Below are 144,179 nucleotides of genomic sequence, written 5' to 3'. Positions count from 1 at the left end.
ATTCCACCAAATACAGTCATAAACATTTTTATCATTATCTTATAAATAGAAAATTGATTCCTCTCCTGCAGCCCAAACAAACTGCCCAAGCCCTGGGGGAACTCAATACGTTGCCATATTGTGAATGTTGAGTCAAAAGCCCACAACAGTTGAAAGTCACCTATTTATGTCACTCATGCACTCATTAGTAGGTTTTAAAAACTGCCTGGATATGAATAACATGGCTTCTAGAAGAATAATCCTTTGATGTGACTTGAATGTAACTGTCTGACGTTTCTCTCTTCTTGCATCTGTCTTTGTTCTGTATGTGCTGAGGAGATGCTATTTCTGGTGCCGTTTTTTCTCCCTGTCCGTTGTCAGTCCTGTTTTCTGTCCTCTGGTGGCTGGTATTCTGAGTAAAAGAAAAAAAAGAAATATGTTTATTTGCTGCATTATTTCGTACTGCAAAAATCTCCTCACCTTTCTCCAGGCGCCTTCCTCTCTGTATCCTCCTTATGTGTTGACAAAAGTGTATGCATGCTTTCGGTGTGCGATGTAGGCAAGGTTGTGGATATAAACGTTTCGTGTCCTCTCTGTGTTTCAAAGCTCCACCTGTTAGCCTCACTGCATGCTGTTTTAGACAAATATTTCAATATGTAACTTTCCTGCAAAAGTGGAATCACCGCACACTGAGAATAAAGTGATTTCATATAATTTTTTATAGTCTTGTGTTTCTGCATTCAAACTGTTAAACAGCACACTGCAAAAACACAAAACCTTACCACATAATTTTGGTCTACAAATATTTTATTGCACTTGAAATAAGAGAAAACTAACTTAAAACCAATTTTTCAGCAAGATATGAGAGGTTTTTTTTAGGTGAATAATTTCTTAATATTGATGAAAATGCAAACATTTTCCCTATAATTTTCCAATGAAACAAGTAGTTTCAATATTAAGGAGTTATTAACTTTAAACAAGCTCATATTTCTTGAGGAAAAGTACCTTTTCTCTTACTTCAACCAGACCAAAATTTTTGAGTAAGATGTTGTGTTTTTGCAGTGTATGTGTTTGGTTTTGGAGCCACTGGTATTTCTGCTTTCAGGTAAAATTCACTCTATATTTCTGAGACTAGCACTTAGCCTTACAGCTGGGGACCATCCCATTGCATGACGATCAGTACAACCTTTAGTGTAAACCACATGTAAATGTGTCTGTCAGTAAATCCTGTTTTTCATTCTCGGCATGGCTTTATTTTTTCTTTTAACTGGGATTTTAACATCAATAAAAGTGAAAAGGGCTGTAAACAGAATGCAGTGTGTCGTTCAAATCATGACTGAAGAGAGACTTGACTTGTGATTGTGTCACGGTGACTACACAAACATCAAACAGACAAAATTAGCATCTCTGCCGTATAAGCTTTTTGTTCTATGTGGGTCTTTGATATGAGAATATCCAAAAATTAAAATACCAGGCAAGGATTATGGATTATAACTCTTTAAATTTGGTTTATTGCTGCACAGAAAATTAATTAATTGTTATGCCCTGGTTTGGTAATCAGGTTTAAATTTGAAATTAGCTTTTGAGACTTTTGTTATTTCTAAGATCCCTTAAATTGTTCATAAAATGGCAATTTTAGCCCAGATTGGAAGTTATTTACTTCTACTGTGAAAATTACCTTTTAATCTTGTGTTGCAATCAAGTCAACCCAGTAAATCATATATACTCAGTAAAATTAAAAGCATTTCCTTATGCATGATAAATTAAGCTGCATATTTTGTTCCTTGCACTGGATTAATCTAAATATTTCTTATTCTCTGCTGCAACAGATGTTGAATAAATTATACAGCTCCCCATATGCAAAATAGATTTGTCAAATGGGAAGGTTGTTACTCTTTGCACTTATGCAAAATTAAACAGAAATATGTCTAGCAAATTAATATGAGTTTTAATATTTGTGAAAATAAAACATAAACAGTTTTAATTTGAACCATAACCTTGCAAATTATGGATTAAAACAAGAGAATTTTAATGTTCTTGCCTCAAAATGTTTTTGTAATTCTAGATTAAACTTGGTTTTATTGGTAATTGTGAGAAGGGAGCATTCTGTGATATTATTTTCACATCTGCAGGTGTAGATGTCAAACTGTTTGGTGAAATATCCTTGGTGAGGAGCTTCAGGTGTTTGAGGCAGGACGGCTAATCAGGACAAAGGCTAATTTTTCTAGTCATTATACTGTTCAGCTTAACATAGCTTAACTCTATATAACTATTTTCAGAGCTGTTATGCTAACTATCTGATCTGCAACCAGTTTTCTCTCATGCATTTTACATTTTAACACCAGTCATCGCAGCAACATTTCCAGTTCAACATTTCTCCATCTGATTGCCCTGATTTTCACCTAATCCAGCTCCACTGAGCACTGTTAATGGCTCAGGACCTGGCTGCTCGTTCTGCAGTAGGACTGCGATATGTCTGGTGGTTTTACTGCCTTTCCGCCACTTCAGGCTGTTGAACACACACGAGAGCGCCGCCTCCTCAAGTCTCCCAGCAGGAAATGGAGGTATAAATCAATTCCATTAGTATTCATGCTTTGAGGTAGCCTTTTCAGACCAAGCTGCCTTTGTGCTCTCTGAACAGCACTCTGGCTGCAGGAAAGTCACAGCTCTATTGCTGTCCTGTAGACATGAAACAGTCACTGTCAATTAATCGCTCTCCACTGGGCACTGGCTCTCAGTCATGCACCCCAGCTGGTATCCAGACACTAATTTATCTTTAGAGCTGAGAAAGTTGATTACAATCACAATCGATAATTTATATTTTTCTGTTAATATCTTAATTTGCTCTTTTTGTGTTGAGATAACCAGATTTGGTGATCAGATGTTGGCAGTAAAATCTTACTTATTAGATTTCGATCACTTTGAAGCCTCAGTTTTGGGATTTAGCTTTAAATAGACACAATATCTTCAGCCAGAACTATCTGTTCTAACCCCAAATAGAGCCTGATTGTTAGAGCTGCCTTTTCCATTGACTACTGGCGGAAACGACAAAGAAGACAACAGGAAGTACAGGACGATGGCTCAGGATGTGTTTTACTGATCTTATAGCATGAACAAACTTATTTAGGTGTGATTTTAATCCCGTTTCTTACTCAGTGAAAACATAGCAATCGAGAAATGTTTTTTCAACATTAGTGAAAAAGTGACAAAGGTTTTTGTTCATTTGAAATGGAAACATCCCAGTCTGGAGACCTGAATTCTTCTAAAAATCAGAGGAGCAAACCGAAGCTTTGATTTGTCCAAAAGCAACACAGAAATATTTGTATGTTTATCAAATGTTACAAGTAACAAGTAAATCCTTTTTCCAGCATTTATGTAGTCTACAATGTGCATAATAAATCCATCAGTGCTGTCAAATACCTTTATTAGAAAATTGATACACAGAGGCTAATGCCACATTATGTGATAATATAGTAGAATCAGGCTCCAAAATGTAATAAACCATTAATGTCACATTATGTAATGATGAAAAATGCAATAAAATCCTTCAACATATTTTGCAATAGTTTCTGCCGAATATGTTATAACATTAAATTTAGCGCAGATTATTTTGACATTCCAGAAATGATAATTTAATAATGTGGAGATAAAAAATTTGTTCATCCTAATTATTATACCTCTAATAAAGATAACGTAGATTAAACTTTGGTCATTAAGTGAAGAACTTTTAGTCCTTCAGTTTCTTTTTCAGACAATCCAAAATGGTTAAAAATGTGTTCAAGTATTTTATTTTTAAAGCCGGTTTTATCACATTATTACATGTTGCTGCATTACATGTGTTTTTCTATGAATGCTGATTCTGCTCTTATTTGCATATGTTGTTATCCAAATGAAGTTTTGTGAGGTTTTCTGTCAGGTCCATCAGACAGCTGCTTGACTGCTGTGACTCTTGAAATGCTTCTTCCTCCGCCCTCCAGCTCTGAATCTACGGGACCTGAATAGCTATCGCCGCATCCCAGAGAGACTCTGATTGACAAGTCCATTGCCTTGAAATCTCAGCAGCCACAGCAGCTCAGATGAAGCTATTATAGGTCTATTTAATGAATAAAGTAGCGCTGAGACGTTGCTCACCCACATCAGCAATTGGCATGGGAGCCGTTTCTTCATCCACCTTGATGACAAGAGGTCTGACGTAAAGTAAGGCTTTCCATTTAAACACAGCTCTCCAAGGGGACAGTCCTCCATTTCGCCGTGTTAGAAAGTGCAGACAGAATGAGCTGAAAACGGATTTTAAATGTCCGCTAAGGAAAACTCCTGACCTCAATTAGTGAGCTTTCCTCCCCTGGGTCTTAGCTGCTAACTGTTGCACGATGATGCCAAGAATTTGGCTTTATCTTTCTGCAAGAAGGTATGAATATTGTAGGTGAAGCTCATGAAGATGTAAACAGAACGTTCTGTTCAGTCTATAAATACTTATCTGCTTTAAACACTCTTTGTTGTGTGAAACTGTCAGCCATGCACTGCTATGCTTGTCACCAGGAAACTAGGTGCAGAGCAGATCTGAATAAAAAGCGTTAAGATAGTTGAAACTGTTGTTTTCATTTGTTTTTCATATGCTGGGAAATAATAGGAAAAGCCTTAACACTGTGACAGCTCATCATGCTTTAGGAATCAAATGATTAAATGTGTTCAGAGAAAATTCTCCCAACCTTAAACTACTTTACTCAACAGTTCTTTGTGCTTGTTGGATTTTTGACGTTTTGTCAAGGTGAAAACACAGTGTCTGATCAGTCCCTCCAGGATTTCATGATTGTTTCTGTGATTTGTTGCAATCAAAGTCATCATTTGTGGAGCGACTGTTGAAATATTTGCAAGGCTTTCCATTTTCTTCTCTTCCTTCTTGTAAAATGTGCAAAATAATTTCCCTGACTGTCATGAAGAACAGGGAGTTTATGTTTGCTCTGTACTTTCATATATGAACGTGACTTTCCGATACTCAACATATTGACCACAAATCATAATGACATCAGGTGAGGCAGAGGCAGCAGAAGTTAGGAATACTGCCACCTTCTGGTCGGAGTTAGCAGTCATTTAAACCTAACGGTTTTGGCTATTTTTACAGAAACTTTGCGATAAACTCACAATTATGCGTTACCGTAAAAAACTGATCGGATTTGTTGATTTTGCGTGAATTGACACAATTATTTCATTCATATATTTTCATTGGGATTTTATGTGATGGACCAACACAATATAGTTGAAGTGACTGTGAAATGGGAGGACAAAAATACTTAATTTTCAAAAATGATTCAATATAATTCACTTCATTAGGTCAGCAAAGGGCAATTCATTCACATAAGCCTTTACACAACAATTAATGAGACAAAGTAAGAAGATCTCTGAAACATTTGTCAAAAATAAAATAAAAGAGCAGCAAGTAAACAGAAACTTTAAGTTAATAAAGTTAACTTTTCATTGATTGACTGGCTTTCCAAAACCCTTTTCTCAGTGTTGTATGTTTAAGAGACGCTCCTGGTTTAACGTTACAGGTTTGTTTTTCCCCCTTCAAACATGATATGTTGCATGTCAAAGGAGTTCATTCAGCTAAATCTAAGCTCCACTTCCCTAGAAGGTGTTCTTTCTGCATTAAGCTCTGCTGAGCTGCAAAATTGAACTGGCACCATGTATGGAAATTTGATATAACAGACAGCAGTGCTCCAAGCCTGATGTCTGAATTTTGATTCTGAAGCAGCTTTGGCACTGAGTGCTATAAATTAAATCAACTTATGGATGGAAAGGTTCACCATGCAGCAAAGGCAGGCTCAAAAAATGTAATAAAACATGTTATTAAAATTGCACTGGCTCTTATTGAGCTGTTAGCTGAAACATATGGGACTCCTTAGCCCATCTCTGCAGCTGCAGCCCTTAATCCACCCACATGCCCTTTTATCCTGGCCTGAGATTTGGTTTTTGGATCCATTTGGAAAACAATTCAAATTCAGCAAGCTGCCTGACTGTCTCAATCTAATTTAAGACACTCAATGCTGCACAATGTTGAGATGCACCAAGATTTATGCACAGAAACTATGTTCAAAAACCTGTGGGGCTTTCATGATGTGTAATCCCAATACTGTGATGAATATTTGATGATATAGTGATTACATTTCTTTAAAAAATGCAATGTTGCTTTATAAATCAGCAACGCTTTAAACATTTTTCCCAACTTTAAATTATCTCACTTTTATTATGATTCTTATCTGTTGATAATGCTGGAGGTAAAGAATTTAATTTATAAATATAGACTTGTATTTGTTACCAAATTAAGTGCAAAGAAATCAGAAGGCAAATGTGCAGTTTTTGAATTTTAATGTTTCTATGTTGTGTTTATCTCAGTCAAAAGGTAATTATAAGCGTCTGAGTGAATTTTATCTTAAATCTTTCACTCAGATTATGTCCAGTAGCAAAAGGCAGAACTGCTTATACTCCAGTAGATTGTATCTTTGTGTGCATGTTGTTTCATTTTGTAGCAAACCCCTAATATTCCTGAGGCCAGCTGTTATTTTCAGTAAGTTTTAGTGTCACTCTGGCACAAAGCCTAAAGTGGCTGCACATCCATATTTAAGGTCATAAGGGGAACTGTAGTGAAGGTTTAAATTGCTCTCCGCTCACAACAACAGATCGTATAAAACAGAAACTCTCTTAGTCCATAGCATCTCTTTGTTACACTTACCTTTCTGCTGCTCCCTCCAGAGAAAGAAAACAACCAAATATGACCTGAGAAAAACAAACTAAGCACATAAACAAAGAGTCTTTGTACCGAGGGAGAGATCCATATTTCCTCCACACAAAAGAGACTCCTGGCTTTGATAATAGCAGCTGCAAATGGCCCTTATTTCCCCAGGTACCACAGTGAGAAAACACGATATAGTTTTTATTGTACCGAGAAGGTGTAGCATAGGATATTTCCATCTCTCGTTAGTCTCTTTAGTGGCTGCTCTTAATTGGATTTCTTCTAAAGTTCAGATTAAACTGCAGAGGTCTCAGGCTCTGGTTGTGACCCGGCGTCTCGCTTCCTATCGGTGAAGCTGATTAAACTGCGTCTTGTTTCTGGGAGCTGCTAGTCGTCATGTCTGGACCTGCGCTGATTGATTCCAGTTTTGCAAACAAGTGTTGTGAAGTCACAAGGGATTCGGCAAAGAATCTGGAAATAAAAGGACTTCCTTTGTTTGATGATATTAAAACAGAGAAATTTGTAGTTTTAGGCCCTTTAATTTCATCATACTGAAAGCTAAAAGTAAATAAAGTAATGGCAGTGAAGCAGATCTCTCAGCACAGCATAAATACATTCAGAAAAAATATTTTCCAGTTCTTGGGGCATTTCTTGCCCTCATGAAGGAAGTCCTCATATATTTAATTAGTGTGCTCATTTAAATTTAATTAGGTTCTTGCATAATTTCTTATTACCTGTCCTTGGGCTTCATAAGTATTCAGTTTATTCTTCATTATCCTGATTAAACTTGAGCGTTTAAACATAAACCGTAATTAAATGACAGGCGAATCGTCAAATGTTTTCTGTTTTAATACAGTTCAGAAAATTATCAACAAATCTTACCAACTTATAATACAATAGTTTAATGAGTGTTAAATGTCATACACGTTTAATAATAATAATTTTATTTATTAAAATGCTTGTCATATTTGTGATAATACACTGCAGAGAAGAAAATAAGACACTTTAATCCTTTTAAAAACAATTAAGAATACTTCATCCATTTAGTGCCAAGTTTTTCTCTAGAAGGATAAATGGCCATTCAAATGTTTTTACATGAACTGATATACAGAACAGGGGTATAAAAAAGCAGTTAGTATAGATCCCTGCTCACTTGGTTAGTTGAGCTGGTCTGCAGTAAATCTTTCCATTAAAATACATTAAAGTTTGTGGATGGACAGATTTATAGTTCTGCACGCAGGGAAATAACAGAAAATGTCCCAAAAACTGACACAGCAGCTCAAATTTGAACACTTTCCTGGGTTCTTTTTGCAGAAATCAGGATTGAATATCCATCTTTATGTTTTGTTTACCTTCATTACTTCATGAGTTCATTGCTAAAAGACCATTTGTAGTACAAATCAGTTTACAGAAAGCCACATTTAGTTCACCTCCAGAGCTGTTGATCTGTTTGCTGGCGGCCTGAAGCGAAATTAGAAGTGCTCTTGTCTCTGTGGGGAGCAGCGCAGTGAACAGATCCTGAAACATTGATGCAGAAGGCATCCGTGTTCCCGTCCCTTAGCTGGAACGGCAGGCACCTCCAGCAAAGACTTTCATGGTGGAGTTCACCGCAGGGAGGATCCGCCATGCTGAATAAGTCTGAGCTTTTTATGAGTCCCGATCACTCCTCATAGGACGAGAGCGAAATATTTGGATTACAGTTTTTGCAAGAGTTTTGCTTGAATTCCTCTCTATTAAACAAAGCATATGGTTAATCTCAGTAGCGTGGTGTGCCATAGTTATCCATAAATGCACAAATAACAACATTTATGGCGTCGGATCCCTGGTGAGAGCACTGAAGCAGTCCGAGTCCAGCTGTGACAAAACTGGAGAGATCTCATTAATTTTTCTAACACGGACCCTTAATATCTTTCTGTTCTCTGTGCAAAAGCTGCCAAATATATTTGATTCTGTCACACAGATTGAATAATTATCAAACCATAACAGAAAAGGCACATTGTGTCATTGAGTGAGGCTGTCACAGAAGCATGGAGGAAAAAGACTACATTTATTTAGCTGCTTTCCAAATAATACGTATTAATGCTTAATAATACTTATTGTCAATTATCAAACTGCTGGATAAAATTTAAAAAACAAATTATATAAATTTTATAGTAAGTTTTCATAATAAGCAGAACCACATCTGTCCAGACACTGTTACTGAAAAACCCTCAAATCAACATTTAGCCAAATCAAACTTGGCTAAATGTAGAAAACGTTTTGAAAGAAAATGACCCAAATCATTTTGAGTCCCCAAAAATGTTGCCTTTAATACAGCAAATGTCAAAATTCTTTTTACATTTTTGATCCGTGATGAATAACATCACTTTCCTACAAAAACAAAACAACAACAGATACATAGATCAGAATACTTGACTTGTTTGATTTTTGTTTCCTTCATTTCTTTGCCCACAAAAGCTTTTGACTTGATGCTTTTGGCGGACATGGTAAAGTTTGGACACCCCTGATCTCTTTCTACAGTCGATCATTTCGAAGGATTTTTATCTTGCTACTAGATGGGTTTCATTAAGGAGGTAAAACACTTTTCAAAGCTAACTAACGGAGAACAGTGACATGTTTTTGTATCTTGGTGTCACCAAGTCTCATCAGCATCAGATATGGATCCAAAACAAATAAATAAACATTCGCCCTTCTTGTTTTTTTTTGTGACAAATGTTAATGAAAATTAGTAGAAGTCACACCAATATCATGAAAGCTTATGAAGTTTATGCACTTCATTACTGCAGTGAAACACGGGGAAGGTTTCCCTGATGCTGGCAGACATGTTGACCTACATATAGCTGCGCTCTCACAGGAAAGACGGTAAATAAATTATTTACAAGACCAGTGGAGTGGTACTGAGGATGCCCCTTGCTGTCTGTGAAGTGAAAATCCATACATTTTGCTCTGAATCAAACATCCTGAGAGTCTTGTGACCATGCTAGCATCGGTTGTGTCAATATGGTGTGGTAAAGACTGGAAACCCAAATTGACGGAGTGACGCAGTGGAGCTTGCTGCTTCCTCCCTGACGAACGCCCACTGCTTTTCTCTTTGCAGATCTGCTGCACACCAGATCTTTGAAAACGACAGGTACAGCTCCAGAAAAGATGAAAACATTTTGTGGTTTTAGCTGATTTTATGACCAGCCCCCATAAATAATCACAGAATTACGTTCATGTAAACAAACACAGCAATAACCGAGATTTGTGTGTACACACCTTTAATTTTTTAAAGGGTAATGAAAATTCAAGATGGATTTCAAAAGACAAATAACTTTGATGGAATGTCTCAGTGTTTGGTACAAAGACATTGATGATTCATGTAGAAAACCATCTTTTACATATAAAGCTACTGTTGAAGTGCCTCAAAATGCAGTAGCAGTGAAATCCAGTCATGTCAGATAAAGACAATTGGGGTGATTATCTTAATTGATTATTCTATTGATTATGCTGCAGATTAATCAGATTTTTAAAAGTGGCATATTCTGCAAAATCTTCATTCAACTAAGCCTTTTTATACAATATTACAAAACATTAAAAAAATAAATTCCTTTTTTGAATAAGGGTAAATAACACAGCCTTCCTTCAGCACAGGTTTGATCATTTGTAGAAAAAAGATGCTGCAACTAAAATAAAATCTTCTGACATCGACCTGTGAAATCTTGGTCTTTTCTGCTCAACTTAACCTCAGTAGAGCTGATCTGGTGATTGTTTTTAACCTATGCGGTTAAGCAAATTAGGAGATTATTTTTTACAGAATTTGAACCAGGTGATGCCAAAACTGCTACTTCAGGAGTTTTAGGTACCACATATTTACAGATCTATTGAGTATCTTAACTGCAAAATGTAACAGGTAAAGTAAAAGGGCTGACAGTGTGTATAGAAGCATTTTTGGACCTTTCAGTTATTCATTTGAATCATAACAAGCTAATGAAGAGCAGAGGAATTAATGACAAGGACCACCTTTAGCTCAGAGTATCAATTTGTTCCCATGCATAATTTAATCGATCGAAGCACAGTCGCTCCAAACACACGCACTGAGATGTGATTGAGAGGAAAATGGGAAATTAATGTTGCAGGTTTCTTAAAATGCATCTTTCATTGTTGCAGTGTCCCCCAGGCTGCTGGGTGAGGTTTTATCCCTCTAAAAAGAAAAGAGATTATGCAACGTCATTGTTTGCTAACCGAAAAAGGAAACATTTAATTAAAAAAAAGAGAAATCAGCTTAATTTGTCAGCAGATAAGTTAGTTTTTTTGAAAACAAAAGGCGTTCTGTTTTCAATTCAGTAATTTCAAACTTTGTTTAATGAAACATTGGCTGCAGCTGTTGTAAAAAACAAACAGCTTGTGAGTTTCTGTTGATTTGTTCATGAAAGTGATGTTATGTTTTGATTATTTTCAGAGATGTTCCATAAAGTGCATTGATGCCTCTTCAAGTCGTTTGAAAAAAGCATAAAAATGGGGACAGGCAGCTACGTGTTAATTCATCAGACTAACAGAAACTGTTGGCATCAAAATCTTAGCAACAGATGAATTGTGTTCAATCGTAAACTCAGGGATTCGTTCTCCAGCTCTGCTTTTAATGAGATGATCAGACTTGTGAGGGAGGGAATCATGTGGAGAGTGAAAACACAGTGGGAGCACGGGAATAATTATTGTGCCATTTCTCAAGAACCTTAAAAGTTTCAAACTTTTCTGACATTCGACTCCTGACCTTCTCAGAAAGTGAGACAAATTGAAAACTGTTGGCAAACGCTCACACTTCCTGCTTCACTGCTAACAAATGACACCAAAAGGTCACTGAAAAAGTTCATGGTCCTCATCTGTTGAGTTGATAAAGGTTAATAAAAATATCAGGAAGATATTCAGGTGGAGATTGCCCCCATGGGGTTACTGCTTTGCATTTCAATAACGTTGAGACAGCTTTCACCTAACAGTGTCTGTTCATTGCCTTTAAGGTACCCAATTAGTTGTGCAATGCTTGATGTGGAAGCGCAGAGGTGTTTTGATTACTAATTCATTTATGGCTGATCTTCTCCTTTGATGACCCCAGGCTCCCGCAAAAGTAAATGATATGATCAGAAGAGAGGATTCATTAAAAAAGTGACGCTTTATTTCAAGATGTAGACATCCTCCAAAATCCAAACATGTTATATTGTTCAAAAGTTCAGAGAAAATGTATCAAATATCCATTGATTTATAATCTTCCACAAAGCTGGGATCATCTTGCGAGGATATTTATTGGAGCACAAGTTCCAGAGCTCAACTTGTGTTGCTAGGTGACGGGCTGGGCTTGGCCGCTGTTGCTAGGTGACGGGCTGGGCTTGGCCGCTGTTGCTAGGTGACGGGCAGTACCTTCGGATTTGTTACATTCCAAAAGTTTTTGAAACAAGTCAAAAACCTTAACTTACAAAACAGGCTCAGTGATTCTTTAAGTGCTTGGGCTGTTTTATAAATCCAGCCACAAAGCATTTTATCATGCGTTTTTATCAATATGCATTCGTTTCCATTATAATCCCAAATTCCAGATCCCAACTTTTAATGGTTTTAACATGTCATGATTTCTTTTTTCATCCCAAACGACATCCAGCAAACACAACCACAAGTCTGGGATTTAACAGAGTTTGGATGTAGTCTGTTAAATCCTAGACAGATTCCATCATGGGAAATTTCAGACTTCCTGTATATTGGCATCAATCTGTAAAAAAGACTCCCAATGATCTGTAAAGATTCATAAGGTTTATAATTAGAATTAGCCTCCTCTCGGTTCAAATAAAAACTAGGCACAAAATTTCCCAAAGCAATTGTTAGAGACAAGCTCTGTGGCCCTTAAAAGATGGAGTGGAGGGTTGCATACATCGGTGGTCACATTGCTGACTACTGCCATGTCAAAGCCTGGAGGGAGAAAAGCCTTGTGAGGTCATTAGCTGGAAAGAATCAAATGGACCTCCACTGACTTATTTTTAACCTAAATTTACAGCTGCACCTGGCAACATTAAGTCCACTAGAGCACTCTTACAGCGTTATTACTGGCAGTCGGTATGAGTGCAGCTGGATCAGGTAGCACCCCATCTGTGTCCAAACATTTCGCTCCCACCAGACTCACCAATAGGTCCAGCTTTGCTTTTATGTGACTGGAACTTCATTTTCTCTGAGTCAAACATCAGTTGTGCATAAAATAATTTCCAACAAAAAGCAACGTTTAATAATTGAGTTATTATTGAACTTAATCATTAAAGGTTATCTTTATGCTTCCTTGAACCAGTTAGGATAGGTCACTGGGCTAAACAATACATTTCCATTACATTTTTTGCATTCATTTGATTTTAGGTTGCTCAGTTCTGCCTATTTTGAGAAGTTTTGGTGCCTCTTGTCACGCAATTATACAACTGAACATCTTTGAAAAGCAGAATGGTGGATTATGAGACTGATTAATTCTCATTTTTAGACTGCAGTTTGGGTTTTATAAAAAGTTCATTTATTTATTTATATGTATAAATCTCACTATAAAACTAAATCACTTGGTCCCAAGCAGGGATGATAAATATTAAGTATGATAAGAACTAAAACTAAAGCAAATTTCTACTATGTTTTGTGGCAGTTTAAGTGATGCAAATTCTGGTAAATGTCTGCAGCGAACATCCAAAGCTTGTCTTGTCACAGTGTCTGATTTTAAAACTAAAGTGGTGGAAAAAAAATTATATATTACAGTGGTTAAGATTAATTTCTGCTGTGTAAAATCTTAATTTCTACCTAATGCGGTGGGTTTATAAAGGGACGACATCCCAGATTTTGTCTACCTACTGGTTTTATACAGTTTCCATCAGTATTTTATAACACTAATCTTTTTTAATCTTTAAGAACCAGTTCCTTCCTCAGGCACATCTACTGAGTCTTTCTAACCAGGGACTCAGATGGGAATAGTCTTTCGCCCCAAGGCTTAGGTAGAATGATAAGACAAACAACTTTTTCGTGATAAGTCATGGCAAGAAACACATTTTTCGGTCTGGTGCACACTGTAATAGTCTGCTGTTTTTGCACGCTCCATCTACTCAAAGTGTACTGCTCTCATTTTATGAATACAGAGAAAGAGTGCAGACAGACATGGACATGAAATACCTCATTTACAGCTTTACACTTTTAAAAAAGATATTTAAAATCTTTCCCCTCATTTCATAGAGGCAGAAATGCATATCGTATCGTGTGGAGTCAATCCACACAAAGAAGCAGCAGTACAATGCAAATGGAGGAGATTTCACCTGCATTGATACTACAGGAGGTAATTCAGTATTTTTATGCTCCAAATTATGTTGGGTTTTAAATACTACTTTACAGTTTTATTCAGATCTGTGACATAAAGATATACATCTTAATAAATTAACATATGTATTCTAATGAGGCTATTTTTTTTTTTAGATTAAAATCATCTTGAAAATAACAATAACAGAAGGTATTAAGCACAGAAGCATGGAGTTGCCACCAAGGCAAAACTGGAGATATTTCATATTCTAACATCAATATTTGATTTTACTAATAATACATTTTCTGTTAACACAATAAGTTATTTATGTTTAAAATAAGTTTGTTTTTTTTGTTAGTTTGATTTCATATTCTAACCTCAGAAAATAAATATGTTTTCATTAACTTTAATCATCACAATTAACAGAAATAAAAGGCTTGGAAACATCAGTGAGTGAATTGAGATGCTGAAGATGCAACATAAAAGTAGTAGCTTTGTGTTCAACTATCACATGAAATCCAAACTGAATGCATGTTTTATTGTTATCTTACACTGTGGTTATCGTCTCAGAAAACCTAAAAAAGTGGGAAGAGTGTGAATATTTTTTCCAATGCACAGGAAACACCATCAGTTTACCACTTTTAATTAGAAAACATTTGCACCTTTTGTTCCCTTTTAATACTTTTGATGTGTTCTTACAAAATAAGAATGAATTCACATCTGGACGTTATGATGGTAAATGATAAGGGTTAATAGGTCATGCAAGTGCTCTCCAGGATTCTGTGACTGCAGTAAATTTCTGTTCCTGTCCACCAGAACAGTCTGTTATTGGATTAATTAGTTGCTTTTGCTTTCCAAGAACAAAATTGCCTCTTGGGAAAAGAACATGAAGCAGCTTCCAGCTTCCATGCTCTTTTCTCATGGCTCAACAAGATGTAGTTAAACGCTCAAGATCCTTTTATTTGGACAGGACAGCCAGTTTACTTACTGCACAGTGACTGAGAGGAGTTTTATTTGGCACAGGCTTGTGTCCCTGTCACTGCTCGAGACTCCAGGCTTCATGAAAAGTATTGAATCTTGTGTCTTTGTCCTTATCCAACCAATTTAGCACTGTGACTGCAGTGCGCCCTGAACGTATTGTCTTGAGGCATAGTCCCGGTGGATTGATTTATGGCTCTCTCAGTTCTTACCCAGCCATCAGGAGGAGAAAGAAAAATTACAGTCAATGGTGGGAATTAGCTTCTCTTCATGTCACTCTGCGTCTTTCAGAAGCAATTTTCACTCATTGGGTGACAAGCAGTTCATTTAAGGGTCAACTTCAGAGCGTGAGAAGCTTTTTGATACATTTTGCCTCATGAGTCTATTTATATGTTTCAGTCCTTCTGTGTTCATATGGGGGTTGCAGGTTAGTGCCAACAACTGTCAACTTTGTCAGTTTTTTGGTACGTTTCTACTTCAAATGTCGTAGTACATTTGAAACAAGACAAAACTAACTTACAAGCAACTTTTCAGCAAAATAAGAGCTTGTTTTAAGTTAATATTCTTTTAATATTGGTGGAAAAAGTCATAATTTAACTCATGTTTGTTATAAGTCTTATAACATGGGAAAAAAATTATTGCTATAGTCAAATAATCTGCCAATGATGATAACTTTTTTTAATCTATATTAAGGAATTATTTACTTAAAATGTTGTAATATTTTGCTGAAAAGTTACTATAATTTAGTCTTGTCTTTTTTCATGGTACCTGTTTGTATTTTTGCAGTGTTGGTTAGTAATAAGAAGTCAATATACAATGATCTATGAGATTTTCCAATCTCCTTTAATTTTCTATGACATTCTTTGATATTTTAATCTTTTACAAACTTAAAAAAATCCTATAAACATAACTTTTCAAACTATTCATAATCACAATAATTATACAAAACTGTGGTCTGAAAGTTTGGAAAATGTTTTTGATAGATATCAATTATTTTCGGGTTATAATATAGCATATTGTTCTGGCTCTGCAAGTTTGCACAGATGTGTTTTATCCTAAAAAAAGACAAACAATCCACATTTGCATGAGCGTTCAAGCAATGAATTATTCACTGCATGTACTTTTGACCTTCCGCTTAGTTCAGTGCACTTCAAACCAGAGGAATAAAAAACAGCCTTTTAAATGGGTTTTCACTTCATATACATTTCCAGAAACTTGTACAAATGTCTGTTCACAATACTTTTTCAACCAAACTACAACGGTTGAAACTGCAATAAATCTTAAGTCCGTATAGCCAACCCTTACTGAAAACCTCAATCACAAGCTGAGTTTCCATTGACCATAAAGCAGGAAGTGACGTGAAGGAACTTTTTCATGCGTGATTTTTTATGTTTTTTACATAATGGAAACACTAAAATTGCCAAATTGTGTTTTTTTTTTGTTGTTGTTTGTTTGTTTTTATATTAGTGGATTATCAACAAAGTTTTACACACATTTGTAATGTAAATGCACACCCAGAAAGTGACTTCATAGAGAAAAGATGCTTTCCAACAGTAATTTATTAATTTATTATGCGTTTTGGTTTATTTTGTTGGTCATAGAAGAGAAATGTTTGTATAAAGTGATGGGTTGATCACCGTCAGAGCTACAGAGATAAATGTGCTTATCCACATGTGTTTCATTCCCCATGTTTATGGGAAAAATATGTCTAATTCACAGTATTTCAACAAAAAAAAATCCGTTTTTATAGGACCAAAGGAGAGGAACACAAAGAAAATGATCTCACTTCCTATGCTTTGGTCTTTGCAGGTGACACACCTGGTCCGGGGTTCTCTGTGATGACGACAAAAACCTTTGAAGTCTAATCCTGATCTGATGTTTTAGCCCCTCAAAGCCTGAAATGTGCTCCATACTGGGCCTGCCTGGTACGCTCCCTCATCACTCCAGCACCAGATGAACAGCAATGGAGCAGTAATTGAGGCAAAAATAGGTCTCTCCCTCCAGCTCCCCTAAGCCGTATCTCCCCCCTCATTTTCTCCTGCCAAAATATAAAAAAGAAGAACACTCAGTGCAGAGGCAGCAGAGTAATCCAATCAGCTCTTCTCCACAGTTTTCATTTGCTGTTAACTGTCTCCCTGCTCTTAGAGGTCACACACCACATTACAGAGGTGGCCAGCGGAGCTGCCGGCTACATCTTCATAATGGCTCCTGTTCCCCACGGGGTTTCCACCACTGGTTCCTCTGAATGTGTAAGAACAAGTCATTAAACATGTGGCGCCATCATCCTCCTACTACTTCCTGACGTTTTCTTTGTCTTTTCCGCCAGTAGTAACACCTGATTGTTGATCACATGACTTGAATGATGCGAAAAATGTTTTCATTGCAGTTTTGTGAAGTACACAAGAGGTGGGCCGACTGCAGTTTTCTGGTCATTCGCCGATTACAATCTTTAAAAAGCCTGACCTGCCAATTCTGATTTTGGCCAATACTAATTCTTTTGTCTGAAATGTCGCTGAATATAGCAGAAAAGTCGCTGAGTTGACAGTGGAGTAATGATAGTTAACTGCAAACGTGCAGACATGACCTGGTAGGCCGATCCGTCAGTCAAACCTCTCAGTGGAGAGCAGAAAAGGACTGCGGTTGATTTTTAGACCTTTACTGAAGTAGATAAGGTCAGAGGATAAGATTGGCTTCACATGTAAGTATCGATACCCGTCTATTGAACAAATACCCGAAATTCTCATCAGGATAAGAAATTTATCACAGTAATACAATAAATGCCCATTCCTATGCTGCAGTTTCTGTCTGTACTCTGTTTTTGAGGCTTGAAAGTACCTTTAATCTTTACATAATCAAATGAAAACAAATAATTTCAGACGTTTTTTCCATCACAAGGTTTTACTTTGTTAGTGTTTTTAGTTAAAACGTTGAATTAAAATCATTCTCAGGATGTACCAGTTGAAGGTTGATGGATGCTTTATTCTCAATTCAATTTGCAGACTTGAGTTTTTTTTTTTACTTTACATATTTGAAGCAGCAGCTGCTCTTAGAGATTTAACTAAGCTGAAAAACGGAACAACTATGGGAGTGGGAATTGCATTTAGAGTGACTTTGATGTTTTTGCTGTGCTGAGATAAAAGTGATTGTTCTGTAGGAAAACATTTATGAAGAAACTGGATGAAAATTAGCTGAACAAAGAGGAAAAAAGCAAAGAGAAGATAGATAAATAGAGCTTCAGAGAAGATCTATTTAATTAACTTGCAGATGTAGAATAACTACACTTGTTCTTTTATGTCTATGCTGTGTTTAATTTATGTACCTTTCATTAAGTATATGTTTTTAAATCTATGGTGTTTAGGGAATACTTGAAAATGGTTTACATTATGAATCACAAAAAATGCTCTTAATACAGATAATTACATGAACCCTGGCACTTCTATGCTTTGTTCTACATGAGCACACTAAGTCATTTGGCATCACAAAGAATTTAAATAGCTAAAATATTGCAAATTATGAATTATTAATTTAATACATTTTCCGTCTATAGAATAAAAAACTGTTAGGAAACTTTATGTCACTGCTGAAACTTCACCAAACATGACAGATGTTAGGAAAATGAATTTTCACTAAAATCAAGAAATTTAAATAACAGCTTTACTACCATCCTCAACTTCAAAATCCAATATGGCTGCCCAATCAATAACACTAATTGTTGAGCAAAGTGTTGTCTCTAGTTTCTTTTATCTTCCTTTAAAAAAACTCCATTGATCCTTTATATTATTGACTGGTTAGTTTAATCAACCACAGCGTTACCGTGACTACTATGAAATCAAGTATTGGTATCTTTGGTAGCATGGGTCGATACCGAGTCCTGCTGGGTCGATACCGAGTCCTGCTGGAAATGAAATCTGTCATGATCCGTAGGTGTTCAGACTTTGTTTCATTCGTGTTTCTGGTTTTGCTCATTTTTAATTTCCTTAAGTCATTTGATTATTTATTAAATACTCCAATGTTCATCTTCTGCCTCTGGTGTTTTTGTGGTTGGATCTTCAATAAATACCATTAAAGCAAAATCTGCATTTTGCTTTAAAAAAACAAAACTGTAGGATTAAGCAAACATTAAGCTTGTTGGCAGAGGGAAGCATGCAGACCTTTAACATTTTCTGGAAGTCAGCTGCACTGGTTTTGAACTTTGATTAGGCCCCTAATTTACATTTACATTTATTTACATTCTTTAGTATTTGACTTCCTGACAGCTGAATTAAAACCACACAAGGATTTTCAGGTGTTGAAATGAAAGCTAAAGATTTATTCCTCTGAAATATTTTCATTTTATCTTACGTTAAGTGCCCTCTATATCCTGTCATAATGCCCTGTTCATAAAAGTGCAGGATTTTTCAGTGCCCCCACTGCTTGACAGTGATGTGGAAATAAACTGCCTTACACAGTGTGGTGTGCGTTAAGAAAAAGGACTTTCCTCTTGTTCCAGACAACTGAAGGCTCCTGGTAACAGAGTAACATGAAGCTCACCCAGAGATGTTCTGTTCTTGCCAAACAGCTCCCTGCCTATCTGCCACCTCCGTGCTGAGAGCGCCGAGTTTCCTGTTTCTGCCCACAACCACCTCCATTACAGTACCACTGAGGTTTGGTGGAAAAGTTATATAAACAACAGACTTGTAGCAAAAAAAAAAAAAAAAAAAACTTACTTAAAGAAGCCGTATTATGCAAAATTCACATTTTGCATGTTTTTGTGCTTCCATTTTGGTTTCTTCTACTTCCAAGACATCCCAAGCACTTAAAAAAGAAAAACCACCCAGCTGTTTTTTTGGCAATGAGTTAATGTTTTTTTGGTATCAGGTAAATGAGCCGTTTCAAAAACCTCTGGAATGTCCCTCACTTAGCAACCCCAGCGAAGCTCAGTCCGTTACCTAGCAACACCAACCCATCACCTAACAACCCAAGCAGAGTTCCAGCACATTTAGTCAGCTGGTTTTACCACTTTATGTGTTGTACAATGGCTGCTGGAAAAGACAAGTGTTTTGTTGTTGACTATCCAGAAATCACTTGCTGCACTCTTGTTGGTTGTGCAGAAGGTCCCACTTCTGTTTTTCAAAGATGTATGATTGGAAAATTGCACATGTTTGCAGACACCCAAAAACAGCTGTAAAATCCCATGATCTAATAACGAGTTAGTGAAAAAAAATGTAATGAACATGTTTTGTATTTCCTGTAGACCTACACTAACATATTCAAGGACACATAATGGCTCACTCTTAAAGTTATTCTCAGAAGCTAAAACAAATTTATTTGGGTAAATATTTTCCAAGTACAGCAGAATAATTTCTGAGAGTCTATTAAACAGAACACACCACTTTCTGATAGATTAGTTTTAGATTAACTATCACGACATTACCTCTAAAACTGCCTGATGTTTTTAATTAAAAGCTTACAAATCAGTGGGTACTGCTGTCTGTTTCTGATGAAACAAACCCACAGATGAATTATTAGGTAAGAGGCAGAGCTGATGGATGGATGAAGGGGGGGGGAACCCACGGAAAACAAAACGGCTCATTACCGCAGACAAAAGACTGAGAACAATGAGATATTATACAAAGACACCGACTCAGAAACACACACTGTGGATGAAAATATATTCTCTTTGGATTGGAGCTACACGTTTAGATTTAGGGTATGTTGTTGTTTTTCCAAGCAAATGCAACACACACAGATTCAGAGGATAAGGCTGCTCTAAGATGAGGGATCAACTGCAAAGCTACATTTTTCTCAGGAGAATTAATCTGAGTGGAGGACATGATGGATAGCTCATATCCATGGATTCACTGAGAAAAGTAGCTGATGATGAATAAGAACAGTGGGAATCGGTGAGCCAACACTTTATCTATCACGGTATGTGGGAAATAAATTGTCTCCACTGTTACTGTGAGAATGTGTTTCTTAAAGAGGATAGAAAGCTACTGATGGCTGGAAGCTTGAGTCTATATTGACAGCATTTCCTGGGCATGAGTCAAATAAATTCCTACATGACCAATCAGATGAGGTGAATTAGCTCACTCTACTGGAAGCTTATGTTTTACTCTTCATTCATATCGTAGAGGACAAATAACAGAAAAAGGAAGTAAATTCTAAAAGTAAACGTGAAAACCTCACATTTTGACGATAAACATCCAATTTTTTATTTAGTAGTAAACCTAACGGACATTCCCATAATTCAGAACTGCTGAAAAAAAATAGTAGGATTTGACTTTATTTCATTCTATGTCCTTAAATCTGCTCTCATGTTATTGATCAAAGCCTCAACAGGTCTCTTTGGGTCATATTTTGTTTTTTTGTTTATGGTTCAACTTTTACCTCTCTGGTCTCTTCCTCTGATGTCTCTCAGATGGAATGGAGAAAAAAAAATCACAAAGACATGCCTGGCTTTCTTCTGGCTATTCAAAGAGAAAAAGCCCACTGTCTGCACTTCAATGGTGAAGCAAGATGACAGAGCTGGAGATAAAGAAGATGTGAATCTTAACATCTATCTTAACAGCGATGAAAAGTAACTGCGTAAGAAAGAAACTGTTGTCACATTTAGGCGGTTGGTTCTGCTACCCCGAAAACTTAAGGGGGAAAAAAACAAAAAACAAAGAGTACCTGAATTTTTTAAGAATAATGATACTATATAACAACCTTCTGAGAGATGTATTTCCCTTAGAAGTATTCAGTTTTGAGGGACAGAAACTAAATAAAAACTTGATTATCTGCTACTAGATAAAATCCCATTAACATACAATACATTACAACCACAAATTTTAATGTAACCACAGGCACTGATGAAGCATCAATGGAGTCCTGCAGTCCTGTAAGCATGTTGAGCTCCACTGATATAATTTGATGGATAAGACATCACCAATTAGCTGGTGTAGCAAGTGACACTCCTGCAGACGCCATTACTGTGCATCCAGTCATGTCAACACTATATTGTTACAAAGCAGAATGTGCATGAATTTGAACGACTGCAATTCTTCATTTTTCCTCGTTCTCTGGTTCAGCACACACACACACACACACACACACACACACCCCTACACGCACACACACGTACACGCACACGCACACACACACAGTATGGTTTATAGACTTCGTGGGGTCCGAAAGTAGAATGGTGAGTTGCGGGGCCCACCCTTTCTAGACGTCCTAGATCTATGAAAAAAATCAGGCAAGTCACACACACACACGCACACACACACACACACACACACACACACACACACACACACACTTGTTGTCATGGCAACTGGCTGGCAACAGCTCCGTAATCCGATAGAAAGGAGATTATATACAAAACATTCAGTCCATTATAGGTTTATGTTTTTAGGCTTGATGTTTATTTTGTGATTATTAATAAGATAATAATTAATAAGAGATCGCTTGGACCCAAGCGGTGGTTGATTAGCTAGTGAGGATCCTCTAGCTAATAGGTTACCTTTTACGACATAATAGGTCAACGGCACCCATAACTGTAATACAATGTGGGAAACTTCAGAGGGTATGAATATTTTTGTAAAGAACTATATCAGTCAATTCCATATGGTTAGTTCAGCAATTCAATCAACATGTCACCACGACACAAAACCCCCTCAGGCTTTGGGTGTGAATGTTTTGTGATACTGCATACAGTGCAGGGTATGTAAAATACACGCCCATCAATGTCCATCACTTTGGTTTCCTCTGCAGCAACAGAGTGGCCCAGATTATAAAAAACTAAAAATATACCAAACTGAAAAGACAAAAAGATTTTTTTAAGAGCCTGCTCATTTTTTGCTGCTGAATATCTTAATAATGCTCATCTCTGTCTCCCATTAGGTGAATCATCTCTGTTTATGTTTGTCTACACTCTGTAATTGGTTGGGCCTGTAATTGTTGCACATATAGTCAAATACCAATGATCAGGTCACCGATTTGTTCACTTCACAGTCAAGATAATTTAAATAAAATGGGACTAGGTAGAGGCTGCTGCTGGGAAACTTAAGAGGATTTCAGTTCTTTAACTCCTGAGTTTCAGCGCCTGTCGGAATATTCTAACTGAAAGTTTGCAAGAGACAAAAACATCTTTCAAACATGCAAAGTTTTACTACCTGAGAGGAATTGAAATGATGCTTTTCTTAAGCTGTTTGGAAACTCCTGCAACATTTTAATTAGAGGTGACAACCGAAAGCCAACTTTCAACCTGTATAGACTGTCAAAAGGAGAAATAAATTAAATGTTTTCTAACCCTTTCTCCGTTTGGGTCATTGTTGTTCCAGCCTATTAAGGCTTTTTTGTTTTATCTTAAGGAATCACAAATAAAAAATGTTTCCAACAAGTGTGAAAAAGAAGCTGGATAGGATCTTTCACTAATTGAAAGGTCTTAACATATAATATTTCCACCAAAAAAAGCTTTAGGGAAGACAAGCCTCTGTATAAAAACAGGTTCATTTCATCAGAAGAAAGTGCCGTCTGTTTAGCAGAAAGTAAACACTAGTTGTTAGCTGTTGCCAAGTCTGATTGTGGACTTAGGCAGAATCACACACAGATTGGAACATTAGAGTTAATTTATTTCAATAATTCAGTTTTAAAAAATTAAATACACTTGGATTCATTCCACACATATATCTCAAGTGTCTATTTCTGATAATTTAGGTGATTATGCTGCACAGCTGATAAAACTCCAAATTAAGTTTGTTAAGAAAGTTTAATAATACCAGACAATGAAGAAAAAAACAGAAGTACAGAAACGTATGAGATCCATTATGTAAAATTCACATTTTGTGTGTGTGTTTTTTTAACTTTCATATGGATTTCTACTGCTTCTAAAAACAGTCCAAGCAGTTAAAAAACACTCAGCTGTTTTTTTGGAAATAAGTTTTTTAAAAGCTTCCCAAATGTAACGTCACAAATTAGGCACTGTCCCTCACCTAGCAACCCAGCCGTTACCTAGCAACCCCAGCAAAGCCCAGCCGTTACCTAGCAACCCCAGCAAAGCCCAGTCGTTACCTAGCAACCCCAGCAAAGCCCAGCCGTTACCTAGCAACCCCGGCAAAGCCCAGTCGTTACCTAGCAACCCCGGCAAAGCCCAGTCGTTACCTAGCAACCCCGGCAAAGCCCAGTCGTTACCTAGCAACCCCAGCAAAGCTCGGTCCATCACCTAGCAACCCAAGTAGAGCTCCAGCATATTTGGTCACCTGGTTTTATCATGTAACATATGGGTTCCATATAAATAAATAAAAACAAAACATTTTGTTTATCTTTTGTAATTCAAACGTCTGAGATGTAAAACTCACTAAACTAGACTGCTGTAAGAAGGCTGGCAATATTAATATCTGATTCCAATACAAATGTGCACAAAACATTGTTGATATTCCACTAATAAGAAACTCAAAATCACACATAAATCTGTTTGTTCATGCAATAAATCATTAAAAAACATACAGCACCTACATCCTCCAACCACCGCCTGTCGTCTTTGTCTTTTCCACCAGTCGTGACATCTAGATGGTTGATCACATGTTTCTGCTGCAGTTTTGTCAAATACATTAATTACAATACAATTTATTGAAAAGAAATTGAGTTTTTTGAGTTGGCATGGTCTATTAAGCAAATGCATTTTCAGGTCAAGGGAAACAGAGCTAATGATACTCCAATCTAAAATTATTCTTGTCTGTTTTTGTGACCTTCTATATAGGTTATGTTATCATGGGTAAATTTTTTGAAGTGTTTTTGACAGATATGTTGAAAACTTTAATATAGGACAGTTTAGTGTTTGTATTCACTTTATTGAAATATTTATGTACAAACTAAGAATTTCCTCCTATTTCAAACACAGAAATAATGAAGGAAAGTTTTACATTTTCCAGATAGATTAATGTAACATCTAAACAGGGTGTGATCAGAGAGATTTGGACTTTACTGTTTGAAGTTGATGCTGCCAAGCTTTGTTCAGGGCAGACATTCGGTGCCGTGTTTATGTAAATATCTGCTGTTGTTCTGCTGCAGGACACATGAATGCCAGAAGAACACAGAAGCCTGGCATTTCAGCTTCATCCCTGACATTTACAGAGGGACCACTAAACACAGCCGCTGCGTGGACCATGAGAGGCTTGTTTCCAAAAATGTGTTCCGATTAAATTGTCACAGCGCCACAATAAACCTTGTTTCTTTTTTGTGTGATTCCACTGTCTCTCCTCTGCTGCCCAGCTTTCTGGCACCCGGCTATTGGATCTACTGCCAGCGACTGAGAAGAGAGCGATATCGCTGCCATGATGCACCTGCATTTCTCATGACAGGACCAAGAGCCAGAGACGATCCGGCTTCTTTGGATCATTTATTTGTAATGTCAGCACGCTACGTTTGACTAAAATAATGTATCAAGAATTTTTCAGTCACTTTACACAAAAACACAAAATCTAAGTATTGGGCTAGTTTCTAGTGCAAATATGTCAAGTAAGCTATAGGAGCTTTTTAATTCTTTAATATTGATTTAAAAACATAGCTGTGCCATTGGTAAATAATGTCACATAGAAAGAGATTATTCCCACTTCATAAGTGAATTATATTAGTCACAAGTTAAATAATCTGCCAATGGAACTAATACTTTTTCATCAATATTAAGGAAATATTGATTTAAAACAAGCTCTTATTGTTGTAAGGTGTTTTCACGCCTGATAGTCCAGTAAACTCGGTTTTGTTGGGGACCAAAATTGCAACATTGTTACAATTTTCAGTTGCTGTGGTTCACTTTCACACTGCATTGTGTCAAACAATCTAAGCTAACTGAAAAAAATAGTTTAGATTGTTCCTTTCCTTGCCTGTGGGAGCACTGCATCAAGAAACACTGAAAGAATCGACACGAAAACCTCTGAAGAAGACATGAGTGCAACTTCCTTCTTCACAAATTGTAAACAAAAATGGAGTGGCATCAGATTTTAATGGTTGTCGGATTTCTCTTTCATCTTTGGTAAAAGACCATGAGCTTTTTTTGCCACTAGCGTGTTAGTTATTGTTGCATTCACCCAAAATGCTCTGCACTGTAGTTCGGTTCCCACTTTTGAAGCAATCTTCAAAAGTAGGAACTGGTCTGTCTGGCGTTCACATGTACATTCAAACCGGATCAGAGTTCATTTCAACTGAAACAAGACCTAGGTTTTTAGTTCGCCATTTTCAGTCCACATCAGAGTTTGATTCATACGTCCACAAACAAACTGGACTTTCTAGGCAAACAAACTAGAGTTCGACTAAAGCAAACTAAGTAAAACTGGAGTGAATGCACTCTTAAAAATGTATTAATCTCAAATCAAAAATCAATTGACAGGAGTAAATCTAATCAAGGAGCTAGATTGTCAAATATTTGAAGCAAGTAAAGAATAATGAGATTGTGTAGATTTATCAACAAATTAATGATTATTGGTAGATTCCATTTATCATTAATACCAAAGATATACCCTCTAATGAAAAATATGCTGAATTTTTTCATTGGATTTCTGAGTGGAATTATGCATCCAAAATATTATCTAAGATGATTAAAGGTCAAACTTTTAATCAAAAGTTTTCTTGACCTGTTTCTGAAAAAGGGCTTGTGGGATAATTGAGTTATGAAATAAAATCATAATGTGGAGTGAAAAAATGGTTTTGAGGCAGAGGAGGGAAAACTGGATCATAGCTGACATGTCTGCATCCACTACACATTTAAACTTTTACATTTTAGTGCACAGAAAGGTATATTTTTGTAATTTTGTCACCTGAAAGTCTGATTTCTTATCTGCTTCTTTTTAGTACTGGATGTACAGAACATGCCTCTCTTAATGCTCTATAGAGTTAAAGTCGCTGCTTTCTGTTGGGTAAAATCAACTTCATGAGCCAGAAATGATTCATGAACTTATCTGCATAAAAAGCGAGTAACTATAGTCTGATTGCTCAGGAGGGATATTAGTGGGCTCACTTTGTTCTTTTGCCAACCTTTGACTGAAGGTTATTTCATGCAGAAAGAGCTGTAGTAGCAGAGAAAAACTGCTTACAGCACATAGTGTGTTCCTAGGTATTATTTGCATGGAAATCAACTACAAGTATAAGCTGACACACTGGCAAATAACCTTTCTGTAATCTAGCATGTTTTCTTGAAGAAAGCTGCAGCCCCACTGGGCTCCAGGCTGAATCTCTATGTTTAATATTGGCCTCAATGTTATTACATATCCTCTTTTTGGGTCAGTATGTGAAGAACAACTTTCACTTGCATTAGTAGTTTAGTAATCTGTCCTTCCCAAAGCTGAACTGCAGCAGACAGCTCCTCCTGTCCACCACATAAGGAGCTTAGAGAAACTGCAGCGAGAGCAGAAATGGAAAACGACGGGTCAGAGCGTCTTTTTGTGCTAAAGAAAAAGGCAGATTATTTCCACTTGGAAAAACATGTGACATTTCATCAGAAAAAGGCAAATATGTGCAGATTGGAGTGTGTGAGACTCACTTTAAGTGGTAAGTGCTAGATTCTGCCAAGCAGCGTTAAATAAACAGGCTTGTATTTCACTGTCAGTAGTAAAGGTTTCAGGCTTTATTTTTAAGAAAAAAACACCATGTGCAACAGGGAGAAATAATTTTACTTTCACATTTACAACAAAACTTAAAATTAGCATTTTGAATGTTTTTGTTTGACTTGGATTTCTACTGACTCTAAAAACAGTTCAAGCACTTAAATAACCAACATTTTAGTTGGTTATTTAAGACAAGAAGAAAATTGTTTTTCTTCTTGTCTGAAAAACTAGTTGTTTCAAAAACCTCCAGAATGTATCGTCAAAAATCAGAAGGCACTGCCCTTCACCTAATGTCAGGGAACCTATCCCGTTACTAACGTCAGTGAAGTTCAGCCAGTTACCCAGTAACCCAAGTGGAGCTCCAGCATGTTTGGACAAATGCGCTGTACAATGGCTGCTGGAAAAGACAAGTGTTTTGTTGATGACTTACTATTCAGAACCCACTGGCTGCATTCTTGTTGGTTGTGCAGGAGACTCCACTTCTGCTTTTCAAAGATGTACAATTGTATAAATTAGCATCTGTTTGCAGCCATTTTCACACGCAGGTGTAAACGCTGAGTTGGGGGCAATAGGGGAGAACTGTAATTTGACAAAACAATTTCAAAAATTTGATTTTGGTTCAAATCGTCATGAACTGTTTAATTGAAACACAAAGATCTTTGATTACAATGGAAAATATAATCCACATAATAAGCCAAGCTTTTATTGGCACAGATTTCAATCAATTTAGATTTGAGAAACATACATAATGAACTTGGACTGAAGTTTTGTCTTGATCTGCTGCCTGCAATCGCATGAAAGAATGGGGTTGTTTCAGGTTACAGCCATATCTGGATGAGAAGAATAAATCCATTCCTGAGGGAAATGCATAGAGGAGCCATCCGACTGTCGCTGGTGAACATCAAAGCAAACCGTCCTCTTTAATGATTCATGCGCGTTGTGGGTGCTGCAGAATGGCACCAGTGGGAACTCCAGTGTGTCCCAAATCTCTGAAGCTGACAGAACCGCTTTGTAAAATATTACAGGTTGCTAAAGCAGACAAACCCTTCATGCAAAGTGGTTAAATATTCAAAATTAAATGAACAATGACGTAGTGTTGTTGCAGTTTGGGGCAATTAATACACGTGAAGGTTAAGTGTGCAGTCACACCAGCCCTGTTTAGTCCGCTTTAATCAAAGTCCAGTTGGTTTGGAGAGGTGTGATGGCACAATCGGACCAAATCAGAAGAGACCTGGGTTGTAAAAGCAGAAGGTAAAAAACTGTCTGTGAGTTTTATGGAAAACTCGGGTCTTCAAGAGGGCAGACACTGTCTAGTCTACCTCTGAAGCCTTTCTGCATGATGAAACCAGATAAAAATATTTGATAAGAGTACAGTCCAGGCATTGGCACTGCTTTGTCACACAGAACTTCAGTCTGAATCAGTCCTTTTGTGAAGTGTCTTACACTTAAAAGGTCTGGGGATGTAAAAAAGAAAACTGCTCAGTATTCTGGTTGAGTTCCCAGTGTCAAGTGCTTAAAGTATCATGGAAAACTTACAGAAGAAGATGTGCTGTCTGAGCCTTTGGAGCCAGAATGCCTGTCGCTCTAAAGTGCTTCCGAATTGTGGCTCCAAATGTTTGCATTCTTTCACCTCTGCAGCAACTGAAGTGCAACAGCATGAAAGGAACAGTGTAGTTATACAAAATATATCGCAAATGTACCTATTGGGCTATAAAATGCCCAATGTAATCAGCCGTGTACAAAATGATCATCCTTTTTGACTTTTAGGAGGATTTTCTGTTAGGATTTTATTTGAAAGAATGAAAAAAAGATCTGAAAATTGCTAAGCAGAAGGAAAAAAGATACAAATTGATTTATAATGATAAAAATCTGAAATGTGAAGTGAATTTTTACCCTTCATTTTCTTAGGTACCTCTCAATTTCATTCAGACATCACCGATTAGTAAACAGAGTCTAAACTCAGAGATTAATTTCACCACTAATTCAGCCAGAATCAGTGAAGAAACTTCATCATGAAGGCCAAGAACCACAGCAGTGAGATCAAATATAAAGTTATGAACAAGTCTAGAACATTGTGAGGTTAAAAAACAATAACCTCAGTGTTAAACATCTCACAGAGAATTAATCAATCCATCATTTCACAATTGAGTGTGTGCACCAGTTTGCTATGGAGGCAAGATAAATGCCATACAGTTTCCCGTTTCTCATGGCGCCTCAATTACCTTTGACTCTAAATTGATGTAGATGACATTTGTTGCGCTGCATGTGATTCAGTCTGCCACAACTACAGGCCTCAGAGAGCAAGTACAGAGAAGAAAATGTTCAGCAAACATAAAAAAAATGATGCACTTCATTGGAGTACTCAATGCTTAATCTTTTAGTTTGACATCTATGCAGTGTTTAATGGCTTGCATCTACTGCTGCAGAAATCCATAGCTTTGCTATTTATATGCATGTATTTTACATAGAAACCATTGCATTACATACAGTTCCTTTCAAATGTAGAACTGATTCACATTTCATCACATTAAAAGCATTATCATCAATGTAATTTATTGGAATGTTATGTGCTGGGTTCATTCAGGTGCTTAAATGCTTGAAAATCCTTGAATTTCAATTAGGCGTTTTCAAGGTTTGGAAAGTGTTTATATTCATATAAAGAAATCTTTGGAAGTCCTTCATATTCAAACTGCACAATTTAACATTTGATCAAAAGCCTGACTTTGGAAAGCAATGTTTATAGCTGAAGTCATAAGTTTACATACATCTAATGAAAAGAAACAATATTCCACCAGTAAATGTACATTTGGTCCATTCAAAGAAACCCCAGTCAATCCAGTACAAGCAATACTAATTGCAGAAGTGAGAAGATATCCATTGAAATTTAAATATGAAAATCTTAAAGAAGAAATAAATAAATGTCATGATCTAAAGATTTAAAGACAAGCTAAGCATCCTAACCAAACCAACTCAAGTTATTTATAAAGGTGAAGAGGACCATGTTAATCCTAAGAACTTTTGTAGACTTTAGGGTTCTTGTGATTTATTAAAACTCATAACATTTAAAAGCCTCTTTAAGGGAGTTTTGTGCACAACAGCAGGAGCGAGAAACACCACCATTACAAGTTGAGTCATTTCATAGTAAGAGCCCCTCCAAACCTCTGGGGAACAACTGGAAGACCAGCAGATTAAATACATTTGTTTCCTTCATGCAGGCTGCTCTGCATGAAAAATATTTGCAAACTGTTATTATTATTTTTTGGCCCTTGAAGAAGCACAATTTGCAGACTTTTTTTATTTTTATTGCTGCTGCATGACTTTAATTACATCCACAAGTTAAGACAAAATTAAGTCCTCATACTGTTTCCACAATAATCAATAAAACTTGTTTTTAGGGCATATTACCAATGAAAGCTGCTCTTTCATAATGCCCACAACCTTAAAAACTTTGTTTTAATTGATTCGGTTTTTCCTCTTAGCCCAGATAAAGTCAATGACCAAGCTGTCAGATGCTCCAAATGTAGTTTTTTATTCACTCTTTACCTCTGAATGTTTGTTCATTATCATCATAACTTTTTTGTGATTCAAAATCTCTGCTGCAGGTTTGCTTAAATCTATTTATCTATGATAGCATATTTGGACCATAATATAAAAAGGAGTAAGTTTCTGCAAAAAAATAAAAATAAAAATCTCTGAAAGTTTAAAAAATATATATTTTTTATTTAAAATATGGAACGTTTCATAAGTTAATTATTTTTGACTTTTGAAACTCAGAAATTTTCAAGAAAATATTTTGAAATTTCTGATATTAATCTCAACAATTCTCTGTTTTTTCAAGCTAATTTTCGATTTGTTAAACTCAGAAATGTCATTTTTTGTCTTGAAATTTTCTCAAATTAATATCTAAATTTCTCTTTTTTTTTCCAGCAAATGCTTTACTTTTCAAACTGAAATTTTTGGAAAATTTCTGAGATTAATCTAAAAATGTCTTAGTTGTTTTGTGGGCTTTTCCTCGTTTTTTTGTTTGTTTTCTACAATGGCCCTAAAACACTGTGGTATTAATCTCCAGTAAACGTCTCCATGTTTTGATGTTACAAACACAAACTGTATTATATTAGGAATTTATGTGGTAAAGAAAAGCAAAGTATTACAGAACAATGAAGTAAAAACAGTGATTTAAATTTTTTTTAATTTTATTTAGAAAGTGTTCGGTTAACAAAATGTATTGATGATAAAAAAAACTGAGTTACAAATGGTGATTTTTTTCAATAAAAAGGAATCCTTTTATTAAAAGAAAAAGTTTATAAAACTGAGTTTTGAAGGAAGGAGTATCTAGCATGTATAAAAAACTTAGATAAGTCTCTGCTGCATGCTTCTGATCAAATAACACAAGCAGATGTTTAATCATTTTGTTCTAAACTGATAGCGGGGCAAATATTCCCTGCATGATTTCTGAGTTTCTTTTAATCAAACTCATGGTGAATGATTCCTGTGCGGGCAAAAAGCCAAACTGGAAGGTGGAGGCTTTCATAGCTGAGGGTAAACATGTCACAAATGGGTTGTGAGCTCAGTGGGAGAAACGGCGTGAGCCTCTGATTGCCTCCATTATTACACCCTAGAATCAGAATGCCACCCAGCACGAGGAAAACGGTCCCCACAGAGTTTCACCCACAATTAGAGGATCAGTTTGTGTTTCAAATGTGTCGAAAAGAAAAATTTCAGCTTGTTTTTCCACATTTTAACATCATCATGATGGTGGAGAAGCTCCACAGCTGTGAAATAAGGGTAGAAAGCTGTTATTTCTGTATTTACCAGTTGTGTGTTGGAAGCCTTTGTGGTGTGGTTTGCATTTTGTAAAGGTCAGTAGTGACTCAAACAGTGTGGGTGATACTCTGGCATTTGTCCATATATTTTCTGCTATTAGTGTCAGATTCTGGGGGAGAAATCTTAAATTGCACAAACAACAGCCAAATAAGTTAAATATCTTTTGTATCAGGTTTGTCTTTCTTAGTGATTTAACTACGCAAATATTCACTCATTTCACTTTTGATATAGATACCGATATCTGAGGGTTAGTATCAATCTGATACAGAAAACCAGCGGGAATACACGTAAGATATTTCTTTAAAAAAAAAAAACAGACATAAAATGTACTAAATTACAAATTCATTCGATAATTCTCCACAAGTACCGCAACCTTAGATACACCAATATGCAAAAACAGCACAACTTGAATTTTAAAAATTTTACAGAAACTGAAACTATCAGTCTTTGTCCTCCCACAGCATGACTCTGCCACCACCGGGTGTCGGGACGTGGATGATGCTTTAGGAGTGAACATTTTTGGATTTTATGACTAAAATCTTCATATTTAGAAACAAAATATCAGATCAAGCCCTCATATTCATGACAGCTTGAAAAATGGATTTCCATAAACTACAACAACAAACTGAATTTAAATCTTAAACACAAACCTAAACGTTGCACCTGCTCAGCTAACCTTCTGGCTAAATAAAACAGCAGAAAAACACAACTGGTAATTATCTGCTGTTATAACAAAGAGCAGCAAACATGGAGAAAACAAATAAGTTTTATGTGTGCCCTGAAGAGCATGTTGCTCTGCAGGCTGCAGCTGTAAATACAAAGAGCAGCTGCAGCGTTAAAAGGGCATTTGGTGATCTGTGACCTCCGTTGGACCTGCAGGAATCATTTACGGAGAAGTCTTCAGCATGAGGACGTTAGCTAATTGGAGCAACAGAAGCTCTTATTGCACAGAAAACACTGAAGAGAATCTATGTAAGTCCTGCTGCAGAATGTCAACATTCTTTTAAAAGGATGTGACAGCGTAAATTAAAATAAAAAAGAACAGAGAACTGGGAGAATTGGCATACAAATCTAAAACCAAGATGTAAGTATTCGTTTTTTAAAACCCAGCTCTTCCCTATGTTTTTTGGTCCACAACAACTCACATTGTTTGGAGCACAGCTATAATAGTTTTGGGGTTTTCATTGTAGCTTGGTTTTATTTTGTTGTGATTCTTTTGTCAAAGTCAGTTAGTAAGAAGATCCAAAGATGTGGGTCACATTTGCTTTATGTAGCCTAAGAGACAGAAATTTGCCAAATATTAAGCTTAGATGTTTTACATTAAAACAAAGCTTGTCTGAATTTATGTCCATAAATATAGCTTATATTATTGCTGCAAAACTTTCAGTTGGCCAATGCTTTGTTTTTATTTGTATTTATTTGTAATTCTTGAAATATTTAGTTAGATCTTAAAGTAAAAATTGGTTTTAATTCCCAAAAATATGTTTAATTAAAGAAACTGCTTAATTGCATAAGTTTTGCACATTTTTATGATTGTGTATTTATTTAATTTTTGTCCAGCTGTGGAAAATGTTGGTTATTGAGTTATGTTACTGCAGAGCCACATTGAGTTGTAACAATATGTTTTCCTGTGGAGGGAAAATCCAATTTGGCCTCCATCCCTGAGTCAGAAACATGGGGCCTGCATTGAGAACTTGATTATGACAGCATATTAACGCTATACGGGCTCTGCCCAAACCTCATTATATTCAATTAGGGTTGTGTGTTAGAACTGATGAAGAAGTAAATGTGTGGTAGAGCATCAATGCATGAAGCAGTGGCTCATTCTGTTCATTAGGCTCTAATACTTCTCCAGAATAAAGCTTCTGAATTTTAAAACACTTCCCTTAAAAAGAAAAAGCTAAGGTCTAATTATGTCCCTGACATTTTCACATATATTTTTAAAAAGTCATAAATAATGTAGCCTATGGTTAATTATCCAGTTCCAGACTTGCAAAAGATTGAATGTAGTTTTATTTTAAAATGTGGGTTTAGCAACTCATACATGTTGGATTTCATGATTAAAATCTTCATAGTGAAAAATCTTAACCTATATTCTGTAAGCACTACATTGACATTGACAACTTTTTTACCATTGTTTCACTGAGAAGTCGCTCAGACAATGAGCTCAGCAGATGTGCATTTTCACCAGGTGTTTGCTAATTGTTGCTGGCTAGTCTGAAGGGGCTGAATGGGGGAATTGCATTTCTCTGTGAGGCTTGTGAATGGCAGGAGGAGCTCAATCTCGAAGGCGGGGCAAGGTCCACTCAGGTGTTTTGCACAGCTGAGTGGTTGCCATGGAGATTAAAGGATTTCTCTAACATACATGAAAGAATCAAGGTAACACTCCAGGTATGTGGGAATTACGCTATAACATGATGTAAAGCAAAAAAAGCCGATCTTATACAACACTGCCCCTTTAATGTCCAGAGCGTCCAGCAGATGTTGGGGTTTCAGTATAGAGATTTATCTTCCATGAGAGTTCAGGCTGCAGGAAGGACCGGCTGCCTTTATTGTTGCTTTCCTTGCAGGGAGTCTCTCCGGGTCAGATATATTATTTTCCAGCGCAGCGTGAATGGAGATGAATCACTGCTGAAGCTTGAATGAGGGAAAAGATTGCACTCTTTCAGCTCCCTACTTGCTTTTTCTCCAGTTTTTGTGAATCTGGCCTTTTTTTTTTTAACCCTGCTGTCAAAGACGATCATTTTGTTCAAATGTTGATCGATTTGCTTGTGTTTTGTTTCTCTTTTGCTCACTTTTTTCCTCATTTACCAAATCTCTCAATCAGGATACTTCCTGGACTCACTAAATTATGAGGAAGACGTGAGTATTTCAGATTTCAGAGATGCAGGTGCGTTGATAACAGCAGCGTGGGGTTTTTATTTTTGAGAAGGATAAATCAGGCTGTAATATTCTTTGGCTTTGACTTCACACATTTGGCATTCTGGGCTCGCACAGCAACATAATGACTTGTTGCCTTCCAAGAGCGTCCTCTCCTATTTCTGCCCTTCCGTCCGGCTCTACGCCGTGGATCCAAAATTGTCTAAATGAAAGACAATTAAAATGTGTCACACACAATTATGTTTAGCATCCTTGCCTCTAATTGCATTCTGCGAAGCCACAAAATGCTGGAAGATGCTTCCTTTCATTTGTGTGATAGAGAAACAGTTCTCTGACTGCATTAGAGAAGTTTGGTTGAGTTGTTTAGGAACATTAAATGTAAAATATTAGTTTATATATGTGGGGCTGGGCATTTATCATGATGAGATTTTTTTATTTAGAATGATAAACTCCCGTTACTGAAGGAAAATTAAAAAAACAAAACTGAAATATGATCGTAAATGTTATTTTTACTATTTTCTCCACTGTTCGCATTTAATCACAATAAATATGATTAAATGCAGTTCAGTGATAAAAATAAGTCGCATCCTGTAGAGGAGGGGTGCCCAAGTCCAGTCCTCGAGAGCTACCATCCTGCAACTTTGAGATGCGTCTCTGCTTCAACACACCTGAATCAAATGAATGGCTCGTTATCAGACCTCTGTAGAGCTGATCCCGGTCTGTTGGAGTAAAGATACTTCTAAAACTTGCAGGATGGTAGCTCTCGAGGACTGGACTTGGGCACCCCTGCTGTAAAGGAATGTTGTAAATGGGAATGGTTTTCAAGAATTTTTGTGTTTGTGGAAAAAAAGTTTTTTTTTTTTTTATCATAGTCTTTATCGTTATCACAACAGTATCAGAAAATATAATTAAACTGTAAGTCCTGAGAGCAGGAAGAAAAATGATACATGAAAAATGATTTTTCTTATATTAAATAAATCTGACCCCTCCTTACTCTGATACCCCTAGATAAAATCCAGTGCAAGAATCTGAATAACCTTCATAAATCACCTAACTACTAATCAGCACCAACCTTTGTGTAACTTTCTTAAGTTACAAGTTGGTTACAAGTAATACTGAATGTAGAAATAAGTACTAAATCATAATCCTAATGAGTACACAAATGGATGAAATATCAATTAGTGGGAGAGGTTTGTAGTTCACAGTCTAAGTTTAATGAATTTCGGCCCAATGGACCAGAGAAAATTATAAACTGACTCCAGTTTTTTGCTTTTGACCATGAAGAGGAGCGCAGACGAAGAGTTTAGTTCTGCATTTCTCACAGCCAGAAACAGATCAGAGGGCACAGTAGAAAACTTTGTCTCATGTGACATTTTCAGGTTCACGTCCAGGGTTTCCCCCAGTGTATTATTAGTCTGGCGGCCGTCATGCTTTACTGGCCCCCTGCCCCCAGGCTCAGCCTTGATTGTGTATGTTTTTAGAAAAACAAAAATAAAAAAAATAAAAAAATCACTTAATTCTTTTTCTTCTTTTTTTTTAAGCCGGATTGCAAGCGTGTGTTATTCTGAGCATTTCACCAGCGGAGCAGATTTATTCCTAAAAGATAAGTTTATAACAGATAGGTTTATAGTTGATGCATTTTAAGCCGGCTAACCTCATCATGCAGGTTCAGCCCAGTGAGTCGCGCTTCATGCTGGTTTTATATTATTTTATTTTTATTTCTAGTATTATTTTTCTGGTTACACGATGCATCAAAACATAGCAAATGCGTTATTTAGTCAGCCAGAGTTGATGCATTAACTCCAGCAACCAGAACAGTTTCTGTGGCTCTTATTAAAAACTCAGCAGACACAAAATAGAAGAGCTACAAAAGCCACATTAGCAGCATTGAATTAAATCTACCGTTTGTTGCGCATTTCTGCACACAGTGCAGCGGATTTAACTCATCATGCAGGGCCGGTTCAAGGCTGTTTGAGGCCTGGAGCAGAATTTGACTTAGGGGTCCCTCTTGCTGCTAAAAACATTTAGCATTTATGGGGCCCCTGCAGCCATGTGGGGCCTTAAGGAGCCACTGATTTAATTTGGATTAAACACAAGTGCAAATAATTGATATTCATTTTAATTGTATTTTTTGATTTGTTGTTTTTAAGACTAGTTGAGGGTTTAAATAGCGTTTCACTGGCGTTTTCCAGTAATATTTTTACATTTCCTGTCTAACACCTTTTAATATAATAATCTTTTAATGCAAAAACACGGTGGACTGCCAGTGGAACGCCTCGCCACCCGACCACCGGGCTTAGCAAGATGTCTGGGGGAAACCGTGCATGTCGGTAACAAATGCATGCTGCTCTGATCCAGTCATCTCCGCGCCACAGCAGCAGCTCTGAATGTTCCTGATTCTGACAACGTGGAAGTCTGTGCTGGGGTGTGAAAAGCTGATTTGTTCTGTCATAATGAAGCTTCTCCAGCTCTTACTTAGCAGTAACCCAGTGCTCGTTTTCAGTCCGGCCTCTTTCAAAGCGTCTAATAGGCTTCAGGCCAAGACTGCAAAGAAACACAATTTATATGTGATCAAAATATTGTATATTCTAAATGTTTTTCCTTAATTTAAAGGCCCAGTATTTTACAGCTGCATAGTGCAATTTTATATCATAATCAGGTAATGATGTTACCTTCAGTTGTTAGATAAATGCTTTCTATGTAAACAAAAGGGGACGTATTGTAATTATAGCTCACCTTTTGCATGTTGTACATTTTATTGTTCTTCGTAGCAGTTCCATTTTTTAAGGGGTAAACACCAAATAAATTTTTCATGCAGATAAAATTCATAAATTGATGGCTAATGGGGACCAGTTATGGAAAACTCAAATTTTGCTTGGGTTTGTACTTCAATTTGGATCTCAACTGCTTCTAAAAACAGCGAAAGCATTTAAAGAAAAACACCCAGCCATTTTTGCCAATAAGTTCATGTTTTTTAGTTTTACAAAAATGAATTGCTCAAAAAGATCGTTAAGTCACAATCTACGGGCACCGCACCGTTACCAAGCCACCCCAGCCGTTACCTAGCAAGCCAAACGGAGCTCCAGCAGATTTGGTCAGCTGCATTCTTCTTGATTGTGCAGGAGGCTCTACTTCTGCTTTTCAAAAATGTACGGTTGTATAATTCCGCATCTGTGAGCAGCCATTTTCACATGTGAGTGTAAACGTTGAGGTGGGGGCAAAGCCAGCAGCTCATTTGGATTCTGATGATCTAAGAATGATTTTGTGCAAAAACTACAATGAACATGTTTTGTTTAGCCCATAGAGCTATCCTAACCTCACCTGTTCAAGGAACCACAATAGGGCACATTTAAGAAAACATTACAGTAATCTGCCTTTATCAAAGCTCAGTACTATTGGAAACTTCCCTCTGACACTAATGCACATTTTCTTCAAAGAAAACTAGTTACTACAGTGACTTTGAACCCTGTTTGCTCTCACCGACTTTCTCGCACCTTGTTATGAGCTTCCTGAAAAAATCCACTGCTCACATGCAGACCTGGGGAACCGGACTGGAGCGTAAGCTCGCCAACGCAGCAGCTCAAAATAGCCCACACCAGATTCCCAAAGGCTCCCCTGCCATCTGCAGCTCAACACCCACCAGCCGCCAACACACGTGCTGCACAGAAATGGGGTGAGGGTTAATTAATGAAGCCCTCACTTGGAAACATCAAGCATATGCAATAATCATCTCATGTATATTTGATATTCAGATGCTTTACTAATCCCCAACACAACTCCAGGGGGAGAAAAGTTACCACAAAAAAAAAACTTCAAACCCTGACAACTGCTTCTTCTGCAGTGAGTAAAGCTGGAAAAAGTGATCACACAGATGCACAGATGTTTTCTGCAGTACTGCTGTGTGAGTCCAGTTGGCTGCGACTTGAGCCCCCTTTTCCTCCTATCTTGTCAGCACATCCTCCATCTTTCAGAGTTTTTGGATGACCCAAACTAGAGACAGATGGATGTTGAGAAAAAACCTTCACTTCCTCCTCACAGTCAGCACAACCCCCCAAATACACTTGCTAATGGTCCAAACTTTACTCAGTGATCAGCATAAAGATCTTCAGATTAGACTGGCGTTGAAGTTCAACATTTAACAGGTGAACATTTAGGATGGAAACTTTCATGCTTTCCTGTATTTTCTCTTTCATTTTTAAAAAATTGCTTTATGTAATTAACAGTAATATGAAGAAGAATTGGCTTGAGAAAGATATGTTGTATGTTTTAGATATTTAGGTTGTACACTGCAAAAACACAAATCAAGTGTTTTTGGTCTAGTTTATAGAGCAAATGTTTTAGTACATTTGACATTAGATGAATCAAATTCACAAGTAACTTTTAGATAGGAGCTTGTTTTAAGTCAGTAATTCTGTAATATTGATGAAAAAGCACTAGTTCCACCGATAGATTATTTTATAACATGCTAAATTTAAATAAAAATTCAATAATCTGCCAGTGGAACTAGCATTTCTTCATCAATATTAACAAATTAATCACTTACAGCAAGTTTTTATATTGTGCTGAAACGTTTTTTGTTACATATATTATATTTCTAAGACTCGACCACTGACATAAACCGCTCTTGGTGTTTGAAATTTTACCAAACTCAACTAGTGAATTCAAATGTCCCATCAAGCAAACACAGCCACAGACTGACTGAAAGCAATGAAATAAATTTTATTTATGGTTATCAAGTAGAAAATCACAGAAAAATCAGCTGATCAGCTGGCAAAAAAAAAAAAAGGTTTGGAAGCCATTACTGGGTTAAAAAAAGACTCGAAATGAGCTATTATCAATGTCACTGAGGTGCTTAAAAGAAAATTAAAGGATCTGAGAAGCGATTTTACAGTTTTCTGACTTTAGTAGACATTGTGAATTTGAAGACAGTGTATATAAAGCATGAAAATGTGGTTAATTTATAAAAGCAAATGAAGTAAATCAGGCAGAGTTTGGCATAACTCTGACCACTACAGTGAGAGAGAGAAAGTAAAGCAAGGTTGGTCTGTTTTATCATCAGCTTTTAATGTTTGTGAAGTTAGGAAATGGGTCATAAAATGTTCTAATTTTCAAATCACAGACCGTTTTTACAGGAACCTTAGGCTCTGAAGGGAATAATAATTTATGTAACTTTATGGTCTACATTAAGGACTGATCGAAGATGAAAAAGAAAAACAAGATGCAAATGGATATGAATAAATCCATAGGGTGACTTGTGACAGTACACCTTATCACAAAAGGACAAAAATGAAACCTGGAGCTATATTAAGGCACATTTAGTATGTCTGACAACGAACAATGAAAATGAATCTCAGAGGGTTGAGGCAGGTGGGAGGATGAGTTCATTTCCATCTCAGTCAACTTGGACAAAGTCGGCCCTGATTAGATGTTCTGCGTTATTATAGTGTAGGTTATGGATCAGCAGTCAAATCACTGTTACACAAATTAGATATTATGCAGATACGAGCTTTGAGAAAATACATTCGAGATTTAGGGATTTACCTGAATCAGTCTGCTTGGTGGTAACGGCAGAACTTCGAGCAGACAGTCATTTTAGGATTGGAGAAATGTGGGAGAAACTGGCACCTCTGAGGGGAGTGGATGCAAATAAAGATCATCAATGCTTCATGCAGTTCTATTCTCAATCTGCAACATTCAATTTTAATACTTCCCAGCATGAGTCAAAAGAAATGAGAAAGATACTTCAGGTAAGTTTCAGATTTATAAGAAGATAAAGCAGAAAGTATGTCAAGATAAATAAAGCAAAGGTTGAAGCTCAGACAGCAGTATTCAACTCTGGCAACATGAATATGATGAAGATCAAAAGTGAAACCTTTTCTGTTAATGTGTAAGTTAGACCAGCAGCTGGCCAAAACAAATAATACTTATAGGTTGATGCTGAGGAAGTGTGCATTAAACAAAACAGCAAGAATAATAAGTATTTCATTAGTTTCCAGAGAGAGTGAGAATTAGGATGTGGGAGCCAAGTATAAAGGAATTAATTTTAAATGGGTTATTAGGTGTGGTTAACAGAGAGAGCTGGTGTGGGAACTTTTATAGAATATAAAATGGAGGAAGTGCATTTGTGTCGCTTTATTTATTAGGTTATAATCTGTTTTCTATGGCAGTAGATCATAATTAAGCTGGATGTCAATCACCTTAAAACAAAAACAAGTAAAAACAGAAAAACTAAAATCAAACTGTTTTTATAGATAATCATGTTTGTTTCATTGAAGTTCCTGGAGTTATGATTTCAAAGACGGGTTTAAGAGAAATCTAGTTTTTTGTAATCAGTCTCTTCTTCTTGTTGACCTTCACATATGTCAGACACATCTTTAATTACCGCGCCTACATGTATATTATTTTTCATAGCTGAAGGTCACAGCTGTCTCACACAAGCCTGTGTTTTTCTTGTCGCATTATCCTCTCAGTGTTTTGATGGTAACACAGCCATTCTGCTTCACCGGCTGTGAATGTGAAAACCTGTGTGATTGCTACGTTCGTCACCTTAAAGATCAACGCATGCCGTGGAAAGACCAAATTATAATTCCACATCCAGCCTTTCAACCTGTTGTGCTCATCATCAGTAATTGCTGCCTTTGTGTAAATGTGGGTTGTAAAGTGTGTTAATTGTTCTCTGTAACTTTGCATGACCCCTTGTGAAGCACAAAGACTCCATCTGCCAACTTATCTCAAATGTCATAAAAGACTTTTGAATGCTCTGCAGACCAGCCCAGTTAGTCAATATTAAGGATTTATTGTCTTAAAACAAACTCCTATGTGTTGCTGAAAAGTTACTTGTTAGCTAGTTTTGTCTTATTTCAAGTGTTCAAAGATATTTCAGGATTCAGGGACAACAAACTGACATGGAAGCATGAAAGCAGCATGGGCTTTCCATGAAAATACATAAATCACTACAGGTGTGTGACAGACCAGTAACAATCAAAGAATGAACAAGCAAAAATATGGTTCCTTTCTATTCTATTGAATCGCCTTCAACGCGGTTGAGACAAAAAGTTTGTAAAATAAACCCACAATGTACTTTTAGAAACCAGACAAATAAGGACAGTCAAGATGACTCTTCTGGACAGTATAGTTACATGAATGCTGTAAGACACAGACATAAAGCATCTATACCAATCATATCAAAACAGGTGCTTAAAAGCATTCCTAAAGAAGAAAAGCAGCAAACAAATGTGTGAAGCAAAATGGCTGCAGTCAAATTAATGAGAAATACAAGATCAAACAAGTGCCGACAAGAGGATATACCAGATGGCAGAAAAAACCTCTGAAGTCAAGCAGTGAAATGGTTTTACCCAAAAATAGAGATTTTTTATTCTGCTTGACGATGAAATAAAACATGCTAACACCAACAAATTCTCTGATAAACTTGCCCTCTATGAATAACGAGCAGCTAAATCCTCTGTGCTGCATGGTTTCGCCAGCAGCATCTAATGGTTTTTTATATGAATCTTTTATTGCAGGGAAACACTTGGTGCAGTTCTACTGTCAGAGAGAAAACATTAAGAGGATTTAGGTATAATATACAGCACATTCACCGACGCTGGTCCTTTAAATTGGGAAAATAGATCACATTTCGTCAAGACTGCCTGGGAAGCCCATGCAACACATGCAAGTGTCTGTCTCTAAACAAGCAGCTTTAATTTACTGTTTGTTCCCCAAAGAGCTGTGGGCTGGCTAATAAGACGTTCCAAGCTCATTCCAATTTTCTGAAACCCTGCTGCTCCTCTACGTGTTTGTGGTTTAAAAAAAAAAAAACAATTGTGCTTTAAAAGTAGAGAGCTTAAGTTTCAAACTATCTTGCCCAGAACATCATCACGCATGCTGCTTTTGTTTTCTCAGGTGCTGAGAAAAAAGTCATTTTCATTTTCACTCCCTGCTTCACCACTGGTATGTTGAGGAATGAAGCAACTGGATCACAGTTCAGATACCAAACTTAAGGTGCATTCACAGCAGTCTGGTTTGGTCTGGTCCTGTTGTTTGTTTAAACTTTACCTTTAATAACATAAAGTTAGCTAATTTTTAAAGTGCAATCAGTAATACTTTTATAACAAATTTATATCAGTAATGATTTATTGGTTAATGTCAAGTTGTCATAACAAAGATATTTTGAATAATGTCAACTTTGCATTAAAAGTGTCATAATTTACCGAATGACGCTTTATGACAACAGTCATAAATATTCATGAAGGCTTATTCATGTTCATGACAGGTGTTATGTTTATGACAGTGTCATGACAGTCTTATTCACCCCCCTTCAAATAAAGTGTTACCCAAATTTGCTTGTTGCTTGTTTGTGGAGGCATGAATGTAATCAAACTGTGATACGGACCACAGAGGCAAACTTTGGTCTGCAACCACAGACTGTAGTCTGCCCTGCATAGATAAGTGGGTAATGACAATGGATGGACGGCTCATTGTTAGGTATTGTTCAAACCCTTTTTGTGGGTTTTCTCTGCTCTTTCCTCAAGATACACCCTGGTCTTGACTCTGGTCTTCAATCACACAAAGTCTGATTTCTGCTCCAATTTTCCAAACATTCCTGAAAGCCTCGATTAAACGCTGAATCATATTCTCGTTGTTGGGTTTAAATTTAGAATAACAGAGAAAGGAATAAAATATGAAAGAGCAATTATCACGGTATTTCACAGGTCTTTTAGTAAGAAACGCAAATAAATCCCACTTGATCTTTTCATTATTATGGAAGCACACATGTAATTTGCAGATCTTTGGCAGTTTATGGAGCCATGGTATGAAGCAGGGATATATTCTGCAGGATGAGCATTTGAAAGTTACCTCTAAAACTCACAGTTGCTTATTTAATACTTTTATGTCAATGTATCCCAATAAACACATAAAGAATAATATAATTTAAGAATAATAAATACAGTTAGGTTGGTTTCTCTTGAGGTAACTAATTGTAGTACTACCAAGATTTATTGATTTTTTTTTCCTGGCACCAAACACACAAAAGGACTTGGAAACCCTGATAATGTCGTTTCATGTTTCAAATCACAGACTAAAATCAACAGTCATAATTAATTCATCATTAATTCAGACTGCTGAAAGCAGATATTGACAGAAAAACTAAAGGGAATTGCTACCAGTTAAGTTTAAAGCACTAATTGAGGCTCATATTTAAAATCAGCTTTTCCTTTGGGAAGTTCATCATTTTCTCACTCCTTTTTCCTACCATCGTATGCTATCTTCACAGCCATAAGTCATGAAGTACTTATATTATCTTTGCTAACACAGACCTGTGATGAGGTTGTGATTCTGATATGTAATCCATTTATCATCCTGCTCACTTTGCTCTGGCCAAGTATTACTCATTGAAGCAAAACTATGTGAATATCAACAATCTTAACAAGCTTACTTTAAAACAGAAAAAGGCTTTTTAATTCAATTTGTATTAGTGTGATCCCACTTTTTATCGTGCAGCCGCTTCCATAAATTCAGCTGACCTATGAAGCAAGGACATACAGAATAGCAATAGTAGGACTGTATTAAATTAATTTTCAGATTCCAGCAAGAATAAATGAAACCCACAATAAAACTACACTCTTTCATTAAAAACTCCCAGGTATTTAAAATTCACGTCAACGTTCCCATGTGTCCCATCACTTCATTAAAATATCATTAGCACGGAAGCAGCTGAGTCACTTAGTGGCCCCAGTCTTTTCTATGTTTCTATTCAAAATGTCTCACCTCGATGCAGAAATTCTGATCCAATTAAGAAGTTCTCAACCGTAAAGGCAACCCTGTGGGACAAAAAAACATGTCTGATTCACTCCAGTGAAGCATTTCTTTTGGTTTTTGACAGGAAAACACCAGAGGGACACGCATGCAAACAGCAGTGGAGATGTTGTGCCGGTTTGGCATTAATGATTTCTCCTTAGGAAGTTGTTGCTTTCCATCCAGACAACTTTCTGTTCTATTTTTTTAACTAATATATCTTATTTTCTCTGAAGGATTATTTGATTAAAAATTCACAGAAGTACAACACCCTCCTCCCTGGTTGGCACCCATGGTATCTACGAGCACAAAAAGCTGTCAAAATATATATATATTAATTGCATTAGCATATTATTACACTCAAAAATGTAGAAAAACTTGATTTGACTTGAAGGCACTAATCATAAACATCAGTTCTGCTAACACACCAACTCGGAGTTAGCAACATCGTGAGCTATGCTATTGACCTAGCTTAGCACAAGCTAGGTAGCACAACGGTTTGCTAATTTCAGTTTGTTCTCACAACACGACTATGTGAAGCTAGACACAGGGCTTGCTTTTCTCAACAGAAGATCTTTAATAAACGCATTTATTGTAATTGAAATATAACAGAAAGAACCATACATTACTAACTGACACACATATCTTAATGCTACACTCACAAATTGAGTGACAAATACGTCAAAGATAGTTTGCTATTAAGAGCATTTACTCCGTCATATTTCTGCAAATACGATATGACAAAGATGGACTGTAACACAGTTATCCCACTCTGATAAAATTTCAATTACCGAAAATTTTTACACACAAATTTAGTCATACAATTTACCAGTTATGAATTCAACTGCTAGCTTATTGATGTATCTCATTTCGACTATAAACTAATTTATAGTATTTGACAGAATATAATGCTTTATTACAGCAAATTCAGTTCCACGGACAGTTACCAACAACTTGTGAGGCAAAGTTTAGTTGAAAAAGTCAATGTACATCTGCTTCCAGCAACATGAGCAACATCTAGTGTGAGATATTTATTGGACAAGCAGAACTGTTTGCTTAGTTTCTTTTTCCATTTTAGGCTCACTGTGTGTTGAATGTGTTAAAACTGGGCAGATGAAGTGTGTCCCTGCTTTGTTTCATACCACAGAGGTGAGCTGACCTTCTGCAAGCTAATTAGGTTTTGCAGGAATAGAGATAATGAGGGAGAGCATTTGTGTGTGTGTATGTATGTGAGGAGGAAAATTGCACATCTATTTCTTTTATAAACAAATTAGATGCATAGAAAGGTGTGCAAAACTTTAAATAACAACTGATAAAGGTCAGGAAAGTGTCCATAGCAACACTGATCATCTCAGATTTTACACCATGGTTTGATTTCCTCACATATTGCCGATAATTCCTGGACCTGTGGGACTTAATTAGCCATCAGTCAGGATAAAAAAGGGCAGAAGGTGCCCAGACCAGGATGTTTTTACTCCCAAGCAGCTTCAACACAGTGAGATAACATCATCATGGTCAGTGCTTATTATACCCAACGATGTGCTACAAAGACCAGTCTGTCATTTATTCATGTCACAAAGTCATTATTCTGTCTGAAGACAGAGAGGTATCAGAGGACTTGTACTTAACAGTTGTAAGTGGCTGACCTTTACAGATTAGCAGGCTGAAATGTAAAACATCCACAAACTCATCCAAAACTGACATGACTTTGTTTAATCTTCCACTGTATGTGTGCAGCTTTCATCCAGATACTCTTGTTTTATTTTTTTACTACTATATGGCATTAAAATTATTTTTTTCAAACAGGTGGCAGCTTTTAATAAATTCTCTGACGGGGGCAAATAAATAAATGTCAGGATTTATTAAATGTTAGAGGATACAGTTCATGAAAATGACATTAATAAGTTATATTAAAGAAATACACGTAACCATGTTGGTCACTCATTTCAGCAGATATCTTGGTGTATTTAGTTTTTATCAACATTTTCTCCAAAGTGGACGTGATATTAACTTTTTGTAGAGGCCCAGTCAAAGTCCCAACTTGACTATGTTTGAGAGTCTGTGTCGGGAGCTAAAGATTAGGGTGATGGCAAAGAGGCACTTCAACATGAGAGACTTTGAGCTTATCAAAGTAAATTGTAAAAACACAAACTCTTACCAAGCATACCAGTTGGTCTTACTATGCTTTTCAGAAGAGTCGCCCTGATTCAATAAAGATTTAATAAAGTGTGAATATTTATTTATTTTTTTTTCAAACCGCAATCTGAGTTTTGTCTTTTCAGAACGCTTTATTAATTTCAGGGTAATACATACACACCACTTGTTCATAACTTATTAAACTCTATAAAATTTTGCTGGTGAAATATATTTCTAATCGTAACCTCACCAGGCTTCCAACTTTCCTTTCCAGAGAACTTTCACAGCATATTCCAGTCATCTTAAATCATTCACAAAGTCATTTACTTCTGCTTCCAGGACCAATAACATCTATTTGATTTGTATTCCGCAAACAGAAAAAAAATAAAATAAAATATTTCTGTCACCCTGTGCTCCCATAAGGTGCCAAATTTTTGCTTGTTTGGTGGTTCACTTCTTGCTATAAACCCTAAGAAATTCATCCTTCTGCAGAGGAGCTTTTGATTAATGCCTCTTGGTAGTGCATTTAATTTGATCCTCTGAAAGTTAAGCAGGTGTGAGATGTTTTTATTGACTTTGTGATCACCAGACAGAGGATAAAGGAGTCAGAACGGATGTTTTTCTGTTACGCATCCCACAGTCAGATGGGAATATCTTCTTTTTGTTACAAGATTAAACTGTGCTGCGTTGATTACTCAGATTCCCGAGCCACAGCTTGTAGGTGAGAAATAAGCCTGTGCATATCTTTGCATATTTAAGCTTGAATATTTAAATGTAGAACATTCTAATCAGTGAGTATTTATGTCCTTGATGCTGAATCATAATGTTGCTGATGCTGCCGCCTGCTTTGAGGAAGTGAGTGGTAAAAAAGGGCGTTGAGGGAAAACATCAAGAGGCTTAATGTGCACGTTCACAACACAGCACATCGGAAACAATGTTGTTCAATTACAGCTGCAACCCTAAAAACAGTTGCCAATATGCTTCTAGTTCTTCAAATCATCACTTGCATGTATCACTGGTGAATAAGAGACTATTACTTTCTTGACCGAGACGTTTTCCACCAAATTTCTTGGAATTGGCAGACAAAAACAAAGCATGTATATTTTGACTAGGCAATGACGTAAATATTTCATCCTAAAGTCCACAAACCCCTGGAAAAATGTTAATGTAATATTATATTAATTCATTTAATAACTTCAGACTTCATTATTACTTTTGTTAGTGTGATATAGGTTCAGTTTAAATCTAGAATGCTAATGTGCAAAGCATTAGAAAAATATCTAATATTCAGACACCTTTTGCTGCCATTTCATTGCTATACACCAAACACAAATTAAATTGAGTCTGACAAACCTAGACAGATACTTATCAAGTATTTTTTTTATCTTGTTTGTCGTGCAAATATCTTAATACACTTGAAATAACACAAAACTAACTTTCAAGAAACTTTTCATCAAGATATAGAAGCTTGTTGTAAGTCAACAAGTCATTAAAACTGATGAAAAAGTCCTTATTCTATTGGCAGATTATTTCACTAACAGAATGGAAAAAATGTCTTGTTATAAGTTAAATAATATCGCAATAGAACAATAATATTAATATCAATATTACAAAATTATTGACATAGAACAAGCTCATATTTCTTGCAGAAAAGTCACTTGTAAGTCAGTTTTGTCTTATTTCAAGTGTACTAAGATGTTTGCACTAGAAAGTAAGATTTCGTGTTTTTGCACTGTAATTAGTTACTACCCAACTCTGCAGGCTGCAGGCAAGCCAAAGCAGAGATGGAAACCATGCCAACATGAAGGCTCAGTATCATCCTCCTCCATCTTAGCAGTGCAAGGTTAGCCTGCAGCTCTCATCTCTTGAAAAAGAAAAAAAGTAGAGCAGAAGAAGCAGAAACCTGCCCGGTTCTTTTTAAAGCTGAAGAAAACACGGGAGCGGCTTGTAAATATTCTCTTTGATCCAACCAGCCTGGCGCAGGTTGACGGAGATCCAAGCAGGCATTAGACGACAAAGGGATCTGAGTGAGGACAAGCCACATGCACGCTGCGCTGAGAGGAGGCCAGCTGATCGCACCATCTGGCCTTCCTCAACAGGCGTGTGCTCCTTGAAAAGACACTCGACTGATCTGCAAGAGAGAAGGGAGACTTTGCCGCATGGCGTCAGCTGCTGCTCAGATGTAAATACATGGTGCAGAGAATGGTTCAAGGTTGGATTCAAGCTGCGACAGAGCACTTGTATTTTTATACATTGTGGTAATCTAATTTCTCAAGAGGAAAAGACAGAATTGAATCTATGGTGGTGAATTAGGACCATTGTACATAGAAAAAGAGAAGGAGTAGTAAATTTACACCAAAAACGCACACAGAAATGTTCAAGAAAAAAAAGAACATGGAAATGCCTCAGTTTGGGAAGTTAAAACTTTGCTGGAAAAACCTCAGAAATTTTCAAGAAAAAACCGACTTGGAAATTTCTGGGTCTCAAAGATTGAAAATTTTCAACCTTTTTAGTACAAAACTCATGACATTAGCCTCAAAATGTCAGATTTCTCTAGCAAATTTTCAGCCTCAAACTCAAACATTTTCAATCTCTGTCTAGAAATTTCTGTTATGTTAAGATTAATCTAAAAATGTCTGAAGTTTTTAGGATAAAACTTTTTTTGTCTATAATGGCAACAGCTTTATTTGCCAAGTTTTTCACACAAATAAGAAATTTGACTTCAAGTCCACTTTATCTCAATAAAGATATTTTTAATATAAATGTCTACAACATTGTTTGGTAAAAAGTAGTTCTTGTATTAATAGTGACCTGGTTTGGTCAACGAAAACGTTTTGATTTCAGATTTACTTTAACTATTACAGGTGAGAAAATATGTTGACCTAAAAATGTAGCTACAGCAGCTATTTCAATAATAAAAACATCTCTCCAGACTTTTTGCTCTTCTGGATGCTGGTTGTTGTCTAATGTTCCTCTCAGGCCTCCATACCAGTGGTTTATTCAGATTAAATTGCAGTCTAAACTGGTGACTTCTGAAAGCAAATGATTGCACTGGATTGTAATTATAGTTATTAGAGTAAAGAGGGCTGATATACAAATGCATGCCACACTTTTCAGATTATTTGTAAAGAATCTTGACAATATTGTATTAAATTATTTCCACTTTACAATTATCGACTGCTTTGTTTTGGTCTTAAGACCCCAATGGAAGATTTGAGGTATGAATACAAGACATTACGCCTGGTTACTCTTTTTAAGTTTAATATAAATATCCTAAAAACCAGACAAATATCTGATAAATCATAATTTAAGTTGTCAATTGTGACCCAAGATGCAGATGGAGCTAAAGGTAAATTTAAGAAATTTAGTTAAACAAAATATAAAATGTACAAAGAACCAAAGCAGAATGACAGGAAGCAGCGGATGAATCCAGCAGTGAGTGAAAAACAAAGAGGAGCTTAAATACTGAGGGAAAGATGGAAAGAAGTGACAAAGAAACCTGAAGAGCTGACCAGAGGTGAGTGGGGTTGGGTTGGGCAGGCAGAGGAAATTAGGAAATGGAAAACAGCTGGGAAGAGGAAAAGAACAGCAGGAAAAGCTGCGTTTCCTTTGACCAAATAACTGAGCGATTTGACATGGATTTTTTTGGGGGTTAAAAGATTGAATTGGACCATTCAGACTGCAGTGAAAAAGTCAGATACAGGCAAGAAAACAAACATGTTTGGGTCGGATTATTCTGCTGTGTGAACAAGATGTACACAAAGCAGAACAGAACTAACAAGATAAGAAAATAATCAAATACAGATTAAATTAAAAGTCCAAACATCTACAGATTATGAAACTTTGAACTGTAAAGTAAAAAAACAGATTGATCAAGTTAGGCTTAACAATTCTCAAATTCCTGAAATGAGCTCAGAGGGAAGAATCTGTTTTGGTTTAGCATGTAGGGAAAATATTATAGATCTGATGTGATCACAAAAAGATGCTTAAAGTATTCAGAAAAATCTTGAATCGTATGAATCTCATTCAGCTCCTCCCAGCTGATCTCAGTTCGTTTTAAAAAATGTAAAAACTGGAAGTTTTGCTTTTCATTTTTCATGAAACAAGATTTAAATAATTGTCTTTAGTTGTTTGTTCTGGATTTATTCATCGGATATTGAGATAAATCTTAATTCCCTTGGTTTTCCCTTTAATGAGCTATACATAAATTTTCTTTAAAGAAACACTCTCCAATTAGAGCCAAACATCCCTAACAACACTTGTTGGCGTGGTCAGTGCAGCGGACATCTTGTAAGTTGTTGTTGAAGCATGAAGATGGAATTACTTATTTTTAATAACCCTAAATCCCCCCAGCCTTCCTTGGCATTGTTTCTCCTTTCCACAGCCAAGTACAGTGTTTGAAGTAGTGGAGGTTTTTGTTTTTTATGCATCAAGTGAACCTTCCAAGCGTGGGCGTTAGCTGGAGGCGGAGTAATCCTCCCTGGTTTCAGAATCCAAACAGACCCAACATGAAAGGAAAGCTCAATTACGCAGCCTTATTCCAGATCAATTGGACGCCACCACCAATAATGTTGAAATTCTGACTCAGGAAACACGCAGACATCTTCTTTGTTTCTAAGAAACTGGAAAATAGCAAAAATAGTCAAAAAAGCAGTTGATATGTCTAACTGACAGACTGAGTGCAGCGTGTCAAAGTCAGCGTGTTGCTTCATTACGGCCCTGCATGGCGGCCGGTTGGACGGGTGCTGCATGTGCTGGACCTGCCTGGGACACACAGATAACGCTTTGACACACACCGAGATAAAACGTGACTCAAAAACCAAAACACAAATATGCCTCTGTTACTCTGTGAGTTTAAATAAAGCTGACGTTTAAAAACACCTCATCTTAAATCATCTGTTTGGTTATTTTTGATATTCAGTTTCATCCTGATTCCAGTTTTTAAAGTAAAACTTATAAAATAAAATCATCATTTAAAAAATCCTTTTTGAGGACTATTTGAGAGACTACAATGCAAAAATTGTCCAAATATTGATAAGGAAATGCCAGCATCATAATTTATTTGGCACAATTCCACATTTTTTGACGTCTTGTTTTTGACCTATGACGTTTTGTAAATAGTTGTAAACAAACAAAGGAGGAATTGCCTTCATTTTTATGCTAATAATTTTATAAAAGTGTTTAGTGTTAGAAATATACAGTATACAATGGCATTTTAAATCATAAAAAACATTTGTTGAACTATTTGTGAGTCTCACAGGGAAAATGTTTTACATTTTTCCAACTTTGATTTCAGGTTTTTATGTGACTCTTATATGCAATAATGGTAAATCCAAAGTGTGCAAAAACACAAAAGCGATATTAATAGTTTCTGATGAGAAATATAAATTTTATATCAAAATTGGTGAAAAATGACCTTAATTACCTGGACCCCAGAGGGTTAAGAACAGTTTCATTTTCCTAAATAAATAATTAAATCCATATATTTTTCCAGCTTGACCAAGAAAATAAAGTTAGTTAGTAAAACTGCTTGTTTTGGATCACAAAGTTTAACCCCCACAAAAACATCCTTGAACAGTCAATTCTTCAATTATGTTAAATAATCACAATGTTAGATTATTCAGAAATGATAAAAGTGTGTATTTATAAAAACACACAGTGTCCTTTAAAAAGGAACTAGTTTAGATAAGAGGAGCCTTCAGGTATTAATGGATCGAGTCCATTTATCTGTCCCAGAAGAGCCCGTATATTTCTGAATTTAATCCCTCCTCTCACCTTTACGGTCACATTTTGTCATATCGCTGAGTATAAAATTACCATTTTAAATTTAAAATGTTATCAGGCTGATTCTGCAGTGACAGCTCATTCATTCTGGGCTGCCACCTTTTAGCTAAACATAGAGCAAATCTCTGGCCTGAATTACTCCTGTGACAGGTGATGGAGGCGTTTTCTGTGCCACTCAGTCAACAAGATCCCACTGAGAGAAAATCCTTTTATATCACACAATAGGTGTGCTCCACTTGATGTGCACCCCTCTTTCAGCTAGGAAATAAAACACATAGATGCTGCTGCTGCTGCTGCTGCAGCTGAACTTTAACCTCAAACTTCCACATTCTGGTCAGAAAGTTAGGTAACACTTTATTTGAAGGGGGTTGAATAAGACTGACATGACACTGTCATAAACATGAATAAGTCTTCATGAATATTTATGACTGTTGTCATAAAGTGTCATTCGGTAAATTATGACACTTTTAATACAAAGTTGACATTATTCAAAATGTCTTTGTTATGACAATTTGACATTAACCAAGAAATCATTACTGATATAAATTTGTTATAAAAGTATTACTGATTGCACTTTAAAAATCAGGTATCTTTATGTTATTAAAGGTAAAGTTTAAATAGTAATGATTTCTTGGTTAATGTCAAGTTGTCATAACAAAGACATTCAAATAAAGTGTTACCGAAAGTTAATTTTTATACATAATTTTATTTGTTATTTTAATGTAATTCCTCACTTATTGCTGTAAAAGCAGGTTTGTACATATATAGTTGATTAAAATGAAGATATATATTTTTAAAATTAATATTATAGTTCAGTCTGGTCACTAATTTACTCATTTTCTTGCTTGGTTTGGTTTGTCATTAAAGATACCTGCTGCAAAGTGACACTTTTATTTATCTTGTCATTAAACCTCAAAGTTTTAAATCATTAAAATTGTTAAAATGTTAATAATTTCAAAGAGTTCAATAATAGTGTTAAAGAAAATTTGTTTTATTTTATAGGAATTATTTTAATAAGAAAGTAGGTAAGTCAAGCCAAGTTTATTTGTATAACAAATTTCAGCAACTAAGCAGTTCAAAATGCTTTTTACATTAGAAAAACATCATAAAGTCATTAATTCTGAAACAGTAAAATAATAAACATTACATTTTCTTCAGAGTCACCTGATGAATCGTAATGTAGAGCTGTGTATCATCTGCAGAGTTATGCTAACTGATATTATTACTTTTTATAGTCTGAGTCAGTGGGTGTATGTAGATATTAAATAATAGGGATCCTATGATTGAGCCTTGATGTACCCCACATGTGACATGCAACCTACATTAAAAAAAAAGCCACTTGGGTAAAAATTATTGTAAAAACCACATCAGGTGATATAAATTACCATCTCTGATCACAAGAGAATTAAACTTTAGTTGGTAGCTGTGTTTCCACCGCAAATGAGCTCAAAACTTTGTTAAAATTCAACTAAGTAAAAGAAAACAATCTTGCAATCACAGTGTTTCCATTAAATAAGAAACAAAATTAAATTCAGACGTTAATAAGTTTGTTCACACAATGAATCATTAAAAATAACACCCTGACCCTAACCCTTAGTCTTCTTTGTCATTTCCACCAGTAGTAACATCCAGTGGCTAAACTTGGTTAAATATAATGAACATGTTGAAAAAAATTCAAAAAATTTGTAAAACTGAATAAAAAAGAATTTGAAAACTAGATGCAAACATTCAAAATCTTTTTAAAGACAAACAAAATAAATTCTAATACTTTATTTACTTGGGTTGATGATTTTGGTCCAAATTACAAAAAGTTTTGACAACCCTGATATAGAGGAATGCAGACTTATTTGTATCTAAACAATTACTGGGATGGTGAAATATTTAAAACCTTCTGTATGCAAATACCTTTTTATTCTGGTTTATTTAAACCAGAACAAAACTCCCATCAATTCTTGGCCATTTTGTATGTTAATGCTGCAAAATATTCAACAACATCTGTGCTGAAAGATGTATTTTACGAGGCAATGCTTCACCGCAATGTGTGAGCCGATAGCTCACATAATTATCATGGAAGCAGAGTTTACCATGGGCGGGATGGCCGTGACTTCAAAGGCTTTGTATGCATGCATGCAGAGCTGCTCCATCTTATGCAAATCACCAGGCAGGGGTTTTACATTTCCAAGACAAGATGCACACACATGCAGCAAAAATCAAAGAAGTGGACGGATGCGAGTGGAATCACTGATTTAGTTTCAAGTAAGCTGCCGTGTTTTTGTGATCTGAATCCAGAAGATGTGCAGCAAAAAACGTAAAAATAAATCTACAGATAAACAATGCAGATGAAGGGAAGAGTGACCTAGTTTGTTTAAAGTCTAGGTAGCAGCTTTGATCAAAGATTGACATTCAAAGTCTGTGTTTCCAGGCCGCGCCTGGTACTTCAGGGAGGTGATGCAACCATAAGGACTCACTGAGTCGACTGTGGATGCTGTCAACTTCTGAAGAAACGACCATGAAATCGGCGCTGTGCGCGACTTTTTGTTCTTTGCTCACCATGAAGAACATTTCCACTTTCTGCTGCATGACACAAAACTGATTCTGATATGTGGTATTTTCTGGCAGCTTATTTAGACAGCCTACAAGAGGAATAAAAGTTTTGTTTGTTTTACAACATTTCTTTCCCGTGTAGTCTTTCTATTAAAAGTCAGAGGTTCAAACATACTGAAATCCAGCTTTCTGATAATTCAAAAGATGACACGGCAGTGAGGAACATGATGAGGTGAAAGCACAGCAGAGCAGAGCTATAAAAATAACATTTAAAAAATGAAATGCGGAGTAATTACCTCCCTGGCGTTTGTTTTTTAGACTGCGCTGTAAATTAGTTTTGTTGGTTCACTGCTCGTGGGAAAGTCCCATGAAGTAATTTAATTGAACTGCTGCTGGCTAATAACCAAGAAATAGTTTCTTTCTATAGTGTATCATCTTCTGATAGCTTTTTCTGTTTCTATCTTTACACAAGAGCAACATTTAAGATTTTAAAGACTCTGCAACAAATGCTACCAGGGAGAAATAACCTCTTTAGTGTGATAATCTATTAAAATAAATCAGATAATGACATGTCTGCAATTTTACGCCCTTAATACAGAAGCTGAAAGTGGACAAACTTTGTTTTCTCATGATAAACTTGTTATTACGAGAAGACCACTGGGAAAAAGAATATGCAAAAAGTGGGAAATTGACTCATTATCTCGAGAAATCCATCGGGAAATTAACTCGTTATATTAAGACGCTATTTAGAAAAAAAAACATCTTGTATTTAACTCTGTATCTCGAGAAAACTGACATTATCTTTAGAAACCATCATGAAATGAACTTATGTCAAGAAAACCATCAGAAAATTATCTCGAGAAATCCATCGGGAAATTAACTCGTTATATTAAGACGCTATTTAGAAAAAAAAACATCTTGTATTTAACTCTGTATCTCGAGAAAACTGACATTATCTTTAGAAACCATCATGAAATGAACTTATGTCAAGAAAACCATCAGAAAATTATCTTGAGAAATCCATTGGGAATAATTATATGCAGAAAACAGGAAACTTAGTCATTATCTTGAGAGAACCGTTATGAAATTAACTCATTATCTTGAGAAAATGTGAAGTTAAGTCATTAACTTCAGTAAACTGTCTGGAAAAAGTTTGTGCTGAAAACATCCACTGCTGGCTTCTATAATTTAGTCATCTAGACATGGTGAAGATGACTTGCTAAAGTTCAAATCAAGTATTAGCTTGATTATTATTATTACCAGCTGTGCTAATCTACTGGGATTTTCATGCATAACCTTTTCACAGCAGAAGGACACAGTGTACCAGTCGTGTTAACTAGCAGAGAAAACTGAGGTTACAATTTGAACAGGCTCAGCAAAACTGAACAGCAACGGATGGGAAAATTGTTGCCATGTTTGATGAAGCGTTCTCTAATCGTCACAGCCTCCCTGAGTTTTGCTGCTGATTGTGTCTGTCTCTTTACGACCACAGCTAACCCAGCTGATTGCTGGATTACAGGTGTGTGATTTTGTCAAGTCAGAATGGACAAATGTTCTTTTTTTCAGGAATAATCTATGATTTTGCTTCAAAGTGCAGGCTTCTTTTGTGGGAAATGCTAAAATATTAAAGTTAGGATTTAGAAATTTTACCAGGATCCCATGTTTGTCCAGTCAGCAAATCAGAGAGAAGAAATCCAGCTGATGGAAAGCTTCATCTGCTCCTCTGTTGTCATGGTTGCAGCCGTTTTGCTCCTGAGAGGTTTTAATCTGACATTTTGACATCCTGCAGAAACAGCAATTTTTTTTATCCAGTCAGCAATGTGCAGCTCTTTATGCCAAATGCACAGATTTTATTCGTTATATGTGTATCTTATTATTCTGCCACAATTATGGAGACAAAAATATTAAATGTGGTTTTACAGTATCTGGAAGAGTTGTGAGGAAACATTTACTTCATTTTGCCTTTTTGAAAATCCTTTTCAATCAAGCAAATTTTAAGGACTTGCATTTTTATATAGTGCTTTAACATTTTTTTACACACATTTTAAAACATATTTATGTTTATGTTTGTAACATAGCAAAATCCAATTAAAATCACATGTGAATAAGTTTCTTCATGTGATCCGTCATCATGCTGCGCCTCACCCTCCGACCACTTCCTGTTGCCTTCTTTGTCGTTTCTGCCAGTAGTAGCATCTGGTTGTTGATCACGTGACTCATGATGCAAGAAAAGATGCAAAATAAGTGCTTCCATTTTCATTAAAATAAAAACATTTTAATGAAAAACACGTGTTTTTTTTTATTGATGTGTTTTCATTAACAAATTTATTATCGTAATTCCAAATTTGTGCATTTTTATGGCATTGAAATATATATTTTTCATACCAAATGTTTTGGCTTATTTACTCCATTCCTCATTGCATCAAAGTTTAGTTTCTAAGATCTAACACCAGTCAAACACAACTCAACATTTACACTCAAGTGAAAATGGCCACAACCAGATTTGCAATTATACAACTTTGAAAAGCACAAGTTGAGGCTCCTGCACAGCCAAAAAAAAATGCAACAAGTGGTTTCTGCATGATCCTAAAGAAGGGAAGCAAGAGCTGCTACCTTGCACCTTTTTCAGCACTCAGTCGTTCAGCTCTGCAGAGGCCTGCTAACGAGCCTATGAGATTTGATTCGCTGCAAATTTGGTAAGATTGGTAAGAAATTAATTTTCTTCTCAGTTTTATCAAAAAACTTTACTCAATTTACTACAAAATCCAAAGCACATCGATGAGGATGCTTCTTGATACATGGAGAATAGCTATTTGATTTGGAGTTGTGGCATTTATTATGCTGAGAGCCTCGATGGTTGAGTGACTCACTGTGGAGGGAAAAGCTTTTCCATGTCAGGAATTCATCAATGCATTTAAACCTGTTTACTATCAAAATATCTCTGAATAGATTACAGTAAACATTTAAACAAATGCAACAAGTGGGAGATTTTCTTCCTAGTAAATAACATTTTTCTGACACCAGAAAGTATGTTTCTAGCAGTTTAAAGATTAGGAACATTTTTAGTTATAGTAGCTGCAGAAACTACTGTAATTATAGTTTTTCTCCTACAAATTGCAGACAATTTTCTTCTGAGAATTGTAAATATTAGATTTGCTTTTCTTTGGAAAAGGCAGCTGTTACAAACAGTGCCATAAAAACTGAAAGTTTCAATGAAACATCAACATTTAGCATGATTGATAATTTTCCTTTTGTGTTTGCTGAATTATACAAACACAGATAAACACATTTTTCATGTGCCGTAAACTTATTTCAGTACTTAAAAACTGGAGAGTTACATCCACATGTTAGGGATATTAAAATAACTGGAGTTGTTTGTTTGATTCTAACATGTAGACTGGTGTTTATTCACTGAAATATGAAATTCCCTCCTCAATTTGAGAAAAAGAAGATGTTGACTTGAAGCTGTTAAGGCGAATCAAGTGATAAATGCTGTCATTTTCTGCCATTTTGAGACTGTAATTTAGGCTCTGAGTCACTGCTGCTTCTGTTTTCTGGAGAATCCAACTCAATCTCCCAATTTATGTCTGTTATGTGGTACAACTAAAAACTGCTCATCAAAATAGCAGCTAAGCTGAACATTTGTTGGTCCAGGGTGCGAATCTAATAGCTGGGATGAAGTGGGTCAGGTGAGGTCAAACAGTCAACCACAACTCAATGTTGGCACATGAAAATGGCTGAAAACCTGTGCAACTGTACAACTTTGAAAAGCAGAGGTGGAGCCTCCTGAACAACCAACAAGAATGGTTTCTGGATGGTATGTCAGCAACAAAACACTTTTTCAGCAGCCATTGTACAGCACATATAGAGGTAAAACCAGCTGACCAAACAACCTGGAGTGCCGCTTGGGTTGCTAGGTTACAACGCAATTGTGTCAATCTGGAGATTTTTGAATCTAGAAAATCGGCTCATTTTCCAGAATAAGTTAAAAATCCTTAACATACTCCCAAAAAAAAACAGATGGGTGTTTTTTTTAAGTGCTTGGGCTGTTTTTAGAAACAGTTGGGATGAAACTGAAAGTAAAAGAAAAATGTGCAAAATGTTTCTTTAATTAATACATCCATTAATAGTACTTTAGTGGGAACCTTAGGTACCATTTCCTGAAAAGGTTTTGTACAAAAAGAGACACATTTTTATTTTTATAAAGTTTCCAGGGTTAGTCATTCATGACGTGAATAACAGAAAAGGAGGAAGTTCAAATTGTCTCTTCTGTCTATCACGACGGGCACGAATCCCCTACTCCAGCGTCTTTCTCCCCGGTTTCTTGTCACACGGCCAGACAGATTTAAAAAGGAGCATCAATCAAAGTGCTTGCCAATAGCAGTCCGGATATTGAGCCAATAGTAGTATAAAACAACTGTGATATAGCAACCAAGCCTCAGAGGCTTCATTGGAGTTGTTGAAAGACTGACTGCTACTGGAGATCCTTCCTCCAGCTTTACGATCCACAACAGTGCTTTGAGCATTTTAGAATGGAACAGAATTTATAAAGGAGAGTTTGAGCAGCAGCAGAGGTCAAAGGGTGAAATCTCCTGGACTCCTGCGATGACGCATGAGCAGCAGAGACTTTGAGTGAAAATCCTGCTGTGTTGGTCGATGGCTCCTGCGGTCGGTGCCGTTAGAGGTTGGCTTGCTCATGTTCTGTCGACTTCAGCCTCGGGGGAAATACTAATGTTTACACAGATTCACACAGCTTTGCTCCTGTGAACAACTCTGTGCTGCTGTTAATTGGTTCAATGGCAAACAAAGCTCTTTCCTTCATAATATGTGTGTAAATACATGTTTTTCGTTGGGATTGAGGTCAACAGGATATGGTCTGCCCCTCTGACTCTTATTACTTCCAGGTCAATGTTTTTCACCATCTGTAGTCTCTCATGGATCAAAGCTGGTTGATTCTGGATGTCTGCATGACAAGGTTATTATAGTTAACAACAGCAAACAAAATAACAAAACAGTTTCATTAGCTGAAATAAATAAAATGTATTTAAAATGTGAACTGACATTATACATGTAATATCCTTCATTTTTGTGTTTATTAATCTATTTATTAGCCTTTCAAACTGATTTGAAATGTATTTTCCTTTCCCCACACAAGCAGTTTACGTCAGCTGTTGGCAAATTACAATACTGCATAATCCCCTGACTTATGTTAGCCCACAAAATGGCAACAGCAAAAATGGGAGAAAACACCATAATCAGTTGTTTTATCAATAATCAAATTCATTTCTTGAAAATGGTATCTTCTGTTTAGTATTCATTACAATACTTTGACCCTTTTGATTTTTGCACCTAAAAATTTACCATAGCAAAAATAAAAAATAAAACTACTACAAAGTAGAACAAAGCAATATTTAACTAATAAAATCTAGCCAACATGCTCTTAAAACTACCTGTAATGAAAAACTCAAACCTGTTAAAACCCTGCTGCACACAGCTGGTTCTTCAGTTTGCTTTTTTATAACAAGATTCTCAAAGTTTGAGAGGAAACATCATATTTCTTAAGTTCAACTCATCTGGTGAGTCAGCGTTATGTGGGCGTCTTTGTATGTTTTTTCTTTGAAAACCGCATGAAGCAGAGTATGGAGCCGCATTACGTCAAGCTCAAACTTCACGAGCTAAACTGCAAATACAAGAAAAATGGTAACAAAACAGAAAAGCATGAATAAAGAAACCCTCCATAAAGCTCAATAACAAACCTCTCCCACATACCTTCGCTATCGTCGCCCTCTTAGGCTTTATTTTAGCTGACAGCCTAATAACTACGATGATCTAGTCTTCAATATGACACATTTAACAAACGAAGCTATGTCTGCACCGCCCACAGCTCTTTGAAAACCAATTCAGTTAGGACATGATCTACAGCTAAGCTACAAAATGTCACATTCATAACAGATTCAGACTTAGAGTTATTTCTAAAGTTGTAATTTTATTACTTTATTCTCACAATTTTATTTTATTTTCTTAGTGTGTCCCTAATACTTTTCGCAAGTTTCTACTAACAATTTGATCAATTATCTTTGATCATGAGCTCCAAGTGTTTGAGGTAGACAGGCCATCACCCTAATCTTTAACTCCCCGAATCAGATTTTATTTTATTTTATTTATTTATTTATTTTGTTGACACATTCAATTTCTGACTGATGGTAAAATAATAATCTTACTTTAAACCTACACAATATAATAATTCCCCCCAATGTTGGTGTACAAACATCACTCCTGAATTGAAATTATATATATTTCACTTGAAAAAGCATTAAAAGATGTTTAAATTATTCCAAAATCATTCTTGTAGGTTTAAATGTAAGCTTTGTACTTTAAATGTGGAAAATGTGCATCCCCAGCTTATATTAAATGTTGTAAACAGAATAATAATCACATTCTACTTCTAGTCCTTTATGTGACCAAAGGTCTGTTTTGCTACTTTAGAAAATCTAATTTCCCTTTTAACTACTCTACTGCTCTCCGATTGACTCAGATCTTCACTAATAGGATTCAATGGATCATTAAGGGGAAACAAATATCAAACAATAAAACTGAAACATGCACATAAATTTATGCAAAAATACAAAAGAAAACAGAATAAAAACATGCAAAGCAACCAAACTATGTGCTAAATACACATGCAGAGGTGCACAGCAGTAGAATTTAGATTTAAGTTTAATTATCTCCACTTGAACCCATCAAAGTCTATGATAAGTAGCAGATTAATGAAAGGGAAGTAGATGACAAACCCAGAGCTGAGACTCAGCAGGGGAAACATTTAAACCAGATTTTATGAATCAAAATTAAATGCATTTGCTTTTCTGCATGGCTTAATGTTTGAAATAACAATAGAAAGTCACCCAGTGTAGCTATTGTTTAAATCGTATACAAAATTCTAACCATATATTTTTTAAATGGCTAAAAGAAAAAACTTCCTTCTTCATGTCATATTTGTTGTTCTAGCCTCCAGAAGAGTTTTCTCTCTATGAGAAAAAAAAACTATTTTTATTGCCACATTTTTGTCACAGCTGATGAGTTATTGACCTTTATCTCCCCGCTGCTTTCTCTGACCTGCATTACAGAGGAGTAATAACCTGAAGCAACAGTATCAGCAAACCCATGAAGGGTGCGGATTGGAAGTAAATGAAAAGAAATAAATAAGAAGAAATGCATCAATAAAAGTCAGGAGGATTACACCTCTGCAGCTCTGCAATGCTTTTCAGCTCTTTCTATAATTCAAAGGCCCCATTTGAAGGTAAAAAATATTTTCAAAGGCTTAGACTCATACACATAAATGTGTATATATATATATATATATATATATATATATATATATATATATATATATATATATATATATACTTCTCAAAAAAATTAAGGGAACACTCAAATAACACATCCTAGATCTGAATGAATGAAATATTCTCATTGAATACTTTGTTCTGTACAAAGTTGAATGTGCTGACAACAAAATCACACAAAAATCATCAATGGAAATCAAATTTAATAACCAATGGAGGCCTGGATTTGGAGCCACACACAAAATTAAAGTGAAATGTTCCCTTTATTTTTTTGAGCAGTATATATATATAGGACCTCAGGTTTAACTTCCCAGCTTAGCTAAACTGAAACAGATTTAGCTTAGTTTAAAAAAATACAGATCAAAGATATTAAGAAAAAAATAATAATAGCAGTTCAGGAAGAAGCAAAGATTCACCAAATGTTATTGTTTACATCCGGAAACTTCGCGCATGCGTATAATGCTGGAGGGCTAGAAGGCTATTTTCTTCCCATCCACAGCCGCGCTACCGCGATAGAACTGTTAACAAAATAAAACGATGAAGGTATTATTAGTTTAGTTAATTTAGCCACAGAAAAACCGATAAAAACAACTTAAAACCACTCTTATTTTCCCCCTCGCTTACTGAGTAGCTACGATACTCACAGTCGAGTTGTCATAGCAACTACTGACAACAGCAAATATAATCCAATACAATTCTTCATCGGCTGATAATAAACTTGTGAAATACAATCATATAGAAAAAAAGCGTCTATCCATAAATAAATACAATATGTAATAATGAAAAAAAAAAAATCAATTACGTTCATGGCATAAATTCAAAATTTAAGCGTAACTGAGAATAAGACAGGGCTCTCTTTTACAAAAAATAATAATTTTGTAAAATAAGCTTACAAACAATTATTAATACTTATTTGAAGTATTAATAAATCATTCTTCTACATCAATGTGACTCAGCTCACATTACATGACAAATGTTATTTATTAAAGGTTTCTATGTGTGCAACATGTTATTACTGCCAGTGTCACAAAGACGGATTTTTATTCAACAATACCCTGAACTGGTTTGAAATCACACCATTACATCATGCAAGCGCCATTATTTCAGCATCACATGTTGATGAACAGCAGTGAATCTGATTCCTGTTGCCCCTGCTGTGTAATAACTACACCATGTGGCAAAACACCAGCAACAAACACCAAAAACACCAGCCCCTCTGTCTGCACGGCCGACTCGGTTAATGAGCCGACAATGTGATTTTCCCTCTTCTCATTTTACACATCTGAACGCGCCGCCCACAGACGACGACTGAAATAGCTGCAATCTAATGGTGCTGAGAAAACAAACATCTCAGTGCTTCCCGTCATCTCCTGAGAATAATTCCTCTACAAGCGAGAATTGATAAAAAAAATCTGCAAAGGAGCAGTCTCTGATTTTAAATAATGTCTATCTTTTCATGAGAAGGATCAGTGGCACACTTGTAAGAATAAAAAGTGAAATATTTCAAACCTTAACACTTTTAAAGACAAAAACAGTTAGATATTCTGCAAAGTGTAGCAAACCAGTTCCAAAGACTAAGGACTTCCGCAATTTATGTTAGGATTGGTATATGGCCTATACAAAACATGTGCAATACATTTTTTTTGCACAAAATTATTCTTAGAAAATGAGACTTTTGAGACTTTTCTGCTCAGTTCTGCCCATTTCGAGCTGTTTTAGGGTCTCTCGTCACCATTCTCAACATTTGAGCTCACACGTAAAAATAACTGCAAACAGATGCGCAATTATACAACCGTACATCTTTGAAAAGCATAAGTGGACCGTCCTGTACAACCAACAAGAATCTTGCAAGCAGTTTCTGGACGGTAAGTCAACAACAAAACAGTAAAACCAGCTGACCATACATGGTGGAACTCAGCCTGGGTTGCTAGGTGACGGGCGGGGATCCACTGGGGTTGCTAGGTAACACGCAATGCTCCTTCAAGCTTTTGAAACGGTTCATTTTCCTGATTCCAACAAACATCAATTTATTGCCAAAATGACAGCTGGGTGTTTTTTTTAAAGCAGTTGGTCTGTTTACAGAAGCAGTTGAGAATTGAAAAAGTGGAATTTTTAAAAATGTGCAAATGTGCTTACCGATTTAAGAAATTTGGATTAAAATTGCTATTTTAAATCACTTTCTTTAACTGACATAGGTAATTAATTGTTTATACTGAAAATTTTACCTAATTTAAACACTTCTATGCTGTTTTTAAAGTGTTTCCCCTGCGTTGACTGAGTTGGCATCATGTTTCTAAATAAACTTCACCAGTCTTTTATTATTTTAGCTCACATGAGGCAGGATGAAGTCCAGCATATGATGCATCTGCAGCTGCAGTGTGAGCAGATGGAAACTGGAGGCTTTGCCACCAAACGCCTGACATTTAACATCTGTCGCTGTGCTGAAAGGCATCTGCTGGTGACAAATGCTCCTTTAGACTGATACAGGTCTGTTTCTTTTTTATGGTAAAATAAAAGCTTACCACCACACAACAGCTGCCTAGTGAGGATATGTTCACCATCATTTTGTTCTGGGACTATTCCTTCCTTACAATTTGATATAGAGGATGACAGGTTGGAAGCACAAAAACGTTTTCAGTCAGATCCAGACTCAAATTTGGCTGATCAAAGCACACTTACATCAACACTATTTTAATTTCAAGCCATATTGTGATAATTATCCAATTTATTAAATACAGTAAATTTTATCCGCGTCACACCGTCAATAAAATATGTTCTAAGATTTAAGTTTTCGCTTCCAGTATCAGTGGAGTGTATGTAAAAAGAAACTGTATTTCTGATATGTCAAAACTTTATCTAGGCTGGGAGGGAGCGAGGGAAAGCAATACTTTTAGCGAACAACAGATCGGCTTTTCTGGAGACAGTGGGCATCTTAAAGGAGACCTAATATGCACATTTAATTTTTTTTCTTCCATTCTGGTTTCTATTGCTTCTAAAAACAGCCCAAGAGCTGTTTTTTGGGAATAAGTTAATGTTTTAAAAAAATGAGTGTTTCAAAGGCTTTCAGATTGTTAAGTCACACTGTATTGTTACCTTGCAACCCCAGCTGAGCTTAACATGTTTGGTCAGCTGGTTTTACTGCTGCATGCACTGTACAATGGCTGCTGGAAGAGCCATTGTACTTAAAATTCAGAAACCACTTGTTGAATACTTTTGGTTATGCAGGAGGTTCTACTAATGCTTTTCAAAGATGTATGGTTGTATAATTGCACATCTGAATGATTTTGTGCAAAAAAATGTAATGAACACTTTTTGTATCCTATCGGTTCAAGGAAGCATAACAAGTCACATTTAAAATTAGCAAAAGACATTTTTCCATCAAAAGGTGAAAAAAATACTTCTATATAAACGGGCTAAGCATTTTTTCCTTTCACGTTATCTTAAAATCAAATATCCATCTTTCCTTTATTTTCTTATAATTCATTATTTTATAACTTAATATTTTAGTCTTGTTTTCCTCTATTATGAAATAACATTCTTTAAAACAAAATTTTCAATGCAATTAAAAAATACTTAATTGATCACAATATTTAATTTCACTTTGGGATTAATAGTTTTGAATTTAAAAAATCTGTTTTACATTATGTTTTCTTTTATAATACAGGAAAACCCCTAAAAGATCAATTTATTACACTCAAGAGAAAGAAAAAGTCACAAATGCAACTTTGACCCAGAGTGAAAATGCAAAACTAAAACTGGGGCACTTTTCCCCCCCATTATTACTAGTAAAAAAATGTCCAAACTCCCCAAAATATTATCATAAAGCCTTCAGCAGACATTTCCTACTACTATTAGATAAGAAAATAAATCAGCAGTTGTACTTTTAAAAGGCATTTATTGATGAAATACACATTTATGGTTTGACAAAAGCTTCTGTAGGTTTGTACGTAAGAAATTCCAGCCCAATCCTAAACCGCGATACCTCTTGTGTTTAAGTGTAAACCAGATCATAAAATGTGCAATAAATAATACAAGGACAAGGACACCAAATAAGTGCCTGAGTTAACCTGCAGGAGGAAAAGGAAACGAGAGCGAAATAAAATCCAGTCCAAATCCATGTTGTGTATTGGGTGGATTAGTGTGAGATTTCCTGATCAACGTGAGGAACCAGAAGGCATTTAGAGACCTGAGGAGCTGGCTGCAAAAAAACTAAACAAAAAACAGGAAAACAAGAAGACAATGGGGCTGAAACCATCTGGAAAAGGTATATTGCACACTTTGTTTGCAAATAGAATAAACCACATCTTTCTTTCTTTCTCTGCGCTCACAAAGGGAAAATTGAGTCAACATTAAAATACTACAGGAAAATTCAGTCGCAAAGAAACAAAACATGTCAAGTTAGACATTTTTCCTTCAGCAGACAGAAACATTTTAAAACTGATCAAATTTAGAGAAAACCTCCACAGATCTGGAAGGATTTTTAATTTAAAAACAACAAAACTGCTGCATAGTTCACCTTTACCAACAATTTATAGCAATAATTTGTAGTGACGTGAAAATATGACAAATCTCAAAGATCTCTGTTGTTTTTGAATTAAATATTTCAGAAAATCAAACCAGTTTTAATATCTGACAAAAAAAGTTAATACAAAATGCAGTTTTCAAATTATGATTTCCTTTATTGAGTAGAAAAACCAAGCTATCATAAAGTATTATGATAGTTTATTACGACCACACAAAGAAATTAAATTGCAGTATTTCAATAATAAAGTTTTAAGATTACAACAATAAAGTTGAAGTAATGTAAGAATAAAGTACTAAAACTACAAGAATTCAAAATAATGCAAGAACAAAGAGATGGTGTTACAACTTTATTCTTATGAATTTATCCTTGAAACATTAAACTACTCTTAAAATATTACGACTTTATTCTCATTATTTCAACTTCACTGTTGTAATTTTTTTTTAAATTTATTCTTATGGTCCTAATATTCTGTCTTTTCTTAATAAATATTAGTGAATTATTGACCTAAAACAAGCTCATGTGTCTTGCAGAAAAGTTATTTGTAAGTTAATTTTGTGTCATTTTAAGTGTACTAACATATAAAAACACGTTTTTTTTGTTTTTGCAGTGTAGTAGAGAAACATTTCTGTCAGTCTGTGACACACCAGAAAGTCCAGATCAGAGTGACTGATAAAAACAACAAAAAATAAAATAGTAATGATAAAAAAGGGGGTTGGAGTGTCCTAGTCAAAGTGTGGACTTCAAAGCAACTGAAATGTGACTAAATAAAATGATTTACGAAATGTAAGCTAGTTACTGAAATGCTTTCAGTTAATGAGGAAACTAAAGGTTTATAGTGAGTCAGTTAGCTTTAGATAGGACTTTTAAAATAATAAATCATAGTTTGAAAACTGATTTTTACATTTTCTCAGCAACACAGCTGAACAAAACCTTCCACACTTTCAAAGTGGACACTTATTTCACAGCAGTCTGTTTTAGAGTTCAGTCTGCAGCCAGAATCACTGAGGAGATGTTGTTTAATGCAGAAGTGACAGCATAATAACCTTATAGAAGACCTTTTATTGAAACGTTTATCTGCAGCTGAGCTAGCTCTCCCATGAACCTCTGACGAGCAGCAAGTCTTCATGTTGGTCCCAATAAAGAGCGAAACATCGATCCGTTCCAGTGGGAGTGAAAATCTTATGCAGCAGAATCCATAAAAAAAAAAATAATTCAGATCTCCCCCAGAGCGCCGCAGAAAGTCTGGGATATTAAAACCGAACCAGCTGATTTTAAACCAAGCAAGTCTCAATCTGACTGAGAGGCGCAAACGTCTCACCAAAGAATCCCATAATAAGTGTGATTTCTATTTGAGCCATGAAATTGGTGCCAGCACATCCAATTTCTCACCACTTTACTTTTAGTTCTCGAAGAATCCGCCTCATCGGGCCTCAACTTGTTTAAAATTCCCTTGGTTTTCAATCGCAGCAGCTCGGCAAAGCAGACAAATCAATAAGGAGGGAGGAGGGAGGGGAGCAGCACCTTTATCTGCACAGAGAGGCAGAACCGACAAGAAACGGCACCAGAAACAAAAACCAACAGGCGACGGTTCGCACAGCGCCTCTTCGTCGCGGACTGAATTTGTGCAGGAAAACTTGGAGATGAGGGAATGTTAGCACCATAGAAAGCACCAGAGATGAAGTCTGACCGTCACTGAGGGAAAACTCCACCTTTTCCATCAGGGTTGAACAAAAAGACAGTGTCGGTATTTGTCCACAAATTATCTTTCAATCTACTGCATAACCTAAAGCTGTTTAATCTTAAATATTACAGATGCACCACATTGAAATAATTATACCACCGTTAACTTCTCAAACTGAGTTCCCTCAACTACAGCAGAAACAGCAGGAATAAATGGGCAAGTGAGGCATTTGTGGTTCATCTTCACCGCAAAATCACAAAATTGACCCAAGTAGTTTTGGTCCAGTTTCTAGTGCAGATATATGATGATGTCCAACAGCAACTGGAGAGAAAGACAGATAGAGAGAGAGAGAAAGAAAAAGAAAAAACTTTCCAACAAAAAACTAAAATTTTAAGATTAATATCAGAAATTTTCTAGAACAAATTTGGAAAACATTTCTGAGCTTCAAAAGTCAAGAACTTTCAAGTTTTGAAACTCAGAAAATTTCCAAAAGTCAAAAATGTTCAATTCTATAAACTCGATTTTCTTTTTTCTACAACAAACACTGTCGTACAAATATCTTAGTACACTTGAAAAAAGAAAACTAAAACTATGAGTTTGATTTAAGTAAATGAATAAAAATAAAAATAGTCGCACTGGAAGATTATTTCACTTGAAACATGGGAAAATGTCTTGTTACAAGTGAAATAATTTGTCAGTGGAAATATAACTTTTTCATCAATATTTAGTCATTATTTACCTAAAACAAGCTCTTATATCTTGCTAAAATCAACTGTAAGCTAGTTTGTCTTATTTCAAGTTAGCCAAGATATTTGCACTAGAAACTAGAAAGAAATACTTGGTAATATTTTGTATTTTTGAAGTGTTTGAGATTTTCCTTGTTTTCTAGTCACAGCAGCACCATGTTGGGTGTTTCACAGCTTCTCCACCTGAAGAAGAGGTGATGTACCTTAAAGAAAACGGAAAAAGTTCAACCAACAAAGACGAGGAGAAGCTGGAATAAACAAACCTTTCTGTAAGATGACAAACTGAAGAGTTTTACCGTTTAACAAAATTTAATCAAGCAGCTGTGATGCAAACTTAAGAGTTTCTGTTAAAGGCAGGAAGGAAAATAACCTTTAAAGAGATTTAGAAGTACTAAATGTCAAGTGTTTTACCAAGGAAAAGAAAGCTCATTGTTTTTGGTTTTTAAGCCATTCGAAGAATAACTTTTTCTGATTAAAAATATCTGAAACCTAATTTCATAACCGAGTTTCGCACAAGAAAACATAAAATATGAAATTTGTTGCCATTTTTAATTGTAATCAAATTTGCCAAAAAGTGAAAAACGGCAAGTAGAGAACCTTTAAATACTGAATTATTACAGTAAACATAATTTTGTACATTTTATGGTAATTATTTGATGTTTAAGTCCTAGTTTTTCCGCCAGAAATTGTGCTATTAAAAAATAAATCTGTTCATAAAAATGTATCAAAATTCACTTTATGACAAATAAAATGATAGCTTGTTCTCTGTTGTTATATTCTGTGTTTAGTAAAAAATCAGAAGAAATGCCACAGAAAATTATTGTTAAAGAAGCTTAAGAAATTAAATGAGTTTTCATGAGTTGTAAATTAAAAAAAGATAATAATTAACAGAAATAAAGGCTTGAAAACATCAGTACAGATGTAATTAATCTAAAGTTACATAGATAGACTTATTTACTGAGATGCACCTAGACGAACATTAATGGAAAGTGAAGTGGAAGGAAAAAGTGTGGCAGAAGAAGATGGGCTGTAGTTCCTTATTTTTTCACAGTCAGAGCTCCTAAATATTGTTTTACAACATATTTTAAGTAATAACTATAATAATAAAAGTAAATTGATGCGTTTCTAATAGAATGGCTTCACAGAAACCAAAAACAATGAGCAGCCATGCTGTGAGGGCTTTTAATGGTGCAGATGTTTCAGCTGCGTTTGTCTGGATTTGTTACCATGGAGACACAGTGCATGTCAGTAAGTGGGATTATTATTGAAATGATAAAAATATTCATTCATTCAGAAAGTGAAAACATTGTGTTTCTGTAAGTTGTAATCCAGAAAAATAAATACCAGTTTCACTTCTTGAATGATTTCAAACAACGTTTCAGTTTTTCCACATCATGAAGAAGCTTCTAAATAAAACATTTCACATGTGAAAAGGTGACAGTTCTGCATTTGCTTGGGAAAAACAGATTTGAAAAACAGAAATGTAAGAAACTTTTCTAAGATGTGGGGATGTAAGAGAAGAGCTTTAGCAGATTTGCTGCATCACACAGTTAAGAACAGCATGTTGTGACAGATTGAACCTCCTTAATGTTACAAACGCACATTTAAAAAGCACCAAACGACCCAGCTGTGGTCATTTTATTCTCAATTTCAATATTAAAATGCTCTAAGTAACGCCTCAGCCCCTGTTAAAACCTGAATTTGTGTTCTAGAATGCTGGCTGTCCTGCAAATAAAAAAATAAAAATACTTGTGGCAGAATCAAAAACTGAAATGTCAAATACATTTTTCAGGCATGAACCTGCAGACTGTGCAGCTTCTCCAGCTGGGAGTGAGACGACCATCCTGACGTGTTTCTTACTTTAAATGCCTTTTCTCCACATTTAAACACCAAAAAGCTGCAAGTGGAGCTGATGAGTCCAGAAATATAAAAATCCTTAGAAATGAAGGGAAAGTTTCTACGGAAGAGAGTTAGCGACACTGAAAAAAAAAAATAATTCAGACTTTTTTTCCTCAGAATTCCAATTTGTTTTCTTCAGAATTCTTTTTTTTTTTTTCAGAATTCTGAATTTAAGTTCAAAATTCTGAATTTCCTTCCTCAGAATTTGGTCTTTAGTCTCAGAATTCTGACTTTAATCACATAATTTTGACTTTAATATGAGACTTCTGACTAGATTAAAGACAGAAGTGTGATAAGAAAAAGACAAACATCTGAGATCTTTGACTTTCTTCTTAGAATTTTTTTAACTTTTCTTTTAGCATGTTTTGGACTTTAATCTCATAATCCAGACTTCTTTCTCAGAATTCTGACTTTTTCGTCAGATTTCCTTCGGATTTCTGACTTTAATCCTCTGAGATCATAAATCAGAATTATGATTTTTTTTAATTCAGTGGGCCCAAACCTCCTCCGTAAGTTTCTGCTGCTAGAAGAAGTGCAGGAACACGAGGACGGATATTAAGGACTGCTTAGTGGGAGGAAAACTAAATTTAAATGGCTTCAATCTGCCTAAACGACGAAATCTTAAACGTATTATTCTCAACATGAGCTCGAAGCTGGGGACAATTTTCCTCCTTAAAGTCAATTCACATATTCAGACCCCACAAACACATAAATGGTTGCAGATTTGATATAAGCTGTTTTGTGTCCTTGTCAGACAACATAAAGATGCTTTCATATAATCTGATACTGATAGCGAGTCTGTCTTTATCACCATATAGATAGCACTTCAGGGATCCACTCTCTCTTTTCTATTTAACAGTCTAAAGTCTCTCTTCAATCTCTCTGTAATGACATTTTATGTACAATATCAGCATATCGAACATAAATTACTACACAACAAAAAAAAAGCCTATTCACAATTGACAATCATCAGGAATCCAAATCAGACATAATGGAAATAAAATAATAAAAAAAAACAATTCAGAGGAAATTGATTTATCGGCTTAAAATTGATGGATGTTATATAACTTTTCCATAAACTTTCTGTGCTCCCAGAACATGTTGTGTTGTGAAAAGACGCCTTTTTATGTATATTCTTATTTATATATAAAAAAAGACCTTCCTCTCCCATCAGTCATCATCTGAGGAGGATGAAGCTCAAAAACATGTTCAGATGACTGCAGACATCTTGTTTGTGTGTAAACAGAGCACCAGTAGTGTCTTGGTTCATGTCTTTTCTGTACAAAAGTATAAATATATGCTTTTCTCTCCTTTTTTTTCCATTTTTCTCTTTTTGTTCACATATGTAGGATGTAGCAGACGACGAAAAAGGTTGTTTTAGTTTGTAAAACCGCGCCGGTGTTGCAGGTCCTGTGCCAGTTTTTGTCTCGTTAAATGTCGAATTGCTGGCTTTTGTTGACGTCAGGTGTTTGCTTGGTGTTGATTGATCGTCTTTGCATAAATAATAATAAAAAAAAAAAAAAAGAAGAAGAAAGTTTCACCAAAGTCTGCGGCGAAGGAGCCGACCAAAAGGATCCAAATAAAACAACCATTGTGTCCATTGTAGCTACAGCAGGTCCATCTTCGGTCTGTAATGGAGCAGGAGCGGAGATTTCTGGAATGGACAACAACATTTCGAAGGTTTTACCAAGTATCTACTGTCTAGTCTTTTGTGCAAATATCTTAGTACATTTTAAATAAGATAATCTGCCAGTTGAACTTATAATTATTTACTAGAAACAAGCTCTCATGTCTCGCTTAAAAGGCACTTATAAGTTAGCTTTGTCTAATTTAAACAGTACTAAGATATTTGCTCTAGAAACCAAAACTTGGTAAGATTTTGTGTTTTTGCAGTGCTGGACTCTCTTATCTTTTTGACGACTGGTGTGCACACATCCGCTAATCCACTAATAGTGTAGCTAATTTTTTTGTAAAGCACTTTAGTATTTCTGTTAACTTTGAAGACATTTAGTGCACCTATCTTCCTCTAAATACATTTTTCTGGATAAATGATAAGGCATTAAATTAAATATCTGGTTTGTAACTAAAAGTTACACATCTGTGTTGAAGTTTTGGTTAACTCTTCTTTCCATAATTAGACGTTCATATTCATGCTCTTATTTTGAAGTGACTACTTATACATAAGTTCCGTTTCCTTTCCACTCCTGATGCAACCAATGGCATTTATTCTGTACCCAGAATGCATAGCTGTAGCTCTTAAAAATCTACTGATGTCTGGAGTGCTTTACTGTTATAAATCAAGGAAAATCAGCAACAGATTAAACAAAACTAAAACTTTTTAAGTGAAAATAGCCAATCATAAACAAGGCTAACATTAGTTAACAAATGTGAGCAAAACATTGTGGATATTTTGCTAAAAAAAAAAAAGCACAATTTTGCGGTGTTTGAATCCACAACTGTTGCGTTTCAATTAAGCAAATTTATTTCCGTAATGCCAATCTGTGCAGTTATGTGTACAATGGAAACACAAATAAGGAGAGGAGATGTAAACCAATTATTGATTAGAATAGGGTTTAGTTTAACAAGATGCAACAGGATTAAGTCTATAAAAAGAATTCATAACCTGCAGGTGATAAAATTTAAATTCATTGTGTTCTTGTCAGCTGGAATTCATATTTATTTCCTCAAAACTGCCAGATTTTGTTACCTTAAATCTCCATCTTGTCACAACAACAAATTTCAAAGTGTGGTCCTTTCCCAGGATTTCCTCGTTGCATAAAATGTCCAGCTGTGAAAAGAAGAAGAAAAAAAAAAGCACATTTATTGAAAACATCAGACCAGAAAGGTCAAAGGAGTAAAATAAAATGGTTTCCCCACAGAGAGCAGACTGGATGAGCTCAGTGGGGAAAGTGTGAGGATTTTTGCTGCTGGTTTTATCTGTGCAGAATGATGATGATGAAGTTTATGGTGAACGACAGAAGGAGCCAGGTTCGATGGCGAACACGCGGCTTGCTCGATGAATCTATTCCCTCCGTGAAGCAGCATTGATATTCTGCAGGTCAATACTGAGACAGAGAGGGAGCCGCGCATCACAGCGCCACCTGCTGGTTCACTGCTGCACACTGACCAGCCCAAAACAAAACTCAAAAAATAAATATATATATAGGGCAGAAATCGCCATCATAGTTATTCAGAAATGCATAGTTTAAATGTCTGCATTTCTTTATGTTGACTTGAAAATATTAAATTCTGCTTTTAAAAATTGTTTTAGCAACAATGTAGAGAGTTTAAGCTGCAAATTTACAATAAATTACCAACAGCAAATCTCAACTGGTAATTTTTGTAGGCGATATGGACTTCAAATTGAATCTCAATATCTTGTGATAGATAAAAATTATTATAAAAAAATATTTATTACTTCTTTTTAAGCTAACAGCAATCATAGTACGACAAATGCTGCTCTTGAAAAAAAATTTTTTTAAATTAAATTTACTTTAAAAAGTGTGATTTAAATAATAAAACTACACAAAGTCTTAAGTTAATCATATTTTTGAGTTTTAATTCATTTTTATTGATTTTCTTATGGAACAAACAGGAGAGAATATCTATGAAACAGCATGCACAGGTTCGGGTGCAATTCACACTTCTTGCCAAGTCATTCTGAGTTCAGCTGTGTATAAACTGATGTATAAACGGTTTTAAAACCCAGAGTCGTTTCAAGCATCTTTTCACAGTCGGCGAATGACACAACAATGGCCGGAGGGGTAAAGCGCAAGTAAGCAATTAATCAATAAATTAATCACATGATAAACTAAAATGATAAAAATGTTTGAAAGGCATTTTCCTTTACAGGTTCATCATCATTCATTTTATTTAAGTTTTTTGGCTGTTCTGGTTTATTTTGGGTAATTTTAAAACTAAAGTTGATTAATGATAAATAATACAATTAATGAAAATTTGCACAAAATTTCACATAAAACATTGCATTAATGCGTTTCTTCTTACACTTAAAAACAGAGTAAATATTGAAATAATACTGAGATATTACACATAAATTTCAGAGTTATTACCAGTTCTGAATGAGCAAAATGAAGAAGTTCTGGAGAGTTTCACATCATTAAAAGGACAAATGTGACAAAGTTCTGGTTGTTTCTCATTGACTTCCAGCACTGATCTATAAGGTACATTTGTAGTTTTAATTTAAATTTAATCATCTGCTAGGATTATTTTCTCCCTTCTTGGTTTCTATCCAACCTTTAACGTTCCCATTCTTCTTGAATTATTAAGCACCAGACTTCCTGCAGATAAATTTAAATGGGTGTGTTTATGCTCTCAGTTTTAAAACCCAGAGTCGTTTCAAGCATCTTTTCGCAGTCGGTGAACGACACAACAATAGCTGGAGGGGTAAAGCGCAAGCCGACGATCTGATGGAGTCGACCCACTCATCTGTGTGGCAGCCAAAATATTAAAAGACACGAAGGAAAAACAGGAAAAATAGGCAACGAGAAGGCGATTGTGGCGATTTCGCACAGCCATCTAAAAATCCATCTGTCAGATTATCGCCCACTCTCGCCTCCCCCCCGCTGCTCTGAACGGGGCGGCGAAGACAATAAATAGAAAAATTAGATATCATGAGGGCTTGTTTTCATGCAAATTATACCCAACACAAAGGGCACGAATGAGTCACAGCATAAAAAGGAAAAACTTTATTTTAACCATGTAAAAGAAGCAGGAAGATTCAAGAAATTTCCTCTAAACTTTACGATTAAATCGACTAATTGGTTAGAAAAATTACCATATTTTTCATTTAACCACTAAAGCATTTTTTACACAATTTTTAAACTATGCAATAAGCAAAAAAGTCATATAATTTCTTTTAATCAGAAAGCAACAATTTCATTGCCTAAAATGCTATAGCATAGCATTCCTATAATGAACACATGATTATTTGTAGCAAAGGATGCATCTGCAGCTAAAAAAACACACCATTTGTTGATTATTTTTTGGATTAATATAGTAATTAATAGGAATTTGTTTAACAAAATTTGAACCAGGTGAAGTTAAAACTGTCGTTTGAGGAGTTTTGGGTAGAAAATATTTGCAGACAAATATTTACCATCTTAAATGCAAAATATATATAATCTTTGTATAGTTTACTGATCTGAATATGTAAATTTTTCAGCAATTTGACCTTTCAAGAGACTGTGTACGCCACTTAATAATTAATCAATCACTAACTTAATTGATGACTATTTTATATAACAATTAATTTGGATAATCATTCAGCCCCATCTCAACCACGTAGATATTTGCTTCCCAGGAGAAAGCTTGCAGACAAAACTATCATCTTGTGGCTCTTTCTTTCTGTTGTACTTGAAAATCTATAAATAATGACGAAGCATGGCCTTAAATTGGCAAATTAAAAGATAAATTACCTAAATCTGTCCCACAGGAAAATTCAAGCACTTTTCAAGCATTTTCAAGGAGAGCTTCCAAACCTTTTCAGCATCAAACTTTGGACATAAAAATAATACAATTAAGTTAAAACCAGAGAGTCTCAAGTTTTCCTTCCACTCAACTTTCCACTGATATACTTGGATCTATCAGCCTGTAAAAATATATTATTTTTAGCAATATACCGCTGTGTGAATCACAAAGATATATAATTTAGATTCTATGGAAGAAGTATGAAAATAAATAGACTTTTCAGAGATTTTGTGACTCGGTGAGACTCAACCATGCGTTGTTTTCTGTACCTCGTTAAACGATGTCAGGTTAAGCTTTTTGGCGATGAACTTTTTGAGGTGGAGGACGGTGGCTTGTGCCGAGCAGCGGATCCATTTACGTTTCAGACCTCGAAGCTTGCTGCTGTTGCACTCCAGGCAGATGCTGACCTGTTGGACAATAGAAAAATGATGATTATATGACCTGCGCCAACTCCATACATGTTTATATACTCAGTTTACAGAAGTGCCAAAAGCGTTTCAGTGTTGTGATCATTGCTGGGAGAGATAACTTTTAGCATCTGTGGAAGGAGGACTGAAATAATCTGATAAATTATGATTAATCGATTGTTAATCAACCAACTTAGTTATCGATTAATCATTAACTAGAGTACATGATTAACTCTAAAATCTCTAAAAAAGACCACCTGCTAAAAGAACAAAAGTTATTGTTCCAGTACATCAGTACTGCACAACAGTGTAGATCTACTGTAGGCAGAAGATGCATATAGGGACGAAACGGTTAATCGTGATTAATCGGAGTAATTAAAATAATTGTAAACTAATTTGATAATCATTACCTGGAGTATGCAAGAGAACGCAGCCAGAGCAGAAATTTAGTCAAAATATATACACTTTTTTTTTGGACATTTAAAAGTATTTCCAATATTGCATACAAAAAGCCTTAAGTAGTTCAGTGAAAAATCCTCATAGTGTCAATTTTTTTTTTATCTGATTAGTCGATTAATAAAATAACTGCCGTAGATGAGATAGATGCTCTATCCTGCTTTCATAAGCAAAGCTGGCTAAATCAGTGATGTTAATCTGCTATTGGCTTCCTGAATGTCACCGATTTTCCCTGCCACCGGCCTGTGAATTTGTTTTGCCCCCTCAGGTGAAACGGCGCGTGGTCAGAAACCATTATCATGACTGGGACTCACACGTCAAGAGACAAAACAGGAGGGAAACAAAGCTCTTCATGTGCGACTGTCCTTCCGTCTCTTTTTATTCCTCTTTTTGGAGACAGGAGGCGACAACAACCCCCCTGTTTAAACATCCTCAAATAAACAGTGGCAGTGCTTTGCCGAACAGTCTGCCCTTCAATAAGCAAAGACCAACATCTCAGTGTGTCTGGTTTCCAGTGGCGCTGGCAGTGAGGAGAAGCTCATAATGTAAAATAAAAGCCTTGCTGGTGATCTGGACTCCGCGGTGGCTCGATGGCGGCCTGCAAGGCACTTTTATAACATTATAGTACATTACCGACGGGTCCGCGGAGCCAAGGAGGGCTCCTGCAGCTAAACACACAAATGCACTGATGCAAGAGAGAGGAGAGCAAAGAAAACACTGTGTGTGCTTTGTGAGGCGCGCATAAAAAGCTTCAGGCTCATTACAGAGCTGTTGCAGAGCTCTGACGCAACTTTTTCATTTTGAATATTTGCTCGAGCTTCGACTCTGGACGTCTGAGGCGTCAATGAGAAAATTTACAGCTATTTTTTAAATACACAAATGCAATTCTTTCTGCATAAACTGATATGCAGAAAGATTTGACTTCAAATCTAAGCAACATCTTGAGAAGTCTTAATTTCTCGAGTTTTGTTTGTGTGCGTTGGTAGCAGAGGTAATTGTACTCAAGCAAGAGTAAGAAGTATTTGGTGAAGATTTTACTCAAGCACTGAGTAACTGATCAAATGATCAAATTATCAATCATTCAATATTTAAAAGTTACATCATCAGAAGGACCAAAATATAAAATTAAGTGGAAATGTTGGTATTTTAAGGACCAAACTGACAATAATTCAGGCAAAAGAACATTTTTCCAAATCAGTTTTTTTCGATATGAAACTAACAAACTGCATGCCTGTGTCTTTTTATGGTTAAAAAACGTTTGTTTTACATTCAGTGAACAGAGAATCCAGGAATTTTACTCAAGTAAGAGTAGCGATAAAATTACTCAAAAAACAGTGAAGTAAAAATACTCCTAAAAATTACTCCTGTAAATGTAATTGAGTAACAGTTACTACCAGACTCTGGTTTTACTGGTTTTCTCCGGCAGCGCCTCGCGCCACAAGGTTTCGCTCTGAAAGGTCGTCCAGGAGGCGAAGTGTTCAGGAGGTCGGCCATGCGTGGCGACTCGCCTGTCGACTCCTACACCTGACTGAACCGGGAGAGGAAGAGGGACTCGTCTTCCTCATCCTACCTGCCTAGAAATGCTGCCGTGAATCTTCTGAAGCTCTGTAACTTTTTCTAACCTCTCTCTGTTTTTTAAACTTGCAAAAAATTTTAGTTAACAGAAACGAAATGACAATTTAATTTATTAGATGAAAAAATATATATACTGTTGGTGTTTTAAAGGGGAAAATTTACGTTTTGGACATTTTTGTACTTCCATTTGAGTCTCAGTTGCTTCTTAAAAAAACCTTTTGGCATTAAGTTAATGTTCTCTGGTTACCTAGCAACCACAGCCAAACCCTGCCCGTCGCCTGGCAACCACAGCCAAACCCTGCCCGTTGCCTGGCAACCCGGCACAAAATCTGCTTTTGGAGGTTTTGAAACATTCACATTTTAAAACCAATCCATGCTTAAATTAATATGTAGAAATTTGAGGAAACTCGTATAAAACCAACACAAAACCTGAAGCAGAACATTTTCCAAACTGTAACTGACTATTTTCATTCAACTAATCAATTATTTCTTATATTGAATACTTTAAAACTTTATGATTCAGTAGAGCTCAGAACTGCACTATATACAAAATATATCATAAGGTGTACATAAAAGTGATCTGAAATAAAAAACAAAAACTGTGAATTAAAACTAAATGTCAGGACGAATAATAAAAACAACTGCACTAGTTCAAGAGTGGAAATTATTGTGATGAGCTAAAACTCCTTAAATTACAAAAAAAATTTAATAAATATAAAATAATTTGCTAATACAATATTTGATTATGTTTTCATTTATGAGTTTGTCTGCAGACTTAAATGTAATTTCTTGGAGATATAATTTAGGAAAATGTACAGGAAAGATTGAGCTGCTTTGGTTCTGACGATGTTTTATATAGAAAGGTTAAAATTTACTGAAAAATAAACGGCAACGGTTTGTGAAAAAGTCTAAAATAAGGAAGTATTTGACACCCTTCTGTCTCTACAGGTGTATGTAGTAAACAAAATATTCCAACAGTCTGGATGAGACGTCGTTTAATGGCAGCTGTTATTTCTGTTTTCTCCTGAAAGCTCTAAAACACCTTCCTCCTCTTCTCCCATCACTCTTCCTCCAACATCATCGTTTTCTTCCTAACCCCCACTGCTCCTCCTCTCTTTTCTCCTCCTCCAACGAGCTTCACCTTTTCAGTCACATAGCGTGAGGCTAGGTGAATGAAGCTACCTTCAAACACAAAAATCCTGCGAATGAAATTCTGCAATTTCATGATCACCTCATCACCCTTGTTGCTGTCAGCAGCCATTTTGGCCTCTCAATCCTGCAATTTCCTGCAATTTCTCCCTCTTTTATATGTCATCTTGTATTTCCCGGCTCTCTCCCTCTCCACCTCTCGGTGACATTTCACATCACTGCGTTCAGACTGCAGTATTAGCCATTCTGTGGGCATTTCTGCATCGCTGCTGAATTTACAAAAGGGCAAGGTCTTCACCCACGTCGGGGCAGACTACCCCTCCCACATCCAGGAGAGGGAGAGCTTCTTTGGAGATGAAGGGCTTGAGTTTCGCTTTTTTTGTTATGAAAAAAGGTTTTTCCGCCTGTGCATCAGTATGCAGGAGACAAGCTTCATGCTGCAGAGAGTCTGTCTTGCAACAATAACAACTCAACTCTCCACAGCGTTATTTAGCCTGACTGTTCATGCCTTTAAGATTGTTACCAGAAATTTGAAGTTTTGACAGGAAACAGAACCAATGTCTCCGTAAAAGTTACAAAAAAACAAATATGACTATTATGTCCATTTGTTCAGAGTTATAATAACCTGTTCGTCACTACGGTGATAGTCGTTGTCCTCCTCTGGCTTCTCCTCTCCGGCCTCCTTATTCGCTGTGTCTTCTGATTTTGTGTCGCCTGTTTGAGAAAAAGAAGAAAAACTATGATAATCTAAAAAAATAATACATAAACGCAGATATGAAAAGTACAAACACTACAAATAAGTGCAAAATTTATGAGCCACAGAGTTCTTCAACACATTTCATAATTATCCAGAGTTAAATTACAATATTTTCCATTTTTGTATTTAGTACAAGACGTTCGTAGATATTTTTGAGGTCTGGCTTTAAATACATGAGGTTGATTGATTGATGGATGGATAGATGGATGGACAATGGATGAAAAATGGATAGATGGCAGAAGGGACAGACAAATGAATAGATGAATGGATGGATGGATGACTGCACAGATTGATGGGAGTCAGCAGGATCACTAAAGGATGGATGGAAAGTTGGAAAAATTGATAAATATGAGGAGGTACAGACAACTAACTGGACGGATGGAGGTTCTATCAATCAAATCAATCAAATTTTATTTGTGTAGCACATTTAAGCAGCAAGGCATTTCAAAGTGCTTTACATCATTAAAAGCAAAAACAGTCATGTAACATTGAATAAACAAAAAAAAAAAAACATTAAAACCTGCACCCCTTTTCTAACGCTTTAGAAACTAGAACAAAAATATCTGGTAAGTTTTTGTGTTTTCACAGTGCACGAGGCGCCGCTCCAACGTTGCAATAACATATTATAAGAAGTTATAAGGCTGATTTTTGAATATGATATGCTGAAATGTTTTAATGTAGCTAAGAGATTTCACTTCCTGCATCATATATTTAAATATATAAATATTATTGAGATGGAAAAATGTAAATTGGATGAGTTTTCATTTGCCTGTTTGTTTTTGAGTCTGAATGATGAAGTTACTTTATCTGGTGATGTAAATGTTACCTCCTCAACCTGACATGACAGATGGCGAACAAACCGTCCGTCTCCAGCTTTTAATACATAATTCATCTGAGCTGAGGGGAAAGCAGACCAGAAAAAGTTCAGTCCAAGTGCGCCGCCTCACAGCTGGAAAGACTCCTCATCCATCTGATAAAAGATCTATAAACAAGCAGCACCAGCTGATCAACTTAGAGTACACATCTTTTATGAATTTTCCTGTTGCCTGTGATATTGTTGCAGTATTGAATTTTTAGCTGTAAAACTTGGTTATCGAAGTCTAAATTGCGTTGCGGTGACAGAACAGCAGCACAGATGGGTTTTGCTTTCCAGTAACCTTTAGAAACAAAGAAATTCAGTCTGCTCCAGGATTCAGCGGCGGTAATAACTGTGTTTATGTGAGTGTGTGTCTCAGACTGTGGATGCGCTCAGTCCTCTGTGAGTATTTTCCGTCTGGGCCAACTGTCGCCGTCCCTCTGTGGAATATTAAGCTTGTCCCGGTGTTTGTCTCCAGCGTTTGCCTCACTTATTGCTCATCAGGAGGGCCTTGTTGTAGTTAAGTCTCATATTGCGCCGCTTCCTGCGTCTTACGCCGTGTCTTTTCATCTCCCCTGTTACCGTCAGCAAATGATCTTCTGTCTCTTTTATGATTTATGGGACATCTTCACAACGCTAAAGTCCCACAGGCGTGCACAATGGCGTTTTCAGGCTAGCGTGTGAGAGGTGGAGTGAGCCATCTGTGTGTGTTGGCGTGGGAGTTTAGATCGTCGTGAAAGCAAAAGTGTACTCTGCAGACTCGATGCGTCCCCATGTGACCCAGTCTTCTTGGGTTAAGTGCTCAGAAAAGCTGGTAATTTAGAAAAATGAGTCTGTGTGGCGGTGGAAGCAGCTTTTGTTTTGGCTGGTGTCAAGCAGTCCTCCAGAACTTCATGTTTCCATTCAAGAGCAAACAGATTTAACACGTTAAAGGGGATCTATTATGCGAAAGTCATATTTGACACATTTTTATGCTTCCAGTTGGGTCTCGATAGCTTCTGAAAGTAGCCAAAGTGCTTAAAAAACCCGCCTATGGTTTTGGTGTCTGGAAAATTAGTCTCTTCAAAAACCTTTTTATTGTTAAGTCACAATCGACAGGCACTGAGCCGTTACCTAGCAACCAAAGCAGAGCTCCGGTACGTTTGGTTTTACTGCTGAACAATGGCTGTTGGAAAGGACAAGTGTTTTGTTGTCGACTTCTTGTTCAGAAACCACTGGCTGAATTGTTGCTGGTTGTGCAGAAGGTTACACTTTTGCTTTTCAAAGATGTACAGTTGTATAATTGTGCATCTATTTGCAGTAATTTTCATGTGCGAATGTAAAAAAAAAAAAGAAAGTATTAAACCAGATATGAACAGTTGTTGTTTAAAGCTGTGCTCTTTTAACTTTTAAAAATCTTTTTAGTGGAAACAATAAATGTGAAGGCCCTGCAAGCTGAATGTAAATACACTGATGAATGAAAAATTTAACATTTTCTGAAGTTACAGCAAATCAAATCAGGATAATGCAGCAAATATGTATTGACTTTAAAAGAAAATATGTTCTAAACACCCATTAGCTAACTCAAATATCAGCAATCAGAGCAATTTATTTCAACCTGCTATGACTTCATGTTCCTCCCAAACACTGAACTCTGAACGACTGAGTAGTTAGAAAAAAGATCTGAAAATTCAACCTAAAGTTAACCCAGCGCTGCTAAATCAGATATCAGCCATATTTGCATAAATCTACAGATATTATCATCGCCTGAGGCCGAGGAATAATATTTAAGTTTTAATCTATTGCATGGAGATGATGCTGGATTAAAGTCCAGAACTTCCTTTGTTTTAATTTCCTTTCTGAATGGGTTTCTCTTCTATCTCGCTTCAGCCAAAAGTGACTTCGAGGAACAGAACCAGAGCAGCTCCTCTCCCATTTGAGCCTTAATTACCAAAATCAGAGAGGGGGATTAAGCGAGCGATTAGGTCTGCCAGCATGACAGCCCTCTGGACACACATTCACACCAACATGCAGCAGAGAGCCGGTTTAGAAAAACGACTGTGCACAAAAACCAAACCATCAACTCACTCTGGTTGGCTAAATTGCCTTCATCTGTACTGTTTAATGGCTTCTGCTGTTCCTCATGGTTGTGCTGTTAATGTTAGTCATTACTGGTTGAGGGGGGTTCATTCTTTACATAGGCTAATAAGAGCAGTGACACACTGCTGAGGTGAAGGGCATTTAAAACCTTTAAACATTAAAACATGTAAAAACTGTATTTTTATTTCATTGCCCTGGGAAATTAAAGGGGTTTTCATACATGCATGAAAGAAGACAACACTTCAGGTGTGCTTTTGATGAGGGGATAACAATGAAACATGTTGATTTTACATAATACTGCCCCTTTAACATAAACCAGAAGATCTGATCAGTGGCTGCAGTCAGTGATGTAAAAACCTGATATGAATTCGTTTTAGTACCACATCTGGACGTGGCTCAAATTGGATTTTTATTTGGGTGAAAAGATCAGAATTGCTCAGTTTAGACTGCATATGGGCCAAAACCATCCGATTTGGGTCGGAGTTGGGATTAGGTCTGAAGTTATTGCAATAAATGATAACATTGTTGTTTTGAGACCATTTTAAAAGAATAATAGTAATGCGGAGAACGTATTCTCAAAGATCAATAAACTAATTTTTTACAAAGGTTTAACACTGAAAATGCATTTTAAATATCCAAAAAAATAAACAAAACAACAAATAAAATGGATATTGACGCCTCTATAAACAAAATTGACCTTTAAAAAAAGGGACTAGATGAGGAGACTTCCCTCATCCGGGCTTTGGTAGAAAGAGAGACAAGAAAAAAAAATGCAACAAATCGGTTTATTGATTTATTGTTGCAGGCCTATTGGGACAGTTTGTGAGTTTCTGCCTTTGTCCTCCATTTGTAAGTGTAGATTGGTGATGCATTTCCAAACTAAACAAGTTACCATTTCTGGTCTTGGTGCATTAAGTAAGCAGAAAAATAAGTATCTGAACTGGAAAACCAGCAGTCAGAGCCACTCAGGGGAAAATGGCCTATTTCAATCACTTGCAGCCTGAATGGTACAGCTTATTGTTACCATTTGTTGCTGCTTTTGTATGGAGAGACATTGAAATTGATGAATTTTTCTTGCAACTATAGATTTGGAATAAAAAAATCCAAAATGTTTGAGCGTTTATCAGCCTAAATTGAAAAAAAAAAAAGCATCTCCTGAATAAACAAAACCTTCAAAACTGGAAACAACCGACTCAATGCCGTTGCTGCTTAACAAACAGCAACTGCATGAAACAGTCTCTGCAAAATGGTAGCAGTATTTCTGAAGCCTGTGCATGAAGGGTGTGTTTGTACCGTTTCGCTGATCTAGATGAGTCTTCATGTTGCACAGCTCTCCTTTAATGTCCCCAGGCACCTCCATGCCCAACTTCTGATAGAAATCCCTCTGCTTCTTTATCTCCGCTACATGAGAGGCAAACACGACAAATAAAAGGGGATATCTCAAGTGTCTGATTACATCTGTGCTAAAAGCTGCTCGGGTCTAGAAAACAATCCACAAATGAAGGATGAGCTGTCAAAGTGCATGCATATTTTAACAATGTAAAACCAGCCAGATGGAGATAAACAACATGGATGAAGCTAAAAACCGTTTCTGATGAAAGAGGGTGACTCTTACCCTCTTGAAGTCCCGGTACCAGCTTGTAGACGATGTCTTGCATTGTTCGGTCATGGCTAAAACAGATGAAGGAAACTGTTAGCAAGCCCAACCCAAACAGTTGTACACAAAACATTGATCCAACATGTTCATTTCTACATTTCAGAACCAAAATTATTCAGTCTCTAGTTACAATTTAAGGTACACTGCATTGCAAGATGATTCATTCGCAAACATTTCGTTGGTATTTAGTTTGATAAACCAACCAATATTAGTAGATCATTGGGAAGTGGAAGAAAGATTATTTTAAATATTTACAAATAAGAGTCAGTCTGTAAAAATTTACTTTTCTTTGCCGTTAAAGAAAACAGCAAAGCTCTTTTTATAGCGGCTGTAGCTCAGTCTGACTACATGGAGAGGATCTGTTGGTTCTCAGTTGGACTTTGACTGGGCCATTCTGACACATGAGAATGCACTGCAAAAACACGAAACCTTACCAGGTGTTTTGGTCTTGTTATCTTGGTACACTTGAAATGACAAAACTAACTTACATGAAACGTTTTAGCAAGATATAGGAGCTGGTTTTAAATAAATTGTTCCTTTATATTGATAAAAAAATAAATAAAAATCACTCCCAGGACATTTTTCCAAGGCTATAAGTGATATAATCTGCCAGTGTAACTAGTCAGTTTTCATCAAAATCATTGATTATTGACTTTTAAAATAGTGCACTTGAAACTAAACTGAAAATACTTTGATTTTGTGTTTTTATAGTGCACAATTTTAAGACAGTTGGATCAGGAATAACATGTGGATATAGATATTTTTCCACATCTAGAAAATAAATCTATTGGATTTCCTGTTTTTGCTCTGAACTTGTCACCTTAACTGGAAGTCCATTAACTCCTCTGAGATTTCTAAGAGGAGAAATGAGAGTAAAAGCACTTCTGACGTAGAGAGCAGGCTTTTATTTTTTGAAACCATATGAAATGACTGCAGCTACAGGCGTCACTCTTCCACCCACCAGTTGATTTATGCAGCATGTCAAACCAAAAATGCTCACTTCTTTGCCCTCCTGCATCTCTGTAAACTCTGGTTCATAAAAAGCACCAAACCTCAAGATGGAAAAATGTCAAATGTGTTGTAACATTGACACTCTCTGAATTTGGTGTGGAGCATATGCTCTTCCCAGTCTGGCTGTGAAGTAGCCTTTTTTTTTTTCCTGTGCTTGTGACACGGTGGCACAGTGGGGGCGGCTTGGGTCTGACGGTGCTTTTTGACACCTGGCTCTGACAGCCGGATAACGGACACGGCGTGTCGAGTTTGCAGCAGAGTTATGGAGGATAGATCCAGAAAACGTGGCATGTTTGTCAATGCTGCGGCACGCTGAGGGTCAAAATAGCTCTGAGCAGCAAAACAGTGACCCCTGCTGGACAAACGGTGGTACTACTTCCAATTTGTTTCTGGTAACTGAAGAATTTACTAGCTGTTTTTCTCGGTTACATTTGGTAATAACTAGATACATTTACTCAATTACATTTATTTAAAGTATTTTACAAAGCTGTACTTTTTACGTTTACTCGAGTAAATTTATTATCACACTTATTATGGGATTCTTTGGTGAGACGTTTGCGCCTCTCAGTATTTCTACTCTTATTTGAGTAAAATTTCTGGATTCTCTTCCTACTGCATGACAAACAAACATGTTTAAACCAAAAAATAATCACCAGACACAGACCTACAGTTTTTGTTAACGTTTCATAAGTTTTATTTAAAAATAAAATTTATTTGGATAAATTTTCTTTTGTCTGATTGAGCCATTTTCTTTGTTACTCATGTGAGTTATTGTACCAAAATTGCACTTAACTTTACATTTTGGTCCGTCTGATTGTGTAATCTTTAAAGATTAAATGATTGATAATCTGATTAGTTACTCAATACTTGAGTAGACGTTTTACCAAATACTTTTTTACTCTCAAGTAATTTCTTGGATGGCTACTTTTCACTTTTACTTGAGTGAAAATAGTTTGAAGTAGTGTTTCTCTTGACTACAATCTACCCACTTCTGGTTATATTGGACTTTTTTGGGCTAAAAAATTTTATGTTCTGTGTTTGAAAAATAGCAGATAAGAAAACGATGATTTCCTAATTCACTTGGAAATTCAGAAAATGTGTGAACAGATTAATTTCTTAAAGAGAGATTCAGATATCCATGTCAAGTTTGATCAATATAAATAAGCCAAAAAGTTTTATTTACCATCTGTTTGACATTTTGGCTTTAAATCACTTGTGATGTCTGTTGTCAAGTCTAATTTCCAGTGATGTAAAATTTCCTGTGAAATAATGAACCTGCAGCCATCTCCGTTTATTTGATAACTAAAAAGGCAACATTTTGATTCTGCATTAATCACAAAAATAATACTGGGAAATCAATTCAGGGGCTTATTAAACCTTAATTCTACCAAATACTGTTGTCACAAATTCACATTTGTAAATCAGTTGTAATAGGAATCATTATAGAATAAATGTGACTTCAAAAGAGCTAGTAATCATAATAACATGAGGTCCAAAACATAGAAACACAACCTCTTTAAAAAGGAGAGAGAAACAAAGTATGGACTAAAAGTAAATATAATTGTATTAAATTCTATTAATACACATTTATTATCTTTTTTCCTAAATTTGTTCAAAAATAAAAAGCTCAGAAATGTATTTTTCTGTCTCAGGAGTTTCCATTTCAGAACCGAACAAGACGTTTAGATGTGGATTAGTTTTCCTAAAGCTTCTGAAGCATCTGTGTTGGTTCATTTCCTAAAACATTCTGATTAAAAAACAGAAAACCTCCCAACAAGACAGAAAGAAATGAAACTTATATTCAACAGCAGCGCTGAAACGCCTGTCTTTCTGCACCAGCTGTGCAGCTTTCATCAGAAACTACATCTCTAAAGTCATGAAGGATTAGTTTCTTAAAAAGTGCATCGCTGAGGTTTCACCACTAAATGCAGCCATGCATCCAAACAGAAACAGATGAAACTGTTTGTGTTGAAAGTGATTTAAAAAAGGAGGTGAAGTTGACACCCAATCTGATGAAACACTTTTCATTAGAGAAAACTGAGACCATCTCATGTCTTCTGTTTGTCAGATTGAGGGAAAACCACAACAAAAAGCAGAAATTTAAAAAACATGAATCAAATGTTTTTAAATTATACATTTTTAATTATTAGTATCATAAAATTAATTTCAGGAATTTAGTGATTTGTTTCACAAATTGTCTAAAACAAAACTGATGATTTTCCAAGTTTCAAAAATCTTTTAAATGAATCTAACAATTTCTGAGTTTTACTCCTTTTTTCCCTCTAAAATTCTAATATGACATTGTATATTTTGCATGTTTGCTGTTAAAAGTTTTCAGTTCCTATTGGGCTCCAAAGGATTACTTTATTTTCAGTAATGATAACAGATTTTTGTCACTTTCTTTCTTTCAAAACACTTGCTATATCAAGTTTAACCAAAAATAAAAGCTGACTGGGTGAAGCAACTTTGGCTTTTCAGAAAAAGTCTCACCTTTTTTTAAAACTTGGTTATAAAAAGATAAATACTTTGTAGGAAAATTATACTGGAAATAATTTTATCACAAATTCAAACTCTCAACCTTCATTGTATAATTTTTGAATTGGGGCCACACAAAATCAGTCCAAGGGCCATAAAAGGCCCCTGTGCCACACTTGGGACACCCCTGAGATAAATCAAGACACGCATTGAAAGTTTTGGGGATTTAAACCAGGAAAATCTAAGAAAATACCTTAAATTTGTTGCTGAAATGTCATAAAACATGACAAAAGTAAACAGAAATAAGTATCTCTAAATTAAAAAGGTAAAAAATGTCCAGCAGGTCAAAAGTTTACAAACAAAAAGCTGAATGTCAGACAGCCAGAGGTTATTTCTGCTGTTCCTGCTGCAGGCGTGCAGAGCTGACGCTGAACTGCAGTCGCAGATTACAGATCAGACTAATCAGGGAAATTACATTAGTGTTTCATTAGAATGCAAATCTGCACTCCCCTGGCTCTCTGCGAAAAAGTAATAAAGCTTTAAAAGTTGGGCCTTGTGCTGAAGTCTTCCCTCTTTTCTTTTCATTTCTCTTCTCAGCGGTTAGACACTCAATCAATCCGTTAAAGCGCTCTTGATCAATAGCCCTCCAAGGCTCCTACGCGCCTTTTCTCCAGTTCTTCTATGTAAATAATCAATACAATTCAGCACAATTCATCTTGAATTATAAAGTCTAATAGTTCTTTGGGAATTACTTTATTGGAGTTCAATCACTATTTTCTGTCTGCTAAACTGTTTTTTTTGTTGTTGTTGGTATTTTACATCTAAACAGGAACTAATTTTGTTTTTAAAAGGCAGCTGGTAAAACGTCAGTTTTATTTGCACAAGGGAGTTCAAAGTGCTTTAAATGGTAAAAACAACACAATTACCAATCATAAAATAAGCAATAAACATTAGATTTTGTCAACTGCTATCATCAAATATAATAATCAATGTTCCAGTCGATTGTAATCAAAGGCAGCTCTAAATAAATGTAATCTTAATTTAAAGAATTAAAGAAACAGAAACTGACAAAAACAAAAGGTTGACTTCATAAATGGCAGCAAATCTCCTTTTAAATGGTTCAGAAAGTGCAATTAGTAGTTCTAAATATAAATTAGAATAAATAAGTCAGAGATAAGTCAGAGCAAGAAGCATAGAACTAGACTGAGTAGATCTGCTCTTATTGATCAGGCACATTATCACGATACCCAATACAGAATTTGCAGGTCAGACAGAAGTCGCAAAAAAAAGAAAAAAACAAAAAAAGAAAATTTAAAAATCCGAATTGAGCATTAATTCCTTTTTAAAACAATGATAAACAGGATATTTTTTTCTGATTGGTTTAAAGTGTTCATCCACTGAGCGTTGTTTTAAACATGCTACACCAGTAGGGGGCAGCGGAGAGCAAAACTAAAACCTGACAAGAGAAAAATAAACATCAGCTGTTCATATTGGCTCAGTTTTATTTATCGGACCAATATCAATATGTTAAGAAAATGACAAATATCGGCCGATGTTAGTGCCGATATATTGTACATCCCTAATATTAAATGGAGGATACCATACCAACTTTATGTATAAAGCACTTTAAAACAGCTGATACAAAGTGCTGTACATCAAAACACGTGTGAATGAAAGCCCAATCGCATGAAAATATATCCGTTTATCAAATACCTGGATACATGTGGACAACAGGGATGCACCAAGTGCAGCTTTTTTACTGATCTCTGAAAAGTCTGACATACTGATTCTGACTTTGGCCAAAACCATTTTTTTTGTTTGAAAGTCTCTGAGTTGGCAGCAGTGGGTTGACTCTTCTTACTGTGAATGTGCAGAATGACCCGGCGGGCCGGTCTACAGTCAAACCTCTCACAGGAGAGGACAGTGGGTGATTTTTAGACCTTTGCTGAAGTAAATAAGAACAGAGGATAAGGTCAGCTATCGGCCGATCACCAACATCGCAAGATTAAAGACATCGGTGCACCTCTAGTGTACAAGGCCTTCGTTACGTTAGTTACTTAAATAGTTACTGAGTTTGTTAGTTAGTAAGGAAGGAACTCCTGAATGCTACAGGAATCCCTTTTATAAAAGATTACAGTGAAACGCTGGCTGCTTTGAAATAAAACATAACCGAATCACCAGCAGTATGACTCTGGTGTTTTACACACACGGTGTAATATTAACTGCAGAGCACTGAAGTGTTTATGTAGAGCGAGGTTGTGAATGAGTTGGGGTTAGATGCATCATCTATTAGAAAAACACACAGAGCGCCTCAGCAGCTCGAGGCCGCTGCGCCTGCAGCAGAGCTGGAATAAAATGGATCCATCGGCTCCTCAGTCCTCGGCAGTTTATCGTGTTAGTGGCGGCGTGCTGCTGATTGCAGACTGTCTGTGTGTGTGTGTGTGTGTGTGTGTGTGTGTGTGTGTGTGTGTGTGTGTGTGTGTGTGTGTGTGTGTGTGTGTGTGTGTGTGCTGCTCTGCGGCGGTCCCCCACTCACCCGATGTACTGCAGTGGATGGCTCTGATGAATAACAATCCTACACGTGGGGCACGTGTTGTTCTCCTCCAGATACTTTACAAGGCAGCTTCTGCAGACTGCAGACACACACAGCAGATGAAGCGTTACAACGCAGCGCACATCCTCCATTACACTCCCAGCTTCACTACAACGATGCCTTTCATTTGGTTTTAAAAGTTGCAAACCTCAAACTCGTCCATGGTTCTGAAATTTAACAATTAGCGTGTGCGCATGATTAAAAAAAACTATATACTGCTCCTTTTTTTAGGTAATTGTACGGTTGTGACTCCATTCAGAGTGCCACAAACACAAATATTGTTCATTCCAACTTCAAACAGACTTCTTCAGGACAAGAATTCAATAAAAAAAGTGATATATGTCACCAAGCTGCACACAGTTGTGAACTGAGCTGAACTATATAGTCTCTGTAAACAAAACTATCCTTCAAAAAAAAGGGATAGTTGAGACCAAAGAACCAGACTGAAGACTTCTTTCATCTAGTTTTTGGCAAAAAAAGCGAAAATACAAATTATTGGGCTTGTTTTAATTTATCTTATCAATTAATTTGTTGCTTACTGCAACAGGCCTACACGTTACTGCATTTGATCATATTGCAGAATTTACTGCATAATATTTCCAATAATACTGTTAGTTTTGTGTGAAATTTATCATCATGAAAATGATGAATCAAAATTCTTATTATGATAAACTCTTCACAATAAATGCACACCTCTACTTTGCACACTTCTGCACGACCAGCAGCTCCAAACAACAACAAGCTACCACCCCAGTGTTTCTTCACTGAATGGTGCATTTTGTGTTGCTCAGGAACAAGCAAAGAGTCTCTCCCGCATTAAACACATCAGTGTGAAAGAAAAAACAAAGTCTCAATTAAAAAGAACCAAATGTGCCTTGTTTTATGATTCATCTGGAATCACAAGGCGACTTTGGATCAAGGTACAAATCCCCTCAAATGACATTCAGACTTCAGGGAATTTTACTTTCAACTACAGCCACCTTTTGTTGGATACAATAAACGTATTGTGGAATCCTGCGGTGTAATTTGCGGAGCCCGTTGTGCCGTGAAATCCATCTCTTCTTGACATTTTTATTGCACCAGAGCAGCTGCGCCGATGACGTGATGCGAATGTCTTTGTTGTCTCGGCTCTCTGACGGTGGAGCCCCCTTTTTTCCACACTGAGAGGCAAAAATCAAAGCCTCACGTCTGGACGCTTCATGTTTGAAGTGGCCAAGAAGGCTCCCATCTGTGGTGACCAGGCGCCCTCTAGTGGAGACAAACGGTACTGAAGCATCTGGGTTTGTTTTGTGAATTTAATCCAGGTTTCTCTGACCTTTTCGTTGTTCTTTCGTGTTGCAAATATCATAAATGTTTCCCTTCAAGTGCTACAAGCAGCCTGCAGCTAAAAACAATCCAGAATTCCTGCAGGATAAGTATCAGCTTTGTGTCAGCGCGCTGCTTGCTTTCTACACTGTGAAAGCTCTCATGTGAGCAGCTTCAGACGGCAGATGAAATAAACAGGACGCAGACTTGTAAACTCTGTGACCCCACCGGGATCCCTGAATTCAAAAACAAGTCGGTTTCTTTTCAGAGTAAAATGCAGAAGGCTTCATCTGAGCAGGAACTAGAAAGAAACTGGATGATTTCATTTAAACCGAGTCTGCAGGCCAGCAGAGGCCCCAACGCAGGAAGTGTTGAGGTGAAGAAATAAAGAGGAAGCTGGGCTTTAAAAATGATTTCACAAAAGAACCGCAACCTATAAAAACATGCACATGAACTAATGAAGGACATGGCAAAGATTTCAAAAGATTTTTAAAACCCAAACAGAATCAGAAAACAAGAAAAAGGGATCAAGCATCTATCAAGGAGAATTAGGATTGTTTGTTTTAGAATTACAAGAATAAAATCATAATATTAGCAAAATAGAGACATTACAAGAAAAAAATGTTTTAATGGGAAAAAAGCTGTGATATAGTTGTCAGGATCTGTTGTAAGTATAATTGTTTCAAAGTCCTGCTACTGACAACTGATGCTGATTTGTCAAAAGATTAAATATTTCCTTATCTGTAAAACTGATACCAAAATAAAACTTTACAAGGTTTAACTTTCCTCATTTAGTCGTCATAAAACCAGATATTTTCATAAAACCACTCTCTTGTAATAAATAAACTTTATCATTATTTAATATGTTTTTAGATTTATTTGTATTTGTTACTATTTAATTTTTATTTTTATTTTCTTTTGCATTTCTCCATTCTGTATTTCAAACGTTGTAATCTTTCCCTGGGAAATAAGAGTTCTAATGATTGTTTTATTTATCATGATGCACAAACCTATTCATGTTTTTTGTATTGTGCATTATGATAGTGACTGTTTTTTGTAAAATCAATAAAAATAAAACAATAAAAGAAATAAAACACAGTTTTTCAGATATTTTCCGTCATCTGCAATTTTAAAAATTTATTTAAAATCTGAAATCAAGAACAATATTCTACTTTCGCTTAAATAATTTTATCTTGCACATAACCCCATGTGTTCCCTTCGTCTTCATACCGCTCAGACTTCAATTCAACATTTTCTATTGTGCTTTAATGATGCAGCCTAAACATGAATCTTGACTAATGAAGATCTCTTCTGACTCAAGGAGGGTAATTTTGTGTCAAATTCAAAACCCTGATCCAACAAAATAGTAAGAAACTGCAGAAAGCAGCAGATGGTGTAATTTGACTTTGCTGAACCCAGCTAATGATGCACCTCAGTGTGAACGAGAGGCGACGTTATTTCCCCCCTTCTTGTGAGATATAATGTGCAGATTACACGCTCTGTGATCGTGTGTGTGCACACAATTACCTCAAGATGTTGACTTAGATCAACTTTCAACAGAGAAATATCTATAAACTGCTTCAGTTTTCTGCTAAAAACAACAAGATGTTTATTTCTGTGATTGTGCGTTTTAGAATAAAAGAGAACAAAAAGAAGAAGGTAGAAAACAGGAAATGGGTCGAGACGGATGAAGACTGAGCGGATGAGGAAAGCGTGGGAGGAAGGACCTACAGGTGTGTAAGCACTCGGTGACGGTGGTGGCGTCGATCAGGTAGCCCTCACACAGGCGACATGTGATGTGGGCGTTGATGTGACACAGCTTTATCTTCCTCGTCAGCATGTCGGGGTTCTGGGGAGGAACAGGGACACAAAGAAACGGGCTGAAGATCAAAACAAGCATCACATGACGTCGGTGAGCTCTGCCACAATGACACAAAACAACACCGCTCACACTGATGGCAATGAAGAAGATTAGATTATAATAATCACGTCTGTTACAGGGTATAGAGGAGGATCTGTGGTGCTGTGGGTCTGTTTCTCTTGAAAGAGTCATGAAAATCCTGTTAGAGTGCATGGAACCATGAGTTATTTCAAACGATTAATCGTATTAATCGATTATTCAAATAATCGTTAACTAATTTAGTAATTGATTAATCATTAACTGGAGCATATCCGGAGCAGCACCCTGTTAATAAAATGTATACATTTGACAATTAAGTAGAAAAAAATCTGTAAATATGTTCATTTTGTTCAAATTCACTAAGTTGTTGCATTTCCGGCAACAAAATGTGTTTTTTCTTATTTACAAAATGAATTGAATTATCTATTTGCACATTTGAATGCATTTCCAATATTGTATAAAAAAAATCATTTAATGAAAAATCACCAGGATGTGCCAAGATATTTCATTTAATTAACTGACTAATCGGCAAAATAATTGATTACTAAAATAATCGCTAGTTGCATCCCTGATATATCAAAACACATCTTGATGGTCCCAGAAACTTTTGATGAATCATTCTGTCGACACGCGAGACAAAACCTGAACTTATTTGAAGGTGTTTGTCCCATTAGCGTAAAATTAACTCAGCATTTCAGAAAAAGGTTTTAATTAGACATGGTGGAGGCAGAGTGATGGTTTCAGCTGCTTTAGGACATGGATAACTACGATGAGCAAATCCTGAACTACAATGTCCAACTACTTTCAGTGTGGCCTAGTCAAAGTCTGGCCATACATCTAATTGAGATGCTGTGGCATGACCTTAAATCTGTCATTTTTGATTGAAGGAATGGTTTCAGTGCACTTACGTTTAAATTTATCCAAAGTACACCAGGAGGTTTACTGCTGAATTTCTCATAAAAACACACAAAAATGAAGGTTTCAGTGGGGCCTAGTCAAAGTCTGTCGTTAAATTGAATTTAGGTAGTAATTTTTGCTTTAAATTAAGCAAAAGTCGTTGCCGGGATTCAAAATGCTTGATACTTTTTTCACATTGGGTGAAATTGGTTGAGATCATTTTTTCCTATTAAGAAATTAAATCATAACTTAAAAATTGCATTTTAAATTTATTATGATTTAAAGGGGGCAAATACTTTTTCACAACACTATGTTATTAACCTTCAAGCTTCTTTTTCCACCCATTAAGAATCCAGTTAGGAAACAGAAGAACTGTCTCTGAAAAGGGAAAATAAACTGAATCTGCAACATAATTTCAAATAATCACTTTAGTTTTTCTTTTTCCTCAATCTGAGTTTGTTTCATCAACTTTTCATAAAGATAAATGACCTGACAGCTTCCTGGAAGTGAAGTGTTGCTGCTGCTGGATCTGCTCTGAGGGTAATTGGTTAATACTTTGTAAGCCTCTCTGACTAAACTCTCACATGAGTTGGATATTACTGCAGCTTTTTATATTAGATCACAGACCATCATTGTTTTCTACGCCAACTTGCATCTTCGTTTATTCCCTGCTAATAACCTGCTGCTCCCTTGAATCCACCTCCAACCTGACAACACCAGAAAGGAGCCAGGAGAGTCATTTATCGCCGGCGGAAACGACTCATTACCGATTTTTATCCACAAGTGAGCACAGCTGCTGTGCAGCAACGCAGACGAACGCGCCGCGACTCGCCGCTCCGAGGGCGAATCACGCTCCGACAGAGAGGAAGCTCCGGTTGAGTTGAGCAACAGCGTGACACACTGTGGTTTCATTGTTAACAAACCCCTGGGAGTTTACTCGTAGAAACTCGGCGCACGTGTGAACGCTCACAGCATCTGTTAGATCAGGGGTGTCCAAACTGTGGCCCGTGGGCCATTTGTGGACCCTGGACTTATCTTGTGCGGCCCTCAGCTGCAATTTAAAAATGATACAAATTTGACCTGAAGATGCAAAGAGATGTTTATTTTGCAATCAGGGAAAAGTCATTACCAGTGCAATTTTATTACACAAGAAACTACAACACAAAACATTTGCCTTTTTTTTTTTTTGTCTTTTTATAACCAAGATTAAAAAAAAAAAAAGATAAACTTTCCTGAAAAGCCAAATTTTCCGCATCCAAGTCAGCTTTTATTTTCTTTTAAACTTGGCTAAATTTTGAAACAAAGTGACCCAAATCCTGTTCTTACTGAAACTTGACATGAAGGTTGAAGAAAGAAATACTGCCACCTGCAGGTGGGAGTTAGAAGTCGATGAAACCCAAAGTTTTTGACAGATTTTATGGAAAATTAGCAAAAATAAGCCCCAAAAACATTGCAGTTGTTCGTTGGTGTAAAAAAATGCAGGAATCTGTTGATTTTGCATGAACTGGATGCATCCCTGTACCATTAAAAATGAATTAAATGTTCAGGTTTGTTTCAGGTATGTTGGAGCAGTCAAAGCTGCTCTCGCTCCTACTGAGTAAATCTTTTAATTGTGAAGAAAATGTTTCTGGATCTTGTTTCTGTGGAGTGATTTGTTTACCGAAATCAAGCTGACCAATAACAAGGCGACCTGGTGTGAGCTGAGCAGCGTGGATCGCTCAGCTAATGGCGGGTCATGCTGAGTGAATCAGACTCTGAGACACCCAGCATCCATTATTTAGAGGCTGAAACATCTCCAGGAATCATCCTCAACTACAAGAACTGTGCAGACGTCCAGGAGGCAACACAAGGAAAAAGATCCGTCTTCAGAAGCTTTCAGCTCAAAGCGCAACAGAGAAACTTTTTGCTTTTGAGTTAGACAATGTTTCAAGTCCATTTAGGAGATTTTTCCCAAAGCAGGAGGTAAAAACATTGGAGAGGAGAGCAGGTCTTACCCCTAATACCGCCATGCGTCGACTGTGGGTGGAGCAGCAGCCACGTCTCTTCCTGCGGTTGTGCGGCCGACGGCGTTAGCTGCTCATCATGGAGTGCCTCTCATCAAAGCCTGGAAACGAGCAAATAAAATAACTAAGTTTTAACAAGAATATGCAGAGGAGCTGTTAAATAATAAGGAGGTGATGGTAGAGGAATAAATGAGGAGGAAAACAAGGCAGAGTCACAGAGTTTGGTGGTTTTCTGCTTTTATATTTACAGATTCACACCTGAAAAGTGATGAACAAGATTTTATTTTGTACACACCAGGAAAAAAAAACAATCAGTAAAAATGTCAAATAAAAAACATTTTTAAACACTTAAGCATCTAGCATTCTTAGTCCCCTCAGGAACTAAGAACGACTAAGAAGCCTAAAAGTAAACTATGGTTATCTTTTATTGCAGCAAATTTACCTGAAGCTTAAACATTTTTGAAAAATCCAGCCTGTAGGAGCCATTTATCCTTTCTGGTGTTTATCGCCACCAGGGGGCGTATTTTATTTTGAGTTCTGAGTGTCTGATGGGGGATGGGTTATTTAAGGTCAATCATGATTCTGTTCAGGTGTTGTTGATAGGTAGAGGCAAACAGTTTTCTATTGTGCTTGGTTTTTGGATGTATGTCGAATTTATGTGGATCTTAAGGAAAACAGTAAGACAATGGACATTGTACTGTAAATAAATGAGTTAACTTTATATCAAACGGAAGATCGGCATGCTGAATCTTAATTGAGCGCACGTAAAACCAACGCCTTTCAACAACAACCACCAGTAGCCTAAAATATAGGATTTTAGCCGCTACACAGCCTTTTATACAATTGGAAGCCAATTAATGCCATGAAAGGAACGAGAAAAGCCCAAGAGGAAGTTGTAATTATGAGTTATAAAATCATGATTATGAGAACAAGTCAAAACTACAAGAATAAAACTTACAATTTTGAGTTTTAAAGTCAGAATTACAAATTTCAAGTTTTAAAAGTTGTAATTTCAAACTGCGCAGGTGTGACACATAAAACTCATGATCATTTTCTTAGATTATGACGAGATTCTTAGTTTTAGAGGATTTTTACTGTAACATTTGGTGTGGACATTACGGTAGAAACTAACGGGGATCCTTAAAGAAACTGTCAAATTCACTAAAGTTTGTGAGTTCAGCAGAGAAAGACAATGACTCTGAACCAAGTCCAACCGTCCTGCTGAATCCGCCCTCTGCTGAAGGACAGAAGACGTCCAGCACAGCAGTGACTAGTTGTGCCATCACAAGCCGTGATTCATCGCTTAATCGTAGGAGTCGACCTCTCTAGTCACGATGAGAGGGGAAATCTGAGGCACCCACCGATCCTTCATCCTCCTCCACACGCATTAGAAACAGAAAGTCTTTAAAGTGTCCGGCGCGCCGGCCGGTCTCTGCCAGCTCATCAGACCGTGAAATTATCCCGGTTAGTCGGCCGAGATGAAACACGGAGAGGGCTTCTGAGGACGCACACACACCGTACTGCTGGCGGTCACAGCGCCTTAACGTGGATGTTACTGTAATTTTACACCTGCAGTGTCTCGGTGATGTAATGCGGTCAAGCTGCGGTCAAACAGAGCACCTCTGACACCTCTGATTACTTCGCTCATTAAAAAGTCAAATCAGATGAAAAATATCAGCAGGATTTAGGAAGTAAACAGAAAACAGAACATAAACCCTGATAGATTTAAATAACAAATTTAAAGTTAACAACTAGAGGTTTATAACAACACAAACAGAATCCACTTTTTTCACTACCAATACTTAAGCTTTAGTATAAGGCATATCCTGCAGATTTTTCATTCAACCATTTAAGCTTATTTTATACCGCGTTAGAAATACATTAAAATATGCATAAGCAATTAAAATCATTTAATCATTTTATTCCTTTTGTGTAGCAGAGAATGAATCTGCAGCTAAAATACTAGAGTTAATCTGTTGATTATTTCTGGATTAAATTAAGAATTGGACTGCAAAACATACTTAATACGTACATTTATTTTGTACAGAATTTTAACCAGATGAAGCTAAAGCAATGCAACTCGAGGAGTTCAGCATAGAACATATTTACAGACAGAGCTTTTTTATTTAAATGCAAAATATATACATATTTTGTATATACATGCAAAATATGTACATATTTTGCATGTATGTACATATATACATGTACATGTACATATTTTGCATGTATATACAAAATATGTATATATTTTGTATATACAAAATTTTTTGCATATATATATATATATATATATATATATATATTGCATGTATATACAAAATATATACATATATTTTGTATATACATACAAAATATGTATATATATGTATATGTGAATATTTTGGAGATTCTATAAAAGAGTTTAGTATCAAATGGAAAAGGATCTGAGATGTGAGGTTGGTGTTAAACCTTAGACATGAATCTGGTTAGAAAAGGTGAAAATGAGTAAAAGATTAAAGTAAACTGCTCTTGACACGCTGTAATGATTCATAATGGAGTTAATCACCACCCTTCATCCTCCCACTGAAACCTGTCCAACTGTTTGCCTCAAAAGAAACTAATTTACATCCCTGAAACCAGTCCCTCTGAAACCAGTCCCTCTGAAACCAGTCCCTCTGAAACCAGTCCCTCTGAAACCAGTCCCTCTGAAACCAGTCCCTCTGGTTTCAGAAACGACCACAGAGCCTCGTCACAGCCGCTGCATTTCTTCGTTAGTCAGATTCCACCCAAACATTTACAGTTCAGGTCATTAAAAATGAAACTTTACAGTAGAGATTGTAGACATCTGAATAATCTGAAGAGACTCGGTCTGGTTTCAGAGCTCTTTGTGGCGCAGAAACGGCGCAGCCGGACGCCACTGGTGATATTCTTGTGGCTTCAGATGGTGGACTGGAGTCGGTACTGGTGCTGTTGGATCTCAGAGATGCCTTGTCTTAATCATGAGATTATTTTTACTCAATCCAGGACATGTTGCATGGATCCCAGGAACAATTGGTTTAGATCATTTTTAATGGACCCCAGTTTGTTTAAATGGATGATGTATCTCAGTAAATTCTAATTTCATTACGATAAAATATAGAAATATTAAATAGCATGAAATACATTTCTAATGTTGATAGTGCTCCACTAGTAGTAATGTGAAACACCCGGAGTGTATTATGTGACTAAAAATATACCTTAAATCCCATATCAGAGTTTCATTTGACTTTTTTTTTTTTTCTTCAAAAAATGGTGAAGAAAATCTACTTTGTGTATTAAAAGGTCTGATGCAAAATATAATAGTGTTTTAAAAAAAATCAGCTGAGCCAAAATTTTCCACCTCCATCATATTTCCCCAATTTTAGCTTCTGTGAAATCCAAAATATAAAGTTGCTTTTATAAACAACCAAACTCAATCAGTATGTTACACTGCATGTTGCTAACAAAGCATTTAAACTGCAGGTTTATTTGTGATAAATCTGAGTTTAGAGCACAGTATTATCTTTTAAATAAATCACCATATCAATCTGCTTTTCATACTCCAAAAAAACTGGTGAAAATACAAACATACTGCAAAATTAGGCCAATAAGAAACATTAAATAATGCCAAAAATTGACTAAAGTATCAGCTTATGATGTTTAGGATTTGCATCACAACAATTTGGATCGCTTGTGTTGCTAGTAAATGAAAACAATTAGATTAAGAGGAGATGATAAATGTCTTGATTTAATTTTGGCTGATTTAATTGTGCTCTCGTTAAGCGGTTTCAAAGTGGAGCCAAGTGGCCTGTTAGAGGAGAAAAGCGGTGCAGGGAGAAATTTAAGTAAAAGTTTCCTAAAATAAGACGTTTTACTGACTGAGAGGAGAAAATGAAGCTCGTCAAATTATATTTCACAGCTTTACGTTCCACAAAGAATTTGTCCAGCTCCTCAAATACAGCAGATACAATTATCATTTATAGAAAATATTATTCAATTATTTTAAAAACTTACTTTATAAAATACAAAATTCAAGTAAAATTGTTTTAAATTATCTAAATTATTAACTGATTTTTTTTAAAAATTAAATTAAAAAGTCTTGAATCAAATAAAAGAATCACAAATTAGATTATAAAATTAAAAATTATTCAAATATTTATAAAGTGAGCAAATATCTTGGAGAGACCTCATCTGTTAGCATCTTTATAATATTTGAAAAGGCAACGTTACTTCATAACAATTAACAACAGAAGAAACAGATTCTCCTAAATCCTCCCAAAAACAATCATAAATGTATCAAAACAATAAAGACGCTGCAGTTTAAAAGTCTGCTGTGGTTTCTGTCTCGTCATGTAGTGTTTTATGGAAAAAGAAAGGCAAAAGTTTTGTCATTTCTTCCCGTCAGTGAGCGTCCTCCAAGTGTTTCTCTAAGCATTCAGCAGAACATTTAGCAACAAAGACTGAAACAGTTTCTACCCTGAACGCCTCAGAAAAACTACTGCAGTTTGAATGATTTATGTCTAAAATGGTACAGAAACCTCTTTAAAACTGACAGCATTTGCAGTCAATCATTCACTGGACTACAAGTCCCAGAAGATGTTAAGCACACACAGAATAGACAGATAAACACTCCGGCTCCACAAAGAGCCCCTGTCGGGCCGCTGGAGTGTTTGGATCCAGCATAAATTGGCCGCCAGCTGGAGCGACGGACAGCGAAGGCCTGCATCAGCGCTCGGAGCCAGGAGGAGAGGCCCCTGCTTGTTGTGGAAACTTTGGCTTCAGTTCAAAACACACAGCCCAGGACCACACACACAAACACTCAAACCAAAACTTAGAGTCCACAGAAAAACACGAGAAAAGCCCACAGATTCCCTCACACTTTCCCCGTCACACACACAGTTATTGTTCCTGCTTAATTCTTTCTGATGGCCCTCAATCCCCCAGCACGACTCTGTGCCTGGGGAAATCATTCAGACAATAGAGGCGATCCAAACAGAACCAGACTGCAGCCAGCCAGGAGGCTGGACGAGCTGCCAAGAGGCAGCGGCGCTGGAATAATCGAGCTTTGAGTCGAGGCGGAGGAGTTTTTCAAACTAAAGTGTCATTTATCCCGGAGAGAAAAGGAAGATAACTTAAAACAGAAACTGCTTCTGAAGGACTCCAGCCTAAATATTTAACTCCACTGGTAAAACAACGCAGAATTGCTACAATATCAGAGGTTATATTGCCAACAGTGTTGGGTCACACAGAAAATCAGCAGACAAACATCTGCAAACAAATAGATGTGTTTCCATTGACAGTATGAATGCACATTTTGAAAATAAATTATCTTAATGGAAACACAATAAGTCACAATAAACCAATTAATTGGATGATGAATTAAAACAAACTCAATAATTTGCATTTGTAAGATTTAGCATTTTCCTCTTTTTTTAAATCCATTTCTACCAAACACTGAATGATTAAGATCTTTAGTCTGGTGTTTTGGTCTCAACCTGCCTTTTTTGAAGGACCATTTAGTTTACAGAGCACCAGACTTAAGAGTTTCATCATCCAGTTCTTGGTAGAAAGAGAGAGAAAACGATAAATCATTATTAAATCTAATTATTGCAGTTTTTTAATTTATTGCTTATTGCAACAGTCCAAAAACATTTTTATAATGTTTCATAAAAACATTCTAAAACATCTTTCTGCAACATTTCCAACTGTGGAGTTACAACAACACAACTAACTTGTGTGGCCTGACTAAATATATCTGCTACAGTCATGTGTGCCTGCAGTTAAATTGGTCCCGGAGGGGGAATTGGGTAGATTACTGCAGTAAGACCATCTCTGCCTTCATGTAAAAAGGAGTAAATGATTCCCTTTAAAAACAGCTTACACAAAAATGAAACAGTTCCAACACTAAGAGGCTTTGCACAAATATTTCCTCCTAAGTGGCATGTGTCATTAGAGGCAGCAAATGAGCTTGTTATGCGGACTCTTTGAGAAATCAAACACAGAAGCAAAGTTCCTGCTGTGCAGACACACGGCGAGGCAAACGAGGAGAAACATCAAACAATAAACCGACAACCAGGGAGTTTCCAGTAACAAATACGTTTAACATGGGATTCCTGAACCGAAATATTAGAAAGAGGAGATTACTCTTCAGCAATAAGACATTATCTGTATGTTACCATAAAGGCACATTCTGGGCTGAATGTTAGGTTGTTAATTCTCAACCTTACAAATAAAAATAATTGTAAATCAGCAATATTACAACTCAATAACAGGATATTTCAAAACTGTAATGACCTAGAATTCATTTGCTACAAGCTGAAGTTTACATTTTCTGTGGAAAAACTTCAATCTGGTTTTTGTGTTTCTGTAAATCTAAGTTCACACAACAGGCAAATGTGACCCAAATCATGTCTATACGTCTATAATATCCCAAAGAAAATGCAGCTTGGGAAGCTGAAACACTTTGATGCAAAACTATTTGACACAATTGGATGGCATGTACAGACCAACCAATCCCAGAGCGGCATTCCTTTTCCTTGGCTCTGATTGGCTGTAACCCCAAAGAGCAGCGATGATGTCAGCTAGTAGAGCTAAGACTCTTTCTACTGTGTATATTAAACATATTAAGATATATTTGCTGTTTGAACTTTTAAAATAAACAGTTATAAGTTTTTTTTAGAGGGTTTCCAAAGTATTTGTGGATTTCAACGTGTCCAAATCCATTCCTCATCATAAATTGCATTTTTTTAAAAAACATTTTGCAATGTTTATGTCTTCATTTTACATTTGTTTACTGGAACTTTCCAGTATTTTAAAAATATATTTTTTAAATCACACAGGTTGGTTGTTGGGTGTCCTAATTTTTCACAGTTGTGCCAAACTGTTGGAGATTCAACCTTTACCGCCATGTTGGTTTGATGATAACGGCAGTTTTCTGGGTCAACCACACCCACTGACAGCAGCAGTTTTCTAACTGATTTCTCCTGCTGAACTGCCTTGTTGTAACCAAAGAGAACAAAATGATCCAAAAATTACAAAAGATTAAAAGAAACAACATCTAATAAATCAAGATTTCTTACTGAGTGTTTCAGGACTGCAACTTCAGTTACTTTATTGATTTATTCTGATGATTGAATGCTAAGAAATTGACATTTTACAGATTTTTAAAAAATTAAACTGCAATATAAGAAATACATTAAAAGGTGAATAGAAACAAATAATTGATTTTTTTTAAAATAAGACTTCTTTTCTTACTTAAAGGGCATAAATATAGTGAATCTGAAGAAAAAACTGTGCCGCTTGAGGTGTTTTAGCTAAAACATATTTACAGATATTTATCTGAAATGCAAAATGTATGTAAATTTATACGTTTTGCTGCAATTAAATCAGCTTCGGTTTAATTGCAGTTCTAAATGTGTTTTTTTTTTTTCAGTAAACAGCCTTTTTTAAATCTGTATAGCCCAGTTAGCGATTACTCAGTAAATTAGTTCACGATAATTTCAATAACTGATTAATCAAATTAATCATAATTAAGAGTCATATTTCAAGTGACACCAACTGACTTAAAACAGCTCAAAAATCTGTTCTAGCACATGACTGACTGAATTAACTAAAGAGCAGCTTGACAGGATAAATGAACCGAAGTCGGCTACTTTACTAAACTGCACAGAGCAATTTATGTTGAGTGGATCAAATGAAAGATTCTCAGAAAATTCAATAAACCCATCAGAAAATGTTTTGATCTTCCATAACTCAAGTCTTGGGTCTGTCCATTGTGACAAGTCCAAAACAACTTCTCAAAGAAGGAATCCAGAAACCATCCTATGATGGTGATTATTAATTCACAACTGCAGATCACATCAGGGAGCCAATAGATACTCCTTCTATTGCTTTGGCGCTCTAATGGATACTAAATCTGCCAAACTGAAGAACAAAGCAGACAAACAGGAAGCATCTGTATCTGGGACAATTTAGAGACAAGTTTGACGCAGGATATTAAGGGCTTTTAAGGAAAGCAGCAACACACCAGTCATCCGCACGGATGTTATGACTAGAGATAAAACAATTATTAAGCCAATGATGAAAAAAATACGGCCATTCTTTCCACAACTTTCAGTTCAAATACAATTCTGTAAATTAAATGCACCAAAAACTGAGATCTACAACAAATAGCCTCTTTTTGGTTTGGCAAAGTTTTGTTTACATTTGGTGAAAAAGGAAGTTGTGCTCAGTGTCTTCTTAAGGCAATTTTCTTCAGTGGTTTTTGGTGCAGCGCCAACACAAGCGATGGAGTAAACATCAGTGCAGACTCAGTGCAGAGTCATAGTAGCTCAAGAAATGTTGAACTACTGAATGGCAAATATTAAACACATTTGTTTGCTTAACTACATATTCAGACTTGGATTTTATTACACTGTTCTTCAATCTTGATGTTTTGCTTTGTAATTTCTGGCACTTGGGGCAGAATTTTGATTTGCTCCAATTAGATTAAAACCAACTGTGATTGACTAAGTTGTGAGCTCAGTTGTTTGCATGTTAAAACATACTTTGCATGTGAAGGACAGATAAAATGTTGTGTGTTTTCTGGCATTGATGGCTTTCCATACACATGAGGAGCATGAGAGAGAGTCGGGCAACAAACAGGGAATGACTTCATCAGAACTGAGCACATATTTAATGAATATTTGTGAGATTTAAACACACACATCACAGATTATTGTTTGTTTATATATGCGCTCAAATCAGTCTCACTGCATGTTCAGATTGAGTTTGACGTTTGTGCCCAAATTAAACTGAGTCTACCTGACTATCAGGTGTAAAAACAACCAAACATGTTTCACTCGTTTTTAAACAGAAACTTAAATATTTCTACCAAGAACCTATGGCAGATTTAACACAGCATATAAGAAAAATATGTACCAACCACAGTAAAAATCTAAATTAATCCCCAGCTGGCTGCTACACCAACACAGAGAAGTGTCATTTACACCAGAAAGGCAGATGTGGGGAGTTAAAACAACAGTATTTACAGTAGTTGTCACATGAATGAAATGATTGTGGTTCAAAGGTCAAAAACTCCAACTCTGACCCCTAACACAAACACACACTTCAGTAACAGGCTGTTACGTTTGACTTGGCTCCCAAAGTAAGATTAGGTCTGATACGACGGTGCGTCTCTGGCTGGTAGATGACGTACCGTCATTTACAAAAGGGAGAATTGTGCATCATCACAAAGGAGTTAAATTACTGCTGCAACAAACGAGAAGCAATAACCAGTTTAAACAGACGGCCGTAAAAAAGTGCAAAGAGTTTAGGCTATGACTATCAGTTATCAGCATAGGTATTAATCTGTCTTTAGTTTTGCACAGCAGAATTACATTTCACATCTGTCAGGACTCAAATGTCAAACTTCACTTAACGCGTCTGTCGGCAGGTCACAGTGAGAAATGTCAGCACTTAGCCAACCTCAGAGCTGACAGGCTCCAGGAGTCCTCTGCCTCCCACTTATTCTCCCACAGCCTCACTTTTATACTCTTCAAACATTTTTTCACTAAAAGGAGCTTCTACTTCCCTGTCATTTTCACATATTCCCTGTTTCCTCTGAAATAATCAGCCGCTGTTTTCACAAACGGGTCAACCGACTGCCAAACACGAGTTAATAAATCTTATACTGAATGTTTCAATCGATAAACTGGAAAGTTTTATCCTCTGAGCAGCAGTCATTAAATTACAACTTTCATAAAGATATCTACTTCCAGAGGTAAAAAGAAAGCTTGACAGTAGTAAGAATTGAATGTAAAGGCCGCTGAAGGACTGCTAGAGAAAGTAATGAAAACAAAATTAAATTAGGCGACTAATGATCAGCTACATTTTACAATCGGAGGTGAAAAATAAAGTACAGTCCCCTTCCAGTTCCAAGAGTTTTATATGTCGTGACATAATAAAAATGCCCTGATCCTTATGAGATTCTAAAATTATTTATTTTTAATCTTAAACACAAACAGCTGATGCCAAATTTAATTGATTGCACAATTATCCATAAAAACTAAAGCTTTGACATTTTGTTACTCTAAAGCATAAAGGAGTTTCTCAACATGCCGTCAAAGCAAAAAGATATCATTAAGATTTGAGAAAAGCAACCAATTCTGCCCATCAGTCTGAGAGCGGTAAAGTTTTTAAAATGCATAATTCTGCAGCGATAATAGATTATTCACACATGAAAACCATTTAAGGCAGGTGCTAAGCGTCCCAGGAGTGGATGACCCAGCAAATTCACCCCAGGTCCAGAACATGCATTGCTGCAAAATTTAAAAAGCTCCATGTCAGACTTTACAGGCCTGAGTTAGTGGTTTTAAATGGTAAAAGTAAAGGTGCACTGATCTGACAGTTTTCTGTCCGATTACCAATCTTTAAAAAGTCTCACCTGCTGATTTAGATCTTAATCCGTATTGAAAACAACAAATTAGCTGAGCTGGCAGTACAATATTCAACATTATAAAACTCTGTTGATCAAACATTAGTCAATTGATTCACAGTCATTAGAGGCAGCTCTAATACAAATATCACCAATAAGTAGCTAATTAACCATCCCATTATCCAGGATGGGGTTTACAGCTCATCTCCAACCAGATTAATACATTTCCACATTTTCTTAGGGATGTACCAAGACATCATCGCACCAGATCCCCAGACATTAAAGCGTCACAATAAATCTCGGGGATTCGACTGCTGTCTGGCGAGTGCTAGTTAGCTGCAGCTTGGGTTTCCAGAAGGAACGAAAAATGGCAACAGTGACAGACGAGGCACGAACAATATGTAAATACTGCAAGTCGTTCCAATCCTGAAGCAGTCAGGAAGCATCGCCATAGCAACCGATTAGTGGTTGTCAAGGGTTACGCTGAGCTATCATAAGCCCAGCTTTAGTAGATGGAAATGGTAAATGTACTGAAGACCATTAATAGTTGGTTTCAAGTGAACAAAAAGGTTGAGTTTGAGAAAAAGAAGTCTATTAAAATACAGAATAAAGTTATTTTTGCAACATAAATTCTCTTGAAACTAACAATTGCATCTTGTCTTGTAAGATTTACGTTGTGTAGTGCAGAATATTACGACCAACAAGAGTCAAAATATAAACTAACCATAATAAACTGACACAAGAGATAAAGAATACACAAGAAGGGCTCATTTTTATCAAAAGGTGCCAGAAAAAAAATCATTTTAAGTTGAATCTGAATGATCAAGACTCCGGGAACAATGTCCTTTGGTCAGATCAGTCAGTCTAGGAGTTTGGTGATTAGTGATAAACATTTTTGGAGAAAACTTTAAAGCCGGTTGTAAAGCTCGGTGGTGGAGATGTGATGATCCAGAACCTGGGTATGTTACAATCATTAACGCAACATTATTCTGGAGTTAACTGTGAAGACATCCGTCCTGCAGAACCTGGTATAAAAAATGGTCTAATCTTTCATGGGGTGTTTTATATTTTGTTTTATTTTTACATTTGTCCTTTTTAAATAAATAAGTGTTGATTCTGGGGAGATTGAAGAGAACAGATAGAACTGACTCTGTTCAGAAAAACCAACACATTCTTCAATAAAAGATTCACCAGGTCAAACTGACTCATCTTTGACATCAACAATAATGACATCAAAGAACCAGATGAGTTTAATCCAGCTAGACTCTGTTTGGACACGAGTACAGGTCGTTCTGAAGCATCAGTGAGGAGAAACACACTCTTAGTCCTGTGTGTTAGAAATCATGTCTGTTTTGCAGGATTACTGCAGCTGTCATGGAAGAAACTGAAGATCAGAGCATCAAACAAACTTAATTTCAGACCAAACAATCAGTAAAGTTCCTGTTTCCATTATGCAGATTAAATTGAAAGTAAAATATTGAGGTAAGGAGGGTTCAGTGAAACATCACATGGATTTCTATTGTTCTCATTTTCTCAGTTTTAACCACAAGCGTCTGACAAGAGTCACCCGCAAGGTCTGAGATGACAGTTATTAGCCATTTACCGTACAGATGGTCTGCTGTACAAGGCGGGCAAGCGATTAATTCCTCATTTGGCACGCTGACATTCATTTCCCAAAGCTTTTAATAAGCTGACAAAGATGCTAAAAGCTGTGGAGTTTCTTGTTCTTTGATGCGATACAGACCATCGCTGACCCTCCACCGTTTTATCAGCTGAGAGAAAAGGGAGAGAAAATCTTGTTTCCTGTTGCTGCTTTGCAGAGAACTGTACCAGGTGAGCAATGCAAATAATTTCCAACAGACAAAGTAAGCGGTTGGATGTGAAAGAGTTTAGAGTCTATGGTTTCTGTCAGAGTGTTTATAATGTCAACGCAAATAAAGACAGTCAGAGTATTGGAATTCACCCAACCTGTTGGCAAGCAGCTATTTCAGATGTTGACACACCAACAGATGGAATCAGATGGAGCACAAGCAGGGACTTGAGTTTCATAAGAGGATAACATTCACGCAACCAGGACAAGGATGGTCATGTTTAGTTACCTTTAAGCACCTGCAGGTAGATTCATTTACCTAAACTAAGAGCCCTGCCAGCTCCCTTTACCAGTTTCATAATGGTACAGACCCAATGACTGATAATGTCTGGTTCACATGGCAATTATCTGTTGACTTTCAAAACATAAGAGACCTCACACAATTTTAAAAAAATCATAGAAAGGTTTCCCAAAGTGTATTATAAGCCTGGCAGACCACCAGGCTTTACTTGCACTCCCACCAGTCTAAGCTTTGTTTATTTATATACACCAACAACCGGGCCTGTCGCAATAAGCAATAAATCAGTAAACTAAAAAATGAGTTCAATCATTTTTACATGCATAATTTATCATGGTTTTTTGTCTTCTCTCTCCATTTCTACCAAAAACTGAATGATTACAGTCTTCAGTTTGCTGCTTTGACCTCAAATAACCCTTTTTTTTGTTAAAGTACTTTTTTTACAGTAACTCCATAATTCACTTAATTTGTTGTTTTGTTTCTTTTGAATATCTAAAATATCTTCTAGACCTCTATAGGCATCAACTGCCTCTCAACATGCCAACAACTTCAGCAAATAAAGTCACTGATAAAAAATAAATAAATAAATAAATCACTTTAATTAGGATGAACACCTGAAATACAAAAATTATATTTATTTTAATTACCTAGTTATATTTTAAAATTTCCGGTCAATTTTAAACATTTTTTAAACTCAAAAACACAATAGGCTGCTGGTTGACTGTCCTAGTGCCCCTTTCTACAGACTTGGAAAGTTTTATGGGGGAAACCCTGAGTAGGTATATCAAGTTTGGTTCTACACACAAACATATTTCACTCATGAACATTCAGATGTCAGGGAAATCTGGCAAAACCTCTGGCGCTCAAATGGGACCTCCGAGTATAAAACATGGCTGACAAGGAAGAAGCAATAAAAATAGTTTGTGGACTATTTTTAACAATGCACTGGACTTTCTGGTGCACCATAGTGGTTGCTGTGTCTTCTGTATTTTGGATTCCCCTCCATGTTTCTGTCCGTTTCTGGAAAACCCCATACAGTGGGATATCAGGCCAAGACATTCCAGCATGTTGAATATCCCAGTTGAGGTCGGAGTGTTCCCGACGTCCTTCCAAGCACACTAGATCACTTGGACACCTCCTAAGATCATCTTAAGAGCCATCATGATAATCAGACTGTCCTTAAGATTGCTTTAAGGGGAAGATTGGGTCAAAATATTCTTGCTTTGTAAACCAGGCTTAATTTAGCTACATTTTTGTAAGCAACTGTCAACATAATTTGTCCAAAAAACATAAATTACATACAACACAACATAATATAAAGGTCCCCCAATTAAACTTTTGATATGTGAAAATATTTCCATCCCATCAAGTCTCCCCCATTTTGCCTTTTAAGCAAAAACGTCGACGTATGTTGCTGTAAATTTATGTGACAGATGAATAAGTAGTAGCACATATTTGTGAAGTTGACGGAAATAAATGTGTGAAACATATACTTCAGTGATCAAGAATAAAAAAATATGTCACGTAGTCTCAAAGATAACAAAAAGACATGTAAAAAATTCACTGTCCTCTCTGTCATTAATTACCCTGTTCAGTATTTCTCTTCTCAGCATTTTATGATATTTCCCAACATAAAGACTCAGTTCCCTTGTAAGTCAGCAGAATCAAGACGCGTGAGACCAAAAGTCACATGGACATGCAGGCAGGTTTCCTAATGTTTCCCTCAATTAGAAAAGAAAGAACTTTGTTGGTGTGGCTGGTGGTGTGAGCAGACCTGCAGGTCATTTCCAGACAAAGCAGCCCTAAATGCATCCATGTTTGGCGTAGTGATGTAACAGAAGGCTGCAGGGCTTTTCTCTGTAACAAACTAGTGTGTGAGACTGATGCACTAATCAGGTTCATGCAACCGTACATTCCTGCTAAGTTCCTCTGCAACATAAGGAAAATTGTATTTTATATTTAACAGTTTCTGCTTTCATATTCCACCCACATTAGTGCAATATAGAATTAGCACTTCTATATAAAAGTCAAAATGTGATTTATTCCTTCATTCTCAGAAAAACTTAGTTGAGAAACAAAAAAAGGGACAGATTATGTGAACGCCTCCTCCAACTGCAGCTTTACTTGCAAATGGGGGATCCTCTACAGTTGCTTAGTGCTCATTTAGGGAGCTGTCTGATCGCATTTCCTGTCCAAGAAAAAGACAAATCCATCTTCCGGCGCTTCAGTTTCTATTGAGTTTTCTCATTATCAAGCAGTGCTGAGTCTTAAGAGGCCATATCCTGCTCGCCTGTCATGCAGTTTTATCAGGCTGCCCAGAGGGACCATTAACATTGTTTTACCAGACAGAGAGGCATGTTTTCTGGTAGGATAGATGATTCTTAGGTCATTTGTAATCATTACACACTGATTAACATGCAGACATAATGCTAGAACATCAAAAAATGATGATTGGGACATGATATCTCAGGGCAGAGTGGCTGCTAAAAACAGCGGCAGATAATGTGGATGTTTTAACACAAAGTAGGCATCAAATCTGACTAACGCTGATTCTTAAATAGAAGATGATGACTTATTTAGCTCATAATGAATGATCATTTAAGTTTTGAGCCTGTGGTTAAGCTACTGTCCAGGTTTTGTTCAGAGGCTGATCAGCTGTAAGATTGTGCTTTAAATTGATCAATCAATCAACATCCCAGCCTTTTGAAGACCTGATTGTTTGATGTTTTCACACCTCACAGTCCAGTAAACTGTGGTTTGCTTTCACACAGCACTGTCAAATGAACCAAACTCTTTGATAAACCTGTCCCCCAAATCGCCTGTGGTGGTGCTGCACCAAGAACCACTGAAGGAAACGTCATGAAAACCTCTGAAGAAGACATTAGCGCAACTTCCTTCTTTGCAAAACATAAATGGAGTAGCTTAGACTTTAGCAGCAACCATTTCTCCTGCTAGTGCTAAATTAGCATGTTTGTTTTGGCTGCATTTGCCCAGTATGCCCTGCGCTATAGTACGGTCCTGTCTTTAACTGAGACCAATGTTTTTAGGCGGTCCAGAGTTCCCTTTACAGAGTTTGATTCATATTCACCTCGACAAATGAACTTCGTTTCTTTCTAGACAAACAAAGTAGAGTTCAATTAAAGCAGACTAAACAGAGCTGGGGTGAAGGCACCCTAAAATAAAGCCTTTTGGCAAAGTTAGTCTTTTGAGATTGACAAATTAAACTTGAATATAAATTGAAGGTCCAATTTGCCGATCACTTATGGTTGACAAAAATAAAAAACACAAGCCTTAAGACTCAAACAGACCAGAATTTCACTTCAAGGTTTGGACCTTAGTGAAGTTACCTCAATCTCTACTCATAGGGTGAAATATATATTTTTATGCACAAAGTGATTTTTGGAAAATTGCCATCATACATCTTCTTCAAGTTAACTACAGTGAACCTCAGAGCTAGCATCTGGCTACACTTTAAGGCAACATTGGTGTGCACAGAGTCAGGAAAGATCAGTTTATCCCATAGAGTTTGAATGATGTGCAGCTGTCTCTTCAGTTTTAAACAAAAACTGTCAGAGGTTTTTATTGCTTGACATCTTGTTGTGACTGTAAACGTGTAATTTATCAATATTGTTGTGTTAGTATTACTTTTCTTGGCTCTTGTACTCCTTTTATCTTAGCCAGCATGTCCTTGTTAAAGAGATTAACAATCTCAATGGGTTTATTTCCTGGAGAAATACCCATAGGAGCCCAGCACCAGTCCTCAAGGGTCCGGATCTCCTAGTTTTTGATGCGTCTCTGCTCCAGAACAGCTGATTTAAATAGTCCAACAATATCCTCAGCATGTCAAAAAGTTCTGCAGAGACCCACTAAAGACAAACTATCATTTGATCCAGATGTGTTGAACCAGAGAAAGAACTGAAACATGTAGCATACCAGCCCTGGAGGACTGACTGATCTAATCGAAAGCTGTTTTTTTCCCCCCTCAAAGCGAGGAGAAAATGTCAATGTTCATGTCAAAAACTTGTATGCTTTTTCAAGATTCAAACATTGGGTTTTGTTATGAACTTATTGCAGATTATAGAAAATATGCCAAATGCAAAAAACAAGTTTGTGAGAAAATGGATGGAAACATCATTTAGAGGTAAAGAAAAAGGAATAAAATCGGGAAATTCAAGTTCAAATAATATAAAATGCTTTGATGTCATAGGGAACCAGTAAGTACCACACACTTCTCAGATTTGCACCTTCATATCAGGTGCAAAATACAACAGAGCTTTGAGATTCTTCTAGACATCTATGGACATGTGAATGATTTGAAGCTTGAGGCACTGGTTGCAAAAGTCTAAGAAACGGAAAAGTTATCCTTCAATCTAATTCCTCGTTAGGTCCAAATGACACCATCGCACACAGAGAAAGCTGTGTTTGCATGAAAGTGACAATTTATCTACATCTCTTCTCAGAAAACTGCACAGACTTGTTGGTTGCTCTCTGCACGTCTTCCTCCTCACAATGTCAGGCTGCTCTCGCTGCTGCAGCAGCCTGGAGAGGGGCGACAACCACCCACAAGACAAGGTACAAAAATATGCACCAACTTTTTATTAAATCCAACCCCAAAGCAGCTCTTCCTCCACATGTTAGCCTGAACTTTGGACATGGGGGGGAGGAAGAGGCTAGCTTAATGGAGGAGCATGAGCTTTCAAGAACATTCCATCTTAATAGGAACCAAGAACTGGTGCTTGGTTAGGAGGAACATCGGCATTTAAACACAACCAGACACACAGGAGGCTCCACACAGACCGGGCTAACGGTGGCCAGCACGGTTAGCGTTACAGCCGTCTGAACGGCACACTTTTCCTCTTATAAACCCCCCCACTACCACCTCATCCCCGGTGTGCAACTGCAGGGCCCGGCGCCGCCATACACCACCACACAGGCGCATAAAACAACACGTACAGCATGCTCCGGAGCGGACGGAGACGGGGGGCGAACCGGTACCGTGAAACCGAAGAGCGAGTCACAGAGGACGGGGACACGTAGATCAGGGGGAGGGAGAGAAGTGGGCGAACTAACCTGTTTGAGAGCCGCACAGTCCGCTGGATGTTTGGGTTGAATCCGAGTTAAATCCACTATCAGTGTAACAAAGAGACGAAAATCACCGAGTGGTGGCGGAACAGGCCGAAACTCTGGGGAGAAACGTTGAGCATGCGCAGACTGTGCGATGAGAGGGTGAGTGGGTTCAAGTGTTTGGGGATTTTTTTATTGATCGGCTAAATGAGCTATTAATTATTAAATTACCATAATTTTCCGATATAAACAACTTAACTAGACTTTATATTTTCTGGTTAGTCAATTTTGAATTTTTTGACAAAATTATTTCTGTGGATTTAAATGTTATTATTGACCCGCATACAAAAAAAGACAACATATTTATTTATTTATTTATTTCGAACAGAACATTTGTTTTGCATAATTGAATGCAGTCGCGTTACTAACTTATTAAATTGTGGGCTGATGGGGGAATATATACTGCTCATCTTCATTTGACCAGTTGACAGCTTCATTATTTATTTAACATATTTTCAGTTTTGCTAAATTTTATTTGGGGGGTGGGGGGGCTCCATTTACACAAATGCATTGCTGTACAAATTTATCCAAATTTTATGTATCTTTTCACAAGGACTTTTCATTGACTTACATCCATTTTTTCATTCATTTACACTAGCAACCATTACCACTTCATACTTTACCCTAAACCTAACCTAAACTCAATTCACACTTTAGCCATCAACCCATAAAGAACACATCTTCTTCACCTTTTTTATGTCAACTGGAAACCACATTCTAATATATAGAATATGTAAACTAAATTGAGTTTGACTATCAAAGTTCAAACTATTCTATCAAACAGTATATTTAATAAAAAGAAAAAAAAACATTTAAAAAATGTGTCGCGTGATGTTTCTCTTACTTCAATTGCATGTCTCAACCTGAAATTAATTAAATTGTGAGAAATTTCAGATTGTCGTTGAACTACAGAGTGACTCTTCGTTCTTTTAGACGATCTTTGTACAGTACAATGACGTTCTCTGATTGCTGGAGCGATGTTTTTCCCTGTCTTTTCCAACTGTCAAACCGGCTTCCTCGTTGTGAGTTAAAATGACTTTAAAGTCTATCCGAAGACCACAGAACTGATTTGCCGTCGTTTGTTGTTGTTGTTGTTGTTCGAACATTTACGGACATGTTGACAAACATCAACAGGTTAAACTTTGGGATATGTCCCAAACATACGCGCTCGTAGCTAGCTAGCATAAATGACTAATCAATAATAAGTTAATAACTGTGGAAGTTGTCATGGACGCCGGAGGAGAGACGACCAGCGACATTCGGACCGTTTACGGCGCTGTTTCTGGGAAACCGAACGTTTACGGCGCTGTTTCTGGGAAACCGAACCTAGACCCGACGAGGCTGCTGTGTTTTAAAGTTTACAAGAGGAGGTGGTTTGTTCTGCTGGTGCTGTGTCTGTTGAACTGCTCCAACGCCACGGTGAGTCACTTTATCCACTGTTTTTATGACTTTCTGTGTTTACGGAGGAAAACTTTGCCAAATTCAGGGTGGTATGGCAGCATAGTAGTGCCAATAATAGTTATTGCAGTAGTCGTGATAATGCTGAATATTACTGAGAATTACTTAAGGTTGAGTGGCTTATATCTTGAACAAAAAAAAAAGTTATTGTGTAATAATATTTTTATGCCACATTTTAAAGCCAGATCCCATCACAATGCTGCTTAATTAAGACTTTGATCAAGTTTTACAGACATACATTAAAATTATCAAATTTTCTTTGTCATTGAACTCCACAATTATCCATCAAAGAGCGTAAGAGAGTCAATAGTAGTCAATAGTCCATTTGTAGTCGTACTCGGAAATTACGAGTTCCAGTCGGTAAAATTAAATGGAACGTTCTTCTTAACATTGTTTTAAGCTTTACTTTTCACTACTTTTAATTTCTTTACTTTAGAGCTACACTTAATGTAAACTTTAAGCGCACTTTTACAACAATGTCTTGTAAAATACATGTTTCCAACACAGCGTATTATTGTTGAGGGGTAGCCAGTTTGACAGGCGAAGTCAATCTTATAAGTTGTAACTGGGGCTAGTCGTTTCTCCCACTTTCTCAGTGGAAAATCTGACTTCTGGGGGCATTTCTGTTGATTTTTATGACTGGGAAGTGGGAATTTCTCAGCTCTGATTACAAATGGAAAACACTACATTTCAGCTTGTTAAAGTTCTTTAAACACCTTTTGACTACAATCTATCGTTTACAATTCAGTATTGCCTCTATGGACAGTGATTTAAAAACCAAAATGAACCTATAAAGCTGTGATGTATACCATGCGGTCGAAAATTTGGGTGCAAAAAGGTAGCTTAGCGCTATAGTGTGCATTGAAACAATGTCTTCAGTTAGAGGCTTCTTCAAATTCGCTGTAATACAGACTGCTACAGGAGACCCTTCCTGCCCACAGCGGTCTCAATCTAAAATAACTCTGGAAAATCTGAATTAATATGATTTACAACTGCATGATCCCTTTGGGATCAATAAAGCATTTTTGGATTTGAAAGACATCATGTTGGTGGTTCATTTCTAGATCAGAAATGGTGAGAATTGTTTGTTTTGATGCCAATTTTTAAAATATGGCCAACTGATTGGTCCATCTCTCGTAAACGTCTGCTTTCTTGCTAACTTTAAGTTGTAGTTTCAGGGCTGGAATAAATATTTAAGATTTTTTTTTTTATCTTTAAACTTTGCCATTATTTTCTCCCGTACAGACATTGTAGAGGCTAATTCATTGACTTACTGTGACATGTGGTTCCTTCTAGTGTTTGCATAACTTGATATCACTCCCAGGGGACGTTGTCTTTGTGAAGCTGAGTGTGCCTGGAGGCAAGTGTGCCACCCTCAGTCACACAATCTGAGCCCCTCCCTCACATATCTGCAGCCCCTGCGGGATTCATGCTCGCGTTGGGAGCTATTGTTTCCAGGGAGCTGGTGTTTTCGCTCACAAAAGAAGCTCAGCTGGAGGAGAGGCATTCATGATGTGGCAAATAACAGCTGAAGAGCCAGTTAGACATTAATCAGTGTGACATTAAGAGTCCCATAGGGGTCAGGATTTATGAAAACCTGCAGCCCCACAGGTAGGGTCACTCGTAGGAAGTGTATTATTGCTCATGATGAACGCTGTCGAAAGGAATTAGCTTGATTAAGGATCAGTCTGGATATTACTGTGTTTTAGGTTTGTATTTGTAAGATTTCAATAGGATTGTAACAAAACGTGTAAAATGAGCTGAAAGATGATTCCTAAAACACTAAGGAAACAAAGCAAAGTGTCAAAAAGTAAAAACACCTCAGAAACCTTTCACCCTGCAGTGAACAATAGTGACATTGTTCGTCCAAATCTGCTTACAAACTAGTTCATTGTACCCAGAATGGACTAGTGCAGGTTCTTCTTTTGTTACCTCAGTGTTGAACAGGTGAAGTCCACAGTACCTTGCAAAAGTTTTCACATAAATATAAAGTTTTGTGTGTTTTATTGAAATTTTATGCACCAGACCAACACCAGTGGAAGAAAAACAATGGAAATGCTTCTCAAATAAAGCCCTGATAAAATGCATTAGGGCTGAAAATCAACAAATTTAGTAATCAAATAGTCATTAAGATTATACAGAATGGCAAAAAACAACATTTTCTGAAACAACATACACAAAGGAGTTATTAAGCTAAAACTGTACAAAAATATCTACATTTTGCATTTAAGATGGAAAAACTCCTAATTTTTCTCTAAAAAGGTTTAAACCAAAACTCCTCAAATGACAGTTTTAGTTTCACCCGATTCCTTATGTATAAAGACAAAAGTTATAAAAAAAACTCAGATCAGCCCCACGCTGTACTGATGCCAATTAAAGCAGAAACAGCTGAACTTTCCACATCTTGATGTATTTTTAGTTTCTTTGCTACAAATGATCGATATTAATTCACTAAAGAAATGCTGTGTTATTACTAGTTAGGCAATCATTTTTTTTATTTAAAAAATGAATTATTTGTTTATTTGAACTTTACATATTTTTAATATTTCACAAAATAACCTTAAGTGTTAAAGTATCTGCTTAATCATCAGAATTGATAGAATGATTGATTACTAAAATAATAATTAGGTTGCACTGCTAAATGTATTTAAAATACTCCAAATAATTCTGTCACATGTCTTTTATCAGTCATGTATTCTCATCAAAATATCTAAGTAAAATGCTTTATTTCCTCTTAGATATGGCTTACCTTTGCACCAGTTGCAGACCAGTCCGGCCAGTACCTAACGGTCAGCCTGCAGAACATTAACTGGTTGTCACTGGTTTTCATGGTGGTTGCCATTCCGCTCAGCTTCGGGACCACCTGGATGTTGGACACCCTCGGTTTACGGATCACGGTATGAGAGCAGATAACATTTCTGAAAAATTAAGAAGCTAAGATGAGGTTTTTAATCTGCTGCGGCCCTTTGACCTTTGACATCTCTCCAGCTCATCCTGGGTTCCTGGCTGAACATGCTTGGAGCTCTGCTGCGTTTCCTCGGCACGCTGCCGCCGGCTCGATTTAAGCTCCAGTTTCCAGCAGTGATGCTGGGTCAGACGCTCGGCGCCCTCGCCCAGCCCCTCATCATCTTCGCCCCCACCAAACTGGCCGCCCTCTGGTTCCCCGACAGCCAGCGAGCTACAGCCAACATGATCGCCTCCATGTGTAAGGGACTCCTAAAGCTTCAGCAGTTTATCATTTACATAGGAACTTACTGTGCACAGCCTGTCCAAGAGAGCAGAGCAAACATAAGACCCGGGTAGACGGGTAGACGGTGCCTGAGGCGGCATCATGAAGTCCAACAAACACACCAGACAGCTCAGGGATACAGTTATGGAGAACTTTAAAGCAGGATTAGGCTTTGAACTTCTCTGTTTAATACTTGAATAATTTTGCAAGCTATTGTAAAAAATAAAGAATAAATATTGAGCTTGTTGTTTTCTCTAGCTGTAAAATATTTCAGAATAATTGACAAGACAAAGCTTGATTATTTGAGCAACTGCTGTCTTCAGCTGTAGATCTGACTCACTAAAAGTTAAAGAGCAGCGATCTGTTGGTACTGGAGACTGGACATTAGGTAAATTATGTAAATGTTGATGCTTTTATTAGACTTGGGTCCATTTATGCATCCATCAGTCTGGCCAGTTAGCCTGGAAATGAGAGGATTAGCATTTTAAAATACTGGAACCAGTAATAAAAACCAGCCCAAATTGAGGGTTGAAACACAACAGGATCATAACAATACTTGATCTGGAGCAACAATGTTAAAACCCCAACATAATGAGAAATCGATAAAAACCAATTAGAGCAAAGTACAGGTTATACCAAACCATCAGCTTTCACTGGGGTTTAATTTTCCCTGAACTAATGGAAGTATTAGTTCAGGGGTTGGCAATCTTTAAAACAGAAAAAGCCATTTTGCCCTCAGTTTATTCCAGCTAAATAAATATTTAGAGATGAAAAGGTTACATAATCTTTTGAAAAAAAAAAACTGCTTATAATTTTTGATGAGTATCTTCAAAAGATCATTTTAATTCTGTTTAAAGAACCATAATTTTATTGCAGTTTTTATTTTTTTAAATAAAGAAAGTCAACATTTTATTCAATAAAATGGACAGATACATTTTCTTTAGCTCCTGCGAAAAATAAAAAAAAATATTTTATTTCCTCTAAAGTTTATTTAAAGGAAATAATGTCTGTACACTGTGAGCTCTTGAAATTGGAGTAAAATATTTTGTTTGCACGCACAATTTTGCTCTATAAAGCTGATTACTCATTCTGAAAACATCCAAAGTTTCCAACTTAAAATAAACAATATTCATGGTTCTTTGAGAGTCATTATTTGTGTAAATTTACTACAATTATTACATCAGAAACCTGAGAAAATGCTCAACTTGCATTTGTTGCGATCAGTTTGAAGGTATTTTAGTAACCATCAGAGCAGTTTATGTTTGGAAAATAAGAAAATAGTCTAAAACCGTGCGTCTCATTTCTCCTGGGTGAAAAAGGGAAGTGGGTCAGTTTCAACATGTGATTAAAACTTAAAGGAAGTCACCTTTGTCCTCCATTTCTCACAGAAATGCAAACACAAAGAAAGATCCTTTAAAGTTTAAAAAAATAAGCCACAATCTGTTTGGTAAAATAATCAGATTTTAAGAGGATAATTGTTTAGGGAAAGATTTCTGCCTCTGTCATGCGGATGTTTTGATTCAGTCACTTTGCAACTGGGAACAGAAACTGGTAAACTGGCTGCTCGCTCTGCTCTCACTCCTCAGCGAATCCCCTGGGCATTCTGCTCGCCAACATTATTTCTCCTGTCATCGCCAAAACATCGGCTCAAATCCCAACACTGGTGAGTTTAAGTCATCAAGTAACCGAATTCCTCAATCCGTTCAGACAAACAGTTTTATTAATCATGTTCAACAGTATTCTTCTCACGTTACTAGAAATATGATCATCCCATGCGCTAATGATGATGAATTGTCTTTTATTTGGCCTATTTTGGCCCATTCATCACCACATTATGTGTGATTATTGCCCTCCTCTAGCTGCTGGCCTATGCTGTCCCAGCATGCATCACCTGTCTCCTAGCAACAGTGGGTATACGGAGCGGCAAACCCCCAACGCCACCGTCAGCCGGCGCCGAGAGCTCCGGATCTGAGCCGTTCATTCAGGGACTGAAACTGGTAAAAATGCAGAAAAATTTACCGCAGAGAGAAAAGGCAGGAATGTAAAGCAGCATCAGGCTGATCCATCCATTTTCTTTGCACCTTAGTGGGGTCAGGGGAGGTGCTGGTGTCTATCTCCAGCTAATGTTCCAGGCAAGAGGCAGGGTACACATGCAAACTCCATGCAGAAAGACTGGGGCTGGGAATTGAACCCAGAACCTTCTTGCTGCAAGGCAACAGTTCTACCAACTGTGCAGCCCGCATCAGGCTGATTTTTAGATTAAACTTAGAAAATGCTGGACTAAAACATTTTATCTTTGTAGATCATAATGCAAGTGAATCTGAATAAATTAAGCTAATATTTAAAAGTTATTTTATTTCAGTAACTTACTGAGTGAAACAGTTTATATAGATTAATCAAGACAGATGTTTTCAAGTATTTATTTCTGTTAATTATTATTTTTCACTTCCAACAAATTAAAACATGACATTTAAGATTAAAATTAAAAAAAATACAGAAATGTGGAGTTAATGGAAAGTATGTTTAATACCTACTAAAAGGTTGTTATTATTGTTGTTTTAAAGATGTACAAATTATATTTTCTAAAAGATGTTAATTAATAAACATGATTAGTAACTGTGCCATTCTTCTCCTGTAGTTACTGAGGAACAAAGCTTACCTCATCCTGCTGCTGTGCTTCGGCTCCGGCATCGCTGTCTTCACCTGCTTCTCCACGCTGCTGGACCAGATCCTGTGTGTGAAGGGATACAGCAACGTAAGAACAGATTCAAGCTGCTTGTGTTTTATCATTCTACGCATAGTAGTTGTTATATGAAGATCTGTTTTGGAAAACTGTAAAACTTTGTCTTTTTGGGCATTTATATGTGATACGAAGCAGGGGTGGGTGATATGGACTTAAAGTTTTATCATAATATGTTTTGGTGCTATTTTAATAATGATAAAAGTGATGAAAAGAACCATTTATTACTTCTTATTTAGGGTTTCAGGAGCCGCAGTGACAAAAACACAAATACTGCTCTTGAAAAACATATTTATTTGTAATATTTTTCTTCAGGAAACCAGTCAAAGAAGTGTGATTAAGCTGCACACAGGAACTAAATTTAATTTATTGATTTCACTGAACAAATGGTGGAAAAGTAAAAAATAGCAATACGGACAGTTTTTTGGGGGTTTAAGCATCATTAATTGGAATTTATTGTGAAAACGGTAAATCTAGAACTCTTATGTGCATTAGAAATTTATCACAATAAATGATAAACTATATAATGAATTTACCTGTAATGCACAACAGTGAGAAAAAGGAATTCATATTTTTTGCTTTATTTTCAAACCAAAAATCTAAAAAGGGCTGCATGCAAAGCCATTAAGCACCCATTTTGGTAATTATTCTTTGCCAAATTAACTCTGACCTGTGCATAAATCAGACAAAATGTCAAAAGGTCAAACAGCTTCCAAACCTCTGCATGGAAGTGCGATCAGCAGTAATATTCAGGTTGTGAAATGTGACCTCTGCAGTACTTTGCTGGCCTTTGCGGCGCTCTCTTCATCGTCTTCGGCATCGTTGGCGCCGGTGCCGTCGGCGTCTACGTGGACAAGACGAAGAAGTTCACCGAGGTCACAAAGATCGGCCTGGGCCTCTCCACTCTGTCGTGCATCGCCTTCTCAGTGGTGAGGAACTGAAAGAAGGAAACTTCTGTTAGAGTGAATTCAGCTGAGATGATATTTGTCTGCATCTCAGGTGAGTCTGATGCCTCATCAGAAGGTCGCCGTCGCAGCCGTCTGCTCTCTCTTCGGCTTCTTCGGTTTCTCCATCTACCCTGTTGCCATGGAGCTGTCCGTGGAGAGTTCGTACCCGGTCGGAGAGGCCACCTCGGCTGGACTCATCTTTGTTTCAGGGTATCAAACGCTTTGCATGATGGGACATGGCTGAAGCCTTTAAACATTGAAGGTCTACAAACACCAAATCTTAACAAGTATTTTTGGTTTCAGTTTTATATTTATATGTTTTAGTTTTTAAGATAAAAGTAACTTACAAATAACTTTTTATCAAGATGTAGGAGCTTGTTGTAGGTCAATAATTCCTAAGTATTGATGAAAAGTTCTGGTCATTGGCAGATTATTTCTATAAGCACGATATTTTACCCACATTATAAATGAAATAATCTGCTTCTTTTTCATCAATATTAGCTAATTATTAACTTAGAACAAGCGCCTATATCTTGTTAAAAAGTGAGTTGTAGGTTTATTTTATCCTATTTCATGTGTACAAAGATATTTGCTCTAGAAACTCGAACAGAAAATACTTTGATTCTTTTCTGTAGACAATTGAATAGAATAGAAAATCATTTATTGCCATTTGCACATAAACATTATATTGGATTTTCTTAAGGATAATTAATCTTTATGAAAGGATAAAAACAACAAGTATAAGTCACTGATATTGCACATTAAAATTATTTAATTGCAGTTAAAATGCAGCTCATTGATCACATTTTGTGCTCCTGCCGTCATTAATGTCCTGAGTCACTAATGTAACTTATACCAAGTTAAACATTATGTAGTTATAATCTGATTTATACCATGTTAACCAGAAAATGTAGTTTTCTTTATTTATTCAATTATTTATATTCAAATGTTTCTTTCAAGAAAAGCTGTCATCCTGCATAAACCTGAATTAACTTCAGCTTCTGATCCAGTTGGTTGAAACTATACAGCAGCAGGTGTTTTACAGCTGGTTTACAAAATGATAAATTATACAACTTTATTTTGCTTTAGTGAAATTAACCCTGATTAGAGATTGTAAGTTTCGTATTGAAGTGAAAGTGATTCCTGTTTCCTTGTTGCAGGCAGGTGCAGTCGGTTGTTTACATCATCCTGCTGCAGGCTTTGACCAAACCGATCACCGAATCTCCGCTCTCCACCTGCGGAGACGCAGTTCTGAGCTGGAAAGGTTGGTCACATGGACACCACACCTGTTTCAATTTGTTCAGAGTAAAGCTTCACAGGAAGTAGGATTAAAACACTTCCTGTGACAGCTAAATGCTGGAATTTAAACGTAATGAAATTGTATATTCTGTTGGAAAATACATATAAATGCATAAAACTTCCCAAAAAATATAGTAAAACAAACATATAAACAATAGTTATTCAATATAAAAGTATTAAATATTCATATGAGGTTACCAGAAAATACAGATTTATTGGAAACTCTCGCAAAAATGTGTAAAAATCCTTAAAATATATAAATCTTTTTTGCAGCAGCAACATAATGTTGCACTAAAACTTACAAAATAAAGTCTAATCTAGGGGTGGACAATATGGAGTTAGAATTTTATCAAAGTGTTTGTGTTACTATTGTGATAACGATAAAAACAATGATTAAAAACAATCTGTTATTTCATTTTTAGGTAGCTGTTTGACAAATATTGTCATTTGAAACAGGCTTAATCACGACTACTTGTTTAAAAAAATAGTGATTTATATTTAATCATGTTTTTAAATTTAGTGATATTTATTGATGCTCTTATGCAACAAAACGTGAATAAAATATTAAAAATAACGTTTTCAATAATACTATCAATTTTGGTTTTTATTTGACATCATTGATTGAAATTTATCGACAACATTAAATCTAAATTCTTATCATGATCAGAAGTTGAATAAATGATGAACTTCTGGTCTAATCTTTGAATTAAGTGAATCTACTCTTCTAAAAAAAGCCAAATTGAAATTGATCATTTTAATGAGTAATTTGACAAATTGCAATGTTTATTGCGTGTTTCGCAGTTGGTGACTGTATGATGTTTTTGCTGCACTTTGTGCTGCATTGTTGCTAAAATTTGCAATACAAATAAACTTGACTGTAATGGAGATGAAGGGGGAGCAATGTTTTTCAGGAATCAAGTGTTTCAATAAGAATAACAAACCATCAAAAGAATAAAAAAAATAACAGTAGGGAAGTGTATTTAATCCTTTTTTAGTTTTATTTTTTAATTTGCTCCTCCTCCCCTCAGTGTCCATGATGGTGATGGCAGGACTGTCCAGTTTTTTCACCTGCTGCTTCCTCGTCTTCTTCCAAACCCGCTACAGACGGCTGGAGGCGGAAGAACAAGCTGCTCACGGGACCAGAGAGAATAACGACACGACCACTTCCTACCAAATAGTCGAGAACTGAAGGAAATGGAAACAAGAGACAGTTACGGGTTGGATCCAGCCTCTATGAAGTGTTATGCCTGTCGATAAGTGCAATAAGATTCTCTGATAATGATTCATGATTCTTTAAACAGAACCCGGAACAATTTATTCATGCATTCTGTTGCTTCAAAGGAGAAATGAAGTCATTTGAATTTCCTGCACTATAATGCAAAAACAAAAAAATCTTACCACTTGAAATAAGATAAACCCTTAACTTACAAGTAACTTTTCAGTAAATAATTGCTTAATATGGATGAAAAAGTACTGGCAGATTATTTCACTTTGTAATTTTCATAACAAAGGAGTTAATATGCAAATAGAATTATTCATTTTTCATCAGTATTAAGGATTTATTTGTTTAAAACAAGTTTCTATATCTTGCTGAAAAGTTTTGCTTGTCTGCGACATTTGCACTAGAAACTAGACCAAAAATATTTGGTAATATTTAGTGTTTTTGCACCACTGGGGCATTTTAGTTGTCTTGTACTCATTTTATAATTAATGTACATAATTTAAATACTTAAACTGCTAATTTTGTACAATAATTTAATCACTGCTGTCTCTGTTTTCATCCTGTGTTTGTTTTGGCTTCCCTCACACTGAACTAAGACCATCCAGGGTCTGGTGTGAAGGAGGCCTTTGCTAATAAATCTTAGACAACGTGTTTCATACTTTAAACTTATGATGGAGAGAAAACTCTCACCAGGTTTACTGACAGAAGAAATCAGGGTACTTTTTAACATAAATAAAATACCTCATTGATTATGTGCTGAAGTAGAAAAACAAAAAAGGATTAGAAACACTTGCAAGGTTGTTGCACTAACTAAACCTGCCCAGAAAAGCAACCTTGAACAACTTTCTTAACCTCAATTGTTAGTAATATTATTTAAACATGTCGTAAAAAATGTGTTGCCATCTTAGAGCTTAAAAAAATATGAAAAATACATTTGACTAGCTTTGGTTAACTTAGCATCATGGTAAACAGCATTTATTGAAACTGAAACTTGGATCCTGTGTGCCAATGTTCAATGTTAAAATCCAACTGAGCATAAATGTATAAATTAAAATGTAAAATTAAACTGTTTTATAATTGTACAACTTGTAACGACTTAATAAAAATGTTTCTTTTGGATTGCTGTCATGATTTAAAACTGTAATTTAAATGGCTATTTGTTTGTGGAGAGTTTAACTTTTTTCTCAGCTTGAAAACATTTTGTAATGGATAAAACAAGGATAATTTTTATGCAATTTAGTAATTTTTCTCTGAGTTATTTTATAATTTTAAATCTGACATCTGTACATAACTATTTCTTTCACGTAGATGTCATGTTTTATTGTATGTTTTAAACAGGTCAGTTGAATCAGGTATTTTCAATGTCTCCATGTTACCTGAAAACTGTAGTAGAGTAGCTCATCGTTTTTATAGAAGATCTTTGTACGGTACAGTGACAGTTTGTTCGCCAAGTTTTCCTTCCTGTACATTTGCAACATAAAATGAGCTTTTCTAACTGAAACTTCAATAAAACCTTTCCATGTCCTCGCCAGCATGATTTCATCAAGTACGGCGTAAATCCCGAACTTTGTAATCAAAAAAGCGAATCAATTATTTCATTCGTTTTTGTTCATAATATTTAATTGAGGAATGATCACCTTTCTTTCTCATGTTATTAGAAATCAGAGATGAACTTTGATCATCTTACAAACTAATGATGATGATGAATTTACTTTGATTAAAAACGTTTTGGCCCATTTATCACCACATTAGATGTTATTACCCTCCTCTAGCTTCTGGCCTGAGCTATCCCAGCATGCATCACCCGTTTCCTAGCAACAATGAAGCAGCGAACCCCGGACTAGAGCCGTTTGTACAGGGCATCAAACTGGTTCTAGTGATGGAGCCTAAATCTATACTCAGAGTGTTTTTACATCTGAACTGTTACATTAAACAAGATTAATCATAAATAGTAAAGATATAACATTTTATCTCCAAAATGCGCATCCTACGCCGTCTAATACACGCATCTAAACAAGTTCATTTTGCTTTCTACTGAAGAAACCTGTCTCTTTGTCTCTGTTTGTGAAACATGTACATTTTTGCAATCAACAGAAATGCATCAACTGCTAAAGATTTGAACAATGGAAATATTAAAAAGGTTTTTCTGAAATATTTAACGTATTTCACGTTAAATATATTCAAAACCACCACTCGTTGGATGTTTGTCTACTTCTGCAGACTTCAGACTTTTATCAGACTTTTCATAGTTGGGTTCTTTCTAGTCTGTGCCAGACTTCTTAACTTCCCTGGACATTCTACTTTGAGGTCAAGCACAAGCGATGGAGTTTTATTTTGCTACCTTCTTTATTTCAGATATCGTTTGTAGAATGAATGTGTTTTTGAATTACAGGCCTTGCAGCACCTAGTTTCTATTTAAGAATTAAGACAAAGCAACAGGTGAATAAAGCCTTTGGAGAATTGTATTTATTTCCTAATTCCACATAAGACAAATATAAAAAAGTAGAGCATTCTCTGGATTCGGTCGTCTCTCCTGCGTACGTTTCTCCCACTCTGTCTGGACCCAGACAGTTTATGTAGTTTTAAAAAATATCCATTCAATAAGAACACGAGCAGGAGATAAAAGCCAACTAAACCCAAAAAGCATGAAAATCAAGAAAATAAAAAGGACCATTACTGTAAACTAATGAATGAGTCCAGTCGGATTCATATTCTGAAACATGTATTCAGCTATGGCTGCATGTGACTGACCACATTGGCACCGAACACAAAACGGATAAATAAAAAAAAAATAAAATAAAATATCTGAAGAGATTCTTGATGCAAGAGCTGGTAGTTCCTAACGCCTCACTGTGTCACATTAGGTGTGAACAAAGAATTTCCTCAGATCGTTGTTTTCTCTCAGAGCTGCAGCGCGCAGAACTGCTGGTAGACGGCCAGGATGTGATGGTCGAGCTCAGCGGTGAACAGCAGGTTCTCCAGAGTTCCCATATACTGCTGGATGGTTCCATGGTGCTGCGGGACAAAACATACAGTCAGATCCAAATCCCAGTAAGGCATTTTAAATGTTCATGTTATAGCAAAGGATGGATCTACTGGAACTACTGGATCAGAAAAAGTGAAAGTTAAAATGATACCAAACATCTGGAAGATTTATTCTTCTAACTATCCAGTAATTTCCCAGACTGGCGAGTGATGTTTACCATGAGGAAGATCTGCTGCAGCCGCTCGATGCAGTTTTTATACCAGGGTGTGCTGATGTCGACGCTGCCCGTCTCGCAGCGAACCAGATGCTCCGTCAGCAGCATGATGAAGCGCTGAGGGAGAGAAAGACAATCCTTAACATTTTCATATCAACTTTACCATTTAAAAAAAACAAATTATATTTGGCATTTTATCAAATTGAAGTCATAAAAACATCTTGATGTGACATGTAGTCACTATTCCTATGGAAAGTCCCACTAACTCCAACTAAACTAGAAGGCAGTGTCGGTCTATTAAGGTAAATAATTTATTTTTCCAATTTCAAATTGTGACATGGAAACTAAAAAAGTTACAATTACACTGTTTTAAATTTGCAGGTGGTTGATCTGCTAATTAACAACCTAATATTAGTAAGTTCTAAAATGTTATTTAATAAACTGTAAAACTAAGGGCTTGTACATACAAAACTAAGTCTGTATAACTAAAAATATCTTTAAAAATATATATTGTACAGGAGATTGATTTCAGAAAAGTTTTCATCCACACGAACCCAAACAAATACACCACTGAGAATTGTTTTAATCATGCTAAACCCACAGGGGCCAGTGTAGCTGAAACCTACTGCAGCCAATCAGATTGCTTCAAAACAAGCACGACTTCCTGTTAGGAAGTCAACATGGTGCGAGGCCGTTTATTTGTGTGGAGAGGTTGAAGTGTTTTTAAATAGCATCAGATATGAAGTTAACAAAAGACGACGTCCACTGGGAGTTGTAACGCTGTATCAAAGCACCATTATTTGTCACAGACAGAAACACGCAAGACGCTAAATCTCCGTTTTCCCATGTTCACACGTAAACATAATTAGAGAGCTTTCTCAAACGTCCGCTTTGGTTGGAGTTTTCATAAATAATTTTTAGTGGAATAAAACAGTTTTGGTGTGGATGAAAGGCCAAAACACATAAGGATGTGTTTGTTTTCCCAGACGTTTACTTGTGGACGGGGCTTTGGAGATGTTTTTGAGCAGCCGTACCTGGAAGATGACGAGGAAGAGGTTTTTCTGCTCGCTCTGAGCCGACTCCACCTTCTCCTGCAGCCTCTCAATCTGCTCCTCCAGCTGACCCTCCTCGTCCTCCTCGCTGTTCTTCTCCATGTCCTCGTCGTCCCCGCTGTCCCTCTGTCAGGACACAGACAGACAGAGTTTAAGGTCAGGTCCACCCCATCATGTCTGAACTGCAGTTGTGCATTTCTACTTTTTCATCTTTAACATCCTGATAAATCTGCCTAAATTTAGTCACATTTGTTGGATGTTTAAATAGTTCACATCAACAAAGTTTAATTTAAAAAAAAGTGGGGCTACCCTCTTGTGCTGCTGTTTCTCCAGCTTATCTTTAGCTTCCTCCAGCTCATTCTGGATCTTCTGCACGTGTTTATTCATCTTTCGGATGGTTGAGTGCAGAATCTCCCAGATGAAAAGTCTAAATGAGTCAAAGTATTTTAGATTATAGATGAAAGGAGAAGGATATCTTTATTAAAAACAATGTTGTGCGTGTCACCTGGTGAACTCGTGAGCCATGTCCTGAGAGAAGAGCCAGTTAGCCACAGCGGCACAATCCACGATCTGCGTCCGAATCATTTTATCCACCAACACGGCGATCATCTGAAACACAAATGTCTCTTCCTGTTACTGTTCTGGTTCCAGCACAAACATCCCTCGTCTCCATTAGAGTCGTTTTTACCTGAGGGTGGTTCCTCCACACCTCATAAACTACTTTCAGGATGTGCAGCTTCCCGTCGTCGCTTTCCGTCAGGTTTTTAAGGATCTCATGGAATCTGGAAGGATTCAACACAGCGACATCCACAGGATTCATTGAGTCAAACAAGAGTTTAAATTGACTGGTCATTACTAGAGTTTAGATATCTAAAAACAATCATCGGCACTTGTTAGACTCCTTATGTTGCATATTCTAGAGCTGGGAGATATAGTTTAAAAATAAAGTTAGGTTTCTTCATACCGCTTCTGATTTTAAATAAATTTTTTTTCTCTCTTTAAAAAAAAAAAAAGAAACTGCAAACGACAGACATTTTGAAAAAGCGGCTTTTATTCCAATCATCTTCGATAAAGTTGTCATGCATCACAACATGAGCTGTTCAGTTCATGTAGTTCTTTCTTGTGTTAAAATATTAAGTATTACTATTATGTATTATGTGAAAAAATGTAACCAAAGTTTAACTTCACATGATGCTCAACATTCCTCATTTTAAGTTTTGTTCTATTTTTATGACTTTATTCATAAACTTAAAAATAAATAGAGAAAATCTTAGCCTGGCCTTAATGTTACGTCGTATTTATTTTCGCACAAATAAATAGGAGTTGTAAAACATACATATCAAACAAGATGCCGACCCTGAACTGTGGAAGCCCAAGCATCGGTGGAGAAAAAATAAAATAAAATCAGATTGTCCATCAGCCAAACCTTCAAAAACCAAACATTGGATTTTTTTCTCTCCCTTGTTTGTAAAAAGTGGCGTGTCGCAGTTGGAGACCTACTTGCCAAGCGCGCTGAAGGAATGGCTGAAGGACTTCGCTGCCAGATGGAGGAGAGTCTGAAGAAACACATCGATCTTCAGTGGGTTGAAGCTTTCACCCTCATCTGCATCAGCGCAACAGGAAAACGAAGACATGCGACCAAAAATACAGAGAAATAATTAGCAGCCAGGATGGAAAGCAAGCAAACTAAAGTTTACAAGTAATGAAACACGCTGTGCAGATACAACACTATAAACTGAGAGAAGGAGTTGGTAACAGAGAGGAGAAAAGCTTTACTACCAAACTGTTTCAGAGAAAAAACGAGTTTCAAACGACGAATAAAACCTCAGACAAACCATCATCATCCTCCTGGTTTGGGTTGGGGACTTCTTTGAGGATGGCGAGGATTTCCTCGTTGGACGCTCGGTTCTTTATGGCATTGGAAACTGTAATGGAAACTGGGTAACCTGGTAACGAGGCTGTGAGGGAACAGAGAAGTAAATATTATATTTTGCTCTTTCAGTCCAGTTTGTATTATTCTGATGGAGGTAAGGACATAAAACAGTGGAGTCTTACTGCCACTCTCATCTCCGTATTTGAAAGAAAAGATGGGCTCAGCAGGGATGAGGGCGGAGAAAGTTGGAGGGACAATGTCCACGATCCTCTGATGGTATGAAAGTCTGTAATTAAAGCAGCAAAAACTGGATATTACACTGTAAACAACAGATTTACACAACAAACAGTACATTAGAATGAATGCTTTCCTTCAGTCTCGCGTTAATTCATATTAATTATCTCCAACTGACATGTGGAAATGTTTTATACCTCATCGATTTCTCCAGAACCTCTTTGACAAACTTGGGCTTTGGTTTCTCTAAATCCAATGTCAAACAGTCCGCCCTTTACACACGAAACATGGACAAGATTAAACTAAACTCTGAGTTACTTTGCTTTTAAAAAAAGATTGCATGTCTCTACCACACATTGCTCACCAGTCATCCCAGCTCCATCGAAACTGGAAGTTGCTCAAATGATGGGAAAACCAGTTGATGAATCTACAAGAGGAGACAGAGAAATTAGGTTATTTTGTTAGATTTATCAAAACAGATCTCTCTTATAAATGAGATCTTGGGAGGATATTTGCTTTAAAAATGACTTGATGGGACTAACGGAGGAGTTGGCCAATCACAGAAGCCTAAATAGCATCTCTATGCTAAACAGCAGCACAGACATTTACAGCTCTAGTGGTCCAAAGGCATTCCATGAATGATCAGGGGTTCTTGAAGCATTTAAAAGTTAAATGAGTTTAATAGCATTTTCAACCGATCTGATGGTTGAATAACCTAAATAACAGATTAAAAACAATAAATATCTTTGTTGTTGAGCTCATGTCTATTCAATAACTTGATGGCAAAAACGGGTTTTGAATTGAAAATGTTGCTTTTTTGGCCACCATATTTCATTAACTGCAATTAATTAAATTACAGACCCCGTAATTAACTTGATTAAAATGTTTAATAAAGTACCACCACTAGCACGAAGTATTGTTACCTGTCTATGCAGGTGGTGTTCATTGTGTCCAGCCTCATGTAAAGCATCTCTGTGGCCTGGGCCAGCTGTCAGGCAGATGTTAAGGTAAACGACTCAACAGCAGCAGTCTGGTTTCTCTATGAATGTGCAAAAAAGTTCTGATTATGCAAAAATCTGAAACAAAATGACAAATTATACAAGTTTCTATCCACTAAATGAACTCAGAATGCCACTCAAACCATGAAAAAAAAACCCTTTGTGCTGTTATAAGAGACTCGAGACTCATGCTGGATGACCATGATTATTGTTAATGTCTCTCCATTTTTTCTTGCCACGGAAACAGTAAAGGATACAACTTGAGGGAGTGACCCTGGCTGCAGCTTGCAGAGCTCGATGAGGAGCGTAGTGTACATGACGTCGATGTGGGGCGGTAACGGCAGCTGGAAAAGTTCTCCAAAGATCACCTGAAACAAAGAAAACTCAGCTGGTAAATCACAAGGATTTGATTGTTTCAGTTTGTGTGGAAGAACCCAGAAAGAGAGAAATACCTCCACGATGTGGTAGTTCAGTGGGATCTTGTTTTTTCCAGGGTAACTGAGCAGCTGGGCAGCACTAGAAGGAGAAAACAGCAGCACAACTTTAGTGATTGTTCAGGGCGATGCTATGTAGACATGTCACAATAAATTTTTCTAGACGATAAACTGTCCCAGAAATTATTGCAATAAACACTAATGTAATTTTCAGACAGTTTTCAACTAATATAATAATAATAATAATAATAATAATAATAATGGCACAATAACATGCTTACAACCATTCATAGATAAAAAAAAATATAAAGAGTATTTAACACTGGAAAACATTTTAAATAAAAAGCAAATGAAACAATAATTAAAACGGATTATGAAGTCTCTGTATCCAAAATTTTCTTTCACAAAATAAGACACTCAGCTTTGACAGGGAAAACAGGCAAAAGGGGCAGGTAGAGCAGACTGACTGCTTTATAGTGGGTTCAAATGTTTGCAGCTTTTCAACGATATTAAAGGCAAGAATCTCATGAGGTTAATCAATTTATCGCTTATTGTGACAGGATGGCTGCTAAGTAAAACATGGTGCACTTCACCCACCATGTTTTCCTCTCTCTCCAGTGGGTTTTGATGATACAGTGCAGGTTTTCTTCAATCACAAACCGCTCTGCAGAATGGCTGCCCGGCATAACGGGACCCTAAATAGAAAAAATGAAATTAAAGCCTCTGAAGCTAAACTTATCCGTTCTTCAGAAAAGATGGACGGACCTCTGGGGCATCGGTGTAGTCGAACATGCGGAAGATGACCCGGGGGATGGGGTACTGGGCATCAGGCATGTGTCCCGGCGGAGTGAACGGGGGCAGGTTGTGCTGGAGCGCCTCACAGAGAACGCTGTCGAAGGCGATGTACGGACGAAGGATGTGGCGCTCCTGCCAGCGGTCTTTCTTCAGCTTCTGGATCTGGGCCCACAGACAGTCCAGGTACTGACAAGAACAGGAGGAGAGGTTATTCTAACACAATGCAAGGCTCCAGAGAACAGGAACAAAATAATTACTATTTAACAACATTCACTGTAAGGTAATATTTTTAAACATTAATATGGAATCAACACCAAAAATGGTCAAGTCAGCAGTCTTCCACATTAGCATGTAGCCCACAATGTAGCCAACAGATTTCCATTTAAATACAAAGTACTGAATTTTCTGAATAACTGAATGTTGGATTCTCATTAGTTGTCACAAACATAAAGAAAGATAAATTCTTTAGAATATCTGTGTGTGGAATTAATCTATTTACATAAAGATCCATTTAGTTTCATTTTCAGATTTTTTTTTCCAATGGTAGATTTTAATTTTTCTCTCCAGATCATCACTTGCTGTACTCACCATTAAGTTTTTACAAGCAATCATTACAGTCTGCAGCTCATTGGGGGAATACAGCATTCAGACTGACACTGTGTACAAAATATGCTATTTTATGTGCCTTGTGTATGCTTAAGGCTCTTATTGTGAAGGTTTGCAGGATACTGAAGCAAACAGTTTTAAAAAAATTTTAATCAGTAATCATTATAAATGGAGACTCTTTAATGTCTAGCATGTTTGCCATCACAAGTGACCAGACATGAGCGCACATCACTCTGGATTGCAGCACTCTCACCTCTTCCTGTGGATGGGGTTTCTCTGCTGTCCACACCTGCAGCATGGGAACATGAGTCTTGACTCTCCTCCTAAATATATGGAGGGCACAGTGTGGGGCAGCGTGAGACTACAAAAAAACTAGAAAACCACATCAGGAACAGCACGAAAAAGATCTAAAGATGGAAAACACACTTGAGGTAGCCTTCAATCTGACTGAGGAGTCGGTCCATTTCAACATCCTTCTTCTCATAAAGCTCCTTTCCGACCCAGGGAAGGCAGGACAGAACGACATACACAAACCAGTCCGATCGAACCTGTGGAAGAAAATGAGACCAGTTTAAAAATCCTGGGAAGAAAAAAGGAGCACAACACAGCAGGGTCACAGCAGCAGCAACTTATAATCTGTTCCACAATCTGAACCTCAGAACATTATTAAACAAAATACAATTTTTCACATTTGTCATGAAAAATGACACATTTTTCATGACAAATTTTTAAAATGCATTAATATGAAATGCAAAGTTATCCACATATTTACACTTTACCTGTGGCACGTCTTCCTCTTGAGTAACACTGACAAAATTTTCAAACATTACCACCATAGATGGAGCGGCGATGACATGGCAGTTAACCAAATCAGACAGAAAGCGCACCTGAAAAAGGGAAGTAAATAAATTATCTTAAAAAAGCTGATGTGTTTTTCAAATTTTATTTTAATGGTAAAAGTCAAAGTACCAGGTAAACTGCTTCATTATACAGGTTGTTTTTTAAGGTTTCCTTCAGCTGCCTGATCATCGCCTCCACAAACTCGCCACCAAAGTTGTAGTTTCTGGCATTGAGGAGACCGACTAACGTTGTGTAGACGGTGAGCTTCTCTGGCAGCAGGCGAGCACTGTTGACAAATGGCACCTCAATGAAACAACTGTCTAAAACTAACTATATTCAGCAAAGACAAATGACGCTCACAAACTTACACAGCACATAATATACGCAGGATTTTGTTTTTGTAGTTGGGAAGGTCGGCCTCCAGGACGCCTGCGAGGCCCTCGAGGTTGCTCTCGAGGGATGAAGTGCTCTAACGGCATAAACAACCCCAACATGTTTTCATATTTAATAATATAGCAGAAAAACAACGAGACAGAACCTGAATCATACTTTTATATGTTCGTGTGATAAAGGTTAAAAATACTTTGAGCAGCCCTCTTACTTTTTCTCCTACGCGACATATCAACGACTCCAGGCGATCTTCAATTTCAATGGGCTCAGATGTTCTCCTCCTCTTATGAGCTTGACCTCCTGGTAAGTCAAAGTAACCCAAAGGAAAAACTATTTTCCTCACAAATCAAATAATAATCAAAAAGATCATGTTTTGTTGGATAAACATCAGTAATAGAATTATTACTATATTCAATCCCCACGTATTTATACTGTATTGTTCATATGTAAATTTAAATATTGTCTGGGTCTTTGTATGATTATGCTGTGCCTATTTCCTTTATTGCCATGTGGCTACATTGGCTGCTTCAGGGCATAACCTTAGGCATACCTGAAGAATCTTTCAAACTAATAATAACTATTTCAGGAACGTAAGACTCTTGGGTCTTAAGTTCCTGGAATAGTTAGCAGACTGTCAATGACTCTGCACTGCCACACATCAAAATATAAATCTATGTAAAAAAAAACATTAAATATTTCATAAAATTCAGTTTTTTATCTATTAGATAGAGAAAAAAATAAAATCTGTAAACTGTCTTATTTTGTTGTAATGATTGTTTTTATAATAAATGTTAGAAATAGTATTTTAGTTGAGACTCTTAATAGCGTCTATGTTTCAATGTTTTGTCTATTTGTTTTCTAGATTTTATCTTATTTAAAACACTTTGTGTTCAACTTGTGCATGTAAGCTGTTAAAAACTTACTGATTTATGTATTGAACCTAAATCAAAGTTGTGAAGATGTACACATGCAATTTAAACGCAATTTCTAAAAATAATTTAGAACTTTTGCAAATAATTTCACAAACGATGCCTAGGGTTATAACGGAGTATTTTTTTAAAAATTGTTTTATATTATGTGCCTGAACAACAGACAATGAGTATTTGAGTAGCTTCCGAATATTGTTTCATTCAATAAAATTAAGAGGAAAGGATATATTTAACACAAACAAGCATTTCATAGTATTAACAATGTAACTAATATTAATGTTTATGATATTTTACTGAGAAGCCTTTTGTTTTTGAACCATCTGAATCTGTTACTACACATCAAATCACACAAAAACACAGATTACTATAAACCTGATTAGAGTTACCGCCCCCATATTAATTACAGCTATTTCAGCAGTTAGCTATCAGATAGCTAACGGTAAGAGAACCAGTTAATACCGCCGCGGCTGTTAGTATGAGCTAGCAACTTATAATTCAATACCACTGAGTAGACAAACTAATATTTGTTAAAATGCGTTTTATTCGTTCGATATATCAATCAAAACTCACAGATAGAAACACATAACATGTAACCCTGCAACATGCGTGAATGAAGCGAAAACGCGCTAACGTTATTAGCCTAACGGCTGCATTGAACGTCCAGACTTACCGTCGTTCTCATCGCTATGTCGCCTCCTGGACATTATTTGTGATACGTATTATAAAAGCAAAAATACTCGGCGGAAAACGGCGCTGATAAACAAGCAGAAAGTCGGTTAAACAAGCTGCTTTTCTGCTCGTTCAGCTCTGAGCATCGATGCTAACTCAGCAGGGAAATAACAGCGGTCTGATTCGAGTGAAGCACATCCGGGATTTTCTGGGTTCAAACGGAACGTCCACCGTCTTTTCCCGTCCGACCTACAAAGCGGCACGTTTATAATAAATGTGTCCTGTGTCATCTTTTGGGATGCCATAATAATAAAATAACATATTTAAACCACGATTATTTAAAAATGTTGAATTAAGAAGGCGCTAGATGTTATATAGTCTTGTCTCGAAGCTGTTTTTAAGGGCCAAGAAACAACAATGGCGGCGACAGTGGAAACATCTTGCTCAGAGTTTCTGAACTGGGATGTTGAAAGTTCAGTTTGTAACGAATTAAAACAAGAGAAACAGCTGTCTGCCTCGCAAAGAAGATGTTACAGCTTCTGTAGGAGAAAGGTGAGAATATACTGTCTGCAGCTTCTTTGTGTTATTTGTTGTGCTTATTGCTACAAAACTCTGTTTCTAGTTATTCCTCCCATTTAAGAAAGGAATACCTCCAGATAACACTTGGCACATTTCTTTAAAACCTAAAGCGGAATTTATATACACATTAAAATGTTTGATTTTGAGGAGCTTTAATTTTGAAATTCCCCATCAGATCTCGATGTGTTTTTAGACGTAAAAGTGATAAATATTAGAATCTTATATCCAGATATTAAGGCTTATTATCCTCATGCATTTAATTGATGTACTTATTCAGATCTTTTAAAATGTATAAAATTGTTTTTTTTTGTTATTATTATGATTAACTTTTTAAAGAAAAGGGCACAAAAAAAACACATTTGGCTCACTATAAAACTTTTACCCCTGACTCTAGATCCAGTTACCAGCTGCTTAACCACACTGATCTTCAAGGATTTCATTTTTAAAAAACATTTCCTATGTCACATTTTTCTCTCCTTCGCAGTCATTTGCTGTCTTCGTAGCATCCGTGCAGAATGGTTGTCAAGACAAAGGAACCGAGTCCTGGTGCTGCTGTGGCCAGACCTTCAGCGAACACTCTGCCATCCACAAACATGTGGCTAAAAGTCATAATTCTGAAGTACAGCAGCTCACTGAGGCTGCGTATGAGCATCTACTAAAACAGCTGGAACAAGAGGCTGAGCCGCCAAAGGAACGCAAAGCCGAAGTAGCAGACATTTCTGCGTGGATACCAGATATCAGCCAAGTCTCTGAGGAGAACCTGAGAAAGTAAACGGATATTAGATATTCTCCTGTTTGCTGCAGTTTTAACGCTATCTGTCATTTTAGATTTTATCCATGTTTATCTCTTGTTTACATGTAGCGGCCCTGGAAAAGTTCTCCTTTATTATCATTACTGTCTACTGGATGATCCGCATGTTATCTGTGCTTGGCAGAAAGCTTTATGTGAAAAGCTGCACTTAACAGGAAAGGTGAATGAACTCTATCACTGTACTGCTAAATGTTAAAATACTGAAAAAAGAGAAATACTTCATGAAATTAAACTTTTTTTTAAATGTATTGGTCATTTTTTTCAGATAAGGGTGGCAGCAGAAGGCATCAATGGGACAGTTGGAGGGACCCATGTGGCCACTGATATTTATATCAGTGCAATGCTCTCACATCCTGTCTTCAAGATGGAAAAAGAAGGTTTTAAGGTCAGAAGCAGATGGAAAAACAGTTGTCCTTTAGGACTTTGTTTTGCTAATTAAACCTTTAGCCTTGCAGATTAGTAGAAATATTTGTAATATTTCTCTCCTTGGTGTTTGTCTAGACCAGCGATGGAGGTGCTGAGTGTTTTACAGACTTAAAGGTTGGAGTCTTTAAGGAGATTGTCCCAATGGGAGTGGATCCTGATGCTGTGTCCTACAAGCTGGCAGGTACTGATACGTTCTACTAATTTTACTTCTATAATTCTGCTGCTGCTATATATAAACTATAATTATAGGAAACTCTACTGTTCATTAGAGAAGCTTTTTCACTGTCAGCTTTTACAACTCATCTTCAAACCCTTATCAAGAGTTACTTTTACTGTTATATATTTTTATTATGTAATTATTTCCAGTACTTACTTTCAGATACTTTATAAATATAGCTGGTATGATAAATAACACATGCATTATTTCTTAAAGAAAGTAGCCAGACTCTTTTTTAGTAATTTAAGTGATTTAATCAATATTTATCCCAGCTTTCTGAATATGTGTCAAAGTTTACCTTTGGACATTAGCTACATATGTTTGTTTGTTTGATTTTATGACCTCAGGGTCATAAAAAAATGTTGATATGCTGACGAATTTTTAAATTTTTTCAGTTGGGAAAAAAAACCTTTATTGTAAGAATGAGAGGATGAAAAAGAGTAAAAATGGAACCGGCCTGCTTTGTTATTCTAGCACGTAAAATTCTTGTAAATTCTCATCAACATGATGTTCTTTAATTGTCTTTTCTTTGCCAGTTTCACTTATATGCATTCAATCAGTTGGAACATAACAACTGGTTCTTCTCTACGTTTTCTCTTATGTGTGGAAAGAACACTGGCTCATCCCTGAAATTTATGTCTATTTTTATGCCCAATTAATTCAAACTTGCAGATTAATTATAATATCAAACAAAAAAATCTCTGAAAATAGTTAGTTACTGGATGGAAGATGAGTGGAAACTGCTAAATGTCTGTTTGGCCTCCCAGGAACTCATCTGGACCCTGAAGAGTTTCATAAGGAAGTGGAAGCTCTTTTGGCTAACAGAGATTCTAGCGATGACACCATCCTCCTCGACTGCCGCAACTTTTACGAGAGCAAAATTGTAAGTATTGATAGTTCTAATTACAAGGCATACTGAGCAGAAAATTAGTTGAAAACAATTACGTGTGTGTGGTTGTTCTGGTTATTTCCCTCAGGGCCAGTTCACTCGGTGTCTGGCCCCAAACATCCGTAAGTTCAGTTATTTCCCAGACTACATCGACCAGAACCTGGAGCTGTTCCGGAACAAAAAGGTTCTGATGTACTGCACAGGAGGGATCCGCTGTGAACGTGGATCTGCCTACCTCCGCTCTAAAGTAAGCCAAGTTTTGCTTAAAACTTTCCTGAGGAGTTTTAGTGATTGTTTTTGGTTGTTGTGTTTAATTTTGGGTTTGGATACGTTTCCCAGTGTTAAGTGTTTCTTTGAGAGGATGAACTTTCATTATTATGCCATTATCAATGTATTACTTGAAAATTATCTGAAAACAATATTTTCATTTATCACAATAATTACTGGGACAATTTATTGTCCACTGTCATGCAGACTTGGTGCTAACTCTCCTGAAGCTCGTTTTTCTCCTTTACAGAAGATGTTTCTGTTTAATAGAAATTAATGTTTTAAACGTTTTCCATGTTTCATTATAAGTTTTTGTTCTTATCTGACCTGTAAATCTACTGTGTTGCAGGATGTGTGTAAAGAGATTTACCAGCTGAAAGGGGGAATCCATAAGTACCTGGAGCGTTTCCCTGAAGGTTTCTATCGAGGGAAACTTTTTGTGTTCGATGAACGCTACACCATCTCCTCCAACAATGATGTCATCGCAGGTTGGTGTGTTAATTAAACTACACTGCTTGTACCTTAAGTGCAAACTTAAAGAAAACCATGTACTGTCAGGAAGTTAGTAATTGTCCATTGCAGTTTTTAAGCCTTGGTGTCTGTAATTAGATTGCAGGTATTGCAGCCTTCCATGGGACCAGTATGAGCTTTGCAGCACCCAGTTCTGCTGCCAGCTGGTGTTGTCCTGTCCCAGCTGTAGAAAGAAAGGACGCACAGCCTGCTGCCCGTCCTGCCAAAGGAAAGGAGAGACCCAAGACAAGGAGGCCTCTGATGTTCAGCATCCCAAAGAAGAGTGCGAGTGCACCGACACACGGGCCAGAATCCCTCAGGATGTTTAACAACATAAGATTGTTAAACATTTAAAGTGTCTTAATTAATGAATGAAATGATAACTATGGAAAATCCTGAGCAAACTTATACAAATTTTTATAAGAATGTTGAAAATGAAAGAAGAAACAACTAAATATATCAATTACTGAAACCTTTTTATCAACATCTAATGGGAAATCTTAAGCGTACCTCCTGGATCTATGAATTGTATCCTTATTTCATGATGTAAATATTAGGAATATAGATTCAGTAATTAAAAATTTTCAGATGTGTTTTGCTTTTTTCCCCTCCATTTTGTTTTCATATTGCAGCTCTGGATAAACAATATTTAAGTACAAACCAGTAATAATTGATGAGGCTCTTTAACAAAAAAATATGCAGAATATTTCACATGCACTGTGTGCAATGCAAGCCTTGCAGACGCTTATTGTGTCAGTTAGGGAAGCTGCAGGTGTTTCATAAACAAACCACAACCAGGAATGCATGATTGCGACATGCAGCTTAGAAATTCACTTTTTTTTTAAGCCAAATCAAGTAAGGGATAACATTTTTTTATTGAAGTGTTGAACTTAATTTTGCATATTGTGTATTGTCAGTTTAATGTAGAGGAATGAGATTACCTTTCTGAGCAACTAGTGCTAAGATAAACTGTCAGTAAACTAAAGGTGGTTGAACTTTTTAAAACGTAAAACAATAACAGCTGGTTACTGTTCATGTTTTCCTTTTAGGAGATGAGAGCATGTAGACAGAGAAAACTAGACTGTGAATGAAGTGTTTATTTTCTCTGCCATAGAGATTGTATAATACATATAAAAGAGAGATTGCTGAAATAGAAAAAGTGAATGAAAGGAAAGTTACGACTTTATTCATATAAAATGTAAAAGCTAAAAATATTTCTGTTTCATTATTTAACCAAAAGTCAAAGATTGGAGGAAAGGTCCATTAATTTACAAAACAGATTTGTTTTAAACCTTTAATTTTAATTATTTTCTCAGATTTCTGTAACTATCAGAAAAGCTTCAGCAGCCACAAGAATTACATCCATTAAATCTACAACCTTTGAGATGAAAATGTATTTTGTTTTATATTTTTAAATGTTACAACTGTTTAGCAAAAATGATGACAGAAAAACTGGCCCAGCCAAAAAGCAAAACCCCCAAAATGATTCAAAAGCATTTCATAGTAACATCTTACATGTGCTTCCTCTTTTTGTTCAGATTTAAACAAAAAAATAACACTAAGCATTTGTTTGGATCTTATAGTGAGAGGTGCGCCAGCTGTTTATTTTAAACTCCTTTTTTCCTGGAA

General features: G+C 36.4%; 4 protein-coding genes across 6 annotated transcripts; 2 read left to right on the top strand and 2 right to left on the bottom strand.

Annotated features, from left to right (window-relative positions):
- Positions 1-66,710: 66,710 nt before the first annotated feature.
- On the bottom strand, positions 66,711-116,125 carry pcgf3 (polycomb group ring finger 3). Its single transcript, XM_014988613.2, has 10 exons — positions 115,883-116,125; positions 98,285-98,394; positions 95,225-95,342; positions 92,132-92,228; positions 86,068-86,123; positions 85,746-85,853; positions 81,386-81,474; positions 77,443-77,580; positions 74,394-74,474; positions 66,711-73,340 (listed from the first exon to the last, which is right to left on the bottom strand). Exons 2-10 carry the CDS (start codon positions 98,297-98,299, stop codon positions 73,293-73,295), a joined length of 750 nt encoding a protein of 249 aa, XP_014844099.1. The 5' UTR covers positions 98,300-98,394; positions 115,883-116,125; the 3' UTR covers positions 66,711-73,292.
- Positions 116,126-116,643: 518 nt separating this feature from the next.
- Positions 116,644-127,948, top strand: slc49a3 (solute carrier family 49 member 3). 3 transcript variants are annotated; one of them, XM_088009391.1, is made up of 10 exons: positions 116,648-117,355; positions 120,133-120,291; positions 120,383-120,599; positions 122,210-122,286; positions 122,483-122,620; positions 123,262-123,378; positions 124,140-124,292; positions 124,363-124,520; positions 125,471-125,574; positions 126,714-127,948. In XM_088009391.1, exons 1-10 carry the CDS (start codon positions 117,164-117,166, stop codon positions 126,785-126,787), a joined length of 1,389 nt encoding a protein of 462 aa, XP_087865517.1. In that variant the 5' UTR covers positions 116,648-117,163; the 3' UTR covers positions 126,788-127,948. The 3 variants fall into 3 exon arrangements, with proteins under 3 accessions (XP_087865518.1, XP_087865517.1, XP_014844097.2); XM_014988611.2 differs by having other exon boundaries at positions 116,656-117,355; positions 126,638-127,948; XM_088009392.1 differs by lacking the exon at positions 126,714-127,948 and having other exon boundaries at positions 116,644-117,355; positions 124,363-124,572.
- Positions 127,949-129,275: 1,327 nt separating this feature from the next.
- On the bottom strand, positions 129,276-139,035 carry ncbp1 (nuclear cap binding protein subunit 1). The gene is made up of 23 exons (XM_014988610.2): positions 138,853-139,035; positions 137,465-137,553; positions 137,232-137,332; positions 136,993-137,149; positions 136,803-136,910; positions 136,450-136,571; positions 136,277-136,346; positions 135,388-135,603; positions 135,220-135,317; positions 134,641-134,704; positions 134,446-134,556; positions 134,114-134,178; positions 133,555-133,617; positions 133,388-133,462; positions 133,139-133,242; positions 132,919-133,041; positions 132,584-132,686; positions 131,772-131,865; positions 131,589-131,692; positions 131,393-131,510; positions 131,066-131,209; positions 130,035-130,148; positions 129,276-129,846 (listed from the first exon to the last, which is right to left on the bottom strand). Exons 1-23 carry the CDS (start codon positions 138,884-138,886, stop codon positions 129,733-129,735), a joined length of 2,391 nt encoding a protein of 796 aa, XP_014844096.2. The 5' UTR covers positions 138,887-139,035; the 3' UTR covers positions 129,276-129,732.
- Positions 139,004-143,143, top strand: tstd2 (thiosulfate sulfurtransferase like domain containing 2). Its single transcript, XM_014988612.2, has 9 exons — positions 139,004-139,403; positions 139,915-140,198; positions 140,293-140,401; positions 140,507-140,626; positions 140,743-140,848; positions 141,652-141,767; positions 141,862-142,020; positions 142,390-142,528; positions 142,650-143,143. The coding sequence occupies exons 1-9, from the start codon at positions 139,269-139,271 to the stop codon at positions 142,877-142,879; spliced, it is 1,398 nt and encodes a 465-aa protein (XP_014844098.2). The 5' UTR covers positions 139,004-139,268; the 3' UTR covers positions 142,880-143,143.
- Positions 143,144-144,179: the final 1,036 nt, after the last annotated feature.

This window comes from Poecilia mexicana, unplaced genomic scaffold (genome assembly GCF_051168715.1).
Source record: "Poecilia mexicana isolate PSO_F unplaced genomic scaffold, ASM5116871v1 scaffold_10, whole genome shotgun sequence".
Lineage (NCBI taxonomy): Eukaryota > Metazoa > Chordata > Actinopteri > Cyprinodontiformes > Poeciliidae > Poecilia > Poecilia mexicana.
This window is presented reverse-complemented; position numbering and strand designations above follow the sequence as displayed.

What these genes read in the sequence shown, in the direction of transcription:
- tstd2 (XM_014988612.2), top strand. Translation starts at nt 139,269, where the DNA reads ATGGCGGCGACAGTGGAAACATCTTGCTCAGAGTTTCTGAACTGGGAT. An exon ending in TCTGAGGAGAACCTGAGAAA is followed by an intron (nt 140,199 to 140,292) that starts GTAAACGGATAT and finishes GTTTACATGTAG; the next exon opens with CGGCCCTGGAAAAGTTCTCC. An exon ending in CAACAATGATGTCATCGCAG is followed by an intron (nt 142,529 to 142,649) that starts GTTGGTGTGTTA and finishes GTCTGTAATTAG; the next exon opens with ATTGCAGGTATTGCAGCCTT.
- ncbp1 (XM_014988610.2), bottom strand. Translation starts at nt 138,886, where the DNA reads ATGTCCAGGAGGCGACATAGCGATGAGAACGACG. An exon ending in AAACCAGGAGGATGATGATG is followed by an intron (nt 132,687 to 132,918) that starts GTTTGTCTGAGG and finishes GCGCTGATGCAG; the next exon opens with ATGAGGGTGAAAGCTTCAAC. An exon ending in TGTGGAGGAACCACCCTCAG is followed by an intron (nt 131,693 to 131,771) that starts GTAAAAACGACT and finishes TTTGTGTTTCAG; the next exon opens with ATGATCGCCGTGTTGGTGGA.
- slc49a3 (XM_014988611.2), top strand. Translation starts at nt 117,164, where the DNA reads ATGGACGCCGGAGGAGAGACGACCAGCGACATTCGGACCGTTTACGGC. An exon ending in CAACATGATCGCCTCCATGT is followed by an intron (nt 120,600 to 122,209) that starts GTAAGGGACTCC and finishes CTCACTCCTCAG; the next exon opens with CGAATCCCCTGGGCATTCTG. An exon ending in TCATTCAGGGACTGAAACTG is followed by an intron (nt 122,621 to 123,261) that starts GTAAAAATGCAG and finishes CTTCTCCTGTAG; the next exon opens with TTACTGAGGAACAAAGCTTA.
- pcgf3 (XM_014988613.2), bottom strand. An exon ending in CACCGAGTGCTTACACACCT is followed by an intron (nt 92,229 to 95,224) that starts GTAGGTCCTTCC and finishes GTGTGTCTGCAG; the next exon opens with TCTGCAGAAGCTGCCTTGTA. An exon ending in CATCCACTGCAGTACATCGG is followed by an intron (nt 86,124 to 92,131) that starts GTGAGTGGGGGA and finishes CATCTGTTTTAG; the next exon opens with CCATGACCGAACAATGCAAG.